This window comes from Solea senegalensis, linkage group LG12, assembly GCF_019176455.1.
Source record: "Solea senegalensis isolate Sse05_10M linkage group LG12, IFAPA_SoseM_1, whole genome shotgun sequence".
Taxonomy (NCBI): domain Eukaryota; kingdom Metazoa; phylum Chordata; class Actinopteri; order Pleuronectiformes; family Soleidae; genus Solea; species Solea senegalensis.
Window position 1 is genome coordinate 13,314,960 of NC_058032.1, and position 144,179 is coordinate 13,459,138.

Below are 144,179 nucleotides of genomic sequence, written 5' to 3' on the forward strand. Positions count from 1 at the left end.
TTCTACTTGTAGCATCAATAACTCCAGCTTCTCCCAGAGAATAACACATAACAGGATGCAATGTGAGTACATCAAGGCAATCTTTCCACAATATCCCTTTTGCTGTGCCACTACTTTGCATGAATTACAGTAAGATCTGGTGTTATGCATGATGGGCCCCCAGCTGTTAGCCTGTTTTTCTCAAAGGTTTCAGCAAGAGAAATGAAGAGAGTCAGGAGGAGGAGGAGGAGGAGAGAGAGAGAGAAGGTAAAGAGGAAGTCCTGGGGGGGAGGCTTGCACTTGCTGCAAGAATGTATCTGCGTAAAATCATTCAAATTGAAATAAAAAAAAATAAAAAAAATACACACAAAAGGGAGTAACATATCTTTGATAAAAAAAAGAAAACAAAGTTTAGTGAAACTTTATGTTTCATGTTTTTTTTTTTACAGATTTAATTTGGCACATGGCACAATCAGCATGTATGCATCTGGTATACATAAATAAATATTAAATATTTTATACATAAATATACATATAGAGCTCTTATAAAGACACCTAGAGCTGTCTAGGCTTGGGATGTTTCAAACAACAACAATTGGTTGAAAATATTTCTGTTGGTGCTTTTTTAATCTGAACAGTGTTTGTAATTGATTTGTAGGTGGGAGCAGTGTCTCCACAGAAGCCCTATACATATATGTATGTATGCCCATATTTATATATATATATATAATTCAAAGAAATACAAGTGTGCACTGATGTAGGTTTATTCAGTGCAAACAGGCCACTGTCTGCATCCGAAGAGGAACTCTTACAAAGTCAATGGAATCATGTCAGTTAGTTCAGTTGAATCTTTAGCTATTTTTTTTTTCTCTTACACATAAAATAATAGATTTATTCTGAAATCTTTAAGCAAAATTAGACATATATAACTTTGAAAATAACAAAAGAGCTATTTCGCAAAGACAGACACCCAGAGACGCAGCAGAAACACTACTGGTGATGAACCAAAATCAACATGAGAAAGTACCCTCCCACCCCCTCCCTCCCCCAAACCACATTATACAACTGACAAAAAAAAAGAAAAGGACACACACGCACATACACACACACACACACACGCACACACATTGCTCTTGCATTTGCAAGTTACGACAATGTGTCTCGTTCTTGATCTCAGCCTGTAAACCTCACTTGCACGCAGGGAATGAGAAATCGTTTTCACATGCACACAGACACACAGGTGCTCTAAGCAGCATGTGTATGTGCACACTTCGTGGAGATAATATCGGAATATCAGATAGCTTAACAGATAAGTTGGCTGTAAAAGATGCACTTTTTCTTAACAAAACAATCACAGTTAACATATTTATCTTTGCCTTCTCTCAGCAAGTGCTATCCCACACAAATCATTTCTACACGAGCTTAAAAAAAAGAATAAAAAGCACATTTTTGTGGCTGTTGCTGTGTTGGTATGCAACAGAAAGAAAGAAAAAAAGAAAAGGAGTTGCCCATAACAAGTTTAAAATCTCTACATCTGCATATCCTCAAGGTTCCCATCCTGGATTTAGTCTCTCATCTTTTGAGTCTCATCTGCTTGTAATGCAGTCCACTTGGAATAGTCTGAGGGAATAGAAATAATGACAAAACAGAACGAGCTTTGTAAGGCATTGAAACGTAAAACAAAAAAGAAGCAATTAAAAACATTTTGCAAATACTGACTTAGAGGCCATTGTTCTAGATGTGTCTCCCGCAGGAGGAAGGGGTGGAAAATAAAAAGCACTTTTCTTTATAACTGTAATGAATTCAAGAAAAAAAACAGTGTTGATATATCCACAGTCTGCTTAAAAAGGCTTTTAAAATGATTATTTTAGAAAAGAACACTGCAGAAAACCCCCTTCCCCCTTTCAGGAGAAGGGAAGCAGTTTGATTTTGGCAGCTCTGCACAACTTGACATCCACAGAGAGCTCTCAGCAACTCTCCTCATTGTAAAAGTCTAGTTAAATCTCTTCACATTTTAATCTGACTCCTGCCCTTCCCCTCCCCCTCCCTGTGATATTTATAAAACACAATCTTCTCCTCCATTTGTTCATCTGCCTGCTCGTCCTCCTCCTCCTTCACTTCCCCCTTCCCGCCTGCACCAGCTGCCCATGGCCTCCTAAAGCTATACACGGGTGGTTGAGTGGGAGTGCGGCAGGCCGGTGGAGTTGAAGCCGGTTGTGAAGGTGTTGTAGGGGTGCAGGTTGGGCATTCCCACCAGGGAATTGGGGATCATGGTGATGGTGTTGGGGGTCATGAGGGGGATGTCGTCAGGAGAGCGCCGCAGAGTAAGTGTGTAGTCGGGCAGCGAGGCCAAGCGAAGTGCCCCCTCGTTGCTATTCCCTGCCTCGCACTCATGGTGCGTCTGGTTCATCTGCAGCGACATGATCTCCTCCTCGGGCGCGTGGTGGCCAATGTCATTGGAGGTGGTCTGGCGCTGTGGGCTGGGCTGCCCATGGCCGGAGTCTTGCCGCCGCTTGTCCTTGCGGTAGTAGAGGGCTGCGAAGGCCAGCACGTTGAGGAACAGCAGCGAAGCTCCAACAGCGATGGTGACACTGAGCTCTGTGGAATAATCCCGTGGATTCTCCACCACCAGTGGGCCTGTCGAGTCTTCGTCCTCGCTGTTGTAGGCCGGGGACATAGGAGGCCGCTTGGTGTTGAATGGCCAGGAGGTTTTCCCGTTGGGCCTCTTGGTGGAGAGAGTGTTCTGCGTGGTCTCTGGCGGGGGCACTTTGGTTGTGGTGGACGTGTAGTGAAACATATCATGGAGGTTGTACAGGTGGGGCACTAGATGTTTCCAGAAAGCCACTTTGGTGGCACGGTAGTGGTCACGCACACGTGGCTTTAGGCCGATATGCAGGTACAGCTGGTCCTGGGGGTTGTACTTGGACCAGGCCACCTCTTCAAAGCGGTTGGCCTTGGTGTGAATGAACTTGGTGTCTTGGGGAACCGGTTTGTTGGGATCCCTGTAAAGAAGATAGATGTGATAGTGTTAAAATAGATTTTGAGAGTTTATTTAATTATTCATACTCTGGCATTCATATGGGGGAAAGAAAGCAAATACAAATACCAAAGAGACAAGACAGTCACAGTCACGGTTTATATTATGGTCTGAAAGGGGTTCTGCTGATACTAGAGAATTATTTGATCGTGCTTTGTGAAACCCACAACAGCAAATGCACAAACACTCAACGCTCTGCAGTTAATAATTGATCCATGTGTGGTTTGTATCTCACTTCGTGTTGCTGCATCAAATGATGCTGATTTCCCTTATTTAATTATTTCCTCAGCAATAAACATACTTACATCTCTATTTCTACCACACAAGCTCACCAAGGCATGATCCAGTCCCTCTGTCCACTCAGGCTTCTGTGGGCATATTAACCCCTGTCTATCAAACACCCCCACCCCACCTGCTCTCCTTTTGCCCCAGATGTAGTCCTCTCATTCAGTTTTGATGCAGCCCACCCACAAAAAGAGGGCAAAGGCTTTTAAAATATACACATATGAATAAGTCAGCAGGCTTTAGGGCTCACGTCAGGAGGCATCTTGTTGTGGATAATCCAACGCTGGTGGAGCCCTTCTGATAATTGCTCAGGGAAAGCAGCACAGTGGGCATTGGCAGCCAGTATACTGATGTAAAATTGACTATATTAATCAAGGCGGTAAGAGAGAACTACAGATCAGACTATGTGTGTTTGGGTAAAAGGATATTTTGTGTGTACAGGACTGAAAGAGAGAGAGAGGAGTGTGAGGTTGAGGGAGTAGTGAACGGTGTCCTGGATGCAGTACCTCTCTTAATCCCTAGAGTTCACTGTTCCACTTTTCTGTTTTTGACACATGGCTTCAACGCTGGATGGCCACCCTTTTCAATTACAGAGAAGATATTGATTTATTGAATGAATTAACATATAGCAATCTCCCACAAACACACAACTCCTTGTAGTCTTATTGTGTACAATTTTCGGGAGTGGGAGTTGTGCAGCTCGTGGTATTGCTTTTGGTTCAGATGAAATGGTTTTCTGTGGAAGAACCTAAAGAACAGACTTGCTGTAGACTTGAAAACAGTAATTGATGTTGGAGCTGAGATATTAAAGTTCTGTTACTGCAATAAAGCAGGGAGCTGCACGGCATTTCTCTAAATGTCACGAAATATCCCTTTGCGGGTCTGACTCCGATGGCGGTGGCCAGCAAAGTCAACATTTTGTTGGGGATTTTGGGATGAGGACATGTGGACATTGGGCTGAAAAAAAACTCCAAACATGGCCAATAGAATTAAAAAGCCATGCCAGGAGAATTCACAATCCTCTTCCCTGTTAGTTTCTCTGCTGTCAATTTTTCTTTTTCAGGTCAGTGCTTCTGGGAGAGGTAAGGGGTAGGAGGAGAGAAAGAGAGAGAGTGAGAGAGAGGTAAAGCAAATTGAGATGGCTGCAGCTGAATCCCTGAACCTGGGCTGGTGTCAGCAGAGCAGCCCGTAAATAACCCTTTTTATTAGGCCCGTAATGATCCCCAATGTGTATTGACAGCAAGACTATGATGACTTTGTAGCTGAATATCAGTAATTAAGTTTCAAAGGAGTGGGTGGTGGAGGTAAGGTCATATTGATCTCCCTGTGTGCAACATGCCAGAGAACAGGACGTCAATGAAGCAGCTTGAGACATGGTTGTCTGCAGTCTCCGTGCTTCATGAATTCCCAAAGCAGTCTGTTGCATGCTGCCCCATTGACAACAATGAGCAAGCTATAGAGACATCTGAGTTTATGGGAAATCCCATTATGTGAAATTATGTGACAATACAAATGCTCTCTATTCAGGAGAGTCAGTTGGCTGAATAGTGGTAGCAAAAATATTGAAAGGGTACATTAAATACACCTGACAAACAATCAAGTGTTTGCAGGAAGCAAAGGAGTTGTGGTGCAGAGGAGTTAGGAAAGCTCGTTGGTGGCTGGCTGGTTCAGTGCAAGTGAAGATGAATAATTTAGGGAACACAAAGAAATCAATGTGGCATCTTTAGTTAATTTGATTTGCCGCATTAGAGAACAACTGGCTGCCTTATCTAATTACATACACATATGCTTGGGTAATTGTTGCAAAGTCAATAGTAAACAGGGAACATTCCTTTGAACAATTTCTACCACTGCTGCTCAACTTTGGGCTGCACGCTGGCTTTGAAGTCCTGCCCTGAGCTGTAGAGTCAGAGAGCGATCTGAGCTCACGTTCTGCTCCTCAGTGTGGTGAAGGCTACTAGGTTACCCCGCTCTATTTATACTGAGGCTCTCACTGGGTGCTGTGTAAAGAAATAGTCAGATCCGCTTTATAATGTGCTATGCTGCTGTGTTTACCGCATGGCAAAATAGTACTCTAGTCTTCTGCATGGTTTTCTGCAGGTGGCAATCTCTCCCCGTTCTGTGGGAGAGTCACAGACATTGTGGTTCACCGAGTAACACCTATGTACAATATAATCTAATAGAATAGAATGGTAATGAATACTGCCAGAGAAATATGGATGATATACACAGAAACACTTAAGACTGACATTCACCTACTTATTATTTTAAGCAGTTAAGCAGCAATGGAGTGCATGCTAATTTCTCCATTTAGGATACAGAGTCAGAGGATTGCTATCACAGAATTGGGTTCTCCATTGCTCACCTCACCTATGAGGTTTACCGCTAGAATACTACAATATTGTGATGTTATCGTAGCCACACCTTACTCCACACTGAACATGGACACACATCACGTCATCTTCAGCAAACATCCGAACATACATGGATGGATAATGGTGGTGAAACAGCTGCAGAAAGATGTACAACATGCCCAGAAATGATAATTATCACAATATCAAGCAAAAACGTGGGATTTTTGTAACCGGGTAATTGTGCTTTTGAAATTCCTTATAGAACAAAAACGATAAACATAACATATATTGTATTTCACCAAGTGAAATACTAGTCCATGTGACTTGGACACATAGTCAGTGATGATAGGGTGTTAAATAACCAGAAGCCCTGACCCAAGTTGCACACTACACCATATAAAACCTCTCTTGTTACAAAAAAAAAAAAACATGTCGAATGTACTCTATAGAACTAATGTGCAGGTTGAATTAAGAACTAAAACTGTGTACACTGAGAACAATGTGTGTGCAGACAGATTTGGTGTTGGCTATGCGCTCTTAATAGTTTGAATGTGAAACAATTAAATGGTAATTAAGTTTGCAGAGACTAGTCACAGCTGAATACCTTAAATACACAAATAAAACAAAACAGAATTAGAAAGGGAGGCTTGACAAAGCTGACAACATATTATCAAATACCTTTAGAAGTCACAACTTTCATTGTTACAAAAAAGTGGAAAAACACTGAAAAAATGATTGTTTTTTTCCCATTCGTTTGATGTGACTAAATAGCCTCAAGTCAGAAATGACACATTGTGCCCATCGTGTCATTTCACATTTAAATCTCTGATCAGTCTAGTGGCAAAGCTTGAGTGGTGCGTCACTGTCCAAAGACTTCCCATGCTCGCAGTGTGTGCACAAACACCTTGTTGTGACTTGCATGAATAGTCCTGGCATAATGTTGTGTTTGCGGTTCTATCCCTCCTATCCTGTCAGCCCTCCCACTTAATCTGGATGGTCACTAGAGCTGTAGCTGGACTCCCAGGCAGAGGAGAGGGATTATTACACCCATAAAAGCAGGCGTTTTAATGGCCTTTCAGATTTCCTCTGATGTGTTCATATGGCTGTGGTACTATAAACCATAGCCTTCATCTCCTCCTCTGTCCCTCATGATGACCCGCTGACCCCTGCTAACCTTGGCCTGTCATGTGTGTTTAAGTGCTCCCGCGTGTGTGTACTTGTGATTGATTGGGAGTGGGTGTGTGTGTGTGTTTGTATTTATGATGCATCATGGTGTAATGACCTCTGGGGCCGCACAAGTGCAGCACTCGAATGCAAGTCATGTCACATTTCACAAAGTCATACATGCCATGATGATAATGAGCCTCTTCAGACTGAAAAAAAAACCCATTCTTTTCTGCTCTTCTGTAAGATGCTGCACCTCTTGAAGACGCACACGTTTCTCAGCTCTACCAACACATGTGGCAGAACAGGGTCTAAGCTCATTACTTATTCCAAGCCCTATCTGCAAGCACTGATGTAAAAGGTAGATAAGAGGGAGAATGATTATCATTTTCTTTCTTTTTTCATTTCCCATGTACCTCCCTCCTCTTTTCACCCTGATGTAATTTGAAGCGCATGAATGATCATAGACGTAGCCATCACCAAATCTGAAAAGACACGTTTAGATGCCCTTAGGCAGAAGACAAGAATCTATTTTCCCTACACTCAGGGTCTCGGACTCTTCTGAGTATAGTTTCTCAACATAGAACAAGGGATGTGTATTAATTCAGTGATCCACTGATGCTCATTTCGCTAAGCTGCAAAAATATGTAAAGTTGAAACCATTTTTAGCTTTATTGCTGCTGTTGTGTAACAAATTCCTCCCCTGCAGTTGTTTATCTACTTACAAGGTAACACAAAGTAAGCGGCTAATTGTGATTTTCACTCCAACAGACGGTTCCAAACAGCTTTTCCTTGCAGTCAGTGTAAATTTTTAATAAAGACACTCCATCTAATTCTGTTTCTACGTTTTAGCCTTGCATGGCGCAGAGGGCAACTTCTGCACTGAGAGGGCAAATTGTCAGACTTTGCTCTTTTACCCTTCATATGGCTGCATGCTGGGGCAGAGGGCTGAGTGATACGTGGTTCATATTTAATGGCAGCCTTTAGTTCAGCAGGCTAAATGATGCAGGGCAAGGCGCTGTGACTTTGGGGCGTGCAGAAGTGTTGGAGGACACAGCTCTAAGACCACTCCTTATTATGGACACTATTGATTTGTTTGATTAGATGAGTGGCAGCAAACAAACACCCTTTCATCATCCTTCCTACCTCTCTTTTCTCCCACTTTCATTTCAAGTAACAGCTTTCTGACTCACTAAAGTTGATTACATTCATTTTATTTCATATTTATCTGATTTAATATGACAACTACTTACATATGGTTGAACACATGCAGATCTACTTCCTCTTCACCTCCTCCCCCTGCTGACTGCTCATTATATTCAGTCCACAAAACCGATCAATGGCATCCAGGCCCCTTAACAAGCCACACCACTTCCTTACCTTCTCTAATGCAAATCAGGATATTGGCTACAAATCTCGGATCAAGTGAGTACCTATTTAATGGAGTAGGTCGGTGGCTGTTTGGGGCTGTGCTGTTCCACCATGCCAAGCATTCAGGGACTCCTGGTACAGCTTGAGATGGTCCTAACTAAGGGTGGTAAAAGGAAGTAAGGAGGATAATGAGGAGGAGGATCACGGAAAAAGTAATGAAACACCAAACAGCTGCCTTAAAAGAAAAGGCTGGAGTAGTGTGTGAATGAGGTCAGATGGGAAACGCAATTGATTTGAATTAGTCTGATTGCTTGTTTGATTGACAAACCTAAGCAATAATTAACAAAGAACATTTAATATCAAAGAACAGGCTATTCAATGTCGTTACTTCTTTGTACATGTATTTAATTGGCACCTGATGTCTCTTAGAACAACAAGTCATTAGATTAGAAAAAAGGGCGGTGCTTAAAGTGCATAAGGTGAATAGACTAATGAGTGACTGACGGAGGAGCAGTGTAGGAGAATGGGGGAAAGAATCAGCACATGGCAGTGTTCTCCTTTTTTCATAAACTCAGCAAGGGTTCAAACACATAAAACAGTGGAAATGAGCACCAGCCATGGGGGGGGGGGCACAAGAAGTGAGAAGATGGCCCAACACATTTAATATACTAATGGTAGATAATGATTGATCTTTTCTGAGCCTTTCATCTTTCTGTCCTTTCTGAGGTGCTCTGCCAGTGTTGTTGTGCATAGCAATGCTGTTGTGCACGCGTCCGTGTGCGAGAATGTCTGTGAGTGGCAGAATATGGACAAAACATTTGGTCAAACCAGGCGGAAGAAGCAAATATGGCAATAAAGTGAAGGCCAGTTTTGTCTTTCAATAGCAAAACAAATGCTTTAGCCAAAAAAAATAACTGAGCTGGGTAAATCCCTGGCTTTTGAAACATTTCTAACTCCGACGACAGAACAGCCTCATAGTGTAAACATGCACGCACACACACGCACACTAAGAAGATTTGACAGCATGCACTCACTGTATGTTGTTATGCTCCACTGACACTGATGGAAGGGGGAAAAAAAAGAACATGGGCAGGGATTTGCCCTGTAAAGTTGACACATGAAAGCCAGGGACAGGAAGAGCTTTTGGGTGGGATGCCGCTGAGAGACACACTGTTGACATGGGGACCAAGTGTCTCGACATTCTGTGACACAAGTCTCTACAGCGATTTAAAGATGCCCCCATATTTAAAGTGCAATCTGGGTCAGTTCAATGTGAACATCTGGAAGCGGAGAGAGAGCTGCTTTGTAGATATAGGAAAGATGGCTGTTGGAAGGGCCACGAAGGCAAAGGGAATTCAGTTGGGTCTTAATTAAAAGTGTGTCCTCTAGAGTCAGACTGGCTTGGGCGGTGTTGGAGGAAGAGAGATCTGAATCCCCTCGTGCAATCTGAATGAGGAAGCTGAACTTTAGAATCCAACTCCCCTGGACAGTTTGTGGTAGATTCGTTTACATGAATTAAAACTACCAGTTCTCTGAGTTTTCCATTATCCTGGGATCTAATCCCAGGCTCCAAACCATCTGAGTGCCTAATTGTGGTCCGTCTGTAATCCCCTTGTCTGGAAATTTGCCAAGGCGACACACTATGGTGAGGTACCACGGCGGTGACAAAGATCCAGTTTACTGCTTCTCAGCACTGCTTGAAATTGGGATAATCAGCTATCATTGACTGTATAAACTTCTGCTTGCAAAACAACCTCGTGCTTTGAAGCCCTGAGATTTGTGCCATGTCAGTTTTTGCAACACCATATTCACAGAAAACACCTCTCGTTTCCTTGGCGTTCAATTCAGGACGAGCTATACAACTTGCTTTTTCTTTTTTTAAATTGAATTACGTAATATATTTATTTAGTAGTTTGCTTTTTGATTTGTTTGACCTGTTTCTGCTGTGTATTTGTTGTGCCTGTGCAGCACTCGGTCAACTCAGGTTATTTTAAATATGCTATAAATAAAGTTGCCATCGGCATTGACAGGTGTCCTCTGGAATATGCTAGCTGTCAATCACACTGGTATTCACTTGAATACATGTGTGTGTTTGTCATCGAGTTTCCTCTAATAGTTTACAATATTGACAATGTGTGCTATTGAAGACGATCTGAGACTAGTGATTGAGACCATGAAATCCTCAGGGAAATGTTTACTGACACAAGTCAAGTGAGAAGTAGGCTCATTTTCCCCACAGACCTCCATTTTTCCTCCATGCAACCAGCAGATTTGCCCCCCGGTGGCTAACTGCTACTTCCAGGGAAGCTTCTATGTCCTTACACAGTCTATGCAAGTGATGTGTAAATCTACATCATTAACACAGGGTCAGCAGTACAGTGCAACACGTCGTTTGAACTCTGTGCACTGTGTTGACTCCGATTGGTTGCAGTTGAGAGGAAAGCCTGTCATTGTCCATCAGAAACCATTTCACTCATGTGACAAAATCGAAGTTCAGTGTAATTCTGTTACCTGCAGGGCTCAAATCTTTCTCATTAAAATTAAATACATCCTTCCATCGTAAAACAACGGATAATATTCATGGGAGGACAAGTTAAAAAAAAAAAATCCATCTGTATCTACAAACTGCAGCTTTGTGTACATTGACACAACATGGCCGCCAGGCAGGGAAAACAGCTGTTTAGTCCAAGCATCACTAATGGACTCCAATGCTTTTCCTTGAGGAGCCAAAACAGCTGATGTCAAAGCCAGACGGCTGGATGTAAATGCCACCTGATTGGACAGCAGATGATATAGAGACAGATAAAAAAGAGAACAAGATTTGAGATTGTATCCAAGTCAGGATGGGATCAATACCTCTCTGGTAACAGGGGTTATCAAATTACATTTCAGTTGTTGCAAATGGTTACTAGTCATCATACAAATTGGCTAGACTTTGTGACGGGTGGTGGTGGGGGGTTGTTGAGCATAGTGGGGACCAGGAGTCACCCAAGGCAAGAGTGATTGACTGGGTTCAGGCTGAGGGATCGATACTGCTGGGGGCAAGACTTTGATATGCCTCCCTGATAAGTCTCTGTCCTTTGGGCCTGGGTTTAATAGCGCATGGGTAGTATTTTCAGCCAAACACACACATACGTGCACGCACACACACGCACACATAAAAGTATACAGAAAAGCAGAAAGATATGCACACATGCTCAATCCAGAGAGTCAGCCAAGCACAAACAGCACAACACACATTCATTTAATCTTCCCCGGATTCAATATGTCCCAGGTTTTCGGACTGAGACCAAGGAAGTCCAGGCAAAAACATCTCTGAAGAAAAAATAAATGCCTCCGTTGAAAAATGTATTTTCTGGTCCATTCAATTTGTTGTAAGGATTCCTATTCCCTGCAGCTTCTTTTCTGTAGCACTGAAGCACTTTTATTGAACAGAGATAGGACATCTCTGTGCTGCGATTAATGGCTCAGTAAGTTTGTAATTGTTTGATCACTTGTTTCATTAATGTGAAAGTACTGTTATTTAACTCCCAAAAAGACTAACAATGGATACGTGAGATTATGTTGAGTTGCTAGACCCATACAACAAACAACTGAATCTGATCTGACTTTGAATGCATTATACCAGTTTCTGAACGGTCAGCGCAAAATTATTGATAAGATTCTGCAATGCTAGTCAACGCTAGTTTTGAGTATTTCAAAGTTAAACACAGAAAGCATAAACAACACAATAAAGACATCCTAACAACACTATGCAGCTACTGTAACTGCAGCCAGTCAACTGTCAAATGCTTGTTTTCATCAGATGTTGTACAGCAACTATAATAATGGTTATTATTTATTATTATTATTTTATAATCACTTATACAATTCAATATGTATAATTCATACTCAGAAAAGGGATATTGGTAAGAGTACCAGTAATACTGATGTGCTTGACTTAAATAGAGAGGCCAGTGTCATACCTATTTACATTGTCATCATTGGCTTCTCATCTTCCCTGCACAAGTTTAAATTAGGTGCACTTGTCTTTTTATGCTTAACGTGCACACAAACAAATAAACTGTGAGTTCAACAAGTTCCAGTTATAATAAAAAATTCTAATTGGTGTAACGAGCGAAAAATGAGACACAGTGATTTCACTCACCCGGTCTTGGCAAAGTTGGTCCAGTAGGTCATTACCACGGCACTGAGCATGACATCGTTCTTAGAAAAGTTACAGGGAAAAAGGTCGGTGGGACCAATCATAGGAATTCCAAAAACGTATGGCACTTCATCCCCGTGGGCGGCATCGGACCAGGCAGGCTTCATCAGGCTCTGGCAGTGGTGATAGAAGGCGTAGAAGTAGGTGGGAGAGCCATAGCGAGCGTGGAGATCGGCCGTCACCACTGATGGCTCGACCCACTGGTGATCGGTGAACAGCGCCACCAGCGTTTTGCGTCTGGTTTCTGGATTGTCTCTATCCGCCCAGTCTGTGTACATGAACTTAATGGTCTCCCTCAGTGTGTCCTTACCCTCGGGGTACCCGTACAGACTGTCCACAAAGTCTGAGACGGAGAAGTCAAAGTCATTTCCAGACACGCCATCCTCTGAATCCACCACGTTCTCCACAAACCGCAGCCCTTCGCCCTGGTTCACCCCCAGCATGATGTCATAGTTGAGGAACTCGCCCTGCTCCATCAGGATCTCGGGGTCATCAGGAATAACATCGCCGTCGATCACGGGTCCAAAGGCCACGTGGTACCTCGCAGGTTGTATGTCCTGCTCCACCAGCTCCCTGGAGCTCTTCTTCCTCAGACAGTCCACCATGTCTAAGGTGTCCAGGACATTACAGCCCACCTTCTCTGCCAGGAGACGAGTGTACTTGACTGGCTGGTAGTTCACGGCCCAGCTTGAGAGTGCTGACCCGCTCTGAATGATGGCTCTGTGGAACAGACCTGCACAACGACAAGAGGAGACAGGCTAATGATTGGAGTGTCGCTACATAGTGGAAGATAATTCAGTTACATGTTCAACTACATGATGGTTAATTTTGTCGCTGCCATGATCAAGAGGGTGCTGTCAGCTCCACAGCTGATAAGAATAACAAAGGCCAGACAAAGACAGTCTTGTTGCCACACGTAAAAAATAATGGAATCATGGCTGTGGTAATGAATGTGCAGATGGCCTGGTCTCACAGCTCACAGACAGAGAAGGGATTCAGTGTTCTGTCTGTCATTTTCTCTGCTTCCATCCATCTCTATATGCTTAGTCTGTACATTTGTCTGGAGCAGATGCTACCAGTGTGCCTCTGCAGGCTTTGTTGCAAATAGTGGATGCATCAAAACTGGCAAACCAGACCGTACCATACCGAGCAGGAATTCATTTGCCCTGTACTAGATGCACTGTGCTCTTCAATGTATGAACCTTATGCCCAAGCCCACCTCCTGTTAATGTACTTTTCAATGTAGCTGTAATTGGATGAGCCAGAAACACTGCAATTATAGACACAAATGCTCCTTTTCTGCAGTCATTAAACACACACCCAGAGAGGCAGAGAGGGAGAGAGAGAGTGTACCTCTGCATCAGTTATGCCCTGTGTCAGTTAAAAGTCTTTTTTTTCCTACCTGAAAGATCACTAAATTTTACAGGAGTTTGTGGGTGGATTCCTATAAATAAATATAGACCCTTTCTACCTTTGTTTGCAGGGGTGAAGCTGCACATATTCACCCTGCAACACAATGCAACACAAAGACCAACCTGCACTATGTCGAAACCATCTGGGTCTATGTGTGTGTGTGTGGGTAGGTGAAGGGAGTTCAGACACTGAGGCAAACACATCTACAAGTCTGATGGGGTTCTCTCACAAATTGAATTACATTTCTGCTACAGAGAAATATGAAAGAAATCCAAAATCACCACAAGGAACAGATCCCAAACAACAAACATCGTTTCCTCAGAAATAATCAAATTGCGTCCTCTTTTGAAACATTTCTCCAATACCGGAGAGTGAACTGAAGGTGACATGGCAACTTCTCTGTCTCGGGTAAATCTTCTTCACATCCTCGCCAAATACAAAACCTCACTACTTCGGTGGCGACTGACTGACAGCAACATCTGTCCAGCTAATATATGTGTTGATTTCACAAGTCTCGGAGAAAATCCGAGGCAAAGCTCCCACCACTTGACCACGCTGCTTTATTGCATGAGGCACAATCACTGCTGGAGTCGAGTGATTCCACTGAACTCGTGATATTGTAAACCACAGCAGATTAAGTGCTCCTGAAATGACACACATAAAAAAACTCGCCATTTTATGATTTTTACGTTGTAGCCACAAAGCCCAGGAAAGAAAAGCACACAGTCTTAGTTTCAGATATTTCAGCATCAGTGTGGGTGGCTGTGTTGAAGTCTTTTGTGTTTATGAGGTAAACAGCAGAGTTAAGTGCCAGATATATCACTTTGGTAGTCTTAATCAGAGGCGGCGGGGGGCTTATTTCTTCTTGGCAAAGATGAAGTGTTTATTTACAGCGCTATTTACATTTATTTGTTCACAAGTAGTAAGTAGAATTAATGTGTCTGGGCGAGTGAACTGTGAAGTGTTTCTGTGGTGAGTGTGTTTACAAGTAGAAACCACAGTTGGTATGTTTGAACAATCATATTTGGCCCTGACAGAAACTATTTCAATAATGTAAAAAAACAAACCCTCCAAAACAAGTTTTTCTTAGTGCAAACATATGTTCAGCGTTTATTTTATATGATTCTACAATGTGTGTCTTATTTGTGTAGATGTGCAGTACCCCGTCCTTGTCATGATGCTGCCCTTCAAGCTGTCCTGTGGTCGTGCGTCTCTGCAGGATGACGGCCAGCGTCGTGTCCCAGTGAGTGAGCGGAAGCAGATGTCGAGGGTTTCACCCACTTGAAAGCATTAGAGGAACAGCAGCGAGATGAAAGATGGCCTCTCTGACGCAGAAAAGGGCTGGGGCTTAATCCTACCATCCCTCCCTTCTCCTCCTCCTCTTCCTTCCTCTTCCCTCCCCTCCCCTCCCTCCCCTTCCTCTCACACTCTTTAGTGGTATTGCCTCTCTTCACATCTCAACTCAGATTGCACTGTGCAGACAGTCAGTCATGGTGCAGGAAGTCTGTCCTGAATCCCAATGCCGTGGCAGCCACTGCCACTTTCTAAATGTCTTTGATCAGAAGTTGCTGTAGGAAAACGTTTGCCAGCAGAGCAGTTACTGTGATTGCCAATGCCATTTGACAGACATATGTATATCAAATCCGTTTGTTGTAATTGAGGAGAGCAGATTGAATGCAGCTCGGCTTGGTCCCATGTCTGTCTGTCTGTCTGTCTGTCTGTCTGGTCAGACCCCAGAGATGGCCACCTGCTGAGGAGCCATAGCCAGGTTGACGCTACTTGATTTATACCCGGCTTTGGTTGATGAGCGGTGGGAAGAGTGATTGAGGCTTCACTATTGTTTTTCTAGAACCGTATCAATCCAGCGCACACGAGCTGTCAGTGGACCAATAAATATGTATTAGTGCTACGTTTGATGAGCCCCGCTGAGGTAGGAAGCTCACTAGGGAAGGTCAGAGAGAGAGGAGAAAAGCACAGGCTCTATCACCCACTGAGGGAATCCACTAATTATCCACACTGGGAGGTGTATATGTATGTCTGTGGGTGCGTGTGTATTTGAGTAGACTTTGATTGATAAGCCGCGGTCATGATGAATAGACCGACAGACGACAGGCATCACCGTGATGGCGGTTAACCATTTGTGACATTGTTTTGTCTCCAGCATGCACTCTGTGACATCGATGCGGTTACTCACTCAATATCCTGACAAATTAAAGAGACGGAGCATCATCAACATGTTTGCCTCACGTTTAACTTTAAAAGCAACAGATAGCCCTATCATTATCACCCTGTGTTTGACATGCATGAACCCAACACCAAAACTGTGAGCAGATCCATCAGACCATAGCATAGCTGGCAGATTGAGGTCATGCTGAATTATGACTGGAGCTCTGAGGTAATCACTCATTGGGTCCCCGCTAAAATACTGTCACGCCGCTCGGCAGCCGCCTCTGCGCTACTCTTCTCTGACCTCGACCGTGCTGCCCCCTCACTAGACACCTGTTAAATGGGCATGTGGTTCAGGCCCTGGATTGGAGGAGTGGCCTGTGGAGATCATTTACCACTGATGGAGGGGGAAAGATGGTTGACCTTGAGGCTATAATGACCAGCGGATGGGGTAGAGAACCACATTTCACATGCACGCACTAAAACATGAGTTTGGGCCATCTCCTGACAACCGCAATTTGGATTAAATGCTGATATTAATGAGCCAATGCTGCATTACTGAAGAGAGAGAGTGAGAGAGAGAGAGAGAGAGTAGCATGACATGGCTAAGCCGTGGATCACTGCTGATGTGTTATGTGGCAAATATGGGCATGTTTGAGTGTCGGGCTTGTGTTAATAGTTGATGCCAGTAAGCGCCATAAATGACTGTACTTTGTACTCTGGAACATCTGGACAAAATCACTCAAGCATCAGCAGTGATTTTTTTATCAATATGGCCCTAAGATACGTGTGTGTGTAAAATGCATCCCGACATCTTAACAATGTCATGAAACCAAAAGACAACAACAAAAAGTTAACAAAGATGGCATTAATGGGAGAGCTATCAGATGACCTTGAAACTTGGCTGAATCTCATTTTATAGGCCAGTAATTAATTTTCCTAACAATATTTCACATGACTTTCAGAGATAAAATATGTAAAGAAGCAAAATCTTATCTAAATTCCTCTCATATCCATTAAAGACATCACAAGGGACAAGTAATGTGGCCACAGGGACATGTCTTTTTTTTCCTCAGCTATAACTCCTAGATCTTGTACTTGCATTTTCTTCACCCCCAATCTTTCCTCTGGTCTGTTTTTCTGTCTCTCTTGCTATCACACGCTCCCCGTCACTTTTTCTGAGAGACCATGCTGAGTCCCTCCCTGCTGATGATTAGACATAAGCCTGCGTTCAGCGGAGCCTGAATCCTCTGAGCCATCTTACCTCCACCATCTCTTCAGTGTAAGCAAATCTCCACAGACCCGCAGACTATACTGAGCCCCTCTGTTGCAAACATGTCTCTCCGACTCAGCCCTCAATACATTTTGCGCCGCTTCGTGCAGCATTTCACTCAGACTCTTATCTTCCTTCTCTCTCAGTGCTGGTTTTATCATCTACTTTCCCAAATCCAAATTTGTTTTTCTAAATGCTAAATATATATATGAAGAAGGTTATTCCCTTCTGGAGTATTTAAAGCCAGTTGAATGAGGAATACTGTTTGTATAGCGTTTGCCTAATTGTACAACCTTGGCCACATGCAGTCACATAACATGGTTAAAGTTGCTGTCTCCATGGTTACAGCCTACAGTACCACAGGCTGCTTCCACTTAAACACAAGTGCCTCTGGTCTGATCATGCATTAGTCCATGGATAATTTCACACGCACAGCCCTGGAACAACACCGTCATTATTTTTTTTTCCGTTCGCTCAAATATTGAACTTCAAAAATGACCAACGTAGACAAAATAAGTGAAAGGACAAGATGTACATTTCTGACACAGTAGTGGTCTCACTGAATACACTGGTTCTCCCACATGCTACACAGTGATTTCCTGTAAGCCAAAGCTCTAAATCTTTCTGGGAGTAAAGCTGCACATATTCATGTAAGTGTGTGTGTGTGTGTGTGTGTGTGTATGAGCAAGATAACATTAGACCAATTATAGGTACTTGTTTGCTTAAACATTAAAAAATAATACATATGCCTTAAACACACAGAAAGGGACTTACATTTCGGATTCTATTCTTGTAATTTGGCTTTACATGTTTGTTCTATTTAGATTAACTTTGAACTGATTTCATATAAGACGATCCAACAGGATAGCTGCCAAAAGAAAAGCATCTTCCTATCATAAAAACAACGGTTTGTGTTACATGGATCCAAACACACACCAGTGCATAGTTTCTTAATTCCTTCATGAAACATCCTGGGAGGTTTTGCAGCATTATTTGAGTGGAGAGTGGGGGGCTTTGAAACAGGACTGCCCTCCATGTGTGTTAGTAACATCCATATCGAGGTAGAGTCTGAGTGGCCTGTGTTTGTCAGTGTGAGATGTGTTTCATGCCAGCCCTATATAATGTTGTTTGAAGCTGTTGGTCTTCTGTTTCAGACTAAAGAATATCCACATGCCTGCAGGCTGTGGCTTAGGCCAGATAAAGAGTCTGATCCATTAGAACGGTTGGAAGGAAGAAAGAGGGCAGAAAAAAAAGGAACAGAAAAAAAAGAGGAAATTGTATAGGATGGAATAGGAGAGACAAGAATAGGGTGGAGGGAAGAACGAGGTATGAGTGAAGAGGAAGAGGAGGACAGGCAGGAGAGGAAAGGAGGATAAAAATGACCCCATTGACAGGCTTTACCACGGTTGTGGGATTGATGTGTTCCTGAGCCCAGTGAGTGTGATATCTCCTTCTAATCACAACGTGGCATCCACTGGTCAATACCACACACTCCAGGCCTCATCATCACACGCATGTTGGCCTCCCTCTGTCCACATGCACAGCACAGCGGGGCCACTGCTCGGTCTTGAAGTCATCAGACTGACTGCTAATCACAGGCAATAAACGCCACAGCACTTGTGGAGTAATTCTCAAAATTAAATTCAGCCTGGGATCCAGCGTGGGTGGGGTTTACAACATCGGGACTTTTCAGATTAGCGACTGTTGTCAGCAGATTAAACAGAAATTTCCAATGCTTCTCTCGGATTGTCTTAAGTTTTTTGGTGTTTCTGTGTTGCATTGTGCAATACTGCAAATTGGATCTGGCACTCAGAGCTGGATAAAGCTGCTATTTATTTGTGTGAGCTTTGTGATCCAGTTATACACAGAAGCACAAGTGTATTTTAAATGCATCCACTCACTGACTAAAAACCATCTTGCGACACTTAAAAAGGTGAGGGCAGCTTTTAAGTACGTTGCTGTTGCCAGTTAAGTGTTGGGACGAGTGTGTGATGGATGAAACAACCAAAGGGTGAGAGTGGGGTCTCTTTTCTGCAGCTGACATATGTCGAGTGAGCTCGTTATGCTTTATGTTGTCGAGAATAATTCTATAAAAGAAATACGAACCATTCGCCATCAGTATCGACACTGTTCGCATCAGTATCACTGTTAGGCATAAATAATGAAGAATAACCATCATCTAAAATGACCTGAAGTCACATGACCTAAAACAAATAGAAAATGTTAGCATCCATATGTTAATGATGTGTCATCAGTGCAGAGCAGAAATAAGAGGGGGTCATTTATTTTTTACATTAGATGATATAAGAAAAAAAAACATCTTTTAAATAAAGCAAAGCTTTTCTGTGACTAATATGACAGGTGGACAATGAGGACAACAGCCACTGTGATATTAAACTTGAGGATATTAAATGATACTGGACAGTGATTTGAATAAAACCCCCAAGGCAGTGAGATGAGTGACAAGAATTGTCCTAACAACATCTGAAATGTATAAACTGCTGTGACAGTTTGTCTTTTATGTGTTACATTGTGATTGTTTTTCTTTTCTTTTCTTTTATCAAAGCTGTCGAAAACTGAACTATGAAAATTCACACCGGGTCATAGAATGCTAATACCTGAGCCCCTCCCACCAGAAAATTACAGTTTACTTCAAGTGAGACAAGCGACCTGAGGCAATCTTTCCATCTCACTATAATACACACATTATTTTGCGTACCGTGTTATTGTTTGACTCTATGCTTTGTGTCCGATACAATGCATCCTTGAATTTCTACCACTCTTGATATCATTTTGATTCAGTCTTTTCTACACATATATATATATATTTTTCTTTTACTAAGCTGTTAATATGACATTTGAGCCATTTAAAAAGAAAAGATTATACTCCAACTGTGTGGTGCACATTTGCATCCCTCACTCACGTGCTGGTCACATGACAATGGTGGCCCACATCTCTTTTCACCACTGCTTATGCGTGAGTATTTTCATCATATTATCAAGTCCAGTGAGTATTGTCTTGAATTATCCAGACAGCAAAATTAAAACAAAAAGTCAATCTCTCTGTTCATGACTTGTCCCATGCACAGACTAAAAAAACACTTGCAAGATTCACTTCTACCTGAGGAATAATTCACCAGACTAAAAAGCGGGTGAATGCGGCACATTCTCACCAACTGCTTGCCTGTGCCACTTAAGAACAAATGTGTTCATACAGAAAAATACTGTAGTACCATTCTTGATTTACATTTATGATAAGAAAATGCCATTCACTACACTTATTATTCATTCAACTGTGTCCTGTGTTTTTCTGGAATGTTAACTGTGCATTCTCATGACTACACATGCATGTGCACTCCCATGCAGAATCGATTTCTGTGCTTCTCTCCCCCCCTGCAGCTTCTCCACCAAACCAAGAGAAACCAAGAGAGCCTGCACACTGATTTTTTCTTTTTTCTTTTTTTTTCATTTGCACTCATGCATGTGTCACTAATGCTGCAGCGTCTGAAAGGCAGAGAATGCTATCTCTGTGTCCTTCTACTGCTGTAGCTCTCTTTGTGTTGTGCCATTCGAGGTAGAATTCACTCAGTCCACACTGCTGCAGTGCTTAGATCGGCCTGATAGCTGTGTGCGCGCACAATAACAACACACACTGTCAGCGAGCCTTGACTAGGCGTCAGTGTGGAAATGGGAAGAATAATGAGTTATTACGAGGTTATCTGTGTGCATCTCCATGTCATGACTGTGTAAGCAGCTCTGCTAATCTCATTAGATGAGACAAGTTGTTTAAGATGTTTTCTGACTTCCCCTCGCATTTCCTACTGTGTCCACAAATACATTTTAAATCAGTGTGTTATGAGGAAATCACTTAGGATTTTGGCCGCCACAGAAACTGGTTTTCATGGGAGTACTGTGGAGGTGGCTGCTGTGTGGTGACAGTGAAAAACCTCTGACTCCTGCCGTTTCTAAATATAAGCATCATGCTTTACAACCCATCTGCACAGTATAGCAGCCCAAAAGCTCATTTTTTCTATGTACAACAAACACTGACAGGCAAGACAAAAAGTGCACTGACTTCAACAAAACAAAACTCCGATGTAAAACATGTCTAGTACGGGGGGCTCAAATCTATAAGTCACACACTAATATGACAATTCGGCCATGTGATGTGGAGAGATGGCAAACCTTTCTCCTTGGTGACATCTTGCGCAGTGACAGCCAGATGGGATGGCTGAATTAAATTTTTTGGACAAGGAAAGCCACAGAGAGGGCACAGTTGCATTTGTGACTGACAAATTATCGTAAGGGGTGTGCACCCCCCGAGGGGAATCAGGGGGATAGAAAGAAAGAAAGCGAGAGGGAGCGAGCGAGAGGGCGAGAGTCTGAGTGGCTAAGTCTTGCAGAAACAAATTAGCTGTGAGCTGCAGGGGTATAGGAGGTGAAACTGAGATGGATACGCACATCCTGGCTAAAAGCAGGCGGTGGGTGGAAGCTTACTGCTTACCCTAGCCCTTTTCACAGTCTTCCAGTGCAGCCAAATCACTAGCTTACAAGTCTTTGAGTCTGGTGCAGAAAAGGATATGTCCCCGATTACATTGACTCACACACAAAGGAAAACGAGGTGTGTGGCGTTCACTCGTGCACCGGGCGTAAAAATGTTGGCTTAGCTGCACATATGCATTCTCTAAACTTTGACATGTTCTCGAGGGAATTCCAGTCCTACTCTGGCAAACATGGAAAATACCTATAGGCAATGTGTAATGTACAGTACACACACACACACACACACACACACACACACTAATGATTCAGGAAGCTCATTAAGAACTACACATAGTAGGCAGCAACCTTTTTTTCTCCGACCGAGAACATCAACAACTCGTTTAATCTAAACCACCATTAATGAAGCAGAACGAGAGGACATGTTAAAAAAAAAAACAATAAAAAAAAAACAACCTCTCCCTGATGCAATGTACTTTTCTGCATGTGCCCCACTTGAAATTACAGAGGTCTTCCTATTAGAAAGACTCTCTCTATTACCGGAACCTTTTAGGGTCAGTAGTCAGACCAGCACTAGCGGCAGCAGCAGCATCCAAGCTGATTAAGTATTCTACCAGGCAAGAACGTGCCAGGCTGGGCACGGGCTCCAACAGCGTAAACATATTTTTCTCGTTATGTCTGTGCCACTCTGCATGTTCCTCTCTCCCAGTGTCTGACACCACTGTTCCCTGTTCCGTCCATTGTGCCAGTAGCCCTGCAGCCAGGAGCCACACAAGCTCAGCCTAATTCGAGGCGGCACACCATGCAAACAGTAGACCAAAATAGGACGGATACGTGTCGGCCTCGCCTTCGGCCTCATTCTTCGGCACAAAAAAAAACCTCAGAGCGCTGCAAATTTGATCCCGGCACTTGAATGTGGGTTTACTCACTCTGAGGAAGACTGCTGTGTTTGGTACGTGCCTGAGCATGCCTCTATATGTTCTCTTCCCCGCTAAAATTAAGTGAGTATTCCTGGGATTTGTGAACCTGGATGAACCTGCTTAGAAAAATGCAGTAATATGGCACTATTTTTTTGTGCTACATCGTTTAAAATGAAGTTCCGCGTGCGAGCAGACAGTGTTGCGCGAGGACACATCTGTAGAGGAGATGACGTGAGTTCACACATGGTCCGAAATAACGCCATAAATTAACACCATAGTTCATCTGCCCCGTGGTGTCGCACCAGAAAGGATGCATCACTGCCAAAAATGAAGAGGACAAAGAATAAATGACCGTGTTCATTGGGGTGTTTATAAAAATATAAAAAAAGCTGATAAAAAAAAAAACCCGTGTGCATTGCAGAGTCGTCTGACCTGGGAGTGAATGCTGACCAAGCAGTGGTCAAAAACCCATATAAACATGGGTTTTAAAACGTTTATTTTGGCCTGTGGAAATGGGGTACGAGTTAACCTTTTTTTGTACGTGTGATGAAAGACGCACATTGGAGAGATAGCAGCAGCAGCAGTGTTGCAAAAAGCCATCCCTGGAGAGCACTATGTCTGCTGTCCCTGCCTCATGTTTCATACAGTAAACTCCAATCGAGTCAATTACAGCGGCACACTCTTTACCCACTATGGCCACTTACTGTGAGTGGACAGTGAGACAATTGGGTTATAACATGTCCAGCCTTACAAAAGGCCAGGACAAGTTTCATTGGCAGCAGCAACAGCAGCAGCTGAATATATTCTCTAACAAATCAAGTCAACTGGAAATCCCAACAATTAAGAGCTATTTATGCTGCCGATCCGAACTCAGCATTCGGCGACTGAGCATCGATCTGCTGCAAAACTAATCTGAATCAATCCATTCTAAAGTTTTTATTTTGATTAGGAAATACGCCGAGTTGCTGAGACGTTGACTTCAGTTATGGAGATTAAAAACGTGGCGACCGAAGAGTTCATTAATCTGAGATTCTTCACTTGTGCTTCCTCTAAACAAAAGCGTGCTGACTGCACATTTATCTGCTATTTCTACAAACTAGAAAATATATCTTAGCAATTCAAACAGACAGACATATGGATGAACTAAGCTGCAGACATCTATTCTCATTGTGGCACAGTCAAAGAAGGGGAGTCATGGGAGGATAAGGGGGTAAAGAAAAAGACTTAAAATTCCTCAGTGGGTGCTATTGTCCCAGGAGAGTATTCAAGGCAGGCAAAGAATCGCTGCATAGGAAAACAGCACTCGGCATGCTAACTGTGACTTTGCATTCATTGCCAGGAAGACACAAGTATCTCAATGTGCAGGGTGACTCATGCAACCATTTCATCTCCAATATGTGCTGTTTTTGAGCGCCGTACAAAGACTCCGAAATGATATCAGAGGGTGCGATTTGGCTGAATCAAATCAGATGTTTCTGCATTGTTAAGAAAAATACTTCACGTCCATCAGTGAAATTGAACCATTTTCTTCCTGATGTAGATTTGTCAGATGTATTCAATAACAATTTCATTTCTTTTGAACTTTAAATAATGAGGAAAAACAAAAGATAACTGTTATTTTATTTTTTCTTAAAAGGCATGCCGCAGTTTTATTGTTATGAGAATTTGTGATTGTTTGTTTGTGTGAAACAGTCACAGGCTTAAATTCCACGGTTTTCTGAGCCGGTCTACTTTTCGGAACAGTTTGCTCAAAGCATTTTCATTTAAGTGCATTTTGCGCCGCTCTGCCACCCGTCTATAGGGTCATATTGGCTTATGATGCTCTGCAACTGTGAGTAAATATAAGCCTGTGTATTAGATTTGGGGCCCGAGATAAAATCTAATTTCTGTGAGCGCAGTGAGAGAGATTGCTTGCTGATACACAGCCACAAATCCAAGGCCACATCTGGCAGGACATATCAAATATACATGAACCTCAGAAGATCATGATACGGCTGCACTGCCAAGTCCACATCACATTTTTGTTCTCCGTAAGGTGTTTGGTATCAACACTCGCACTTACTTTGATATTTACTCAATTTGTGGAGACAAACACAACATGACATTGATCTTTTGCCAACGCCTTGGTTACTGTCCAACCTCATGACGATACTGAGCACCAAGGAGTGAATATTGTAATGAAGGCAATAAAGCATGGAGATGACTTGGCTGATATTGAGAAGTGACAGCTAATTTCAGTCATTGGTGTAGCCAGCTGATAACAGATTGATAGTGTCACAAACTGTAGCGGACAAGTAATTAATATTTATTGCGCCGTCTCCATTTGTAACAACAATGCATCATATTGAATTTCAGATGAAAAAAAAACTATGTGACAGAAAACATCTCAATGCTTGGCACCGTGTCAATCTCATTTCAGCCTGGCCGGCCTCATGACAAGGACTGTATACGTTCCCGTTCCACGGTAGCACTCGAGCCAGTTTTTAACTTTTGTCAGGACAGAATGTGGTGTATTTTTACCTCTGCTCCTTCCTGTCAAGCTTTGAAAAGGCCAAATGGATAGTGGAGGACAGTTTCTTCACCAACTCAATACCCCAAATTGTGTTGGCTGATTTCACTGGAGTGGTGGAGCAGGGAGTAAAACTTGGAGTGACAGGCCCAGGTCTGGGCACAAGGGCAGAGAGGTGTGAACTGATCTATGGTAAGGAACAGCACATTCCTGCCCCGGCAGCTTATTATTATTTGTGAGTCTGTGCATATGTATTCATGTACGTACATATAAGTGTATGTGTGTGTGAGAGAGTCCGTGCACACCACGAATTCTGTTTACGTTGCATGCTATCCTGTGCGTGCACACACGCCTGCACCCTCGTGAAGTTTTTGTGCAGCTTGTGAAGATTGTGTTACTGCCTCACTGAGGGTAATAAGGCATTCAATAGTTGCCTTTATCGCCTCAGCAGCCACACTTAAGATTATCAGTGTTTTACATTTAAACCAGGCTGTAGGCAGTGGAGGAAGGAAAATACCAAAGTAAAGAAATAATATTACAGTCATGTGACAGAAATGCACATTTTCCACTCTCTGTTTCTCTCTCTCTCTCTGTGTGTGCGTGTGTCATGTTTTTCTCTTCGTATTCATGCTAAGACGCAATCTATCTACTCTCATATCTCCACCGATATTTTCTTGTGTCTCTTGCCACCAGCGCAAATGCAGATGTAGCCACATGAAAGCCCAAGGAGCGGGAGAGTATGTGGACGTTCATGTACACAAGGCCTCTGCGTGTATACATGTGCATGTGCACGCGTGTGGCGCTGAGCTGAGGTGAGCTGAGACTGCGAGAGCGGTGTGTTTGAGCAGGCCAACCTTTAATGACAGTCGATCCCACGGGTCCGGACCCGGCAATGCCAAAGCTGCGCTCTGTGTTTAGACAGTATTTGTGCATGCACATACATGTTTCTGCAATAAGGTTGTGGATTTGACTCCTGTGCGTCGTGAGCCACCGAGCGCGCTTGTCGATCAGTTAGGCTGCATGCTGGCGCGCTCCTCCCTCTCAATGTCAAGCTTACACATATTCAGCAGCAACTAATGTCACAACACTTGACACATATCTCACCCACAGACATTCTCTTCCCTGCACACATTCAGAGTGACATCAAGTAAGCCTGTTCTCAAGACTATAGACTGAACCGCATGTAGTTGTCAGCTTCTGTCACCACATGAAGAAATGAAAAACAGGTGTCTGTTACCAAAAACTCAGCCTGGAGTATAAAGGTCAAATCATTTATTTACATTCTCCTTTTAATGTACTTGAACAAGGTATATGAGGCAAAATGAGGGCAATGGGTTCATACAAGGTTTTCCAATCATCTTTTTTTCAAATAAGATATTTTGACATGGCACAGAAGGATTATGTGCAAATAATAAAATGAGTGAGTCCATTTAGCTGCGTCACTTTCAGAGGTATTGCATGCTGGGTCACTGCCACGTGTCATAGCTCACTGTGACATTAAGAACAGAGCCATTGTTAATGTTATAAGTATAAACCTGCAATTTAAATGTCTACTGTGAAAAAGCCTAGTGAAGGGTCTATATTTTCTCATTTTTAAATTTGATTTCTGCCCTAATGAAAATTTATGGCGCCACGTGATTATGCTGTGCTCACTCAACACATTGGAACGTGTAGATTCATTTTCATATCAAAACAAAGTTGAATTACCTTACTTTTTTTTTAATAAATAAGCCTTTTAAATTAATATATACTATGAAACATATATGTAATCAAACATTCAAAGTCTTTAATCACTAGCTCTGTGCCTCACACTGATGTAGGGAAAAAAACAGCAGGGAAAATCTGGATAAAGTGCAGTAATATCCTGACGAATACCGGGTGCAAAACATGCAACGCTGAATTAAAGGTGCTATTAGGCTATAAGTATCAAACCTCATTCTTGTCTTTACGAAGAGCAGCCAAATTGCAGGGTCTCCATTAACGGAGTAATGAGGACTCTTTAGAAGCCCGTGAATGAACACATCAGTTTAGGAACCTTGAATCAAGATTGTTTTGTCAAACCATTAAGCTCTTACATTTTTGCAGCGCTTCATTGTCATGCTGCAATTGAGTGGACTTTATATTTCATATAAATGGGGGGAAAATAAGAATGGACAGAATGCACCATAATATAATGCAAATGTAGAGTTATACTAATAACAATTGAGATATACAGTATATTAGTAATAAAGTCAGAAATGATTTAGAAACTATTTAGAAATGTCATGTAAATATGTGCAATTGGGTTCATTAAATAAATGACACATTCAGTTAACATAAGGATGGAAAGAGGAAGATTTAAGATGTGTAATTGCTATTTTTTATTCCGATATCTTTAAATATTCTTTGAAGAACAACCTTTTGTCTCCATTCACTGTGTTTATCTCATATTTGACAACGTGCTCTCACAGGTGAGAATAGTTTGTATTCTGTGTACACGTTTCCCTGATACATCTGCACATGACAGCAGAGCCTACGGTTGCTGTCATTTACTGTAAATAGCTCGGAGCATATCAGTCCTAGCGCACATTGATTTCTGTCAATCTCTCCCCATGTCGTCGCACACTTTGTTTGCCTGTGTCTCCGCACGCGGAATGTTTGCAACTGGTCTTTGTTAATTCGATGAAGTACTTCCATGGAAACGTGTTTTCCTGTCTGAATTTTAATCACACATAGGCCAGAAATGGGTTTTGGCATTGACAAGGATGCTGTGTTTTTGGCACTGATCTGTAGCTGTTCCCATGAACACCATCAGATATTCAACGTGCCATGTTGTTAGGCTCGCCAGCTTCATCGTTTTGGGGTTCCTGACAAATTACGGCGGTACAATCAACAGTGTTTGAATAATGTAACACCATACTGCTTGAGAAAAAAAACAAAACCAAAAAAAAAATAATCCAAACTATGCTGTTCCTCTGCAATTCTGTATCTCAAGAAAGGAGCATGTTTTGGTATTACAGATGCGGTCTCCAAGGAGAACTCAGGTACGTTTTCTCTCCCAGGAGGTCAGGGTCAAAGGATAGCATGAGCTGGATTGGTATTTGATCCATAGAGGGAAGGTGTATTCCATACAACTCCTTAATAGAGACCAGAGGGAGAGAAGGAGAAGCTGAGGCTGGTGGTACTGTAGCACAGAGGCGCTGTTTCCCATCCAGTTTCCCTCCCCTCTCCTAATGAGCTTTCTATTAGCAGCTAGGGGACGGATTTAGGCAGTTAGGCATACGGAGAAGGTTGGCTAACAATGCAAGTGGTTAGCTAAACAGCTGTTCTCTCTCTGCTGCCACCTCCCATTCCCGGCTAATGAAGCCCTCACCGATGAGCAGGAGTCCCGGGACATGGTGGAAAAAAGCCACAGAAACCCAGACAGGAAATCTCAGTCACTCAGAAGCCTCATAAAAAAAAGTCTGTGCAGAGGATAGCTTTACCGATAGGACAAACAAGGCTCCAATTAGATAGTGGCTCTGAGGGGAACCCTAAGAATAGCACATTGCGCCAGTGAAGACATATTTATGAGCTTTGTGTGCTGCTCTGTGTTTGGAAAGTAAACACTCCTTTGCATTGTTTTTCCAGCTGGAAAATGGCAGAAGCTCCGGTGCCTTTCGTAATGAATAATAAACAAATCACTGTGATGATTTTTTGCGAAATGTGGCGTCGCTACATTTCATTATGCTCTGCAGTGTGAGTAGTGTTCACAGTGGTGGTGGCATCGATCAAGATTAGAGACACGCCATATGGCTTTGTCAACATCTGAAATAGTGTGGAGGGTGCATGCTCTTCAAACAGCCTTTACTAAGAAAACAGGAAGAAATGCTTCAGGAGTGATGCCTATTTTTCATTATCTAAAATCATGATCGTATTATGTTTGACGAGTAAGAAGCAATATTTGATTTGGTTAAACGTTTTGACAGTTTTTGACAGTAAAATCTCAGGTCACCACCTCATTATACCCTTCGAGGCTGCCTCCTGTTTTAAATAAACTGCATTGCGGTTCAAGTGTCGAGATGCGCAGCGTCTACACTTAAATATATATGTTTTGCAGCAATTAGCCAGGTGTGCTTAGGTGTGGAAATAGCGCTTCTTCACACAGCTACATTTGTCTCTGTGGTGAAGAGTGAAGTGTTCATAATGAACTGCTCGGGAAAGAACCTTCCCTTTAGTGTTTGCTTTTATCTGCATTTGTTAGCTCATAGATAACGTGGGTGTCGCACTGGGAGTTTGGTTTTTAAATCCTACTGTACATTGCTCTTCTTCCTCAGCAAACACACCGCCAGTAGTTTCTACAGCTGCTTCACAATAAAAGCCTTCCAGCTGTTCAGGGAGCAAAATCTTTTTCTTTTTTTTTTTCAATAATAATTAAAATAACTTTCACTTACAAAAATTGTACAAACTTTTATTTATAGGCTGCCATTTTATTGTAGATATGTAAAGGTCTTTATTCAAAGAATAGCTCTTTCTTTCTTTGAATATCAACACAAAACATACCATTTACATATTACAATCATCCTTCAAATCATGAAACCCACAATATTCCGACAAACAAAGCAAATATGTCATCAATGTGTCAAGTTTGGATTCTGCAGTTGCCACGGTAAACTTTTCAAATTCCACACGTGAGGGCTTTAAGGTGCCTCAGGAGGGTTTTTTTCAGTTAAGCGCCTTCACGGAGTGTTGAATTGTATCTCAAAGGCCAGCCACTGTGGACTAATCTTGTAATATTGATAATGTTGTACAAGCTGCGTCTATCTGGGGCATTTCTTGGAAGACAAATTATTTTTGAATTATCTATCTGACTCGGAAAACCAGACTCCAACTGCAACAGTGTTTAAAATCCAACACTTCCATGTCACTTTGCTGGTTCGGAGAAAGATGCAAATCACTGACTGACTGTACATGTAATTGGAGGATGATTTGTACCTGCTCGTTTGTCGTGGGCATACAGACACATACTGTTTAGACTCAATTAACCATGCAGCAGTGACGTGCGGTGAGGTTCATGACCGGGGAGGCACTAAATCCTTAGGAGTCCGATGTATGAATCCAAAATAGAAGCTAACATTTCAATTTTGAAAACATTTAGTTGTTTTAAAAGCTTTTAATTATGCTTTAATCAATTACATGCTGTTCAACAATATGATAGCAAACGAACAAAAGAATATTTATTAATATAAGGTCAAATTGAAAATCATGTATGATCTTTATATGTATATATATTACAAGTCTGTGCACCAAGAATATCTCTGTCTCTCTGTTGTAAAAAACACCCTCTATAGAAGAAGAGCATGCAGCGACGCGCACCTGTTACCCACGTACTTTCTGCCTCACCCTGTGCATGTTCACTGCACATTTATGGCCGATCAGAAAGACTGAATAGGTCACTATTCTATACTATAATACATAACACTATAATAGGTCAGTATTTTAGTTGTTATGATGTCCCCTGACCGCACGTCACTGCCATGCACATAGCTATTTAAAATGTTGTCAGCAGCAACAGCCTCTCTGTCCTGATATGATCCAAAACAAACACTAAGGCTTGATGTAAAGTTCACTACCCATGGGACAAGGATTTGGTTTTGAATTTGTTTAAAAACACTTTGGTAATATTGTTCTCCAACAGTGGCTTTTCGATTTTGTGAGTCCCTCTCTTTTACACTAAAAAGGATCTATAGGTTATGTTAGCTCTCTAAGCTAAAAATCTATTACAGCCTTGCAGGCCCAAGAGCTAAAGATTTAGTCTTTTTGTCAGGCTGCACAATGTTAGCCCTTTACCATGGAGGATACTGCTTGTCAGCATGTTTGCTGAAGTTCCTCTCAATGGGGATTTCACTTGTGCTCAGACTATGCAAATTTCATAGCTAAGGCTAATGCATTCGCACTGCCCGGAATTGACTGTCTTGTGAGGTAGGCGACAACACACACACACACACACATTCCCATGATTTTCAAGCACATATTACAGTGATATACGACTGGCCTATTATCTTACCCTGAACTTAAACTTGCCCTATACAATTATTCTAACCTAAAACACTTTTAAAGTATTCACTTTAAAATGTAAAGGTTATATGTGTGTAAAATATGTAAAACAGTGACCTTTAGCTTTTAAAATTACTGCAATCCCAATTCAAATCATTGCATCAGCATGGCTGCCAGATTTTGTAGAATATGGAAATATGAGGCTTACGCCCGGCATTACACTGTGTTCATGCACAAACACATACACATACATAACTGCCCCATCATCTGCCCACATTAAACCTATTTGGTTCATTTTCACAAAAGTACCAGACACTAAAAACATGATATAATTTAAATAATCCACTGACAAAGTGTATGAGAGTGAGGGACAGAGAGTCACAGCTGAAATTCCCAGTTTTTGCTTCCCTGTCTGGTGGAAAAAATGTCTGTCACACTTGGTAACTTTACGATGCATACTGCTATAGCAGCTCTACCGAACGGTTACACAAGACGCATTATTGGGTGGGTGGCAGTTTGTGGCACAACAGATCATTGTTATCAGGGAAGCCAGTGTTCCATTTTAACAAGAAATGCTATGTCTCCTACCTATAGCACTTTAAATAATTGGAATGCCAGACAACAAAGCACACATGCAGACTTTGAAATATAAAATTCTACAGCACATAATGTCAGCGATAATGATAGTAATGTCATACGTGAAAACCATTCCCTGCGTCACATTGTCGCTCTCGCCCAGCAAATCACGCTAATGTAGTCCAACAGTACAATAATTCAACTAATGTTTTTCCAATCCAACACTTTTTATCACATACGGAAGAAAAAAAAACAAACAATTTTCCTTCCAAATCATTCTGTCTGCAAGCAGAGACTGTGGCAAGCAGGCTGTATGTAAATGGAATGATATATTTCTGGATGTCTATTATGATGCATTAAAAGCAGGTTTTTTTTTTTTTTCTCGCCTGCGCAGATAAAGTGGTTTTGCCAGAATTAAACGAGCACAAAGTCATACATTTCCCCTTTCAAAAATAACTTAGGAGTTTCGAAATCAGCACCCGTAACAGGCTGAAACACCTGGTAATGTTCCCCGTCCAACTGCAGATGTACATAAATCACATGTAATGCGAACCCATGAAATTGAGGAGAAGTGTGATGCTGCTATCAAGCAAGCCGTGGCTTCGTAAGCAGCTCCAGTGTATTTGCGGTAAACAGGTGTACTCACACTGAAGGACTGGTCTCACTGTAGCTGCAGAGGCGATCTGTCATTCACCGACATGCAAACGCAGTGTGCTCATGGTCACCACTGGAGGTTAAAGGTCAGCTAATTATACTGTGGTCGTTCATCTGGCAGACAAACACTGAAACAACAACCTACTTAACATCGTACCAAACGAATCCAAATTGAGCAAACACATGTGCACAGACACTTGTTCCATCGTAGCTTCGGAAAAGGGAACACAATTGTGCAGCAAAGAAAACAAAAAAGGGAACGAAAGAAAGGGACACACGGATATAATGAAATGTAAAAACAGTGTATAACTGAGACTAGTGAGCAGTAGCCGAAATTGGGCCAATATGTGTGGAACAAGAGGGAATAAAGGGAGGGTGGGAGGGAAAGTGAGAGATAGAGAAGGTGTGAGAGGAGGAGGAAGGTCAGTAGAGATGTGGAGATGGGCAGAGGAGGAGGAGGTGGAGAGATGAGCCCCCAGTGCTCAGCTGTCAGTGCTTCCTCTGCAGGTGGGGCAGGAGGAGTGCCAAGTCCCTCTCTCCCACTCACACAGACACCCATGCATCGCTCTATAATGGATGCTTTACACTGGTGCCAGAGAGAGAAAGAGTGAAACAGAGAGAGAGAGACATGGTGAGAAGACGAAAGAGAGACATGGGGGAGGGTGGTGTAGTGGAAGAAAGAAAGAAACGGCTATGAGGAACAGGGAAAAGGAGCTGAAGAAAATGCCTCAGAGATTAAGGCGGTGGAAACAAGACACACAGACAGACCGAAATTTCCAGTCATTACACCAATCAAGAGAGGAAGCCGACAAGACAGTCTGGGAACAATATGATGCAGCTATTGGTTTAACTGATCTAAAGCCTAACACGATCAAACAAGGCAGGGTCACAGACAGGAGCTGCAGCCACTGCTCCCCTTCCACCTCGGCTGACTGTCACCGTCCACAAGTATGCCCTTGACAGTGATTTACCAAGAATGATTCATAGATGGCATCTACCTGAGCAAATGACTTTCCAGCTTCTTCACAGGGGGACTGCAGGTCATCAACAGATGACATATTCTGTCGTCACCTTGTTCATCAGCTTCGATTAGATTCCAAAAGCAATCTCAGCGATGCATCACCGCATGTGTCGCGTCGCATTGTCCTGAAGAATGTCGCTGAAATAGACTGCGTGTGCCACGTGGCGCTCAAGCTGCCACAGCTCATTGGTACAGTTGTAGATATGAGTTACGGTTAGGTATATGGTATATGCAATACTCTATTATATCTTGGCTGATGGGGGCATGGATTTACTAAAGTACTCAATTACCCCCTTGCTTCTTTCTCTGACCTGCTGCTCAGCTCTTTAAGACCTTTAAGTCTATGCTTTATAGGCTCAACTACCTGCTGCAAGCACAGACAGACGGATGGCTGGACTGCTTGAATGAACTGCCTCCACTGTTTTTGGGCCATTTGTCAATTCTTCATTCCTCTGCTCTCGTCTGGCTAGGGATAGGTAAAGCTGCCTCCGTCTGATGGACAGCCCAGCTGGATATTGTTTTCTGGAGTGTTACCTCAAACTAGTTATTTGACCTCAGTGAAGTCATCTTTAGCCTAATAACACCTCTTCCACCTCAAATTACTCCATAGAGCCCGTTTTCTTTTCTTCTTCTGCTTGACACTCTTTCTCTTGTCAGTGGTGAGAGAAAATAAAACCTACTTGCTGCCAGAAATAGGGCATTACCAATTCTTTTCAAGTTTGAAGAGCATTATTAGTAGTAGGAGGATTTCATTTCTAGTTAATCCACTATCTTTGTTTTGTAAAAAACAACAACATTTTTTTTCTTCTCTGCTACACAGAGTCAAACACACTGCCATTCAAAGCACGATGGGAAAATGCCTCATAGGCCATTAGTTCAATTCAGTTGACTTTGATGCAATGATGGCCACAGTATAGAAGACAACAAACCTGAATAGTCAGCGTAAATAAATACAAGCATTCTTTCTCCACAGAGATGGCGTCCCCCGGTTTAATTATCGCTCTTGTCAATCGAGGTGTAAGAATACTGCATCCGACAAGGCGCGTCCCCATTCTCTCGTCTCGCAGAGGTCTCTTTCACACCCTGAGATGCACAGACACCTTTCAGCAAAACAGCCAAATCAAACCTCGAGATAGAAGCACTCTGTTGCCCCAAACACCCTTTACAGTGTCGAGTTGCTGAATGCCTTTGACACTTCAGAAATTGGATCTATTCAACTTCGACAATTGTCCCTGTTTTTTCTCAAGCACAAGGTATTTGCACAACAATGGCAGCCGCATCCCGTACGAATGAAGGACGTGGTTATGTAGCTATCTTTCCTGGTGACTCCCATTCACATTCCAGCACTTGCAATGTGCCTTTATTTAATGCTAAAACTTGCGCCCGATGGATGGCTGATCCACGGGACGCCGAGACGAGCCAAAAATGAAGATGACACTGAGTGTGGATTGATTGCACCTTCAGATCTGTATGATGAGAGCTCAGCAGAGGGACATAGGGAGTAGGGGGTGTGCAGGCTGTTCCACAAGGAAAACCTCCCCTGGGTCTAATTTCAGAGAGGAAACCCACACGTGTTATTTTCAAAGGTCACAGCCAGATGTAATATTACAGCTAAAGCAGTGATGTAGTGCAACACTCACACACTCTTCATCGACGTATACGGCCTGTTGGCCTCCTCCTCCTCCACTCTCAAGAACAGGGTAATGTGGAGCAGTGTTAGTATTAGCTCTGGATTATGTATCAATATTTCAAGACCGTAACACATCCTCACAATTTCCAGCTGTAGCACTACAACCGAGCTTGTGCTTTTGCCTCAAAGGACAACCACGAGCCAGCATGCACATGGTAAGTGATTGTCAGAGCAGAGGTTAGCTGCTCATGGCAACGCAGGCTTTACAATCCCACACCGGGATCACTGTATCAGCAAGACTGACAGAGGCAGATTGATTCGAGGTCCAGTAAATGTTGTTGTCAGTCTTATTTTCTTCCTTTGCAGGTCCACATGTTAAATACATGCCAGAAACAGCACAGTGATCATTTGCAGAGGAATCACTAGAGGACCGAGACTATAGATTATACATTCCTCGTGCTGTAGGCGAACTCAAGCAGGTGGAGATGAAATATAGCAGTAACACATATATAGTTATAAGTATGTGTGTTACATATAAGTACTTGCAAAACAATTATTACAGTAATCACCCTTTTGTCTGCTTCGAAAAAACTACTTTAATGATTTATTGACCCAAATAGTTTCCAGTTAATTTAGCAAACGTGACTGTAGGCTAATTGTTTTGACGCGTGCATTACATGTGCACCACGCGTGACACATGTTGCCCACAGAATTATGCTGTGACTTGGCTTCGTGTGAAACAATGCACATAACGATGATGTATTTGTACATACATAAAGCAAATGAAATACCATTTACTTGAGGGGAGACACAATAACAATGGGCTCATTAAATTTTGTTTGACTTTTACCGAGCTCCATCACACACGGCTGGATCTGAATTCAGCCTGTCTGGTGTAAAGTGGTGTAATGAACAAGCTTCTATATTGATATTATGAAATGCAAATCCACATATTATTAATTCATTATTATATTACAAATTATTGTTGTCATTGCTACTTAATATCATAATTTAATTGTGACAAACTGATTTGATTCCTCACCACAAAAAAGTTAGACGGGATTATTTGTCAGCGATCAATTATTTATTATATTCTCTATTATTCAACCCACTAATCCTCTAATAAGTCTCATCTCATCGTCTTCCACTCCGGGTCGTGGGGGCAGCAGTCTCAGAAGAGAAGCCCAGACACTTCTCTCCCCGGCCACTTCAACCAGCTCCTCTGGAAAGATCCCAAGGCGTTTTTTTTTTTTAAGCCAACTGAGCTATGTAATGTCTCTAATAAGTGCAGAATAAAATGTCTATGGAATAATGTACAGTAAAGTCATATATTAGTGCCGCATTCAATAAAATGTGTGTGTGTGTGTAAAACTGAGGGTGAAGTGTTTCTTTGCCATCCCATTTTGCCTTGAGATGATTTAAGGACTTGATTTACAAACACATCATCTGCGAATCCTCTGATACTATATCATGAAGGACATGGCAGATTGTGTCTCTGTGTAATCGCGAAACCATGCTCACTATTCAGAAAGTCAACAGCAAGATGTTCACCTTGAACGGCAATCATTGATAAAGGTAATATTTCAGATTTACTTAGAAAAAAAACAAATAAAATAAAAAAAACCTGTCATGCCATTTTATTAAAGAAATATTCAGATCTTTTTTCTGCACTTCCAATGATGCTTTTTCACTTATATATATATATTCTATCAATTTATAAACCCAGTACCTGTCACACTGCCCTGTTAATGCTTGTGGTTCATGTGGTTTCAGTGTTAGCTCTGTGGTGTCTTGCATTAGAAAGCCTCGGTGCTCGTTGCACCACTGTAATAAAACCCAAGCATTTAACATGCACATTTATGGTCCTCAATAACCCAGAAGTCTTAATAAAAATGAAAGCTGACATTGGCTTGAAGGCTCCTCCACACTGGCTGTCTTTAATGTCCAAGACGTTCCATTAAATGGGGAGCACTTCCTCCGAAGCGGAGCTTTTATCCTGATTGCTTACAGGAAGAGGGGGGAAAAAAAGCAGCAAAATGACCTTCAGCGCCTCTAGAACTAGCCCTTCCCTCGTGTGTGCCTTGTTGATAGTCACTGCTGCGTGCGCAGACATGGACATCTGGGAAACGCACACTGAAGCAGACACATTCGTGTAGATACAGCCTCTTTCCTTTAGGTTGTACGGGGTGAAACACACGCTGACTTACACGAGTATTAAGAGATCTATGTAAAAAAAACACATTTGAGTCATTGGCCACTTGGTATTCCGTTCACATGCAAAGAAGCCATCTCGCTTTCAAATCATAATGATCATTAGGCGATAGGGAAAAATGCAAATCTGCATGTTCGATTAATGCCCGTGAGATAGATAGATAATACATGGGACTTGCAAATGTCCTTGCTTCTGAAATTCTTCAGCTGTTTTCTGTTTGAAGCTGGAGAAAAGGAAGATGGGGGACAGATATTTCCCTCTGCAGGAACACAACTGTTGAGCTATATTTAATAAGCTGGTCAAAAACACTCCTGCTGAGAGACTGTGCTTTTAATGACCATTCTCCCTCCAAAGTTTCAGATGTGCAGCTAGATTGCTTGCCACAGAGAAGACAAGGCAGCCATCTTATTAACAGCAACACAACACACACACACACATACGGCAGACTAGGGGGCTGAAACCCAGAGAGGCAGAAGGGTAGAGACACTCTGGCACATGGAGAGAAAGCGTGTGTCCCTTGCATGCTTTTACTGTGTGTGAAGGCAGGAAGACAGATGGGTGCAGTGAGGGGGAGATAAGATGAAGGAGGCAGGGCAGGGACCAGTGTCTAAAAAATCCAACCCTCAAGAGAGGACATCCAAGCCAGCATCCACACACACACACACCAGAAAGAGTAGGTTCAGTGATGGATGTACCCTATGACTGAAGCCCCTGCACGCCCACACGGAGGTGCCACTAAGGCCAGTCCAGAGGAGCCGGCAATCAAAGAGAGAGAGGCTGGAGGGCTGGAATGATATAGGATCCAGCTTATTAAATAGGCTTCAGGAGGAGCATGGAGCATCTGAAGTAAGTTGTCGTCCTGCCACCAACAGGCACCAAAGAAGTCTCCGTTAGAGGGAAGGTCTATGCACTATAGGCAGTGATGACAGACTGTGTACAGTAAGAGTGGGAATACTGTCATTAAGTACACCGACACACTGGGGAGCTCCAGAACAGTGTGTCATTGCTGATTTACTTCCCCTTTTTTACCTGGGCCTTGTTTTCCTGCATCTGAGCAGCAGGTGAAGGGAAACATTTGTGTGCAGGCGTATGTGTGTGCAGGTGTGTGCCTGTGTGTGTGTGTGTGTTTGCGTGCATATACAAATATGTTGCAACAGCATCATTCAGTGTGACGCTGCCATTCTAAGTGCCTGTGTGTTTCTGTTTCTATTTGTTAGCAAGACTAAAAAGTCAAATCAGGAGGTGTGGGCGGTGCCATCCATATAGTGAGCGGCTGACAATTTTGTTTTTGACGTAAACTAGAAAACTTCACATAAGGTTGCTTTTCCTGAGCTGCAGCGGTCTGCTAACAGAGTTAGAAAACAATTACACAAATCCATGACTAGAGGCCACCTGAAACCAGGTGTGCTCGTACCACAGTATGTAATTCATTTGATTATAGATTTTTTACTTTCATTTTCACAGCTTTGCGGGTGCAGACACTGATTCTTTTCTTGTGTACTCTGTCGTCTTGGCAACAAGAACGTCTAGGCTTCAGTTTGACAGTTATGGTACAGAAGAGGAGGGCCAAGGTACAGCGGAGGCTGAGAAAGCAGGTGCAAAATAATATATCTAGCCTCAGATTTCCGGTCTCATCCTGCAGCCCACTCCAGTTCTAAACTTTACACAATTACAACAATCTGTGCTCTGAGAGAAACTGTGAAATCTGATTGCCATTGGTAACATTCACAGCAAGAATCCTGGCCTGATAGAAGGTTTCTCGTTTCAATTTCCTATGATCCCTCAAGTTTTACTGGCTCTTTTTTTCATCCCATCAGTGGGGCATACATATTTATTCAGGAAAAAAAAAACAAAAAACAGACCCAGTAATATCCAATTTACTGGAAGGCAGAGGAGATGGTTTCACTGGCAGTATAATAACATGCTACATGGAGCGTAGCATTATGGAGTATGAATAAAAAGCATTTATGGTAAAAATTCAATCGAAAAGCAGTCATCATTCATCGGAGGAAATCAAGGCAATTAGTAACACTTTAATGCAAATTGGAGAACGCAAAACAAATCACAAATCCCTGGCACTGTGAGGGAGCCCAAAGAAAAGCAGCTCAAATGACCTCTTTCAAAATTCTGACTCTGCCGTAAGTAAGTGTTAACGTGTGGCGCTCGTGCAGCTGTGCCACTTTATAGTTTCATGACCACAGTGTCGTCCAGGACCAACTCTCTCTCTAACAGAACTAATGTAGTTCACTTCCATATAATGTACAGTAAATACCCATGTGTGTCCGAAACAGAGCATCTCTGGCTGGTTAACAACAACGTGTTCACAGGCGGACGACGTGACCCAATGTAAAGATTTCTCATTTAGAATGTTAGCACAAAATAAACGATGTGAAAAAAAAACAACGTGAACATTGCTTTCCGACAACACTTCAACGGCAGCCTGATGCGGACACACGGCGCTGCTATCCATTATATTCAAGAAAACAGCCATCTTTTAAACATAGGGAGAATGATAATTGCAGGTTAATAAGGACAATGTGGGGTTTATGTGGCTCTGCAGGGTGCAGCTGGGGGTTTATATGCTTAGCTGGAGCTCAGAGAAAAGGTTCAATCACATGGGCAAATACACTTCCTGCAAGAACTTGCATGTAAGCTCCATTTTAATAGAATGATGCATTAGAGGGGCATAAGGATGAGGCATGTTTACCACATGTCCAGGTTAAGCACACATGCTGCATTTAGTACTAAAGACATGGCCAGTATGGGCAGTAAATCATCATGAAGTAGCATTAAGGCAGCGAGCAGATAAAAAAAACCACTGAATACAAAGAGAGCGGTGGGAGTGTGTATGTCATGCACCCTGAATATGTCTGCCACTAGATAGTCTCTGTGGTACACTCTGTCCTCCTTTATCTTGCTTACAAAGACACATTCAAACCTCCATGTTTGTTTCACTCACACGTTACACGAACAAACCAGAAAAGTCTCACATGTGGTTTTAAGTCTGCCGCGTCGCTCCGATCTCCCGAGCGAAATGAACATCGCGGTCATTTAAATGCAAACACCTGCCTCTTCACATTCACCAGGCTGCACAGTAAAGCAGAATGCATTACTGAATAACTTGCGGCCTGCATCGCCACGTTTCTAATATCAAGCTGCCTACACACCAGCAGGCATGAGTTCTACAGCTGTATCACCCATCCCCCGTCCCTGCTGTGCTGTACTGTACCTTCAGAGTGATGGGAGAGGGTGAGCAGGCTGACACAGGACGCTCCAATCCCAGAGCCAAACACAGTGATGCGGTTGGAGTCTCCACCGAAGAAGCCGATGTTCTCACTAATCCACCTCAAAGCCTGGATCTGGTCCAGGAGCCCGTAGTTCCCTTTAGCGGCCTGGTCACCAGTACTGAGGAAGCCTACAAAACAAACAAAAAAAAGGATTGAGAGAGTTAACAAAGGAGCTGGTCAAAATCACTGGATCGGACAGATACAAAATGGAAAGTCCAATACAATAAAAATCAGCAGAGGCATGTTGTGGGCTGTTTATTTCTTCTTTATGGCAAAAGGAATATCACGATCGGAGAATTACGTCTTTTAAATAGCTTGAAATGGCACAGGGGTGTTGTTAACAGCTTCACAGCTTAAAAGGTGTAAAATGACTCGGACTGATGATATACTCGAGTAAGAAGTTGCATCGTGCCATCCCTATTTTCTCAAAGCAAAATAGACAAGGAGGAAGGAAGACCTTGTACATGTGTGTCCACAGCTATGAACTGTCCATACACACCTGCAACTGACCCCGATTTCAGCTTGTTGAACCCTCGTGGCAGGTGACAGCAGCGGTGAGATCATGACTAATTCAATGACACGCCTGTTGGTAATAGAGGAGTGTGCATGGCCACATATCATCTGCACGTTATGGGAAATCAATAGCATGTCTCCCTGGGTGTACACCTATCACCAGATATATCGAGTAGTCGTGATTAAAACCTTACAAATCTATGAAAAATTCATAGACAGAGTGAGAGAGAGAGAGAGAAAAAACACCATAATACAATTTACAGTCACTTCGATGCTGTAAACACCTTCGAATGGACTGCCAGCTCATTATATTTCCCATCAGAGTTACCATCTCCCTCTCATACCCTGTGGTGGTGCACACTTTCTGGAACTTCACAACAGGCACTATCCAGGCACATTTTCCTCCGTGACTGTGTAATCTGCTATATGATGCCTGAGTCGGACAGTGAACCTCTTGTGGGTACATCAGAGCGCGTGTTAACACACCACCCTCTCCTCAGCTGCTCTCCGGGGCCTAAGCTCTGCTGAATGATGGGTAATCGAGAGTCGCATGAGAAGATCAAAGGCAAGCACTCCCCCCCCCCGAAGTCCCCACGGTGGACTCGCTGTCCATCAAACCCACGAACATGCATGCGCGGTGACAGTGAAGGGAGACACGTGGAACCCGAGACCCTTCTCTCTTTAGTGGCAATATTGGCAAACAGTTCACAAACAATAAATGTGTTGGGGGGTGAGTGTTCACCAGCCTCCAGTGATGGTCCTTCAGCATTGTTTGTAACATCTATTTCATGGTCTATGCCTCCATATAATGATAAGCTCTGTGTTTAAGACCTAAGGGGGAAAGGGAATAGCTTTGATATCAGCAATCAAAAAAAAAAAGATCAAATTTGTGTGTGTTTGTGTGTTTTTTTTTTTTCACTAAGGTCAGCCCATCAACAACACAAATAGGCAAATAAGAAAACCGACGCTCCAGGCTCATTAGCTGTTTATGGTATGTTTGTACAAAACAGGATGCCAATGCCTGTTTCTTTCTTTCTCTGTGTATCAGAGGCTATAGAGGGCACAGCCTCCTGCCTCACCCACAGCAGCTCACCCTCCTCACCCCAACGCGCCCGTTGGCAAAAACAAAGTGGGTGGGGAGAGGAAAACTCCAGGCCCGATCAACGATAGGGGAGAGGTGGTGGCACAGGAAGCAAAGCAGGAGACAAATGGATCAACAGATGGTCTCCTTCAGTCGCATCCCTGCGGATGACAGAGTGGCAGCGCACATGCAGAGAGAGAGACAGAGAGCGAGAGAGAGAGAGAGAGATAGAGATGAAGACAGACAACTGTGGAGGGGAAGAAAAGAGGACTCGATCCAATGGAGGAGCTTTTCCTTTTCTTTTCCTCCTGCGGCTACTCCTCATATTCTTTCATAACTAAAGGACAACAGCTTTTACAACCCTCAGCCGGGTGCTGTGGAGGGGGAGAGAGGAGACGTGACTCTCCCAGAATAACCCTCATTTGTGAAATGGTTCACACTTCACCAATTGTGTGTCAGATGGGTTACAAAATGTCAGGAGACTGGCATGTAAAAGGGATTCTGTGCAAGTGTTAGCCAAATTGAAAAGATATAATAAACATTATCTATTTGGCACTGTAATATGAGGCAATACTAAATGACAAAATGTAAATCATTAGAGTTGGATCTCCAGCTGGCAGAAAGAAGCACAGCTCAGTCGTCTGAGTGTGCTGTGACTTTTTGTTTAGCTGTGTTGATTCTTTAGCATCTAGAAATGAAAATGGTCATTAAAATGGAGATGTGGACGACAGTATCTGCAGGCACATTTAAAAATACATCTAATATGGCTGCTGGTTATGTTTTAATTGGAAAGGTGAACAAAATTATTTTCTTTGGAAAGCAATTAAGATAGCAAAATTGTTTTTATACACAGCTATTCTAATTTATTTTCTATATTCATGGCAGTCCATTGTTTTTCCTGCACTGACCCAAAATGTGTCATTTCATTATTTATGTCCACTTATACATAACCTGCAGTCTTACAGGCTGCTTATTTCTTGACCCACAGAAACATACATGTTTAAACAATGACAGTTTGTGAAATAATTTGGCTTCGTCTGTGGTTTGAATAACCAAACGTTTTTCCTAATCTCACCAGGGGATTGGGTTATAGATTTCCAGCTCTAGCAGATGATCCCCATCTGATGGGCACTGTGTGGGCTTTGGCTGCACATGAACTGTGATGTGCTGATGATCTGTTCACAGCACACACCTACACAGGACCTTGGGATTTTGGGCTGCAGCCCTGTGTGCTTCTAAACTACTTGGTCAAGCTTGTTATGCGCTAGACTGCGTGGCTCAGCCGGACATTCAACTGATGCAGAGGAGCTGTGAGTGAGAATAAGATTTCAATTACAAACGCTCATCACATATAACCCTCATCTTCGTAAGACGCTCAAATTCAAATCAGTATGCAAATTCTCTTTGAAAATATATGACCAATCGACTTTGGCATACGCACTGTGCACAATTACAGTTTCCATTTGGAATTTAATTTAACAAACATAAAATAATAATTAAATAGTAAACTGCTGAAGTTGATCTGGTACTTTTGAAATTAAAATGCATACAAATGAATTCTGAAGTAATTTGATTTTCTCCGTGACATTACTAATCTTGTCTGTTGTTAGTTCCGTAACAAACGACAGATTATGCGCGGGATATTTTTCAGTTCAGTAAATGACGTGAGGCACAAGCTTCATTTCATGTCCACAGGTGGAATCGAGAAGTAGGATGTTTTGTGAATGTTTTGTTCAGAGAGATATCAGGAAAGAAAACTTACTGATCTTTATTTGTGTCAGGGAGCAAAAATCATGTACACGCTAAATCCAAAATATATTTAATGAGATTAAAAAAGCATCACTTGTTAAAGGCCACGTCAACAAACAAGATCTCAAATTGCCACAGCGGCGGGAACAAAGATTAACATCTAACTTCACATGTCAGATGCATTAGAGAGTGGAATTGAGCGTTTCTTATCCCCTGCAAACCAGCTGTATGAGTTAATATGTTAGTATGTGTCCTGACTGATTACATGGTGTGTTTTTATATCACGTCTGCTCTTCCTTGACAGCGATGCACTGCATGTCTGCCACACGAAGAGCTGTCGTTTTCCACAATACAGACAGAGATTCAGTAGCGGTTTCACTTGGAATGACCGTTGGTTTGGTTGTGGCTGGGTAAGGTCACACCTGTCACCTTGCATTGACCTTTGCAGACAACATACTGTGTGAACGCAGCACAACTCCACTGCCCCGTCACCATAACAAGATCTGGTCAATGTATTGTATATAGTTCACTCTTTGCAGAGTTTGACGTTGAGAAACTAGAAGACGATGGCTCAAATCTCATTTTCACAAAGTCGGTCACATAGATAAATCGCCTGATTATCAACAGAATGGAGTTTTTTTCTAATCGAAGAGGACAGCCCAGAGCAAGGCGCCACCTAATGCATTTTGTGGATTCAGATTTGTGGATCGTTAATTGTCAATATAGGCACACGCCACTATCTCAGTCTAAAGTGAGCGTGTCTGTTTCCTCCTAAGCTGCGGCAGTGATTTCCTTTAGAAATGTCCCTCAGCATTGATATTACTCTATTGATTATGATTTAAATATGTCTGTTTCCTATATGGTTACCTATAACTCACACTGTAGCGGAAAGAGGTGATGATAATGATCGCTCTGACCCTAGACATCTCTCTAAGCCTGGTCTCCCAGATAATGGAATGCGTGTAAAGTAATGGCAGAGGGTGAGAGGGAGGCGAGGAAGGGTGAGGGTGAGGGCAAAAGCTTGTTATTGAGCTGAAGAGTGGGCTTTCACATGGGCAGATGGAGGGAATGGATAGGGAGGTGTGGAGGAAATGAGAAGGAAGAGGAAGAGGAGGAGATGGAAATAACATTGATGACGTAACAGAGGGAAAGTTTTTGGGTTGTCTGGTGAATTCATTCTCCCTTTTACTTCATCTTGTATCTTTTTCCCCCTCTCATCCTCTCCCTCTTTGGGGCAGCTGGTTAACAAGGCTGTCTGTGTCTTAACTCTCCTTCAGTGCTCCCCTCCCCGGCTCCCTCTTGCCCTCTCCCTCTATCTTTTCTTCCCCCCCCCTCTCTTCTCTGGGGAAATAAAGGCTCACACAGTCACAGCCTTGACAGCCTCCCCTAAGAGTCCCTCCCTACAAAAGAGATCCAACTTCCCCCCCAGCCAGGCCCAGGCTGAATGGGAGCCTCTGGGGTGTGGATGAGAAGCAGGGAAGGAAAGGGGGCCACCCTCCACACAGCCACATAAAGGCCCTGTGTGTCAGGCTCATGATGAGCAGGGGACATACCCAGTGGTCTGTCCTCCACAAGGAATTTTTCCTTTAAAATTTTTCTTTTTTTCTCTCTTTTTTTGGGTGGGGGGGTGAATACTTCAGTGGAGTTACACGACTAAAACAAAGGGCTGGGTGAAGATATGGGTGCAGGGTGGGGACGTGGACCTGAATAAAGGTGACTGCCACTTGGATCATTGTTAACCTCAGCAGAAGGGCGAGAGACTAAGAGAAGCAGAGAGAGAAAGAGAGGAAGAAAAGGAGACGGAGAAAGAGAGGAGGCACAAGAAAGCCTCTTTATAGCGGCCAGAACATTGCAGGCCTTTCACCCAACGCCGCATGCTTGTTTCCGGTGGCAGAGAAAATAAAGACTTGAGGGGTGAAAAACTTTTTGACCATTACGCCAACAAATGGTTAGCTCTGTAAGAAAGAAGACGGTATAATTGTAGAATCAAACTAGAGATGGTGAAAGGGAATTAAAGCAAGGAGCCTTCAATTCCTGATTATAAATCAATATGTAAAGGAGGCAGCAGTCACGATGTTGCAGGGGCATGACTGATGGCACTGCAGGTGAGTTCAATCTGAATGACAACATGCTCACTTAACTGCCGCTCTTTGCTGAAAATGTGAACAGACTGATGACTAACAGAAGCCCTTAATGCTTTGGCTTGAGTATTAGTCTCAGACACTCTGCATCCGTCATGACACAGACAGATGCAGAGTGTGCAGCACGAACTGGCACTGCTGCTGCACTGTGCGCCGAAAGGTGGACGCACTGAAAGGCGGGTGGGTGCACGATGCCGAAGATAGTGCATCGCGCATACTGGGCTGCTGTTTACAGACCGAGTCAAGACACAAAGAACAAACTCATCAGACACATATCTGAGTCCCTAAAACCCGGTTCTCTAACAGACTGACAAGGGTATTCTTACAGCACACCGGGGTGAAAAACAAAAATCGCTGCACAAGGGTTGTCCTGCATGTGCGTTTGAAGCCGCTTAAGCTGATTGTATGATGTGTCTGGGTGGTCAGGTAATACTATTCAAGGGCTCCAGGTGAACAGCAGCTCTGGCAGTAACTACAAATGAGCAGTTTGCATATGCATGACCCCTGGCATCTAAACACCACTCAATCAATCACACAGCGACCACAGCAGCAGCGGTCAGCTTTCATTTTTGCATCTCTGTGTTCTCTCCCTGCCATGTTTTCTGTATTGCTGTGCTCTCTCACTCTTCCTCGGTTCTCCACGTATACGCTTTTTTCCCCCCTGCTATACCTATCACTTTCTCTCTTCTGTGAATCGCGCAAAAATCTTTCTTTCGGTGAACGGCGCAGACAATAAAATGCTTTTACATTAAGAGACGCTTTGCATCTCACAGCTGCTGCGGAGGCACGTCTGCACACTCCCACAGAGGGAGAGGAAGAGCCACAACAACGAGGTTAAGCAGCACTTTGGTTCCACTCGGAGGAACATAGAGAAGAGATTGCATGAACAATAATTTGCTTTTACTTGACTTTTCTGCTGTATGTGCACTAAAAAAAATGAACTATTCGTACAACAGGTCTAACATCCTCTGTGTGAAGGGGCGCAACACTGCGTGCAGGGTGAGCTAATGCTATTTAAAGCATGGAGTCTTGGTGATATCATTTGGTGAGAAAGTTGAGCACCGCCCAGTGCAGGGAGGACAGAGCAGTGTGCACTAATGTACTGTGATACCGTGAAAGAGATCAGAGCTCAGCTTATCAAAGAACATCAGTGGGGCAGAGGGAGAGAGAAAGGTCATCATTTAGAGGATCTCAAAAGCCCAACTCTTTTTCTCTGGTTGGAGTAGCTCTGATAGCAGGGCGTAATGAGTTTAGCTTTGGATAAACCTTTGTGAGGAGAACTGGAGAAATAAACCCAGGAAGATCATTCTACAGCCTTTATTCCTGATATTGTGCATGCTGTCTTCTTTTATTTGTTTATTGGTAAACACCTGCCAACTTTAGCTGTAACTCAAAGGCAAATTAAATAAACATCTGTTTTCATGGGGTTTAGTGCTGCGATGTGTACTGTTATGAGTGACGCTTTATTTGTCTTCAGAAGGGTATAATATTTCTGGCTACAAAATGTAGTGCCGCTGCCAGTGGAGTTGAGTTCTGATTTGGAAACAGCTCCAAATGTACAAGAAACCAGGATTTGCTGGGAAACATGATTTTTGATCCTGCTCATCACATTGAAGGAAGAGTTTGGGCCTGCTCCACTTCAATCTGCATCGCTCATTATACATTATGTGCCTTTCCGGTGTTTCACAATAAGAAACACTGATAAAGTAACCACAACATTAACAATGGTTTATTTAGAATAAATGCCATGTTGCTGCTTTACAATGAATACCAGTGTTAGCAGCCCTTATCTCCGAAAACACTTGCAAAAGGCTTGCTTTTTTGTCCCCTTTTCTTGAAAAACAATCCAAGCAACCTCAGTTTAATTATAAATATTTATATATTCTGTATAGTAAGGTATTCAGTGTCACATGGACAGCAGACACGTTTAGGAAGTCAGAAAGTTCTGACAGATGACTTTGTGTCCGATTCAATGTCAATTGTAGACATACAGGACATCGCTATCCTTATTGTTTAAGCCTCTCAAGGGCAGGGCGGGGCAGCAATACAGCAAATTGTAGAAGCTGCTTAGACAAAATATTTAATGATGAACATTATGTTGTAAAACGCAGAATTATAATGGTCCTTCCTTTGTCATAATGCCCCAGACTATGCTAATGCTAGTGGGTACATCTCCACTGAAATATTAACAACAAATGACAAATAAATACTATTGACCTTTAAAAAAAACCAACAAAAAACAAAATACCTTACAGAAGAAGGCAGATTAATTAAGGCTACATAAATCATAGAAATGTGTTTGCTTTTAATTTAAAATATATATATATTTTTGGTTGCTTTTACAACTTAAAAAACAGGAGGTGAAAAAATGAAACAAGGGGAATGACTTTGTGATCTACCAAAGAGCAAGGGCATTTATGTTTGGAACAATTAGGAAGTTTATATACAACCTGTTTGGCTCTGGGCTCTGGCCATGTGTGTATGAGAGACTAAGTGGCAGCGCTGTGGCACAGAGTGAGCGAGCGCACAGACACTGTGTGAAGAGGAGAGCTTCCAGCTTTGTTTGTTTGTGGGTGTGCGTGTGCAAAGCAGCGAGTGCTGAGCAAAGGGGCGGGCGGGGCGGGGGGGGGTCTGTATGCAGTGCAGTGAGGGAGGTATGGATATTAATCACCAGGACGAGCACGGTTTCTGTGGCGCCGGGTGGAGATGGATGGGGTGTGAGTGCAGTGATGTCACCCTGACAAATGGACCGGCCATGTTGGCTGAGACTTGCACATCGCCTCTCATTTCAATTAGTTCCTCACACCAACAGCCCACCTCACCCACAATCTGCAGGTTACACTGTAACAAACACACACACTTTGGCCACAGACACACCCCAACCCCCTCCGTGACCCAACCCGTGGCACGGCCCTCTAACAAGATGCACTGATCTGTAAGAATACAGTGCAGCTCCTTTAATGAATCTAACTCAATTATGACAGCACTTTTGCTTTTGGTCCCAGCAGCCAGTCACTCATCAGCATTCATATTATCAGCCAAGTGCACTGACTAGGTCTACGGCCAGCACGCTAGCCACTGAGAACTGGCAAAGAGTCAGTGGGTGTGTTTACGAAGTAAACACTGGGCACTGCCAGTGTATTTTCCCACAATATCAATTTAATGAAATGCTGGAACAATGGCACCAAGAGCAGTTGTATAGGCCAGTGGTAATGGCATGCATTTGCTCTCCGATGGAGGAAAACGTAGAAGAGCTGGATCAGCCATTTTGACAAAGTGAGTTCAGGTATTAAAGGTCCTCAATAGTTGTTTATAGCCTTGTTCACAAAAGCTATACACAGCTAACTAATGGTGCCAGGGCTGATTTTAAAGGGTCAGTCACCCATAAAAGAAGTATTAAATCTGCTTTCAAAGGTCTGCTGCTGCTTATCAGTGGCAATAAGTATTATTTGAAACTCCCTCTTATCCTCAGTGAACTTTGACAGTGGATGACTTCACTATACAATGCACTTTCCCCCAAGCTATTCCTTCTAAAGTACCTCTCAATCACCACCTTACACCTCCTGCACCTTCTTACTATCCACTTGCTCCCCCTTTCCTCACCATCTGACCTCTGCCTCTCTGCTCTGATCGTCACGGTCTTCCCACCAGGAGGACGGTGCAAGACGACCACTTTGATGTGGGCTAGGGCGGCCTGGGCCACGTGACGCTGAACTAGGCTGAGTACTGAACAGTGAAGTGCTAAGTTGGGGATTTTATCGGAGTCTCTTGGGGCTCCTGCTCCAGTTCCAGCTTAACATCAGTGGTGGGTATCTCTTCATCTGCCTGTCAACAAATCAGGAGGTTAATACCAACCCTATAGAAAGCAGTGAGAAAAGGGATGGGACTTCAATGTGCCCCACATTTAATTAGACCCCGCCATATCTACATTTGGCACAATGACATGCATGTAAGAGGTTCTTTAAATGGGCTTCATATTTATGAAGCCCATTTATACGACTCATAATTGTAGCTGTTGTTTAAGACAACAGCTACAATTATGTACTGTAGGAAATGGCGTTGCATCAATACAGGCACAGCTTGTGATGCATCTCAATTTCCTCCAGTATTACATGCAAAATTGAAAAAACAATTTCATGTAAGTGATGTAGACTGTATGTTTAAAATAAATAAATAATATACACACACATGTACATGTGTATATATATATATATATGTACATATGTATATAATAAAGATATCAACATATTCATACATTATACTGTATATCCAAAGCAAGATATTGTGTCACTGAAGTGTCACGTACTAAATGGAAAGCAGGAACTTCCACAAAGATGCAAATCTGCGGTTGTGTGGTTTGTTAACAGTGCTATCCGACACCAATCGATCGTCAATATTGGCAAATGGATTCCTTTCTGGTTCAAGGAAACTGAAGCCACTGGTTTTCTGCAGTTGCCGAATTTATTATATTCCACCTTGTGAGGGTACTTGGCTTGCTTGGCTTCCCATATTCCTTTGTTGATGAAACGTGGCTGTTCGCTCACTTCAAGAACAGTGGGGAATGAAAAATGGATGAAAAGCTTTTGAAATAGTGTGTATGATTACCATAATACTTCTACAATAGTGGGAGTGTGTCTGTCGTGTATTGTTGCACGTAACACAAAGGCCATGTACTATACAAAAGACACTTGTAGCCAAGCCCTATCTATACGGATAACAATATTTGCTTTTATTTTCTCAAATGCAATTAATATTGAAGTCCTGCCGACACTCAGGGTCCCTACATTCACAACAGCTGAAGTGTTCCTTTTTTCATTTCACTTTGCTGTTTGTCCTTTTAATCTTGCAGGGCTAAATAACTAGGTTCCAGCAACAACAAAAAGGTTAGATCTCGCTTTCTGTTTCATCTTAGTCTCTTGCGATCGCCAGGGACGTCTACACCTCTTGCCGATGGGGGATTGTGCCAGGTCTGTGTTTGTTTGGCTCTTTCTCCCTTCTCTTCATTGCACTAAAATCTGCCTGACACTTCAGCAGCATGGCTCAGGCCCCACAGGAGCTAACGTCAGATAAAATGTCACCATGGCTTTCTTCCACGTGCCCTATAGTCTGTCCAGACACACTGCACACCTGAGAGCCTGAAGGCCAAAGCACAGAGTTCAGGGGGGTGAAAGAGGTGGTGTAGAGACTGAAAAGCATCCAGACTTATCAATGTTGCTGCCCGTGCCTTCGCTGGCTGCATTTATCATCATAGACAACATCCGCTTTGATGGATGATTAGATTAGACATTTTAACCTTAGAGCTGTATGATTAAAATACAAATAAATCATGTATGGTTCGTCACCAGAACTAATTAAGCACCTTTCCTTGTTACAGGGGAATTAAGTATTGACGATGGGATGAGAGTCTGCCATTGTCACCACTGTGTAACGTAATAGCCTCTGAGACTCAAACTCTTGACATCCAAAGTCAAATATGATCCCTTGTTTTATACACAGCAGCAGCAGCAGCAGCGGCACCAGACCCAGCTTCAGATGACTTTCCCTAATGAGGGTCAAGTGAAAAAGCAAACTGGTTCTCTCGCAGCCGAGCGCTGGGGCGATTGCCACCATCAGCTCCTGTTAGCTCAGCTCTCTCTGGTTCACGTTTCAGAGAGCACAAACACTCTCATTCCAAAAGGAGCTCATCCTCGCTCCTCCACCCAGCCTGACTCCCCTCACCCCCCTCTCACGATACATTAATAATAGGGGGGGGAGCAGCTCTTGCAGGTAATTTGATTAAATACGACGTCCCTGCTTTAAAGTGTGTGCTGACCGAGCAAATATATGACGGGAGGTTGTCGGAAGAAATTGTCACCGTACTCGAACATGACCCTGGCCTCGGCAGCTCGGCTGTCCCCTCTCCATCAGCTGAACGTCACCACATCCTCTATTTACAAAGGACATCTCTGAGTGTTATTAGATGAAAAATGTTATATGCTCCAGATTACCGAGTTTGTCATTCACCTCATTGTGATGCAAGCCCCAGCACATCTCCTCCGTTTCCCGAGTTTCTTTTGCTTTATTTCATACCAGACTCTGGTTCATACAGTTGAAGTGCGGCTGCTAGCTGCACAAGCCTACAGGCTTATCTGGGCCACATGCTCATATTTTCAAAACAAGTATACTGTAAACAACAACATAAGCTCAGACATTTGTTTAACACCAAACTAAATGAGTGTAACCAATTCCTACCAAATGTGCCAAGGGAATCCTATTAGCATAAAAATAATAAATCCTCTCTCTTTTGTTAACATGTTTATTCTATAATTATAATTAAAAAAAAAACTGAATTTGTGTGATAACTTATTTCATATCATGTAAAGTTTATATTCTCCTTTTCCCCTGGTGAACTCCTTAATCTCTTTCTGTATTTATTCCCCCACTGTCTTCCTCCTCTGCCCTCAGGCTCGGGAGGGCTGACTAGACTTGGGAGGGATGTATTGCACTAAGATGTATGAATGAAATGACAATGTCATCACAGTCACAGGGAAAAACGTTCATTACACAGATTGCTTTGTGGTGGATTTGGACAGTTGAGGCCAATGTCACTTCTCTCTCTCTCTCTATTCTCTCTGGTCTGGCGGACGCGCTTTGTTGTTAACTTTGTATCCTTCAGATTCAGGTTACCTAGAGGTTAAAAGGCTGGATAACTGACTCAACAACAATGCCGATAATGGGAGGGAAACAGACGTGTTCTAATGGAAGGAAGGATTCTGAATCTTATTAGCAGGGCGTCTTGTTTCAGTCAATGCTGCAGTCACCCCTCTTGACAGCATCAGCTGCGCACAGTTGGCATGTACAGAAAATAAATAAACTCATTTGTGTTTATTGAATCAACCCCAACCACCACAAACCGCCACCCAACATGTAATACTTCACTTGAGAGTCCAGCCATGCCACAGCCAGTTCCTTCACTGGCAGTGGAATGGATAATGGTCTATAATGTCTGTCAGCGCTCTCTGTGGTGCGATCAAGGCATATGCTGATGACAATACTTTCCTCTTGTCTTTGACAGGTTAACTACGCTACAATAGCTCCCACATTCGGAAACAGGTGGTTAATGCTCTGCCTGTCTCTCATCTAGGATAACTGGACCAGGCATTAGGCTGTGGCTCATTGTCAGTATAGCATTCTTCCTTGCTACCTTTAACAGCCTGTGCAATATTGACAGATGTGTACCATACTGTGCTCCAGAGAGGAACCTTATCGCTCTCAGCCCGAGAATCCATGATCCTGTCCTATGGATTGGCACGGACGAAAGCCTTGAGTGGCAGTCTCCTGCTCTAATTAAACCAGCAGAAGCATTAGTCCCGCTTGTGAGCAGTTTTCATAATTACCTGCAATTCATTCATTATTTAACTTAACGAGGTAGCTCAATGGCCAAACATACAGTGGGTTGGAGGCCTAATTTGAGGAAATGCCATACAGGCAGTCACCTGCAGAGCTTGTGTAGGATCAACTATAATGCCTGAATATTTGGTCTTATCAAATTTTGAACGTGTCTGTCGGTGTGGTGATGTAGGCAAATAAGAAAAAAAATGACTTTCCTTTGGCAGTTCCCATTAAGTTCAAATGAAATGTAAGTATGACCTTTCTAAGCTCCTTAATTCAGCTAAATTGGCACCAGAGGAGGCTAATTTAGCCTTTTACAACATGGGGGTAAATGGGCGTTAGAGCAGTGGTGCCACCAGCAAATGTTACTGGACCCTGACTTGTTTGCACATGAAAAATATGTTTGCTTTCTGTCTGGAAAAAGATGGGACTTTGCTTAAAAGCCTTATGGTTTTCCTTTCTCCCTGCAAACTATTTGCTCTCGCCCAAACGCTGGCATTACAGTGAATAATACATTTAACTACTAACCACCAATTTTCACCACAGACATAGTGTTAGTAAATGTAAATAGGGTTTACATTAAAATGCAAATGAAGTGTGCAGTATGCAGAGCATAGAGTCAGCATTTTATAATCCTGCATGAAGAATGTTACCTTAAAGCAGGCCCATGCATTTAGATGCCAGAACTATGATACCAAATCATGTCCAGCTGTACTCACACCTCAGCCTGCTTGAGCTGGGGGGAGATAATTACACACAATTCATATCTTAAGTGATGGGGGTTCATGATCAAGTAAGACTGGTGTGATACAACCCCGCAAAATTATTGAGTCAGAAGATAATCTGTTATGATGCAGCCCATACACCACTTATGGTAATTCATATTGTTCTGCATTCTTACTCATACATAACAGATGGGCGCACAGATCACAAACACACTTTAAGTCATCTCAGCAATGCCCTTTCATATTTCACAGTAAAAAGGTGAAATGTTCTCCACAGGTCGTTAACGTCAGTTTAGAATCATTTCAGGTCAAAGGATCAAACCCTTCCTGTTTGATTCAGGAACAGAAGCAGCAAGCATACTAAAAAAAAACCAAATGATAAATAAAATCCACTTACAGGGTCTGGCACTTTCAGCAGTTCAACTATTATGATCTGTGTCATTGAGTTTCTGCCACTCAGGAATCCATATCCTTTTTAATCCTTGTCAAGAAATGTTAACTTGATTACTGTGATATTAAGCAACAGATACGCTGCCTCAGAAAGCGGTGTGTTGCCTGTGGGCACTGGGCTCACTGCGGTGTTAACAGGAAAAATGAATTAAATTACACACATGTTCCTCTGTAGCAGTCTGCAGGTCCTTTTTTTTTTTTCCTGATTTCATCAAATATTTATGGAACACTGACATCTATTTTTGTGGATGTATGACTTACACGGTGTACTACGATGGCTATGTTTATATTAGATTTAGCTCACTTGTAGCTGGGTTACCGCTCACACACACTGGTATTGTCACTGCTGTGTTTGTGGCACAGCTTGCTGTTGACTTAAGGACTACTGCGTTTGGGAGAGCAAGATAAGAATATGCAGTATAAAGCAAAAGCCTGGTGTTGTAGCAAGTGTTAAACTGTTTAAACAAAGCAGCATGCATGGTGCTTTGTTTAAACATGGAGCATGGCGATATCACAACACAAGTCATATAAAAGCCAGAGTAAAAAACACTTTCTCCGTCTCCACTCGCAGAGAATAGTTTAACCAGACTTGTAACTGTGCTCCAGTGACCCAGAAACACATATTTCTAATTGTTCTCGATGGCCCCTGGGGCCCTCTTCACAAAGCTCTGACCTCTTTACGAGCAGATCCAACAGAGCTCCGATGATCACAAACCCAAAGGAGAGCTGGAGTGAATATGATCCCCTCAGGCATGGAAGTGGTCCCCCGAGCAAACGACTCCAAATGCCACCTCCATGTTTGTCTGAGGGTCATGTTTTAATGCGGTTTCACAGTCACTCTGCCTTGTCAAACGGACACCAATCGCGGAGACACACCCACCCAAGCGTTGGAACCCCCTCGGACAGGTCAATTTGCTCTCCCTTTCCTCTTGAAAGTGCAGTGAAAGCAGAGGTGAGATGGAGTGCATATGCTTTTTCTACCTTCCTCAACAATCTAATAACATCAGACTGCGGTGAAGCAGTGAGGTCGGCCACTGCCCAAGGTCACTCTCTGCCAGGTCCACGGCTGAGGTGGTGTGTTCATAGGGGAATAGCAAGCAAACAGCCAGTCAGATTTGAGTTGACCCTAGATCCACCCCTTTAATGCAGTATAATACATATATAATTGAGAATGATAAGGACTGTGCCATTTAAAGTGTTCCAAGCATAATGTTGATAATTAGTGACTCAGGGGAACAGACAGCACTTTTTTCACATTACAACTAGGAGCTGTTAAGGTTTGTGCTGAGATCCATGCCAATGCTGACAAAAGCCACGTAAACTGATAAAGAATTATGTACTCATCAAATACGATCGGTTAAAGTGTATAATTTGAAAACAGAGCCACGACATCTTTCACAGTGCAGCTTGGGCTTTTGAAATAATATTGATACTTCTGAAAATATTATCCAATAGAGTTCTCTATCTGTTTTCTGGGGGACATGTCAGGGGCTAATTGTTAAAAATTGAGTTATTGAGCCGTATGCCCTTCTCCAGGCCCTGAAGGACTAGCACCAATACAAATAGCTTCCAAACACTATTGGAATTCAAGTAGAGTGGGCCAGACTTTACCCCAGCCATAATATTGTTCTAATAATTGGAGCTCACAGGCCATCAAATATCATGCCAGTTTGCTCAATTGAATCAGACAAGATAAGAGAGAGGGAGGAGGAACGTGCATTTGCAATTTTTCCATAACATGCAGCACTCTGTAATGACAATTTTGCAGGATGAAAACATTTTGTAATTTGTCCTCAGGCTAACTTTTGTGTAATATGGTATGCGGGAGCGTTGTGGCTTGGACAGGCCTACAAACAAGTACACATGCAGGCTTTATGCACAACCAGTCTCTTGGCTCCATGTACAAAGTTGATATTTCACCTCCCTTCCAAATGGGAATGCCGCAGTGATAGGTGCACCAACACACCGTAAGTGGATGTGTAATGTAATCAGGTAATTTGATAGGATTCATTTTGATAGTGTCCTGCTTAAATCGAATATTTGACAGTGCAGACGTGGGGTGTCAACTGCCTGTCTGCCACACTCTGCAGTCAGCGCCGCGGCACTGAAATGATGAGAGCTATATCACTGTCCATCAGAAAAGGCAGTGGATTACTTTTTTGTGGGAGACTGCTGACTTAGCATGGAGCAGAATAAGGCTGGAGAGCCAGATGATAATAAAAATAGCTGTGATAAAGGTGTAATGGATGTGGCATTGGGATTAAAAAAAAAAGAAGAATATCATACGGACGGCGCGCCGTTGACTTGGTCTGATTGTGCACAGACAATCTGCACTTACGGGAAAAACACTCCGCTGACTCCCTTTGCATTCATTGCGCTTATCACCTGTGAACAGGATGGAGGCAGTGATGTGTCCCATCAAACAATTGCCATTGAAAAGTGTTTGAACATGTTTCTGGGCACTTCAAGTGCACACCAAGTGTAATTAGAAAAGCTGCTGATTAATGCTGCTGTGGATCCAGATGAGTTTTCAAAGAGTATCTACAGTTGCCTCAGTCTCAGACTGTGCCTCTTGTCAAACTGACAAGCTCTAAACATCAGTCAAAAAGTAGAACAAATGTAATTTTACGAAAGACACTGTGACTGCGGTAAAGGGATAGAACAAATCAATACAATGAAATGTGTAGTTGATGGTTCAGCTTGTTTTTACTTCTTTTCCGAGCCGGGTTTAATCTAGTACTCAAGCTAGAGCATGAGGGTAAAGTGTATATGTTTTCTGTTGGTGTTTCTGAACGAAGGCTGTAAGTGGGATGGAAATTCACCATTTGTGCATTTAATGTTCTTTAGAAAAACACTGTATTGGTTTCTCTCACCGACAGCTAAGAGCTGTAATTGCTGAGATTAGACGCGCTAACTAGCCCAGCATTCCTCCTCCATGCTCCCATGGTATATAATATACCCAAAGGGAAACGTGAATAATAAAGACTTCAAATGACAGGCACACAGCAGGGTTAATGATAAAGGTCAACTTGCCAGCATGCAGCCAGTGAGTGGAAAGGGCAAGAGGCATAGGTTCACAACTCACATGGGCTCCTTGCCAATATACAGGAGCAGGACCCACAGTTTTCCAAAACCAAGTGAGAGCCGCTTCTCTGCAGTGACTGTTCCCAGAGCGGCTACCATGTGCCACGCATTTCACTAATGCTTTTATTAGCCTGCTACATCCTGTTAGTGATGAGAGAAACTAATACAGTTTGATATGGGGAAGCACAGTGGGGCTCATATTGTGTAAACAAACAGGAACAGATGAGACCGCAGAATATGAGGAGCGCAATCTTGTGAGGTTGTGGATTTTCAGTGTTCGGCTCGCACTGCAGTGTTCAAGTGCAGCAACTGTGCTAGTGGAAAAAAACGCCGGGTAAAGAGACAGAGACAGTGCTCCAGAGGCCAAGCATCGGTTTGACAGGCAGCTCCACAGAGAATGTCAGCCAACACCTGAAGCCACGCAACTCTGACAAGGCACTCAGGATTTATCAACACATTGCACTGCTATTATTCATGAGGAAACTGGCATTCAACAGCGGCACCTGATGCTCACATCAGTCCTGCGTGATATTTACAAGAATCCCTTGAACTTCTTTTGCCAACGAAGAACGAAGCTTCTTTCTGTTCTACAGCATAATCTCAATTAAGCCCTGCTGTTGATTAGGTACCTTGTGCACAGCTTTTGAAAATCAGTGGGGAATGAACATGATAAAAGAAAAAAAGCTAAATCCAACCGAATGAAAGTCTGACATAAGGTTTTTTTTTTAAAATTTCTTTCCCTTTCCATTAAATTGAAGCTGTACTTCTTCAACTGAGTAATTCATGCATTTTATTTTAAACTGAGTTCAAATGTCAATGTATTTCATTTCATTTCATTCAACACACTTTTGTTTAAGGTGATGCTGTTATTTACAAAACTGTTCTTTGTATCTGTAGTGAAGAATGGTTTAATACAGAAGACCTTAGAGCGTGAATTCAGAAAACATCTTCATCAAACTGACAGCACAGGCTGCCAATACACGCAACACAACCAAATAAAGAATGTTGCAAGTACATGGAAAAAAGGTGTTTCTAGAGGACACAAAAAATGGATTTCTTGTCTATATGTTTCTTGATGTGTTTGGTTGTTTGTGTTGAGGGTATTTGGCTTTGTTGCTCCTGTGTTTGATCACATTCATTTGAATTTGTTTTGCCTATTTGTATGTATTGCGCGGTCTGTTCTGGGATCTCACAGCTCTCATAGTGGACATCCACATTTAATCATCTGATCAACATAATGAAAAAGAAAACTGACAAAAGCTATAAACAAAGAACTTAGTACAGCTTACATGCACCATTTACATTAAAGACACAGAGGCAGAAATACTAAACACAGATAATATCCCTTAGTTTGCCTTGATTCTCTTTGCGTGTTGACATGTGGAAATATCTAATTTCCACATACATTGCTAGATATCCAGATTCTACACAACTCCCTTTCCTCTGTATGATGCACTGTTTTACTGATGTAATTTCATTTTGCGCCTCTTCAGGCTGCTGTTGATACATAACTTCATTTTGCTGTCATTGCTGTCAATCCTCAGCTTTCCACTAATGAGAAATTTTGAAATCTTGTCATGAAGCAACAAATGCAATGCAATGAGATTCAGGTGCGTGGATAAGCGCCGCAATTACAACGATCAAACTCAAGGACTTTCTACAGCGCTGCGTTTAGTTTCTCTTTTATTAAAGAAATGACACTTTTAAAACTTAAATAATTCAACTTATTTAAAAATGCACGACTTACAAGCATATTATAAGCAGTCATAATTTATACAAATATGCAGCTGCTGCTCCAGTTAGTAAAACCAGTTTATGTCATGATCGCTGTCCATGGTGCTGATTCTCCCTGCAGGAGCACCTTATTGCTTCTGCTACCAAGCTTCCTCTACTCCGGAAATTTCTGCCTATATATATATATATATGCGTGTGTGTATATATATGTGTATATAAATATATATATATGTATATATATGTATATATATATATACTTACATATATACATATATACATATATATGTATATATGTGTATATATATATATATATATATATATATATATATATATATGTATACATATATAAAATAATCTGTTGCCAGTTCAACTAGTTGTCAGCTCATCGTTAAATGCTGTAATATTTTCTCATCTATTTCAATATTTCTAACCCTTAACTTGGAGAGTACACCTGGCAGTTCAGGATTCAGTCTCTATCCACTCCTACATTACCTGAAATGCCTACAAAAGTTACATCAGCAAAAGCTAGTCAGGCGATGGTAGAGCCCACAGGATTCCTTGTTCGCTGGTTCAAAAAGTCTTTCCAGTGTGTTCTTATTCTCTACATGTACCTCCAGAGGATCTCCTTTATGGAGTTGAAAATAATAGACTAGCAAAGGAGATGGGGGAAAATCCCACTTGGATTGATTTTATACAAATCAAGGCGCGTAAATAGCTGAGAGACAGCGATGGCTCTTTTTGCGATACACAAGGATATTTTGCAATTCTGCAGCAGATAATTGATTGTGAAAATGGTCCATGACATATTTGATAGACATATCCGGTGTTATGGCTTATTCAAAACTACACATGATCTTGTAAAACTGGCTCACAGAAAGCCGGTGCTTGCTCTGTGTACAATATAACCTGCTATGGATATATTGCCATGGATTTGTTTACTATTTCCCTTCTGTGGGTACTTTGTTTTAATTGACTACATTACACTGGATATCTGGCACTGCACTCTGCTAAATTAACAGCACCTTTATCATCTTCCTCAAAGTTCCAAGTAGTCACGATCCTTCCTGTATGGGCTAAAGCTCTCACTACTGTCCTTTTGTCCTTCTAATAATAATAGCACACTCCCACTCCAGAGGTGTGATTAAAAGCTTTGTGACCAGACCTTGTTCACATGTTGTCTCTTGTAACCTCCCTCCCTGTGATTGGTGCGTTTCCACCCACTGTGCCAGTGCATCACAGACTATTACCCTACATGATGAACCCCCCCATTTCAAACTGCCCACATGAATCCATTATTCCAAAATGTCCACCCACTTTTGGTTAGCAATCCCCTTCACTACCACTTCAAGTGCCACTCTTTACCAACCGCTCTTTACCAACCACGCCCTCAGGGTTGTCACTAATGCAACCTTATTATCCTCCCGATTCCTCTCATCCTTCTTTCACCTTGTCAGATTCAGAATCCAGCTCCTCACCCTCTTAAAACTCCCGACTCTCGCCTCCGTCAGTCCTTCTGCAGCAGTGGCAGCTGTGGAGTTCCTTGCACCCATGTGAGGACTGCTGACCTTGATGGTTGGCTTGGCCACTGCTATGATTAATGCCTCCACAAGACAAGAAGCAAGTTCCTGACCAATATATATCTCCTTACTCATTAATGTCTTAAGACACACCTGATGATGGACACATTTAAGCCTCAGTACTCCTCTAATCCTGACCCTTCCTACACTTGGTACTGCTGAAGAAAAAAGTGAAAAAAAAAAAAAATGGAAAGGAGGGACTTTTAGATTTACACAGGGTTTTTTTTCCCCCTTTGGTGCGGCATGATCAAACACGTCACACTGGGCTCATCTGGAAGGTGTACACGCTGGCTTCCGTTCGATAAGGCTGTTACCTGTATGTATTTTGCCCTGAGGAAGAAGAAGCATCTGTGTGTGTGTGTTTTTTTTTCTTGGTTGTGAAGTTAAAAATCCCTCAAGGACAAATGCGCGAAGAAGAAAAGCTATGCTGCCATTAGAAACCCCACACTCCCTCCTCGAGCAGAGAATAAAGCAAAACAAAGCATTCAAGCAATGAATCACAACAGATAGATCTTTCAAGGTCCCATAAACAAGAATACCAATACAATACAGACTGACGTTTTAGGTCTTAGAAATACAAATATTCACCTTCGGGTACACAATATATCTTGCCCATGCCATCTTCTGACAGAATGATATTTGTTCTAAGACTTCATTCTTGGATATGCACTGTTTTCTTTTAATTGATTTTTGGTCTCCATGTCAATATCTCATTGGAGAAACAAAACAGTAATTTGTTGTATTTTCTTGTGGCATTCTGTGCCCAGTGTACTTCTAACGCATTTGCATGTATTACTGTTCCAGTTTAAGCGTCTTACGTTTACCGTTATCTAGAACTTTTCAGATGTGCAGAAACTTTTGTGCTCAGGCATTGAAAAGACAATGTGTATGTCGTTGATATGTTATGCAATGACATATTAAAGGTTGAAGGGACTTTTAATTCATGCCCTTGAGAAACCATGGTCATTTTGTAATTGTGAGGCAATAAACCAGTCCACACATGACTAAGTATAGGAGGTCGCAGAGAAGCCCCTGCTGGTGTGGCTATATTTTGGGATTTAGTGGTGCAGCTATTAAAAGGGCATCTGGCTCTGAAAGCAAAGGCGAAGGGCAGCCAGGGATTCACACAAACCTCGGTAACATCTATTTGTGCACATTATTAGGCTCTGCCATAAAAACTAAAGGTGAAAGAACAGCTTAATCACTGCATTGGCAAGACCTGCCACTGAACGGCATTATCAATTGTCTGTTGAATATGTTATTAAAGCCAGTGACGTACCTGGAAATTGCAGCTCTAGCCCTAAATCAGTGTAAGCTTGGATTGTGTAGAAGTGGCATTAGAATATCCCTTGTTTTCAGGGCCATGCCATGTCAGTGTGAGCTGCTTGGTAAATATTTGTCTTTTGTCTTTGAGGTGCCACTCAAATCGGTCAAACTTGTGGTTCTGTGAGCCACTATATTGAATAGAAATAATGTTGATGATGCAAATGAAAGGATGTCCTCCTCCATCACTAACAGTAAAGGTCAAACATCTTGCAATAAAGTATCTCAGGGACAAACACTGACACAGAGTTGACATTTTCCTTCAGTAAACCACTGTTCCATCTGTGCACTCCATATTGCCATCTTTGGTTGAAGTGCTCCATTCTCTAGAGGACCCCTTGACCAGATGAAAGCAATTGTTGGGTTAGGTCTTTGATGTCTTTGAAATGCATATTTACTGTTTTGGCTAAAGTACTGCAATCATCTAAACATGTTTTCATCTCAGGGCAGCGCTACAGCAAAGCTTGTATCTGCATACTGCAAAGAACTACTGTACCTCAGAAATGGACGTCTTTAATAGCCACAGTTTTCTGAAATGTCATGCTTATAAAATATAATGAGCTTTGTTCCTGTTTGCAGTTGCCGAAAGATGAAAACCGAGGACAAGTCATTAACAATACATCAGCAATCTGAGTTCAAGTCACAACAGCGAGGGGAGATGGAGACATGCTGTTCTTTCGGTGTAGTACATCTTACTGCAACACTGTTATGATGAGTCCGAGCAGGTGCTTGGCTTCAATAACTGTAACTCAGAATCTTGAACGTACTGTACGTATATCACAGCGACTGAATCTACACTCGAACGATGAAAGACCTTATTAAAATTCAGGTGCCTACATGTTTTCTTTTACCAGATGTCCAATGGGACAAATAAATCCACGCATACATTTGCTGTAAGCTGCACACGATCAGATACTTAAAACTGATTCCCGAACAAAAGTCTCTTTGTCACCAATGAACTGATAATAATTGATTGCTGCATTTCCTCTGGCTGCTTCACATTCAAGCCAGCCCTCTCTGCAAATGAAAACATTCTCTCTTTCATAAGCAGAAATTTGAATGACAGACCCTGCCTCAATATAACAGATAATTATACTTCAAGAACTGACATACACTGAATGGCTAACACTGGAAAAGAGGAAGCTAAATCACAGTATAGAGTATAATTAGAGTATAATTTAATGTAAACGATCTTTAGGATTATAGCTTTTACTCTAAGCCTATTAAGCTTTGCAATGTCAGTGTATGAATATTGTTTCATATTCCAGCTGGTATTTATTTTCAAACAAAATACTGCGTGACGGAAATGCTGGAAGGCAACCCTGCCTAAGGTTCCAGATTTTGGACATTCCCATCAGCGTGTGAAAACACAATTAGTCTTGATTGGTTCCCCTCCCTTATCAACAGACTCAGTTCTCTCAATCACGGCGGTCTCCTGCATGTTGAAATGACACATTCACTGATATGAGCTGGAGATTGCGCTGCGTGCCAATCAAAACCCAGTGTCAGGCACCAACTGAGAACTTCATTTTCAAAGCTAACGATAGAGTACAGAAATGATTATCATAAACACAAGAACCTTTTCCTGAAACAACATAATTAGACGCAATCATAAAGAAGTCAATAACATGCAGGCTTTAAATAAGTGAGCAGTGCTGCTGTGTTTGTTCATCGGTGCGATAGTCGGCATTATCCCCCTTCTGTATTAATCAACTCTATTTATTAAGAGTTTTAAGCTATCTTCTTGGGACAATGAAATGCTGACCTCAAACTAAACAACAGGCCAGGGCTCAGCCGTGTCTTAAAGAGCTGGACTTTTGTCGCTGTGTGTCTGGCGAGAGCGGCTTAAGAGTTAATTTCCTGGCAGTGATTTGTGAGATAGCGGCATCAACAAGCTGCTGCAGACTGAACCATCAAAACCACCAATCCCTCACTCCCTGACATTAATAGGATGAATAAATGTTTTTGTTCACTGCTTAATTTGGATCAATTTATCCAAATGGCACCAAAAACAAGTAAATATCCATCCCAGCCCCCCTTGTGATAATAAAAGACAGCGAGAACTCACTATGCCTTTGCTTTTTCTTCCACTGACTGCTTGAGATTTCTCAGTTCGGCACCAGACTCGTATATCAAAAGACAACTGAAATGACTGACTCTAGAAACACTTAGTGAGTGAGACTTGTGTTATAGGAAGGGTTTATTTTAAGTCAATTCACTCTCTCCACACAGAAGGTTGTCATATCAAATTTTATTCCATAGTAACTCAGAGAGTGATTTTTCAGATTCCAGACGTCCGTTGTGATAAATGAAATGCACTCGGTTATACAACATCCTGCACATGAACTTGTAAAAAATGTGACGTTCACACACACACCATTCAATAATAGTGAGGAAGGGCTATAATAAAACCACGGAGGATCAAAGATGAACTCGACAGCAAGGAACCTGTTTACACTCGTCTCTACGTGTTAGCATTCAAGAGGGATGTGTTTGAGGCTTTTCTACTCAGATGTTGAGAAGCTGTAAATATACGAGTTTCCGCGAGATATTATAGTGCAGAAGGACATTCTTCCTGTTCTGTTTTTACCAGTGACAAAACTACTTCAGTTATATTGTAAGGACATGCTTTTTCCACGACTCGATTGTATTACAATTGCATTCTTCCTTTTCCATTCATGCCAAAATTAAACGATATATTTCAGCACAGTGGTAGAAATGCAATTTTTGTATGCAGCCTCTCAAAACAGGATACACCGTGGACCTTCAATGTGGGCCTGTCTTTTCAAAACTCTGGATCGCAGATAACACTGATAAACTGAAAGTAAAAAGTAAACTGGCAAATGCGACTTTTAGCTTCTGTTTATCGAGCCATCATCCAAACCTCTCATAGACACACCACGATTCTGGTGTGATTTCTTCACACCAAAATCAGTTCATGATTTGAATCGATTTGTTTTCTTTTTGTCTTCTTAACAACAAACTCCAGATGACAGAGACATTATGCAAAACTAATTTTGCCTTTATTTTCCCTTGTGGGTTTTCCCCTTAGGGATGAAGTGCAACAACACACAAGCCTTGAAACACGTACACAAACAAGACCATAAGTCTGTTGTGGTGGAGTAAAATGACACCGGACCACTTCTAAATGACCCGATGACACTGTGCCTCTCTTGGGGACAAGCTCTTCCCCCGCTATACAGTAACTGCCTTGCTTTCCTTCTTGCTACCATGCTGTGTGTATCTAAGGAGAATCGGTGGGAGGGGTCAGCCCACTGTGGACCACCGGAGCTCCGAGAGCGAGAGCGTCTGCAGTGGCAGTTAAAGAGGAAATTCGATTTCCATGAAAAACAAATTGCGCTAAACAACAAATTCAAATGAATCCATAGAATCTATTTATCGCCCAGCCCTAGATTCTCTTTGGTAAAAAAACTCACAATACACCTCTAAAAGCCACCAGTCTCCTTGTGTGTTCATAGACTGACTCCATTATGTTGAGATCATGGCTTTGTCTGGCTGGGGGTTAAACAACGGCTGCACGTTTGGGTTCATTGTAAGGGCACAGAATTAATGTGGGAGGTTCCTGATGGTATTGTATGATGGATAAGAATCTAAACCCCTGAGGTACAAGTGTAAATGGAGCCAATGCTTTTATAGCACATGGCCTCAGTGCCCAGATGACAGCCTATAGTATTACTACTTAACCAACAACCAGCAGAATACAGCAGCTGGGTCAGGAGGTCATGAGCATGCTGGGTGCTGCTCCGCTCTCAGTGGAGCTCAGCAGTTATTCTGTAGTGGGGAAAAACAACTCAACAAACTTGCGTGAAAGATGATATTTTGCTCAGCAATACTGTTCACACGCAGCAAAAATACTCTCCACTCCCCAAATCCCTGGCTGAATTACCCACCGTCACCATCTTTGCTTGAGTAGAAGGACATGACGGAGAAAGGCCGGGTCACTTACAGCACACACGAATAACGCCGGCAGGTCAACAAATCAATGCTAAATCACCCACACTGCTGCTTCAGCGCTGCTTTGTCGTACGCTATACAGTAGGTTGGGGTTACTTTGATTGGATCTAAAACTATTCTTTTGAGGGGCCTGAATAACTTCAGTAGACTGAGGAGACAGACCCACTAGAAATGGCTTCGATCACAAAGATATGGCAGATAAACATCGCAGGTCACAAATAAAACCTGGCAGAGGTGAAAACTCCCAACAGCTACAGTCTAAACTTGACCATTCTGCTTTTTAGAGCCGTTGAGAAGCTGAGAAGAGGGTCTCACCTTGGGTTTTGGCAAGAGAAGCAGCCTTTGTTAATTTTTAATGCATTTGGAAAGTCGTAATTAAGTCCCATGGACTGGGAAATTGACATGCTCTGGAGAGTCAGTGAGTAATTATATTTGTAAAGAGCAGTGATACAAGACACTCCCCCCTGACTGGGACTCATTACACATCATTAGATAGGCACAGCAACTAAGTACACGCACGCGCCCCCATGTGCACTGACCCCACACACACATTCACGTGGACAGATGAGTCACACACTTTGAGACGCACACATCAACCACATTGTCTCTGTCCCACACACTCAAACAGATCAATGAGCAGAACTCCCAACACTGTTTCTCTTTGGTAAACACACTCCGCTCCACAGGTCCCTGACCCGAGCAGGCTGTGATGAGTCCTGACAGGACAGTCTGGACAGAGCGAGACTCCATTTGCCACGTTGTATCTGGTGATAATAATACCGCGGTGGGTCGATGCGCGATCAAAGATCACACGTAAGAGGACTTCACATTAAATCTAAACAGTGAACGGTAGAGATTTGAAAGTTTCCAAAATGGGGCCTTGGAAGTCTTGTGGTCCACCCTTTGAAGCTATAATTACCCTCACAGGTCTAAGAGCTGCAGGGAGATGATAGAACAGCACTAGAAACTTGGTGGACTCCACTTGACACATCATAGTCTCTGGAGAGAATTCATTCATATTCTCGCATATTGCACCGTAACAGCGTTTTTCCTCTCCGCGTGTATTCTGCAGCTGCTGGGACCAAACTATACAAACTCACTGAAATATAGATTCAATCCACTGCGACGTGGTCTTTTGGTAAAAGGCAAAATCTATACTTCATAACTCAAAGAGCATCATCTTTCTATAATTTGGCTCCATCTGAGAAGGGAATTCTGAAGAGCTCTTTATAAAAGGCAATCATGCTCCCAAATACATGCTGTAATGAAAATTAAATAAATGCAACCAACATAAAAATAAAGCGTTCATCACTGACATTTACTGAGGCATGGTGCGGACTCATTTGCTGAAATTTGTTGTTAATTTCTTTTCTATCTCCACATTAAAATGCTTTCATCACAGATTGGTTAGAGACGGCTGTAACTGCCTAACAGGTTAGGAGTATTGTTGGTGAAATGAGCTAAACACTCAGATTGTTGTGTGTGTTTCAAATGTGTTTATTGCATTATTCATGCCACACTCAGATTGCCCAGGGAGGGTGGGAGAGCTATATTAGTGTCAGAAAGTGGAGTTTGAGTTGCCTCGTCTGCTTTTACTTTAAACTCATTATCTTGTCTAATTCTCTCCCCTCCATTATTCCCTCATCCCGTTAAGCAGCCTAATTAAAAGAGCTTTCATTTTTTCATTATATTTATTTATTTACTCCCGTATATCAACAAGAAACTGGTTCACTCTGCATATATAATCTGAATTAAATATTGTTATTATTATTATTATTAGTATTATTATTATGTAAACTCTCAGCTTACTGTCAGACGATGTGGTTTTGGCTATACAGTGTCAAAAACAAACAATAAATCGACTCCCCTTAACGCTGATAAGACTAGAATACATGTAATTAAAATGATTCTGCATGGCACAGTTGCAACTCACACTGAAAATCTGCAGACTGCTAAGTGTTAATTGGCCCATCATGGTCCAATTTCTCTCTGGCCGTGGTCTTATTTGGTTTATGCGAGCGTATCTGTAATAACAGTTTAAAGCCATACCATGGGGATGTTATCAGACCGTGTTACAGTGATGGACATCATCACTCAACTACATGCGCGACTTCTCCTCTGCTCATTTCTCAGAATGGCTGCTGGGGTGAGCTGTATTTCTGTAAATGTGCGTGCCTGTCTTCGAGTGTGATCCGCCGTTTGCGCGCGTCTTCCTGTCTGTGAATGCAGGTGCGAGAGTGCACGTGCGCGCGCGCACGGTGTTTGAGGGCGTGCGCATGAATGTCGAATGACATTTAGCAAAATGTGGCAGCGAGAGGAGAAACATCTGACTCATAATTGAAGTGCCATGAGAGAAATATGATCATGAATCCGTATTAGGCTTACGTGCTCAGCTTTAAAGCAGCTGCAGGAGCGCTACGCTGCATGCCCAGCCAGCCTTCTGACTACCTTACCACCCCGGAGGCTGATTACAATGCTTAAAATGATACTCCACAAAAATGACAGAGGGCAGCACAGCACGTTCAAGACAAGCAATCCTGATGATAAAATCGATAGGCTGTGTAGCGCTCTCATCTCCATGAAAAAGAGGATCTCGGGATGAATGTAGTGGTACCACTGTGATTTCACCACACTAGTCATTTTAGTGTCCATGGGATAAAGTAGCACCACTCCACAACCACCTCCTGCTCTCCCACAAGTGGAGCTCCATCAGCGGCAACTTGAGGCAAACGGCTCTTTTAGGAATAAGGCTGCTGACGAGCTCTGTTTTGCTTACTATCACCAGTCAACATGAACAGACCAAGCACAGACTGTTACAGCTCACTGAGCCCAAACCTCTTTGTCTTTCGACCGCTGGAAATGAAGAGATCTTTTGTGGCACCTCATCACAAGTTCTATATGTTGGGAACAACGTTTATTGCTCTGTGTAATTGACCACAATGAGCCACACTGATACACTCTCGGTGACATGTTCCTTCAATATTGTCTGTGGATGCTGCATTTAATGTCATATACAATATTTTGCAAAAGTCTCAAAAGGCCACCGTTATATACTATAATATGACACATCAAGGAAATATGACAAACATGCAGTTTTAAAATTTAAAAAACAGCATGGCCGTGGCTCTTTTAAACCCGGAGAGTAACCTCAATAATATTATTTGTCAAATCTTTTTCTCTCTCTTTTTCATGTCGACAAATATCCACCATGAAAGACAATGTTGAGCATTACATACACATGTTGTACGAGTTTAAACTCACCGACAGCCTGCTAAAGACCAACCTTTAGTCATATCGTTCCAACCCAAATGCCAGCGTTCACAGAATATGACGGACATAAAATCGACAGAGCCGCTGGTGCCCCGAGAGTCAGTTTGCCTACTTTATGACATTGTCCTAATTGCTGCTGCAACTCAAAGCGCTACGTTTTACAATTATTGCAGGATCACAGTGGCTGATTTTCAGGCTCAATTTAATCACAGCTGAAATCCTCAGAAATGGTAAAAGTACCATTCACTTCTCTTTAAATATTAAACCATAGTAAGAGACGGTTTTAAAACGAGCTTTAAAAAAAAATATTGTAAATCCTTTTAAACTGTGTGTTCCTAACCTCATTCCTAACATTTGCAGTAGGCCTACGTCTTTTGCGGGAGCAATAGCCTCCAGGCTAATGCCACTGGCAAGATAGTCTGAACGCAGACTTACAGACAGTTTTAGATCTTGTTATGGGATTTGTTGACGGTAAGAAATATGTAGAACAATCCAAACAGCCCCTTGTATGTTAACAGCTGCCAGCAGTGTAAACAATATGCTAACAAAATAGAAATGTCATTTTCTATTCAAAGTGTTTGCAGTCGCTACGCAGCCACTGTAAATGTAAAAGGAAATGTGTGAGGAGGGAAATCAGCTGTGCCAGAGAGATGGATGGAAAAGGTACAAAGCTCGGGTAGTGTGCTAACAAACTCCATTTTGTGTTGCTGCAGCTGTTTCCATGGAGCTCGCTCTCCTTCTCTCTTCCTCTGCCTCTCCAGACACACTCTCGCTCTCTCACTCACTCACTCACACACACGCACACGTGTCTCAAAGAGGATTCAGCTGTGTGAGTCAATCTGCAACCAACCGCAACTCGAGAGAACACCTCATACTCTCTAACAGACTCTTCTCCTCTCCTCCATCTCTGCAGCATCAACCCATCTCATCAATTCCCCAAGCTCATTACAATAATTTCTTAATTTATTCTAAATCCCAGTCACAACAACAAACCTACATTCAGCAAACTCAATGACTGTGTTTTCGATACAAGCGTCACATCAACAAGAAACACGGGGACCAGATTGTGCATTTACGGCGCTGTGTTTTCACGGGCGCCTCATTTGGAGTGCATGTGGCAATCAGCAGTGCTCATTACACCTAGCTGCCCTACAAACATGGCCCAGAAAAACGTCCTTGAAGCAGGAATTGCAGAGGAGAAAAAAAAAGAAGAAGAAAAGCTTACCGAGGACTCCGACGCGGTAGTTGAGAGTGATAACAATGACATTTCCATAGCTGGCCAGGATGCTCCCATCGATCATGTTGCCCGTCCCCTCCATGTAGGACCCTCCATGGATGTAGACCATCACGGGCTTGGCACCAGTGTCTCGTATGTCTGCAAGAGCGGCCATCATTAACACATTCACATAGTCGTCCACCCACGCAGATCAAGGATCAGCTCAGATTCAGACAGAGCGGACAGATCACATGATGGCCACAAACAAACAAGCTGAGAGTCACTTCCCAGATACCAGCTATGAGGACACAGTCTGCTGGTCTGCAATGATTATTTTCCCTCTTATTTTCTATCTTCCAGCTGCAACAAATTAATTTGCACTCATCATGTTGAGTTCAACTTCATTACAATAATTGGCCATCTCAGCTGAAAATGGTCTTGTCATTTACCTGGAATGAACCAAACCATTAGGGTTGGATTTGTGTTGCATTTGGTTTTGTGCAGCCTTCCAGGAGGCAGACCCACTTCCCAATATAGACACTTAGGAAGCCATTAGGGAGAATAAAGAGAGAGGTAGTCTGACACATCTCCTAAACAGGGAGAGGCTAATCTGGCTCGACAGTGACAGGGAAAACGCACTGGCTAATTACACAATGCTACCATGTGCCTTCTTTTCACGCAGGCCTATCTCGGTGCAACAATTTATTTGCACAGCCTTGCTTGACATCGCAGGCAGTTAAATGTGTGCTTCAGGATTGCTAAAATGCTTATTGTATTTCAGAACTTGGACTTGATACCCAGCTGGAATGACACTTCAGCCAGATAAAGCACATCCACGGGTAGAGGGAAGAAAAAAGCCTCTGTCTGAGAAATAGACTGAATTACTGACTGGCTAGCAGGGAGACAAGACAAGAAACTCGCTCTCATTTTCACTCCTGCTACCCGCGTGTTATGTGTAGCGTCTTGCCTTTCCCTCCCTTATTTTGTATCACTTTTGTCTCTCTCCTGCCTTCCCTCAATCTCTCTTGAATTCCCTGCAACACCCAAAGCCCTGCGAATGGTGAAAATATGAGCGGGAGGGAGGGCGAAGAGTAAGAAATACAGAGAGGGACAAAGACACAAGGACAGACCAGAATGAAGGAGGGACGCAAGGAAATGGGAAGAAAGAAAGAACGAAAGAAAGAACGAAAGAAAGAAAGAACGAAAAAAAGAAAGAAAGAAAGTCAAATTTGAAAGGGTGGTATTGTATTATGGTTGCTATGGTGTCCGAGAGTCAAAATTCAAAATCCTGAAGAACAGCTAATCGCAGACCACATCCTGCACAGCACCAATCTGCAGGCACTGCTCATCGCTATGCATCCCATCACATTAGCACCCAGGACAACTACTTAAATGCATTTTGTATAGACACGGTTCCCGTGTAACCTCATAGCAGAACTCAGCCTTGAGTCACAGCTTCTTCTTTTTTTCTTTATTCCCTTGGTTATTCATGGCCCTGTTACGTTTAAAAGCAAAGCAATAACTTGTACATGATGCAGTCTTATTTATGGCTTTCTTTATCTCGCTGGTATCTGAGAAGGCTACACAGTGAAATGTAATTTATAGCTGACACTTCTCTATGCACACACTTATCTAAACACGAGGAGGAGGGAATGCATGGGTTGAGAAAGCATGGAAGGTACAGTCAGGAAGGGAAAGGGAGATTTTTTTTTTGGGGGGGGGTAAAGGGGAAGAAAAAAAACATCAAAATGATATTCCTCACAAGCTACTCAAACAAATGGGCCACAGATACAAAGAGAATGACAAAGAGTCAGAAAGAACAGGGGGCAGAAATAAGAAAAAGAGATTAGTCATGTCAGTGTTATCAGTCACCTCTTTTGTTGATTCACATCATGTCTCCATGACAACAGTTAAATCCCTCTGAGAGAGTGTTACACGACCACTTGTTCTAATCTATTGATTGACTCGATCTGATGTGGGAGGATTCACACAGATGGGATATGCAGTTGTCACTGACACTGACTGGAGTCACAGGAAAATATGCATGCGTCAGATCCTAATTACACTCTATTAATAATAATAATCTCGGGATACATCCACATGTGGGCTGCGGAGTGGCATCACTTGGAGGTAACAAGTTGATTAGCTCTACTCAACCAATCAGAGGCTTAGTATCAGTAGCTGTGGATGGACTAATCTGGTAAAGCAGGTGACGTGCCACTTCTCCGCGGCATACATTTTGTCACATCAACACACATGTTCACAGCATCAAAATGCAGCATAGAGCTCTGCGCTAGGAAGGAAACAGAGACATGTTTATTATCAACGCAAGTACAAGTCATTTAACTACACCAGGAACAGGACGACATGCACTGTAAGCGGAAACAAAGAAGAAACAAAACAGATTCATGTTTTTTTTGGGAAATCAACAACAAAAAAATAAATGCACGACAGAAATGTAGATGAAGGTGGCTGCGCGATGAAGAGTGAACCGCAACAGAAGCATCATTTATGCTTTCTCAGATATTTCTCTCACCCACAGAAGTGAGAGCATGCAGCATCTACTGTACAGTGACACACACTCACACGGCACATACAAACACACAATAATTGTACTACACTGAAAATTGCCCTTTTATTTAATCAACAATTCTACTATTTTTAGTTCGCCACACTTCACTCCAGGTAAGTACAGCGACGGCTGAGGACACTCACACCTCAACATATCACAGGGTGTGAATTTTAGCAGCACCTGAGGGACACAACCTTTCCAGTGCATCACAGTGGCTCTGGACTGATTGGAGTGTCAGTGGGAGGCATAACTCAGGCCTAAGCTGAGTCTCTATGTGTTGCTGCTGCGAGTGAAGCCCCCCAGGAGGGTGAAAAGCACTCATTCTCTGCTCCTCTTTCTTATTTCCCCCTCTCCCCACCTTTTGGACCTATGCCTCTCACTCCCCTGAAAACAGTCAGTCATATAGCTGACATTAAGCGTCCCCAGAATCGTCCTTGACGCTTCAGAGTGGGACAGGACAAAGGCGAGTGGAGACGAGTGTCGGTGGCATTCACTGTGTCGACACTTGGTGAAAACATGGTGACTGTCGGTGGCTATCCGTGAGGTCTGAGGTGGAGGGGAACGGGTGGCAGTGTCCTGATGTGGCCGGACGTGACACTCTCGTCAGGGAACGCTTCTCACTTCATCCATGACAAGTCCATCACTGGCCACATTCATGTAAAGCACAGAGTTTATCTGGGGAGCGCTTCACAAAACAAGCAGCGAAATTACACTCAATTACACAGCGGCTCGTTCCACTGCAGAAGTCAGTGACAGTATCCTGAAATGCTGAATATCTGTGTTACAAGACACTGAATGTGTGTGTCTATAGGTCTTTGGGGGGGCGGTCCGAGGCTAAAGTACTTCTGGACTAACGAGAAAAATCACTGCTTCTATTTTGAAACAGTGGACTTTCAGAGGCTGCACATTATCAGGAGTGATAGCATTGACAGGAAATGTGCACCCTATCGTTCAAGATGTTTTTGTTTTGAAAATCGGAGCATATATGAAAGCAGGTGTGGGCTCCGACTGTACATCTTGACGTTGGGCTGGTAAATGTAATAGGCAGAATGACCTTTGTGTGAAGGTGACTTCTTGCTTCCTATGGTGGTGTGTTTGTGTGTTAAATATAATGCCGGCAGACAGCGAGAAGTGTGTGTGTGGATCGTCGGAGGGCAAAAGAGAAGAAAAGAGGGGCTGGTATAGACGCTGGATGAGTCAAATACAAGGGAAGACACAGTGAGAAGCCTAAAAACTATTAGCCAAATCCCCCTTCTGCTGGTCTGAACCTGGCTGAGAGGAGGAAGCTGTAGAGCGCTGTCATCCTTAAGACTCAACAATAGCTGTTTTTCCCCCTGACTGAAAGACGACTAGCCCTAAATTCCTTCAGAGAGGCCTGTTATCCTTGTTTCAAGCCACAAAAACTGTCAATACCCTATAAAAAAACACAAAGACGGGTTTAGGGCAGCAGACACTAAACACAGCAAAGTGCACAAAGCAAAAGCCAGTCAAAGGGGCATCTCCGCTCTATTTCAGTCTTTGTTTTCCGAGGCAGCATTTTTATGTTTTTGTCTCGTTAATAATTTTGAGCCTCTCAAGAAAGATTAAAAACAAAGGGAATCAAAGAAGGAGACGAGATGATAGAGGAGTTGTCTCTGAAATGGCTCAAATGATGCCATTGTAGATCAGACATTAGCAGCAATCCTCATCTTTGACAGAAGCTGCACAGCAATATTCCACATATCCTGACGTAAATGGGCTTCAAGGGGTATGAATGCTCATCCCTGCCACATCAGAGAGAATGGAATAGTGGTAGAGAAGAGAATGTGGTGCGTGAATTTCCCCTGCGCCTTGATTAACCACTCTCCAGGCTGCCTGAGCAGAGCTGAGGGCTTTACTGAAAAGGGATCCAGTGGGGCCCTCTGCAATGGAATTAATGGTAATACCCGGGCAGGTGGAGCTCAGCTCTACTCCCTGGCACAGCATCGACGCAGAGCTTCTCTGGGTCTGTGTGTGTGTGCGTGTGTGTGTGTGTTATCTTCGACAGAGCAAGTCTCGGAGCTTGGAAGCAAGCATTGTTTGGTGTGTGCTTGACTGATTTAATGGATGTACTGGTGTTCATGTCTGAGTGTGCGCACGCTCATGCTGGGCGGAAGCATTCCTCCTGATTAGAGATAGAGTCTGAAAGTGCCAAATGACAGACATCTATTTTTCATCAGCGGAAGAAAGCTGAGGCAGTGGTAGTGCAACACACCCTGGAGGTGGAGTGGGAAACGCTGCCTGCCTCTGCCTAACACTGGGCACAGTGGCTCAGCACACAGCCATGTTCCACCTCTGAGATTTCCCTCCTCCAGCCTCACTACCTCTAGCTACATGCCCACCTTTATCTAACAACAGCAGGTAGGTGATAGGAAGCGTGCGCTGGCTTTGACAGTGCTCTAACATCCTCTGTAAAATCAAGTCCTGATTGTGGGCCAGTGTAAATCACAGCAACTTGGTTGATGCACTTGCACTCGCGTCGCTGGAGGGACAGCTGGACAAAATTTGAATGCACTTTACGGGCGCCAGTGGGGTTGACCGTAGCTCAGACGGACAGGTGGGCACGGAGGGAAAGACGGCAAGACTCGAGAAGAGACAGACAATGAAAAGACAAAGAGGCAGAGTCTTGAGGACAGCCAGCAAACAGATGGAGATGTGTTGTATTAAATGCTCATCATATTCTCATTACGTTTGCTTATCGAGTCGTTTCAGTTGAGTATATTTTGTTGTTTCACACCTTTGTATTACAAATGTACTGTGTACTATTTACTATTTACATTTATTACTCACATTTCTTCGGAAACGTAAGAAATGATTTATTGTCCCAATACATTCGGAAAAATAAATTTAAGAGCGTGTCATGTTGGTTAAAACCGGGTGGGAGGCAGCTCAAATATTATGGAGGAGGAAAATAGGGAATTAGCCCAGGACAGACAGACTGCCAACTGAGACAGCATGGTAATGCTGCGATGAACAGACTGAGAGATGGAGGGGGTGGAAGAGAGAAACAAGACAGCAACTCTCTGAACTGAATGAGAATATGTGGCTAAGAGGAGCTTACGAGTGCCACTCAGAGTCCTGATTTTGCTCACCCTATAACCTCAATACAAACGTTTGACTTTAATTGGCAGAGCCTTCAATACATTTGCCATAGACAAGGAGATTGCTGGCTATTCCTTACATAATAGTGCAGCCACTCGTCAGAGCAATATAGTAGTAGAGTAGACAGTTCACTGGAACTTTATGGTTTGTGAAGTGTACTCAGCCATCCTTGAGTGAGGTGAGTCTTGTTTTTACAGAAGTAGGAGTTCCCTTTGGGGAGAACTACACAAAAACAGGGGTTTTTACTTGTCAGGCCATTAGAGTTCATAACAGACAGTCACCAGAACAATGACAGTCTACTGGATCATGTTTAGCCATTGATGGCCAACTCTGTCACACACGCATTAGTTACAGTGCGGTGGCAGAGATTCCGCTGGGACTGTATTGTGCTTCTACGGTGATGCTCTGTAAATAGCATTAGTTGCGCTCAGTGAGGAATAGACTTGTCACATTTTCAATGAAGCTAGTCTTGCACAACAGCTTGGAGACCAAGCCGCTGCATACGCATGCAAACACTTGCCAGACAAAGGAATTGGAACTTGTCAGCAATTCTGAACCGACATGGATGCACGTGTGTACGTACATGTACTGTCACGCCAAAGACTGAAGGCAATTTGGCGTCCGTTGTAAAAGCACGCCCGTGGTCCGAATGAGGGGACACCTGCGTTTCAAAGAGGTGCCAAAAGCGACACTTCCTGTTCTGCAATCAAAGCCAGCATAAGTCGCCTTTTCGAGATACAAGACCACTGGCAAAAAAAAAAAAAAGGAGCTTCTTGAAAAACCCTAAAAACATCTGGAATAAAACCTGGCCAGCCGGAAAATGCTGGGTTTAAAGCCAAACACAGGACCTGCTGCAAAGCTGACATTCAGTATGCCAACATTCAAGATGCATAAATGTGAGGTTATGGCAATTAAGTGTGACATTTTGGGTTTCCTGCCAAACAGAGGACCCCTGTGCCCTCAACATTTGCTAATGTCCCAAACTGTTTTGGTCCGAACATACGGTTAAATCTTGTTCACCGAATGTAATCATAATAAGCCAAAATCCCATTTGTCAACATGGAGAAACACATGGAGGATATTGTGATGGCTTTACACTGTGACACCCAAGATCATTGTTGCATCACCTGGCCTATAGTGGCGAAGGAAGGGTGATATCAAGGGTTTAATTTAGATTCAGACACTAAAGCTGTTTCTGTTGCAGCGAAAGAAACCTTCTCTCATTCTAATCTCAGCAGAGATCCACTCTGAGCCGGGAATATCCCAAGATAAATATGGAAAGTGAACAATGCGATTGCTGAGCAGCAACTTCCCATTTTCTACACCTCTCGCCTCTAATCCTCTCCAAAAGCACTCCTGAACTGCCGCTCCTCATCTAAATCTGCTGGCAGACCCGGCGAACGCTCCGATATTACACTGCTGCTTTACTGTCGCTCTGTCATTATCACCACCGATACATCTGCTGGCCACACCTGATGAAGAGGCTCTCACGACTGCTCTGCCCTTGTAATAGCAGTTGCTTCAGTCACAGTGTGAGATATTAAAATGACCCAGCCCGGACTTGGTTATCTAGACAGCTCCCAGATCCCACATGACTCCTAATCCAAACACCTTGCTCATCACTTGAATTCGGATGTTTGGAAATGTCAGACCTCACATTCACTCACATGCACTCCACGTTTGATGAAGACAACACTATCCAACACGTGGCATGGATGCTTGATGAATGCATTTGCAAAATGCAAAAAAAAATAACAACAACAACAACGTAATCAAGTAAAAGTCTAAATGATCTAAAAAGGTGACATGTTTAGGAAAAAAAAAAAATCATGCACCATCTTTGTTCACCATGGAAAGTACCTTCATCTTCATCACCGTCGTTATCCGATAAATCCTCACCCTGTTTTTTTGCATGGGCCCCTGTTATTGAAGCAGGGAGAGACATAGAGAGGCACAGGGAAATTCAAAATAACATGTTTGGTAACACAGACATGGGAAAAAAGGCAATTCAGTATAAAGCAGTATTTTTTTTTTAAACCACACAGGAATAAAAACAATAATTTAAGTACATTGAACAATCACATCAACGCAGATCATTTGAGAAATAAAATCATCATTAAAAAGAGTCAACAATGAATTAAACACAGCTTCATTGTTCTAACAGCATATCTGGAGCAGAGTCATACAACACTGGCATTTTCAGAAAAATAAACTTTTGATTTTTCAAAATGGTCCCACATGTTTCGGAAAAAACAATAGCTTAAAGGCTTGCTGCAGAAAAGGAGCAGTTATGACACTGATTGCTTATGATTGTATTTTTGAAATGACTCAGTGGACAAGGTTATAGTGTGCCTAAACAACACTTTAGAGACTTCCTAATCTTTCTGGAATATGCACCTAACAGTAATTTCTTACTTGCAACCATAAAAAAAAGGGGAATAAAAGGATATTAACAGAAAGTGTGGTTACTGCCAAGCTAAAGTATATAAAAATCAGAATGCAGAAAACTATTGAAAGAGCAGGGGTTTTTTTTGTTTTTTTTTTTTAAATTACAAGCATGTACAGGACTGCAGCGTCCCAAGAGGCGGTGATTTGAATATAACACAAGACTGCATGAATCATGTATACGCAGTGATGTGTGCAGTTACTTTAGATTATATCTTTTCCATAAACAGTATGTAATGTGCTGTTGTCCTTGTGGAACATGATAATATGAAAATCCAGACCCTTAGGGCACCTTCATGTAGAAATATAGCGTACAACCACTACAGCGTATACTAGTCGTATTCTAAACTGGTTAGTGGGACATTTTGTTACTCGCAGCAGTGCCTAAGGACTTCAATGACGCTTAGCCATGTTGTCTGTCCATCACTCATCTGTGGTCTATCATCTTCTGAGAAGAGTTTGGAGAAAACTGTTATTTTATTTTGGATAACTCCATTATTCTGGATTTCAGCAATACTTGATGCAGTAACAGTCCTACTGTTTCTGGTGACCTTATACTTAAGTGCAAATCGCTCGTATCAAAGTTTAATGGGCTGACTGTCATGAAGTTTACTGAACCGTGATTACACGATAAGATGTGTAGCATTTCCCGCAGCGTTCCGTTGCAGAGGGAAGCTGCACGCTGGCTTTGAAACAAACACCACATCATGATTTTTTTTATGAAATAAAGCATAAATTATTTAGGGGGAAAGAGCAGAATTACCATTTCACACAAGACACACACACTTCTTGAGTGTGGCTGTTGTCATTGTCATCTGCATGCCAAACTACGACTACGTAACATTAAGGGGCCGTCCACACAGAAACAGGTTTCAGTAACTGAAGTCAGCCTAAAAGGACGCTAGATATCACTATCAAATTAGATTTTCTGGATCTGTAGCATCCAGTAACCATATATTATAACCTCCGATGTCTTGGCAGGTGACCGTCACCACTGCCCTCCGCTACCAAGAAGAAAACAAACTAAGCTGCAAATAAAACTAACTGTAGCATTTGTTCTGTCAGTTAGCTGGAGTCAGAGAAAGACACAAATTACTTTACGATATATATGCAATCGCTCCATCACCATTACTATGATCAACCTCACCATTAAATGCATATATTTCAGTCGCCCAGTTGGTAATAGGAAAAACAAATTAAAAATTCAGCTGTGAAAATCACTGTGGAGAAATTATGCAGAAATTGTTTTTGTAATTCTGGAACGTTTTCAGAGCCACATGATCTTTCTTTTTCTGAAAGTGGTCTGGTTTTGTTTTTCCTAATGATGATTCATTTAAATGACAAAGCTTCACTTTTTATGCTAATATCATTCTGAAAATATAGTTTTATTACAGTTTAGAAGGCCTAGCACTCAATCGTCCGCCCCTTATGCAGACTTTCACCAAAGATTTCTCCACTTCTATGTTAGTTAGAAAACATAAACGTGATAAAAGGGCATCGTTTGACCATATGTGTAGCACCCCGTTTATGGTTCGTTAGAGATTATGATTATTCTAGCGTGGACTGTGCTGTTGACATGCTAAAACAATGAGGTTATTGAGTGAAAACGCTTCAGACAGGCATAGATTGGATGGCAGGTGTCGACAGGGACGCTCTGTCACTTTGAATTGTGTTGTCTCTGAGCCTGGGTGTCAGACGCTGGATCCATAATGGGAACCGCAAACATGCGACATCTGCAGTGACTCAGCAAGCAAGCCTATATTTGACCTTGGATCTCAAAATTGATGCTGCAGTGAAAGAATGTGACATTAAAATAACTGCAATGAATTGATGAGTTTCTCCGTGCATAGCCAGCCGCCAGGAGATGACATTTGCGTCCCTTCAAAAACAGGCAGCACCCAGAATAACAGCTGTTCATGTTCCTTGACAAGCAAAATAGAAACTTGTCACGTGTATCAAAGCAGGTTCAAAGAAAACCCAATTGATGGGTCTTTTTTCACTAATATTACTGTTTGCAATTTTATCATACTGAAATGGTTGAACGATTCATTATGAAATTACAAACAAAATAAAGTCCAGTAGTAGTAGGAGTTTATGAATAAACCCAAGCCTGTACACACACTATATGTATGCACACACACACACGTATACAAATAGTAGTCTTAGACTCTGGAGACTTCTTGACTGTATCCACAATTCACTCAATACATCATTGAAGGGCTGAATGTTAACTGCTTTCCTTTGCTAGAAAAAGGTTTACTGACAATAGATAGGCCTTGGAGTTAAATATCAAAAAGGTCAGAATGTGGAAAGGGACTTAGTGAAATGTGAAATGTTGCAGCCTTGACAATTTGGAGCAGTTATATTCAGCCACTAATCCTCAGGTGGCCATTTTTCTATTTCAAAGTGTCTGGATCTGTCTCTCCTCCTGTCTTTCGACACTGCATGTCTTTCTCTCTGTCTGCCTACATCTCACCCAATCTGTCTCCTATTGTAGAGGTTAAGGAACAGCTTGGGAGGGACACATAAGAGAGAATGATGGAGAATGCAGCTAAAAGGTTAAGGAGGCTGTAATCCTGCAGTAAAGGACAGCCAAAACCCACACTGTGCTTCAGCTGTTCCCAAAATAAATAAAAAAAACAAATAAAAGGCAGCCAAATAGTCTCTCTGGCTGTCTACAGCTCAATAATGGAAAGTGACATGTTTACCAAAGACCGTGGGCATCAAACTGGGGTCTTTCACCTCTTCTTCTACTACCTAATGAACTACTTATTCTCTGTATTAACTGAAAAAAGCTTAGATAGCAATCAGGACTAACCAGGGTTTAAGCATCTTAAGCATCCGTCAAATATGTCAGTTATTTAAATAACTCGTGTACCGCAGGTGACTACGTGTCATTGCTGGACTAATTCAAAGCTTTAAAAAAAAAAACAGAACAATGTGAATATGCAGCCTTGAGGACAACTATTTCTAACCACACTTAACGCTTCCAAATTGTTAACAGAACAAAACTTTAAATACTTAATGCTTTAAAAACCTAAACTGACAATGCATTACTGTATCACATGGGTGTTTTTATCTACCGGTAAAGCTGTAAAGCAACATTGCAGGTACCCATTTTATTTTACTTCTGCAAACAGAGGGGACAAGGACGCACATTATTCAGATTCTACATCTGGTGGCACTGGGGTGACACAAGAATTACGGAAAATTGTACGTCATGAAGACAAAGACTACAGGTAGAGGCCAACAACACACAATGTAACTTCTTTTAAGTTGAGTTTATTCACTTCTCAGTTCTTCACAGTCGCCATGATACTTGTGTGTATCTGACAGGCTTTCAGACATTGTTGTTTTATTATTGTTTTTTTGTTTTATGTCTTTTGACAGTGCAAAAATCAAGTTGGTGTGAGATTGCTAGTTTACAGGCCATACAGTATGACCTGCATGAGGCTGCAAGTTCCCCACCCCTGGTATAAACTAACAAGAGATACGAGAGGCAACACATTTTGTTTTCCCTGTCAAATTGGCTTGTGGACTCCACAGGCTATGGCCTCTTTTCCTTTTCACTTTGGTATGAACAAAGAGCAGAACAGAGATACTGAGCCATGGATTGACTGTGGATGTTGGACAACACAGCAGAAGCAGGAGAGTTCTGAATGGGAACTTCCTGCTTAGGTCAGGTCTTGCATCTCAAATGAATATGCTGCTGGCTGCAGCCTTCGCTCACTGGGGTCACCATTGACCCACATAGATGATCATAGAAGATGATAGAAGTCATTTTCTGTCAAACAAAGGCAGACATCTGCTCTGTTTTCCAACCACACAAGCCAATATTTGCTCTTGTCTTCTTGGAAAGTTTTGCACAGTCTGTTTGGTGTACAGATTTCCTCAGCAGCACTCAGGGAGTAGCCCCTCCTTCCCCGAGGCGGGGTTGAGCTGGCCAACCAACAGGATTATCATGGTGTGTTACTGTCTGCCAGAACCCAGACACAGTCTAACCAGGACTGGGGCTCTTTCACAATGTTCACAGCTCTAGCATCAGGAGGTCATCTGGTAAAAGGAAAAGATGACCATTTCGGCCGGAGTTGTTAATCTTCAGGTTTGGCAACTGATCAGACTGTTTTCGCTACTGGCACTAAGATGCATAACACATGGCAGTTTGCTGCCTGTGAGGGCTGCGTAGGAACGACAGTCGAGCGATCCAAATCAGGCCAAAATGTACAACTGATTTCACTGCACTTATCTCAAATAGACTCATGATGAGGGACAGATTTAGAAGTGAGGAAGGTCGAAAGTCAGAAAGTTTCTCTAGTGGAATGTCACACCGAAAGCAGCATGCTGTGCCATAAGTGAAGCGAGAACATCTTTGTGTTACTTGTACTTATGTTGGTATCCAGGTTTGTTTTTGGTCTCTGTAGATAAAACGTATATGGCCACCAGACACGAACGTGACATCAGTCAAATAATCTCAATGTTGACTGGTTTTTGCATCACTGTATGAGGCAAAGTTTTCGCCAAAGTTTAAAACGTTCAACTTGAGTGATTGTTGCCAATGATGCAAAAACCTGATCTGCTATTTGCACCGTCTGGCCAGGCCAATGCAAAAGGCACATTTGCTCATGTCTGTGCGTTATATGTAAACTCACCACTGGAAAAATTCTAGATTTTCACATCATCTCATCAAAAACACATGTATATGTTAAAGACATCTTTTCAAGTTTGTTAATCAATTTGAAAAGTGACTTCCTCAGGCTCTGTGCTTGCAAAGTTGACCAATCTTGAGCCAATCTAGCACTCTGAGACAGTGAAACAGTGTTTAGCTGTCTCATTACCACTTTTCATTCGATTCACTGAGACTAAGAGCAGCGAAAACAATGACATTTAAGGCTCCAAAGCCCCCAACCTGCCACTGCTCTGTACCATGTGTGCATGTGTGGGCTACAACGCCAACTCTGACAGAGCAATGGGATTCAGTGCTGAACCCTGCACATTAGATTACCTCCACATGGCCTCGGCCCCAGACTGTTAAGACATCTTGCACATGCAGCGCTGCACTAGTCTTCCGCAGGAAGCAAAACCAATCACCAAATGTTATTTCTGTCAATGTAAATGACAATTTTGCTACTAAAAGGGGGACGAAATCCAGATTTGGCACTGTCAAAATGATCCGCATCACAACAATTGCTAGCAACTAAACAAAAAATCGAAAAAAGGTGGGTTCATGTCACTCATCCAAAGCAGAGAGAGGGATGAGTGGGTTCTCTACTGTTCACAATAAAGGCTGCCCTGTTTTACTGTAGCACCAATTGCTTATGCACAACGGTTGAAAGCCAAGAGGCAGGAGCGATAACAGCAATAAGCATATCATGAGAGATGGTCCAAATGAAAAACACAACAGCTGATGTGTTGCTGTGTCAGACAAGGACGTCCAAGTCAATAAAAGCTGCAGTTCTTGCCAAGCTGGAGCCAAATACGAAAGCGAATCGGTGATCTGCCCCTTCCTCGACCCTTGGTACCACAGAGGATGCGAGAGTGATGATACTGCTTTGGCTGAGATGATGGAGGGAGAAGCTGAGTCAGTGAGGCTATATTGGAGGGGCAAGCAGTAAGATGTGGGGAAAGTTTCACAGAATCCACATTTGGATACCACCCAATCCTAGTAGAAACCAGCCATACCAATCAAACTACACAAAAGAGCCTCTACTATAATTGTGTCTTGCTAGGATACTACTGGTTCATTATTTGTGATGCTTTCTCTATATAATGCCTAGTAGGGTGACAATAGCTCAGTAACTATATGGAGATGAATACTTTTGAACCTAACTACCACTCAGTCATCTACATTTACTTGTGTTACACTGTACACATACTTATATACTGAATTTGTGCCAAATAAAACACTTCAAAAATCAAAAAAAAGATTATTATGAGTCCTGTTTCCCATTAATGGCGCTTTTCTTGTCATTTTTTTCAGCTTTACAAATGTAACACAGGTGCGTCACACTAGGTGAGAGGGCCACTTACTCTGCTCCTAACACAACTGCATACTGTTGCTTGGCAACAGTCAAGACCATTTCACGTAGAGTCAAATACCATTTTTAATTAATCAGTCTTTCCTCCAGAGGAACCAAATTCATAGAGATTTTAAAAGTACTGAATATGCACAGCGTGTATGACTCTACCTTATTTTACAGTGACAAAAAACATAAAACCCCTTTATTTATAGGTGTATGGAACAGATCTAACTATGGTAAGGACACTATTTCAAATATTTAACGAGGGAACTGATGAACTGTTCCTCAATTTACTGCAATTTTCACACCTTTCTTGGTAGAAACATTTACAACAAACCACAGTATACTTCAAAAATTGCTTCCAACATGAAGGCTAAATAAAAATGCATTTACACTGCTAATTCAACATGAGCCAAGACTAATAGGATCAGCCTTAAAAGAAAAGTACAACAGAAAATAGTTTCCCCTGAGAAAATTACAACCTTCATGTTTATACCAACAAAGGGACTGTGCAAAAATCACCTCTTCGCACAATAATCTGTCACAAAAGCAACATATAAAACGTATCATAGAGTTTTCCCATTTCCAAACATTGGCAAGATAATTGAAAAATTGAAAAAGTGGAGGGGGAATATTAAGGAGATATTTCTGTATATATTCCGCAACTGGGACTAATTCAGAAGCAGAAGTGCCTGGAGGGCCAGTCTGTCTCTCTCAAAATTGGTTTACCAAAACAGAACGTACGAGTGCACAGAGTGGGGCCGGTGGCAGCCTCCGTGGAAATCAACAGCAGAGGTCTTGCAGCTAAAACTGAATCTTTACTGTGATGTGAGATAGGCTCTCGATCACAGTCTTAGGGCTACTCAGCGCCTTTATGGCAGGCTAAGGAAATTAGCCCTCTGCTGTTAACAGCAGTTAGATTTTAGTTGCTGCTTATGAAACTGGACTGCGTTTCTCCATTACAGTGTGTTTCAGCGTTTGTCACACAGACAGATAAAATAGGTCATTTAAGAACAATTAATATAGGAGAAAGGTGGCCCTCCACGTTTTTGTGTAAATTTAATCAGCGGCTAAGCCTCCGACAAGTTCAGGCGTCAGGTTTGACAAATAATTCCAATAAGCTGTGGTGTCTCAAGTGAGCTCTGAAACAGGACTTAAGTTCATACCGCGTCAAGTTTTATCTTGCATTAATTTCAAATAGCACTCGTGCCTCTGCTTTAATCAACAGTTGGGTCTGAATTCAAAATCATGCATTTAAATATGCACAAGTCAAACAATGATGAAAAAGAAAAACATTGCATCCGTAGACATTGCGATAAACTGCTTGCAAAGTTTATTATTTATTGAGGGACCTACATTTTCACTCCTTGACACTCGCTCGGCTAATCGGGATACGGCACACGCCCACACACACACACACACACACACACACACACACACACGCAACACAGCACAACCATTCACTCATCTCCCACACTTATGTCAAGGTTGATCTGAGTCACAAGTCCCACGTTCATCCCAATTAGCACTTTGATTGGTAGTTGATAGATGGTGATATTGGCAGCTTTGCAAGGATGCATCTCTCTCCTCTCTCTTTCACTCTTTCAATTCCTCTTTCGTCCCGTGTCGGCTTTATTCTTTTTCTTTTTTTACATACCTCCTTTTCTACACATTTTCTTGTTGGGTTTCCTGGCACATTCCTTGGATATTCTTTTGACTGTAAAATGAATGGAAAAACTACAAAATAACAGAGAGCTCTGGAAAAGATCGCATGTGACATGCAACAACTCAGACTGACTCAGACCCCACTGTTCAACCCCTCTTTCCCTCCTTCCCTCCTCCCCCCCTCCCAGTAATCAACAACAAGAACAACAGAGGACCTGTAAGTAACTGGGTGTTGCTGCAGAAATATTCCAAAATGCTGGAATGAATTTGCTGCATTCTGGGACACAGGAAGCCCATATTAACATGCACTTCTATTTAAGACCCATTACAGTCAAACCAAAGGCAGAGAAGCAACTGTAGCAAGACGTTGCAGTTCACAGTCAAATTTGCAGAGTGAAAATGTTATTTGTTGTTGCCCGCTTGGATTCTTGGAGCATTTTAAACCCATTTCCCTGCGAGTGAAAAAATAATAGGGGCCAGTTAAGAGTCAATATCTATAAAGCTAACATTTTTTAGTGTAGTTGGTTTAGTTTGCCTTTTTGCACAAAACCTGCTCATGTATTCAGCTTTGTGCAAGTAAAGGGTCTTACATAGGTCAGGCTGATGCCACAGGCCTCTCGTGTACCAGACAGAATATTTCACCAACCCTGAAGTAGATCATTCTCTCATGAAGCAGGCTACTAATCTATAATGGCTACTTTCCCCAGAACAGTCAAGACAGTGAGGGTAGGAAGGTGCACCAAATGCTTCCAATCTGTGTCTTAAATGATTAGATTTTTTTTTCTTTTATATTCAGTCATATTAATAAGTCATTTTTGTCATCAAAAGAGGAACCTCTAACAGTGGCATGGAAGGGGAGAGTTGATGAAAAGACTAAATGAAAGATCAAGTCAAGATGGCAGGTGGACATGATGGACACAGACACAGCATGCGCCAGACAAAATGTCATGCTCCGCGCAAAATACAGAGGTGACACAGAATTGTTGAGCAAAGACAGAGAGAGAGCGAGAGAGAGAGAGAGGGAGAGACAGAGGAGAGGTTTGGTTTTCTTCCTAGATACTCGACACACTCACCATCCTCTGTTGGAACATAGATGTTTAAATACAGACAATCCTCATGTTGATCCTGTATATACGTGGTAACTATATCCAGGTTGAAGGTGAACCATATTGGCATCATGATCTCTGGCACAGCATTGTGAATATTTTGAGGGCAGACGGGAGCAAAGTGGGTGGCGTTCTTGATCCCTGACCAGGAAGAAGGAGGCTCGGGAGGCATAAAACGTTTTTCTCCCACTGGGGAGGCAGCGTATGGAACCCCCAGATACTGATCCACCGGCCCCAGGATCTCACTTAGCAGAGGCACCCTCACCCCTCGTAGTTTCCCATACTGTGTGTTCACGGTAGGGTGGTAGTTCTGTCCTCTCACGGCCGCAAAGGACCAACAAAAACTTAACACCCACAAGGACACGCTGAAACTGGCGCAACTGTGGGAACTGCTCCAGGTCTGTGAGGGGAGACAACTTCTCCTTAGAGACCACATGGTCCTTGTGAGGGAGTGCAAATGTAAGTGACCAACATACAAGCTGGGGCAGCACCTCAGCAAACACACTCAGCCCTGCAGACCAGCCACCTGAAGGACAGTCATCAGCTGCAAAACGGGAGCCTGCCGGCTTACGGACGCGGAGAACCAGCCACTTATGCAGTTCCTCTCTCCTGCAGGCTTCTCAGTCGCCGTCCTCCTTTCGCTCGTCAGATCTTCTAGCCTGTGCTGCAACAGAAGAAGACAGAGAAAAATGAATGAGCCTCTGAGCGGCACACCAGTTCACTCCCATTTTTTACTCAGTCATTTTTATTGACTTGGTGAGTCCTTTTCTGACATGAATTAAAACAACTCGCATAAACATGACAGCGCTCTTAGTGCTGTCATTAATTCACATAATCAAGAATATGCCTTTGACTTGGATATTAGAATTAACTGTAGAGCAACTTGTCAAGATGTGCCCTATAATGCTAATAGGACAACTGAAATGTAAAAGGCACCAACTGTCAGTAGATAATTACTCTCGACTTCAAATGCCAATGTTTAATTAATAGCAAATGAACAGCAACAAGAGTCATTACACAAGATCATTATCATATGAACAGTTTAAAATGTCCCATATGTTGTGAGTTACTAGTGTTTTTTTGACATTTTGATGCCCCTGATAAGAAATGTTTGCGATATATCTCATCTGTCAGTCTTCTCTCTGCACTAGAGCAGCAATTGGGAATTTCCTGTCAGTCAGTTCATATAGCGAGTCAGTCGCTGAATGTTTTCTGGCTGGCTGACACACAGCCTAACCTACCACAGGTAATGGATAGCAGGGAAAAACCTACTGGGAAAATTCATTTAAAAAAAAAATTACCTTAGCCCCTGGGTCCCTGATATCCCTCCAACCAATGAAGGTTGTACATCGGTATTTGGGGTTTTGAATTATCGAATTTACCTGAGCTAAATGACTTGTAACATGTTGTTTTGTTCATATAAAAACACAAATAAAAATCAATGGACAGTGAGTCTGGGTGGTTTCCACTGGGGTATGGATTATATATCAATCACCTGCACGCGCTTTATAGAAACTTGCCTTTCCTTACAAGATAGGACTGATTAATGTCATGCATCATTTGGTAGAAATATGAACCACTGCAGAGATATGATGAATGGAGAATGTAAACTACACCTCCAATGTGTTTGCTCTTGGAGATTACTTTTGTGTAGCCACAAACAGCATGGGTGCCTCCAGTGACAGCACTGTAAATGCTAAACAGCAGTCCTGAGGTGAACCTGAAGTGCCAGTGAATACCTTCCCACACTGCCTGATCAATTTTCAATTTCTGTGGCTTAGGGTCCCCCTTAGCTTTGTGTGCCTACTGCGGGGTTTGCTCTAATAACGATGAAGAAGAAAAGCCAGCATTTAGACAAGGATATTACTATCCAAAATGGCTCAGTAAATGATTTATAATGTGTGAGCAGCAGTTGGACGACCACTAACCACTGAGGGAAAAAAGAAATCCTGATTTTCCAGTATGTGCTTTAATTACTAGGCAGCTATTCCCATCTGCTACAGCTGTGGATCTGAGCCTCTTGGTGGGATGTGCGAGTGTATTCAAAAGCCCTCACGTTATTTCATATACACCCACATTTTGTAAATAGTGAAGATGAGCTTATCTTAGCCAATACATGTGGAAATGGGAACATGTGTGGTGGACACTTCTGCTCAGGAACTCAAAGCAGCACACCGAGTACCTGCTAAGTGATAATACATGAAAAGCCAACCATATCTAATCTGAGGACTAAAAGGCATGCACTGCTGAGGGCCAGGAGCCGGCAAAGGCTTCAAAATGCTCCAAAAGTCACACTCACAATGTACTTCCTTTGCTCATTGGGCTGTTTGTTTAACGTGCTGCTAAGCTGTACTCTTGTTTATTCTCTCTGGGGCTATCCATCCTATTAACCCCTTTACTTTATCAGTAACTGAATATTATGGTCATCAAAAACTGTCCCCTGCATTACAACCTTAATTAAGTTAGGGTGTGTTGCAGAACTTTTTTGATTGCCCACACCCCCTTCAAAAACCAACTTGAATTCATATTGATTGCATGTATGATCCATCATGAGTTGTGTCCGTGAACTGTTGTGCATATTTATCCCCTGAACCGAGAACAGACATCTCGCCTGTGCCAAAAGACGAGGCCGATGAACATGTTTAAAACATTTCTATTTTTAGCCGCACGTGCCATGTTTTGTGCACACGGCAGCAGAATCATTGCGATAACACACATTCTAGTTGAAATAAAATACACGGGGTCCAACTTTTTAATCAGGACATAGCAAGGACAGAGGACAGCGTGATGGAGTGTGTGTGTGTGTGTGTGTGTGTGTTTAGAGGACACGCAGCTCAGAGGACTTCATCAGTCTCCCCTCCAACACCATCTCAGAAGTCCTCTGCTTTGATCTCCCTACCTGCTGAAGCGCTGCCAAGGGACAACAGCGAGAGCGAGAGCGAGAAAGATTGCAGGAGTTCTCCCTCATCATACCAGAAATATTGATCGTCTTATCACTGTGGCCTTGCAACCCATAATAAATATGACAATTCTCCACACCCTGATTAATAGGATATGTTACAGTCTGAAGGTCCAATCCCTTTCATTATTCAAAAATGCCCTGGTGGTACAACATGTTAGCTGTGCCCATTCACATCCCATATTTAGAAGACAACACACACACACACACAGGCTTTCTCCCTGTATGTTTTGGTCCGAGCCCACAGCCATGCGTGCTTGCGAGACCCTTTGTTCTCCAACAGCTTAGAGATCTCTGCATCACAGTAAAAGTCTGAGTGCAGAGCCAAATCTACTCCTACGGCCTGGCATCCCTTAGTGAGAGAGAGACGCTGAATGGACTCTGATAAAAAAAAAAAAAGAAAAAGAAAAGGAACCAATAAAAGTTCCGAGTAGATGGAGCTTCTGACTCTCCTCACGATGTTATTATAGTAGCTAGTCTGCAACAAAGGTGTTCACAAAGCTGCATTAGTCCTCTAAAACATCCACCTTCAAATGAAGTGAGCTGCCCTGACCTGAGAGAGTGTACTCACTGATTACAAAGGCTTGCAGCGCTGTTACATTATAACCAAGGCTGAATGTGCCATTATAAAAATAATAAGAGAAGGGCAACAAGACGGGAACCCAAAGACAGAACCCATGTTCTCAGGTGGTTACCTCGACTGAACTCATTAAAATGTGAGTGGCGATGGAACAAAACTTCATTGAGTGTCTTCACCTTCCACTTGCACTGTTAAAAAAAACTCAATTTTGCTTGACTTATGTTTGCGTCTGCCTTTGTGTCAATAATGTGGAAAACACATGTGTAAATTGTTTCCCTACATGTGTAAATTTCAAAAGGAACAAACACAGGGAAATCAATAATGGATGTACACACATACAGCATGTTTGCTCTCACAGGCACACTCCTTGTATAAGCTCCCGGGCTTGATGAACAACAACATGCCATATTAAATCAAGGAGATTGACATGTTTCAGAAACAACATTCAGAAAATGTCAAAACCAAACTGCGGCTTCATAAAGCTCCCGCTGGGAACCGGTGCCACTGTAACAGTGAGGAATGAGGGACTGCGCTTCATTTAATTTGCCTTTTTCCGTCAGCCTCAGAGCCTTTGCAGTCATTATTACTTAGAAGATTTGGTATTAAATCAAGGACAAAGCCGCAGCACATTCTGACTGCTAATCACCATGGAGATGCTGACATATTTTTTTACAGGGAAAAAAAAAAGAAAAAAAAAGGGTGATGTTGAGAAATGACGGCACAGCTGCTGCGGCTGCTCGCTAAGCTGTGTCTCCACCCCTTCTGGCTGCTAGATGAAGGCTTCCATGAGTATCATTACCAGTTCAACAGCCAAGGAAACATGGTGAGGGAAGCACAGCAGGCAGACTGAAGACGGATTCCAGGTTAGCACAAGAGAGGAGTTCGAAGACTGCACGGCAAATAAATAATGGCCAAGTGCTGACGATGCTTGAAACAACAGTTTGCTCTTTGTGACTAAAATGATAGGGACAGAGTGGATCTAGGAGTCCTAAAGCTGCACGTTGAGGCTGTGGGCTCATTCCTACATCTGTATTGCCTCTTTTTCTCCTCCCTTGGCGTGCCACATACACTTTGGGCAGTACAGTGGTAGCCTATGTGCAATACTATGTGAGGGGTACAGCGATATTAATCATAGCTAAATGCCTAAATTAGATGGAGAAGTACTGAAGAGCCTACATATCATTCAAAATGATGAATAAAGAACATTCCCCACCAGTTCATCATCCAAACTCCTATTGATCCACGGCCGAGTCCCACTTGACATCCTGCTGAAAAAAAAAAACATTACGCAGCTAATGACTGGAGCTGCCCACAGGGATTTTTTTGAGGGTTAAGGATTCTTTGGGTCCGTCTCTAATCTAGCCATATGTAAACACATTAAGATTTTACAAATGGCGTGCTCATTATCCAAACTCCCACAGATGTCGTTTGCAGAGTGGGATCTGTTCTGCTGACAAAGTGTTTTGTGTGCAATTTCTATCACCATGGCAAAAATGCTGCGAAAAGAGCACAAGGCGATGGGGGCATCTGTCTTCAAAAACCTGTTGACCACAAACAATGGTGTGGGGACGTTACATCATGTCCACACATTTCTTCATTGTTACATTACTTGAGTTCTCAGTCACGTACTGAGGCATATACTTATGTCTCAATGTGAGGGCCAACAACAAGCGGACAAATTGGTCGGGATTTAAATTTTTCAATGCACTTGAAACAAGATTTAATACAATCCGGTCCGATTTTTTTATTTATCTCAAGATGATCAGAACACATGAAGTTTGTAGATAATTAACCATGTATGATGTGTAATACTGTATTTTAAACTTTAAACAGCATAATAATTATTATTATTTTGTGATTTACATAATGATATTTTGTGTACTATTTTCAGTAACGATAAATCTGTCGGTTATTTTCTTTGTTTTTTATGAATCCAGAAAATGTAGAAAGTTATGTTAAACATCAATCAGTGTTTGTTGCAGCCCTAGTAAATAGATGGTGACACTCTGACTTCAGTATTTATCTATTGTGAATTTCTGCCATTCCTTCATGTTTCACAGCCACATAAATATCGACCACAAGAACATTTTCATCAGATGTGTTACCACATGAGTGTCATTTATTAGTCGAATCAGATCTTTGAAATATTTGGTATCGCTCCGATTGATTCATTTTTTTTTAGCTGTTGGTCAAACCATTCTACTTATATGAAATGGCAACACGTTTGATTGGACGTAGTGAGGCACATGGGAAACATGATCGAATTCTAGAACGGATCCACTCAAGCCAACCAAGGAAAATTCAGTAAATATTTCAGGCTGCTCCTCTCATCTCCTTCACTGCAATGACAGCACGTATTACATGTCAGCACTAACACCAATTTCTGGATGGATTTGAAGTCTTCTGGGATGCATTGAATAAAAATCAGGCAACTGCAGGAAACCTGAGTGGCACTTGCATGGCGTGGCTGTTATAAAGCAAATTAAAGTTTACGACAACCACTTTATATGTGAACTGCTGCTCATTGCTGCACAAAAGCAGCTGTGGGTAAAAAAAGAGACATTTCTGTAATTTTTGGAGCGTTATTCAAGGGCTTAAGGTGGATCAATGTGGGGTTTTCTATAACATTGTTAGATATATATTTAGATGATTTTCTTGTTTTCCCCTCACATAACACATAAACCAAATTGATTGCTGATTGTTAGAAAATAATAATAAAAATAGCCAATTAATCAGTCTACATCTGTCAAGGGCCATGCAAAATTATTGAACACAGTGATGTTGATGATCTCTCCTAGACACATCCTTTCTTTAACATATTTTCTCTTACCTTCTGAATAAATGAATTGTAAGTAGTGTATATTTGTATTTCAGAGTTGGCAACACAACGGTGCCTGAAAGAGAGAACTCACTTTCTTTTACAGCAATTCATTACTTAGACATTCATTTGTGTATTATTTGGGACATGGTTTATATCCAACTCAAAGTCCGTATCGATTGCTTAAATGATGTCATTTTAAGTCCCGTATCCACCAATGTGTGGTTCACTGAACATCGATCCAAGACGATCGCAAATACCAAGGAACTGACAGGGACGGGAGTCATGGAAACAATTTTTCTTAAGCAGCAAGACTAACACTTCGCAAACACAGAAAGATGAACCGGGGGTTTGGTATGAGTTAATTGAGGTCTGCCCGGTAATTACTACAGAGATTTGATCTTTCACAATCAGGGTCGCGAGTTCGCTGCCACTTCATTATAAAATCTTAGATGCTTCTGTACTAGTCTGGACTAAAGGGACTATACACAGTAGTTGTCCTTGGCCTGAATACCCATTTGCGGAGGCAGCAATAAAATGAAGCAACTAAGAGGAACCTACACGGAAGAGCAATTATTTTAAAAAGAGTGCCTCCAGACCTGAAAATGGCTCACCTGATAAAAGTGATTTATTTGCAATATACATGTGAAATTAAGGTTACGTGATGCAGTAATGTCTACAATTCGGTGAAGATGTCCCCGCTCGGAACAGAAAAATGTTCTTGCTTTACACCAGCTCCATTATACAAACGACATATCCCCATATGTACCGTACATTACCAAGCAACACCTTTGAAGAGCTAATCATCCCGATCTTCAAAACGCACAGGAGCCTTTCCCTGAGCGCCTCTTTCATCCACTGCATTTTGAATTAAGCAAAAACTAATTCTGATCAAATTTCCACAAGAATGTGAAATTCCTTTCATTCTTTTTTTTTTACAATACAATGACAGCTGTCATGTATGTTTTAAGTCTGTGAGAATCCAAGTCCTCCGATGGACTAATGAGCGGAATACAGTAGCAGCTCTAATTTAAGCCAAGTAGGCTCCAGTTCTTATTGAAAACCTGAACGATCAGCTTTATTATTAAGTGTGAAAAGGACTCCACTGACGCAAACATAAACCAAGCAGAAACATGACCCAGTTGCTGCCTGTAAAATTAATAATAGTGCACTGGGTGCCTTAGTAGTTACACTAATGTGCAAACAGAGCTTTTCCACATTCAGGTGAAACATAGTGGATGGTGTAAATTTTGTCTAAAATGATCCCAGTGCGCCTTCTCAGTTGCATTATATGTACATATATATATATATATATATATATATATGTATATATATATATATATATATATATATATATATATATATATATAAAATACTTTTTTTCTGTATACTTTGTATGTTATACTGTGAATTGTTAGCTTCAGAGTCCAAAATTGTGATTAATGTCCAATTGAGCAGAAATGGATTTTGAGAAAACAGCGCGTTATTGGAAGCGGCACTGCACATTATTCTGATGTGTCTTTTCAAAGACCTCGGCTACTTGGCTTCCACACAGAGTGTTCACAAATGTGAAAAGCACAGTGGTAGAATGACGCCATTGACATGCAAATGCCTGGTAGTTGCAGAGAAGTGAGAAGTGCCAACATCTATTGTCGTGTGACAAGAAGGATTTCTAAATACATAGCGGAGAGCTGAAATGTACACAAGTGTGCTTGACACAGCAAAACCCACTGCATCTATTTTCCTTTTTAACAAAAAAAAAAAAGAAGGTATTAAACGATGGTAGTGGATTCACGAGCATTATGGTGGGGGTCTAGTTACAGCAGGAGCACAGGGTTATTGTAGCCTAATGACAGCAAATTAAATGAGGCCTGTCGACTGTGTGTGATCCCTGGAGTTTTATGGGAGAATAATTAAGTTTAGAACTGACCCATCAGTGGTGTGCTTTTAACAAAAGGTCACCAGTGAACAGCAATGTGAGCCCCACTTGATTACTATGTATATCACAGCATCAAAAAAGATGCTACTGCACTAATGAGGGGCTGACCTTCAACTTCAGCGTAAACAAGGACCAAACAAACACATGCTGCGCCACATGGCCTATTAATAAAAGGTGTTTAAAAGATTAATAGCGCCGTAATATGCAGGAGCACTACATGACATACAGTATGGTGTTTCAGCAAATGCTGGTGAATAGATTCTAAGCAAATATTCAGATTCCTGAGCATTAGGAGATCCAGAATACAGCTGCATGAATGTAAAGAATGAACAACAAAAATATCATTTCCATTGAATAGTAAATAAGCTTCAAATAAAATATGACAGCTGGAAATGTAAATGTGCTTTTGAGGATTTAAACCTTATTATATGACATAACAGGGTGATTTGGAGCTACAGCCAGGTGGATTTAGAAGAGATATAGAGGGATTAGTGAAGTGATATCAATCACCACAGTTGAACCATCCCCTTATCCAGCACCATCACAGTCTCTGGCCGCTCTCCCCATTGATCCAGTGCAGGATAAGGGGCTGCAGCTGTAGCTGACGGCGAGGATTTCCCTCAAGGATTCCCGAAGATTCCGAAAATAACTTATTTAATTTCGAATTTTGAGGATAAAGTCAGGTTTATCCTTAAACACTTAAAAGACCTGATGAAAAATTCAATCAGCATCACCGTGTCCAGTTATTTGAGCCCGAGATAAACCTGCTGCTTGTGTGACTGAGTAAAGGAGAGCCAGATAAACATTAGTTTTTCCTCCCGTGCATCTCTTAGTTATGTATAAACTCTGCTCACTGCATGTTCATTGATATTCTAGATATTAGTCAGGGAAGAGAGCCCAGCTGATTATGAGCTCGGAAAGACATTTTAAATGACGGTGCCCTTTCTTGAACCAAGTTAGAAGACAACAGTGGCAGTCAACTATCGTCTTGTTACCAACAATCATCTGCATTGGTGAAAAAAAGGGTGTGTGTGTGTGTGTGTGTGTGTGTGCAGGTGGAGCAAAGACATGCCTCAATATCACACATGGCAGGAACACTGTCCACTGACATCAATCCTTTCAGCTCTCCCTGGCAGATATGTCCACTCTCCATTCACTATTTCTAATCCTGTCTGAGAGCCTGTCTTGAATGTCAGGCTTCTCCCTAAATTGGCTCGTGTTCTTTGTGATTGATTAAAGTACTGTAACCCAGCTTTATCAGACCGGCCTGAATTTCTGCCAGATCTATTAGGTAATGCATCCTTTGTTATTGCGCCGGTTGGCTCCCCACCCCTGTGTTTGGGAAATGCACAGAACCATTTGCTGCGACACAGAACACTCAGTCATTCCCGGTACCATGTTAACACAGCAGCATTCAGCCGTTTCGCCGCTACTTTTTTTTTTTTATAAAGTGGTGTTTTTATACAAAAATTATCTGCATCCAGACGAGCGTTTTAGATCTGTTTCAAAATGAATCTGCGTCCGCACCAATCCATTCAGGTGCAACGGACATAAACAGGACATGGTTCTCTAATCTGCGGTTGAGTATTTTATCAGACTGACAAAGAGAATGTAAGTGTTAAAATAACTTTTTGTTCAAAGTTAGATAGTTGAGTTGCGGCTTTACCAAAAAAGCCACCCCAGAGTTGTCAAATGAAAACAGAGCCAGCAGTGTTTTTAAACTTCTCCATTGTTGGGGCTCTAAAATGACATTTGCCGATGAGAATGTGTGATTCCTTTTTAAATGAGAACCTAGCATAGCATGGATGCAGCCTTGAGCTCACAACAATTTGAAATAAATGTGGCATCCAAATGCAATACAAAATGATTCAATGAAAAGTGGTTCAATTTTGCAACAAGGCCCAAAACCATGTGCACAGAAATATACACTTTTATTATTAATCTCCATTTATTTCTTTTGACTGATGTCACGGTGGTGCCAGAAACGCGTCTGTGTCCCCTGACATTGAGTTAACAATATGGCTATAATTCATATAATTCTAATGCCGTAATATCCCCCATGCCATTGCACACAGAGGAGAGGAGAGGTTACCCTGATATTACTGCTGACGCCTAAGTCCTAGACATTGCACTTAGAGTGTCTCCTGCAGGACATTACTCAAACACACAGGCACTACCAAAGTCCATGAGACAAGAGTAGGCCACGACAGTATACCAAAAACACACATGTTCAGACGCTGCAGCTTTCCATGAGTATTCAAGGTCATACAGTACGGCGCCACACACACACACAGGGTCACCACAACTGAATCATATGCAATATATATCCCACATGTGTACTATCTATAAACTGCAGCACTGGATTTAATATAATGAAAAAAGAGAGAGAAAAAAAAAAAAACACAGAACAGACACTCTGCATATGGAACTCTGGGTATGAATAAAAAAATCCCATTTGTGTACTTTAAACAGAGCAGAAAAGCACTTAAATGACTGCACACTTAGAAGTAGGCCATGTCCAACCAATGCAGGCAAATTTAGCCTCGGGTTGTCTGCACTTCCTCAAAGACTGCACACAACGCACACTATGAGCTACTGTATCTCTCCTCCTATTCTCTGCCTTCCTTGCACCAAAGAGAAAGCCCAGAGCGACGGCAGCACACTCTGTCGATACCGTTTGAGTGTATGCACGCGACATTGTGCCAACTGTGATCATGTATGTTCTCACGCACACAGTTAAACATTTCCAAAATGATTTCTCTCTTATCTCCTTCTCTGTTTTCGTGTCGGTGAAATGGCAAACATTCTCCATCCTCCATGTTTCCCTGCCAACCTGAGGGGAAAAAAAGGGGTTTACTCCGACATCTGGATGTTCGCTAGCTTGAGTGAATAGTCATATCAGATCTAATCCTGCGACATCAAATGCAACTTGAGGGCACATTATTTATTCATTTAATTGCTGACATCCAAACCATGCCCTAAACGGTGACACTTTGAAAAGTATTCCTCTGTGTCTGAACTGTGCCAATACAAGTGCAACTAGCAGGGGCTCGCAGAGGGGAAGAGAGCTTTATGTTCCTTTTACCAGGCATGAATGTAGAAGAGATGGAACAATGGGGGCATTGTTGTTTTCTAGCTTTCTACCCAAGTGCCTTGGGTGACTCTATTCCTACTGACCACAGTCTTCCCAATTTAAAATACATAAAAGGCGAAGCCCTCAGAGACCAAATGGTACATCATCTATTAGTAAGAAGAAAATAATATCTAAAGAAAAAAAAGAATCATCACATCACAACATTGGAAGAGGCACCTAGATGATATGGACTTTACTTTTGATGCATTAGTAATTACAGTATGGGTCTAAACCTACAAAAAGAGAGTAAAAACGATCTCACTGTTCACTCTGGACTTCTATACCCTAACAAATCACCTTGGAAATGACTTTAGACAAAAGTTGAGCGACAGAAGCAGCACACGGAGAACAGACGTTACCTACTGCAGCTTTACGTGCGGATCGTCAAGCCCTTCATGCCATAAAGCGAGCATAAGCTGGTGAGACCTTCACCCACCATCACCCGCTCATTTCTGTATTCTGATCCGTATGGAAATGAACCATGTGTCATTGCCAACGATGCCATTTCATAAACAAACCTGACTCATTCAACAACCTGCACACAGGAAGAAACACAACACCTCCACTCTCGGGAGCTGATTTAATGAAACATAAATTCAGAGGGGGAGACATAAATTCTGTGCTCCTAAAAACGAGTGAACTCGCTTTACCTTTTTATGTTTATACTTCAACATTTGACTTGTTTGCTTGTGAATATACTCGTCATCGTTTAAATATTTGGAAAACCTACCGAACCACACTCTGTATTCATCAAAATAGGGATTGAAAAACCTTATAATGGGAGATATTTGGTGTGCAGAGCTATAAGGTTTTTTTGCATCACTTATTCCAAACATTTACCCCTGTGGTTAACACATACTGGGCTGCACACATTTCTGTCTTTGAGTTGGATCAGAAATATGTAAAAGAACCATACAAAAAACCTCAAATAAGGCAATAAAATGAAGGGATAAAACCCTACGATTTTACATACATATGACGACCAAACTACAGTTTGTTTACAAGAGTTTTTCAAGCATTTTTTTTTTTACTTCTAATGTTTCTCAATGGAAGATTCATTTTTACAACTGTAATATATATGGGCTTCTATAAAGTGGCAGTTGTTTCACCCTAGGGACAACCTAAAGCGAGCCTTGATGGCAAGGCTTGAACTCAACCTCCAGAGGGTTAGCAACTTAGTATGCAGACATACCCGGCCAAGGAAATCCATATGCGATGGATACAAAGGTTTTCATGTGGAAGAGGAGATCCGCCTCTGTGCAGGATTAAGTGCTTTGGATCTAATGATGAGAGACGACCCGTTTTTATTTGTTTTCAAACAAGCAGTTTGCTCTTGATAGAATAGCCGCCGTGGTCTCTCTCTGGAGGGTACAACTTGCTCATCAAAGACCTGGCTTTGTCAAACAATCCATACACTCTTAATGCCACATTGCACGAGACACTTGCGAGACAAGTTCAGAGAAAGACGGGAAATAAAATCAATGGGCAATTTATCCCACGTTACCATATGATTATGGCAGATCATGTTTAATATCGTAGACTTTTTGTGTTCAATCCCGAGTCATTCAGGGACAGCTGGTGTTTTGGGAGGTCGCCCCCTCCACCTCGGTATTCCATGGTGGAATTCTTCCTCTTCCTATCTTGGCTGAAAGAAGATTTGGTAGCAGTGTATGCCCGGAGCTGTAAATCTGGGTTAGGGGTTGTGTGGGATGCTCAGATAAATGGGTAGGGCTTTGTTTTACTGCAACACTGCTTGTCTTAACTTTCTGTGTCTACTAGGGATTTTGAAAATTTGCTACTGTCCTTGGGCCTCTCTCTGCAGCAGCAGCTCTGAGTCGGGTTTGAGTCAGCCCTGCTGCCCGGAGATTACATAAATATCCTCTATGAGCCTTTCCCTACTATAACCAAGCTTTAGTGTTTGGGTTGTTTTTTATCTTCAGCAGTGTTTTTGTTTTGGTGTGGGTGGAGTGCAAGTCACAGATTAAAAGGGAAACTGGGGATACTCATTTAACCCAAGTCCTTTCACACTGTGCTCTACAATTAAAAGTCTAAACATTTCCTCAATAGACGATATTCCGCTTTCAATTCCTCTGCTCAAGAACTTTGCTAATGGATTTGGACTTGAAGGACCTTAATATCTGAAGCAGCTGTTTTTCATGTGTGTGCAGCAAAGCATTAATATGAAGGAAAAGTAGGCCACAGAGGTACAAAAGTACATTTATCCCCGAGGACATATGTCACATTTCTGATGTCTTTTGTGATAAGGTTTCCTTATTCGTGCTTCCTTATAGCGTCTTTCAAAAACCAAAGTGGGAAAGAAAGGCAAAGATATGGCTTATTAGGTCGGTCCTGGGCTCCTTTTCTACACTCTGATCAAGGACCTGCTGGAGAAATCACATGGGTATCATTAGAATCAACCCCAAGGAGACTTTGAGTGCAGTGTGTGTGTGTATATGCCGGCTAATGACTTATTCAACAGCCAATGTGTCGTCTAATAGTTAAACAGCCCCGCTGCAATATACAGTATTTTACACTTCTGATGCCCACAACAATGTTTTTTATTTATTTATTAAATTATTTAGTTTAGATGTTGACTTTGGTTATTGCCTAGCGACCTGTCTAGAGTGCGCCCTGCCTTTCCACCTATGTCAGCCGGGACTGGCACCAGCGCCCCCCCGCGACCCTCGTGTGGAGGATAAAGCGGTAGAAGACGGAGGGATGGACGGACTTGGGTGATAGCTCGGTCATACAATAAGAGGCTCAATAAATGTGTATTCAGTATTCTGTACGGTGACTTGTTATTCTTCTGCTCTTCTGCAGCAATAGCAAATAACTCAATTTGACATCCCATTAGTTAACATATTACTGGGTGCCAGGCTACCAAAAAAGCCTCAACAATAAAAGCTTATTGTCACTGTTTGTTTTGGAGTTCCGCGGAAATTCAAATGCACGGGACGTGTGTGAATCAGGTTAAAGGATTAAAAGAGGATGTAATTGAAGGGAATACGAGATGAGCATACGTTTTGGGGTTGACAGAAAGCAGTGAATCATTTAGTAATGTATTATCACGGCATGGAGATCTGCCTCGTTCAAATCGCTTCAAATGCAACGGGGAGTGCAAAAACAAATACTGTAATTCAATGGCATTTATATTGTTGTTTGTCTATTGATACAACAAAAGGAAGATAGGAAAGCTGTAGTTGTCCACAGCATGAATTCAACAAACCTGGCAGAAGTTTTTGTTAGACTGGCTTTCACGAGCCCAGAGCTCACATGTTAAAAGACTTATCCGGGCTTACCTTTCGCCAACCTAGCCATTTTCCTCTTGTTTCATTACAATCTCACTTCTTCCTTCTGTCCTTCCTCTTATCCTCCCTGATCCCTTCTCAATTCCTGCTACTCTCGCGGAGAACCATTTCTATAACCATTTCTATCTAACGGTATCATTTCACTCTTCACTCTTCAGCTTCAGGACTGAACTGCCCACTGCTATTATGTCATTCAACACTTGCTCTTCAACATGGTCTAAATTCACAGAGTGTGCAGGCCAAAATGACCGATAACAGCAGCTCTGGAGTCTCTCATTTCAAATACCTTGCCTGTTGTTGAGACTGGAGCGACTAACTATGGAGAAAAGACATTCGAATGCAATTCAAACATCACCTTTAGCCCAATGGAAATACATTATAGTGATCATCATAGATTAAATGCCTTCCCACAGACTTCTACAAATAATAGCATGCGATTATGGATTTTGTGCACATATTTGGGCAGTTTAGCCAAAACCTCAAATCTGTGCTACTTAAAAGATCAGAAAAACGCCTCGAGCGTCCACGTTGTCTTATGTATTCGCCCACATCACCAGGAAAACCAAACAAACTTCCTCTGGACTTCAAAACCAAAAACAGACAAGGATGCACCTTTGTTCACTAAATCTCTTGTCGTAGTGACCCACAGCCACGACTTCATCAGAGCTTCTATCCTGGGAGTAGATGCCACAAGGCTATTTCTGTAATGACCCAGATTTTCCAGGTGAGTCTGGATCTGTATCAATGTATTAAGCTGCAGCAAGCAAGTCAACGAGAACCTATCGGGTCGAATGAACTATTTCTCAGGGCGGGCGACGGTGGCTCAGTGGTAGAGCGAGTCTTCTTTCAACTTGAAGGTTGTGGTTTGATTCCCAGCTCTGCTAGTCTACATGCCGATATGTCTCCGAAGCGCCGTGTGAAAGTGTGAGTGAACGGCAAAGCGGTATATAAATACTAACTATTTAACATTCATCTACAGCTTGATATGTACAGTCACACACAATTTGAAATAGTCAATACGTTAAATGTTCTATTGCTCCAACATCCATGCAAAGTCTGTCTCCTGGCTTTAAAACACAATCAATACCAGGGAAAAACTCCCCAGTCTAATTTCCTTTCTTGGTAATTTTGTCAGATTAATATCAAGTAAATTTCCTGTAGCCTGCTCTTACACAGTGTGATGGCATGATAATAACATTATTGGAGGACAGCAGTAATTGTGGTGGATAGCTCCTTTTGGGAAGAATACAGGCACAGATGGGTTCTGAGCTTGATGGAGGAATTTCTCCGTCCCCAAAGGCTATCATGAAACTTTGGCAAGAGATATAAATAGATTGCAGCCAGCAGCAGGTCTATAATTAAGCACAAAAAAACCTCAATCCCAAATCAGGTGCTATCTTATCAAGGTTTGAGTGTCATTACAGCACATTAGAAAAGCGTCCTGACTGCAAAGCATGGTCAGCACAGTTTTGGTTGCATATACAGTGAGGACACATCCCCACTAATTATTTTATAATATTACAATCTGGAGGTTTTAATGAACTGAGGAGGACTTTGGATTTAACAGTTACGGATATGCATACACACATAGGTTTAAAATTAAAGGGTGTAAAAATATATACTAAGAAATTCATTTTCAGCAACTGTACTGTTAAGAAGTGTCATGAATTAAGAAAAAGCAAAGCAAGAAAATCACAGTACTTGGAGCTTTCCATTTGTGATAAATGGAATGAAATTCGAGGCTAGATAGGCAAGCTTTGAACTTACACCTCTGCCTAAGGTCCTCTCTGTATACACACTTTTACAGTCAACACTATGATGTTTACCTAAAAAAACACATTTTAAATGTCTATGACTTTCATCTTGTCTCAAATAGAAGGAAAGATGAAGCGGCATCAGCCACAACATAGGCACTGAATTGCCTATTTAATAATAATGAATAATAATATTGTGTTTTATTTCTAAAGCAATTTTAAGGATCCTCAAATATGCTTTGCAGTCAAAATCACATTACGCATTAAACAAATATCACAATAAACAACATTATGCAATGCGAGTGATTAAAAGAGATTCGAAGGTGGTTCAGTCGGGGGCCAGCTATTTACAAGGGTCTGTATTTAATAAATAAAAAAAAACAAACATTTGTTTATACCAGGGTATTGGTGTTTTCAAACAAACACGAACACCTGCAGGCAAGCACAGAGAGAGAAATAAGGAGACAAAGAGAATATTCCACGCAACCACATAAAAGATGGACAGCAACTGTTCTGATCTGCCTGTGCTGTCTCGGTATTCAACATGCAACCGATGGTTGTGGTGAGTTTCTCTGTGTGTGTGTGCGTGTGTGTGCGTGTGTGTGCGTGTGTGCGCGCGCAAGGAAGAAGAGGAAGGATCATTACTAATCTCTCGCATTACTGCAGTCATTTCCACTCTCTTCATCACCAGTAGCATGTGCTCAGTACGATTTAAAATATTTAAATCTGTAATCTGTCAGCATTATGAGGTTAACACACACACACACACACACACACACACACCACACAAGACTGGTGTCCTATCTGTCACCATGCTCTCCACACCACATGCTCCCACATTCATCACGATAACCTGAAATGTACTACTGTAGCTCTGGCTGGAGAACGCTTTGTGGTCAGACTCTGTCATTTCCCAACACTGGCAGAGAAAATGTGGGACTTGCATGTAGCTTGAAAAAAAAAAAAGAAAAAAAAAGAAATGGTTCTATGAAGAACAAGAAAGCTTCTAATTGTTTCCCCAGTGAGCGTGACCCAGTGACTCTCCCTTGTTCTTTTACTTTGGGTAAAACAGCATTCATTATTGACTCAGCGGCACAGCCTCGCAGTCTCTGACAACATGAGTAACTCCGAGCACTTGCGTCGTATGAGTGGCTCTAAGTTGTTTGTCAGTCGGGTGCAGAGCTGTGAGCTCGAGCGTCACCAATAAACCCCCGTTCACCTTTATCTTAGCAGCGCCCGCATTTTCCTATAACGCTGAATTAATAAGCAAAAAAAAAATCAATCAACTGAATTGGATTAAAGCCTGAACAACAATGACCCATATATGACCGTTAGATTGATGGAAGACACTTCAACATTGCCAATTTAGTCAGCTCCATGTCATGTCTTCATACGACAGGCTTTCACTAAGCTCCTTAAGAGCCTGCCCCAGGGGATCTATGGGAGGCTGGAGGTACTGACTCAGGCCTTATCTCCACTAATTTACCACATGAATTAGATGGCTCCTTGCTTCTGTGTCCAGTCAGACTCACACAATACTCACTCCATATTAGGAAAATAAGGAGTAGATTTGTGATTTCATGGCTGAATTAGAAGCTGGGAAATCAACGTGAAACACAAGCACATCAACTTTACCTGCACAGTAATGTTCATCCACGGGTTTTTAACGAGTGTCGATTCCTAGTCACTTGTCTGTGTATTTCCTGAGTGGATTATTGGGGATGAAATGTAATTTGAAACAATTTTTTAAAAACAAACAGGCAGGGCTTCACCCCCTGTCAGAACTCAAAGTAAATGCAGAATGACTATTTCTCTGTTCAATTCAGACTTTTCTTTAATTGTTTTTTTTTTTTTTACCCACATTTTAAATTTTAAATGAGCTGGCAAGATAGAGATGTGGGCTTCTGGAGGATAAAAGATACTGGACTTGGTCAAAGCTAATGACACCAGCGCCGTATGTAAATGAGAGCCACGTTCCACAAAATAAATCAATCAAATGTAAACAAACCAGCACGTTCCGCTTGAGTTCACTGTTTCATTCACGCCGGAGTTAAAAAGGTCATTCATTTATTTTGCATGTGTCACACAGCTGTTGAGTTTTATCCCCGGCATCCTATGCTTACGTAAGTCTAAAGCACAGCTTTGCATCGGGAGAGACGCTCTCGCTTCCCATCAAGACTTTATCCCACCACCACTTGCTGTTTTGCTACATGGGAAGCATTTTTAAAAAGGTCTCATTTTAAAAGGAAAAAACAATCAAAAACAGCTGTAGTGCTTAGTTATATTCCTGATTTTAAGTCGAAGTCGGTTTTTGTCCCCAGTCTGTACATTACTGAGGGTAAATAGTCTAATTAATAATTAAACAGACAACTTCTGGCAGAGAGTGAGTGGAGACATACTGTGTGACATCTGCTTTGTAGTTAGAATGGCGATGTCCAAAAAAAGCTTGTTTACTAAGCAGACATTGGTCTTTGGCAGGGAAACCTGCTTGTCAGGGGAGATGTTTTTGGGCCATGAACAATGTAGAAATCTCTAATAAATATGCTATGTGCTTGAGACTCGAGGCGTATCTTTGCGCCTCAGGCCAAACCCATTTTATTAATCAAACAACGGCATTCTCATCTTTTCACAGATTTTAACAAATGCGTCCTCTTCATTATTAAAAGGAGATATGACACAAGTGAATCGAGGGAATAGTCGCTCGTCTTGAGTAACGCTCAAACAAACAGTCGGGGTACCTTTTGTCGGTTCCATCACAAAAGGTGTCGTCTGACGATGATGAAAGCACATCCTCCCGAAGCAAATATCAAGAAGACACGTTTATCCTCCTTCATTAATTACTGTGTGTGGAAGAATAGATTATGACAGTTGACACATAATGAGACTTGGGTTTGAAAGATTGGACGGTTTGTTGCCACATCAGAGCAATTAAAAAACCTGAAGTGCTTAAAATGATTTGGCATTGTAATTGATAATGAGATCAAGACTGATTCTCTTTCCAGTTTGTAAACAACAGGTTTCATCATTTAGTTTTCTTGCTAATCAAAAAAATCTCCACGAACGCCTGTTTGTTTGCTTTTTCTTTGCGTGCGCGTGCGAGACGTTGCACGTTGTGCAAATGCTGCTGCAAAATAGACGTCTTTTTTCGAAGCTGTAGGATAGAGAGCAAGAGGACATGTTTTCAGAAGGTCAGAGGTATTCATTTGGGAAATTATTCAGTTGCAACTCCTGCTGCTTGAAGACAACACACCAGATACAATGAAAAACCTTAGGTAACATAAATAACCTTCCACAGCTTTCGCTCAAATGTGCAACACCTCTCCTCTGCCTATGGAGGACTCACTCACTCAAATTGGCCCGTGTGTCAGAATATGAGAGGAAAAGAGAGAGTGTACCGAGAGAGAAAGTGAAGGTTAGAGAACAAGAGGCCTCTCCGGCCAGAAACCGACGAGTGGCTCATCCATGTTAAATCAGACCAAGATGTACTCAAGTGGATTCACGTAAGGTCAGGGAGAATCCTTGCCGACCTTTTCATCAGAAAGAGGGGGCTCATGAAGCTTTGCACAGCATAAACAACAGACTCAGTGCTGCACTTTGAAATGTGTGTGTTTAGGGGTGTGTGTGTGTGTGTGTGTGTGGTTAATGCCCGTCACCAATCGTGTGTTGGCCGAAACGGTTTCGTACGGTACGTATTTATTTGCGTTTCCAGTAGGAATAGTACCAAAATAACCCGCCCCAGAGTAATGGTATGGTACAGGTGGAGCTAGACCCACAGCAGTCAGTGGATTTGGCGAGAGAAAAGCATCACTCCCTTTCTGACCGGTGTATCTTCAACGCCCGCAGTCTAATCTCATTAAAAGCTTGGCGTCTTGTTGATATGAAAAAAAGCCACAAACTGTACGGTATCAAACCAAACTGTACCATGATGGAAACGCGGCTTTATTGGCACATGACAAGTCTACTCTTATACGTCTTATAAATAAAACACAGACAGGTGACAACATTAAAAAAACATAAAGTATCTTTGTTATGGTGTTGGGTCACCATGTGTTGCCAGAACAGCTTCTTCAAATCACATTTTAGTTGGGTTGCAATCTTGTACCGGTGAAATCCACTGTAAATGATTCACATCATCTCCATGCACACACTCTCCGAGTGGGGGCGCTGTTGTCCATTGGTTGAAAGTTTCTCCTGTAAATTTGTCACCCGTCTGTAATTCAGGCCACCATAATGGTTACATGACTCAGACACAACCCAGTAAAACAATATGAGGAAAATGGGTCCTAAAACAGCAGGGAACTTGAAAAGTAGTACTTCGCTGGCCTGGAATACAAACACACTGAAAGGCCTATACAGAGAATTCACAAGCAGCAGCAGCAGCAGCAGCAGCAGCAGCAGCAGCAGCAGCAGCATGCGTCCATGCATGCATACATACATAATCATTCACATGATATTGAGAACACACCATACAATATAAATGAACCCATTTTGACTGCAAATCACATCAAAATCCAGAGTCCTATCACAGTATGTTGAGTTTTAAATGTGCACGACAAAGAAAAAGTGTGAATACTATGTCTCTGTCATTAAAACCCATTTAGGCTCTTTCTTCAACAACAATGTGGAACACACGCCAAATAAAGGACAGGATAATTTCCTAAACGTTGATGCATTAGCGTCACATTGCCTTTTTTTATACAATCACCATGACAACTACATTTTTCCTTTTTTGAATTCCACTCTCACCCTCGTTTTTCTTTCTACCACTCACTTCAATGAGTCTACTGATCTCTATGCTTTCACTGTGTGTCCAGGAGTGGCCTGGACTTCAATATTACAGTTAGGACTGAACAATTAATTGCTTTCAAATTAAAACTGCTCTTTGAAAAAAAAACACATTACTAATAAAGTGTAAAGAGTGCAATTTAATAGTCCCCCTTTTTTTAGTTTTCTAATTTGTATATTGCAGTACACAAGAGAGAATCAATATATATATCTTAAGGCTATCATCCTTTCTTTAGAGTATATTATATTATATTAGTATATAGTATAATGTAGCAGTGCTCTGAATGTGTTAAATCAATAACGCAGTAAATATTGACCTAAATCTTGACTCAAATCAAATCGTACTTGTATATTTTGCCCAAAATCCCTCAAGCCCTATTTACAGTGAATTATTTACCGACTTGAGCACCAAAACTATTTTCATCCGCCAGATATTTTTAGCACGTAGTTTACATCTTTCCATAGGTTCCATTAGGAATAATTACAGCCTGAGGACGGAGGAGAAGTGATCGTGTTCACTCCAAAGTTTAGCAGGGTCACGGAATAAATAGATCAATGCCATCAAGTCATCACAAGATAGATTTACAGGCCACTACATTATAAACAAACAATTTGTGATGCAGATAGATAGATAGATGGATAGATAGATAGATAGATGGATAGATAGATAGATAGATAGATAGATACTCTGTGACTAGGAATAGGGAAAAAAAAAAATCCTTCAATAACCAGGCAGAATCTCAGCTCATGCATATGCTATGAGGCGTTCGCATTGAACAAGTGATTGTTTATTCATCCATAACCTTCTGAATGAATCAATCCATGAGAGGAAAAACCCAAAGCAGTTGTAAAATGGGACTCCATGCCTGTGGCAGAGTGTACCTGCTCCTCAATTCAACAAACGGAAAAGAAAAAAAAAATATGTATTGCTTATAAGGAAAAAAAAAAAAAAAACTGGTAGCAGATTCCAAGTAAATCAAATCAAATCAAGTTCAAAAGCTGGTGGCGATCTCATTTATCGTAATTATTCAATTGATTTCCTTTAACTTCTGATTTCATGTGACCATCAGAAAGTCACCGAGCAGATTCAGTGCAACGAGGGAGAGACAGAGAGAGATTGCGCGTCACTGCTCTGTTACGCAAACCAAATGCCTTTTGCCCATGCCCAAAGTAACAAGTGCCGACAACAATTATCACAAGCTTCTCCTGACTGCGCTGACGTTTGCGCCGCAGCTGTGTTGTAACCTGTCACATGTGCCGGTGTGGCCGAAGCAAACACTATTCGAATAATCATCAACATCAGCAGCAGCAGCAGCAGCAAACCCCTGCTTTAATAAGACTTGCAAAAGACTCGCAAAACCCCAAAGTAAAACGCTGCGTCCATGTTGAAGAGCACAGCACCAAAAACACGTTTACCTTTCACCAAAAAATAGAAGTCGTTCACCTCGATGTGACCATTTCTCTTGCAACCTCCCAAGTCACAGCCGTGAGATGTGTTGTGTGTTTTTCCATCAAGTATCATGAAATGACTCACCTGCCTTGTCGGGATGTAATTCCCCCATGCCGCGTTTCTTGGAATAAAAAGCCGGGTCAATGTCTCACTGTGTGTTGTGGTCTTTCAATTGCAGCGGAGTGCATTTACTCCAAATATCCGCACACAGTCCGCGCACTGCTTATGTTTGTCGGGAGTGACCTTCCTGTGAAGCGACGGCACATGTCGTGATCCTCTCAGTGGATTTCTCCCCGCGTTGTTTTAATGTTGTTATCTTCTTTTTTGTTGTTGTTGTTGTTGTTGTTGTTGTTGTTGTTGCTGTTGTTGTTGCTGTTGCAGCAGGAAAGCTCTCCTCCTCGTCCTGCCGCGGTTTGACGCTTCTGCCGTGACTTCGGGGCTCAACACTAGCTTCGCGGGAGCGCGCAGCGCGATCCCGGCTGCACGTTCGGGAGCGCCGATTGGAGCTGGAGCAGAGAGTTACTAGGTAACCAAGGGCACACGCATCACACATGAGAGGGAGGATTTATACCCTGCTCCCTGCCTTCTTTGACGGCTCACCAAAATGGACGTTTTTAATGTGTCAATGATGCCACACTTTAAAACCACAATAAACGATATATCATCTTCCTACAACGCATCATTCCTCTCTGGGCTGTGATCTCGTGGGGACATGTGCGTATGCCCACGTATAACGTGATTAGAAATCCCACAAACGATTTTTACGAAGTTGACACAAGGTTAAGAGGAGAGAGGAGGCCTTTAACTAAGTGGGAGAAACCTGATGAATGAAAGAAGAGGCAGGGGTGGGAAAAGGTCGTTAAATTCTAAATAGGCTATTTAAAAGCTTATCAAGCTGCAGAGCAGTTTGTGTAGGAATTAAGTTTCAGCTGGGTCTTCCATTCCTCACTCTGTGAAGTGTGTTAAAGCTCCACAATTACGTTCCCTAAATATTCACGCATCGTGAACCAAGACGTGTCAAGATATTAAAGGTTTACCTGTACAGTTTAAATAATAACAACAATGATAATAAGAATACTGGTCAGACAATAACAGTACTACAGCACCTTTGTATATTAAATGTATTTTAAAGTGCTTAATAAAACAAACTTAATAAAAAAACATGATAAAGTGCATCAAAACATAAAATACATCATAATACAGGATACATCAAAGTTTCTTATCAGCAACGTAAGGTAAATGGGCCAGAAATAATCGCTTTTATTACAATGGCATTTGCATCCAAATTACTGCTTTGCTGCTGATAGTGTCCCTCCATACTACAAAGTAATAATAATAAATAGCACTAAATGTCTTACGGCAAAATGACATGTAAAAAATCATAAAAGAAAATGATATTATTATATTATTATTATATATTAATGATATTATTTACTTGCAGAACATGCAGATTTAGGGCCTGGACTGTCAAAGCTGGTCCACTTGGACCTTAGCCTGAATTGAAGGATGGGTGAGGACAGTGAGACCAGGACATCCTTTAAAAGTCATTCAAATATTTATCAGAAGGTGTGTGCACTTGTGTGGGGAGAGATCAGAACTGGTGAAGTGCTCCTTTAAGTTAAAAAATGGATTCAGAAAATTCATCTGAGATAAAAGGATTAGGTCTACATGTCAGCTGGAGAGCGATCAATAGGGGTTTCAAGCATTTGTTAAAGTCATTAAATGAGCACTTTTATATGTTTTACAGTCTCCAAACTCTTGGAATGTATTTGGTGGGTTTTTTGTTTGTTTTTACATAATCATTTTAATTTTACAGAGTCAGTCAAACCTCCTCTGTCCGTCGAATTGGCTTGAATTCTTACAAAATCACATATTCTAATTTGTCCACCGACACTTTTGCCAGGTGTGTGTTTCAAATGTGGACAAACTCAAGATGAAGCAGTCATACAGCAGGCATCTCGTAACTGAACGGACAAATAATATAACATGTCCATATGTTCAATGCGAGCAGCTGTCAAAGTTAGTTTATCCCTCCATGAAACAGTTTTTAAAATCTTGGTTGAAAACACATTGAAATCAATACTGTATCATCAGGGCTTCGTCGTTTTGTGTTTTGTCATCCCTCCATGTCCTTGTGTCTGGTTTTTTTTTTTTCCTTTTTTGTGTGCGTGTCTCATATTTTATCTGTTTACTCCAGTTGTCAGCACCGTTTGTTTTTCAAGTGCTCTATATATGAAATTGACACAACCGTTGTTATGAATTTGCTCAGCAGTGTTTTGAAATACTTGCAGCATTAAAATGATTATTTCAAATAGCCAGATAAAGTAGGCTTTTCCCCCTAAAACTAAATTAATTCCGGGCCAGTGTGAGTGGAAATAATATCGCTGCTTTAAGGTTTAGACACATAATTTAATCTCCAGACCTGACCATATTGTGGAATATTAGCTTTTACTTGGAGGCAGGATTATTAAAAGTGCTTCTCCGTTGGCAAAAACCTGTGAAAGTATGATATCAGAATAGACACCATAAGACATTTATTTCTTCATTAGACTTTGCAAAGGTTTGCACTTGACATTTGAGTGACACATCTCTGTAGATTCAGTCGATGAACAATGCATATAAACAACACTAATTGGTAAAATGATTTAATCTAGCTATGGAAGCTGTAGAGTAGACCTCAAAATCCATGCCTCACGCAGCATAGGTCTAAATAAAGTTAGGATCAGGGTAAACTTGTTTTCTGAGGAGCTGCGGGGGGAGCTAGAGCAAATTCAAGCTGACATTGGGCAAAAGGCAGTGTGCATCCTGGACAGGTCACCAGATTATCACAAGGCCAACATATAGAGCAACTAGTTCATGGTCACATTCAGCCCTGAGGTCAGTATTAATCTCCAACCCCAACCTGCATGTATGTGGACTGTGGGAAGCAGCTGGAGAATCTGGAGAAAACCCCCACAAACATGTGGGGAAATGTACAAACTGTACAAAGACAGACAACCACTCAAACCGATGACCTTCTTGTTGTATTTTGCAGTTTAATGCCGCATTGTAAGACAACCTGTGTGCACTGTACAACTGGTTTAAACTCCTTTTAAAGTTAAAACTGAATTGCATCATTTCCTTTTTTGTTGTTGTTGTTGACATTTTGATTCTGAACAGAAACTATACGTTTGTTTCCATGCAGTTAGAAGCAAAATTTCAAAGATTTCGACATAGTGCAACTTGCATGGTGTTTCCATTGAAGGGTGTTTTGCGCAAGTCTAGTCTCAGAAAATGCCATTTTTCTCGTAAAATCTCCACTTTGAGGAAGATGGCTGAAAGCATTTAGCATTTCCATGGTTTTTGGACCAGTGATCTCGAGCGCCGCTACAGCTGTTGCTGGGATTGTTTTCAGCAGAAGACGAAGCTGGTCATGTGACCCCTCTACGTCATGTCCAGTGAGAAAAAAAGTTTCTCCATTAAACTTTCGCAATAAGCTTTTATGTCGACACATCAGAAAAGAATGTGTTAGCCATAATAGAAATGTAGGTGTTCTATCACTCCTGACTGAGAGTGTGTATACTGTACACCGCCAGCGCAGGGGTCAGAGAGGTCAAGAGGTACTTATCCGGTCAAACTGCTGAACTGCTGGGTTTTTGGAGGCAGCATAATTCACTTCAATTAATTTTTCCTCCTCGCCTCTTTGTGTTTTCAGTAATATTGCGAGCGTTTGCCGTCATCTCGCTTTACTCGCATAACACCGCGGTTGCCGCGTGTCGGTCTTGACATAGAACAAATCCTGTGTTGAGCGGAATCTACTTCACGGAGTAGCACAGACAAAGTGTGTGCGGCTGATAGACTTAATCTGCATTGTGTGAACTCTTCTGGCAATGGTTTGAGTGTAACAGACATTTGTTTGTAAAACCTACACACTACAGTATTAAGGTGCCAATCACTGAAATCCAATTACATGTTCGCAACAGAAAGAAAGGACTGTGATGTCTCCAGTGTTAACAACTGTCACACAATTGTCAACTCTCCGACAGTGGGAGAATCCGTCGTTAAAAAGCCAGGGGTACATGAGATCATTACCCTCCGTTTTATGAGCTGACTCCATTGTTTAGTCATCGATTTTAACGGTTGAGAGACACAGATGTCAGCAAAGCATGGGGTTTACTGAGGCCCAGGTTTTACAGGTGAGTTCAGACGAGTCATTTACAGATGACAAACAGATGGGTCACTTCAAACTGCATGCTGGAGAATAATATTTATGCCTGCGCAGTCAGTGTGTGTCAATTTTCTGTACATGAAGCCCAATTTAATTTGCCCATGGGTGAAGTGAGAGCAGGGATCTGTGAGCACAGAAAGTTAAAAAAGAAACATAACCATTAATCACCAAAAATCTAACTCTGAAATAGCCTGTTTGATAAAGTTCACTCAATTACAAAGCAGCCTTCAGGATGAAGCATTTCAAACTGGTGGGACTGATGACACATGCTAATTTTTTTGTGGGTGCAATATTTGATATATTTAGAAATGATTTAGTTCCTTTTTGTAAAATTGCTCTTACTTTTACGAGTTTTATAATTTTCTAAATAACAAACAACAATAAACACTTGTTTAACTGAGACCGTGGCCATTATTGAACAATAAAAATGTAAATGTGGCGGCGTTACCGACTGTCTAAATGCCACTTCTACTCAGTTGTTTCTGGCCAGATGTAAGAAAGAACAAAAAAACATACTGTATAATATGGACACTGGGTGTGACTCTGAACAGTGCATTGATGAGAGAGTTGAGAACTGTATGTCAATAAATGGCAAGTAATTATAACAATTTCACTTGATATAGTGTTAATAATAGCAATCCCATGTGAATGGCTGTGATAGTATTTTCTAATGGGGGCCATGCCCTTAAATTGTCCTTCAGGGAAAAACAACAACAAAAAACATACCTGGCTATAACATGGTATTCACTGATCCCAATAATGGCCCTTGAATCATTTTGGGTGAACATCACATTCTCTTCTTTTGTTTTTTGTTTGCGAGAGCCTCTTTTGGATGTGTTATCCCCCACAGGCGTTCTCGGCGCTCAAATTAGAAGATACTGAAAATGTGACATAAATTATCCAGTGTTGCACAAAACATCAAACTGGCAAATTTAGGCCACATATTTATTCTATCTGCAGCTGAGTTCACTTTCTGAAGCACTTTCTTACTTCAAAGCATGTTGCGTGGGTGTGTCTATTTGTAAACCAAGTTAACGTAACTTCAACTATCATAACTTCATTCTACAGTGGCTTGGAAGTCAACACTGAATGACAGAAGCTGTGAATCATGGTTTGAAAGCACAAATAAAGACAGGTAATGCAGAGACAGCTTATGTTAGGGGCAGGTCCCAGGAGTAAAAAAAAAAATACAAGAACACAATTAACTAAAACAAAAACAAAAAAGAAAGCCTCTGTTTGACCAAAACACAGTTAACTGATCTGATTGTTACTGCTGCACACAATTAGGGCAAAGTGGGGACTACACGATCATCAGCTTTTGAGAAATCGATTCTCTTTTCAGTGGCTCTGTTACCTTCCTGTCAGTACAGTGAACTAACCTCAGCCCAGTTTAAACATGCTGTGCTCAAATATCTGCTGTTTGTCAGAGGAGTGTGCCGTTCCACTGACATTTATTATTATATTCCTACTCAGTTATCATGGAAAGCAAAGGCATGAAAAGGCTTAATGTAAGGGTTTAATCCACTTCCGTTCTATTTTGTCTCGACCAATTTCAGTTCTTCTGTATATGTGTTTTTTTAAGCTGTAACATTAGCAGTTATGGAGTTTATTGTTTGTTTGTCAGTCTAGTGCTCGGGGCTTTTAGTAAGTTGTTTTACGCTAAAACCCTCTGCCCTGTGTGTCTCCCTGTTCATGTTGACATTCATGACATTTAGCAACGTTTTTAAAAGCGACACTGTTACGCGAGTGGAACGTATCAATGAATCGGCGCGTTGATTTAGAAATGGCTTTTACAGCCACTGCCCAAAAAATAAATGTGATTTTCTGGCGTTTCTGTGATTTCACATCTAGGAAACTCTCTCTCTCTGTAATGAACGTCAGCTAGTGATAAAATCATTAAAATGATTATTTTGTGGGGAATGATCCATATGGCCTTTCTGCATGGAGTTTGCACGTTCTCCCCGTGTGTGCCTGGGTTTTCTCCGGATTCTCCGGTTTCCTCCCACAGTCTAAAAACATGCAGTATGGGGATTAGGTATATTGGTCGCTCTAAATTGACCGTATAGGTGTGACTGTGAACAGCTCCCCCCGCGACCCTCATGTGAAGGATAAAGCAATAGAAGATGGATGGATGGAATGATCCATATGTTTGATAAGTGCACATAATGTGATTGTTCTTGCTGTTATGTGCTCAGGTGCTTTTAAAATATCTGGGGTTCTTTAAGAGGGAGGAGAAGATGAAAATATCACAGAGAGACAGAGGAGAAGAGAGGAAACGATCACAAATTGACACTAAATATACACTTAAAACAGCCAAAACAAATGATTATCACCTTCCTGACTATGCATTGGGTTGGTTTGTTGTCAGTAAAAGACTATGTGTCTCACACACATTGTCAGCCACGCTGCCTTGTTACATAAACATATGTGATTTCTTTCATCACAAGTATGAGCCCAAAATAAACAGATAACAGAAATGTACAAAAACAAGTCAAGAGGAGTTTCGTGCTGACAGTTCTACAGGCCTTCGGGGCACAGGCAGAAACACACACACACACACACGCAAGTACACACACACACGCACACGCGATCATACAAAGAATTGACTGATTTACTAGATCAAATAAAAAGCACCCAAATATAACACGAAATCCATCTATTTCAGTCATGTTGACAGACTGAATAGATGTTACAGATTAATCAGGATCTGCTCTTCCCCTGTGTTGTTTTCAGTTGGATGAAGTGAGTGCTTCTGATGTATATCTGTAGCAGATCTACAGTGCAGGACAATAAGCAGGTCTTATATGAGCACCCACAAAATAATAAATAATTTGAAGCCTGTTTATTTCTCATTTTCTCCCTAGATTTTCTCTATAGAGGTTTTCTCCCTTCCAGGTCCTTCAACTATTGGTTTGCAGTCTGAGTACATATATAAAGTGAAGTCGAATTTCCTGATATGAGGTTAGAAAACGAGCTGGAATTACTCCTTTTTTTGGATTTGACTCAATAGATGTCAAACAGCTCAGAGGAAACACACAGTCATACCATTTTTCATATCATTTCCACCATCCACCAGGATGGCTGCATAATTTCAAATATGGTGGAGCAGCAGTCGTTCATATGGTGACAGAACACCCACATTATCTGAGGTTGAAAATAAGTGTTAGCATAGGCTGAGTGAAGAATATCAGATGCAGATTTTCATTTTACTAAACTAGAAAATGTAGCCTTTACGTCATGTGACTCTGGATTTTGATACCTTCACATTTTTGCTCCCATTTTTAGAGTCAACTCCTACAAATCCTCCTGTAAACTGTAAATCATAAACATCCACTTTCAGCTTGGCTGACCTGCTTTTTGCGGTTTCAGAGCACACTTGTGCTATTTTGAAATGCTCTGTACGTTAGGTTTCACACGTAGCCTTGAAATCAAATTTCATATACACATACATACTGTATGAAATAGCCAAAGTGCTCTCAGCACTAATGGGGCTTTTTTAGACACAGTTTTCATTTTTAGTACCACATCATATTTATTAGGACAGACTTTTCTGGACACTAATCTTGGCGCTTTACCCCAGAGAAGTGTTAGTCACAACATGTGTGCCCAGGGTGGGAGAGGGAATTTGTGGATATATTTGTGCCAAATGCCCAGGGCTCTGCTGGTCTTTCTCTTTTACATGTCTTCAAAAAAAACAACCTAAATCCAACATGGAAAATCTATTGTGCACAGATAATTTCACTGTCTCCCACATCCATTATCATATCTCCAATGTATAATTACTGAGAAATAAAGCAGCGGAGGAAACCAGGACTTTGCAAATTGAAACTGTTTCATTTTTACTTATAAAATGTTGTCATTGTGAAATACAATTTGGCCAGTTGAGAAAGCTCCAATCATACTGTTTGCTGTCAGAGTGTTTGCGCTATAGTGATACTTGACTAAACTGTTCAATGGGGAAAAAAAGCTAGACAAGAGCTTGGCTCTCATTCTCAGATTTCCATATTTATTGCTTGAGATCCTGCAGGGAGTTCAAGTGAATGCCAATCGTAGAGCTGACTCACTGAGACAAATATGCATCTGCAGCCTGCACACTTCAACACGGGGCCCGTACTGTACGATGTTGGACTGATTAAGATTTATCTTTTCAGTCTTAGTGCCACAGCATAAACAGCAACCTATGTCAGCACTGAAACTGTCGTATAACGACGACATGATAATCAATTTAAAGAGCTAATTCTAAAGGCAAAGTTAAAAAGTGCTGCACACAGGCAACAAATCACAAAATGATGAGACTTATTTATTTTAATGATCCACCTGAGACCAATGTTCTGGAGATATTAAATAAGATGCTATCAATGTAAGTGTGTCACAACTACCTACAGGAAGAAATATATGAACGACCAAGAGTATCTGATCATCAAAACTTGTTTAATAAAAATATTATCTAACTTTAGTTTTTATAATTTTATATGGTTGGATGTGGTTATGTTTTACTCTGTAGTCTTTTGCGTTCTTATATTCTTATTAGGGATGTCCCGATATAACTTTTTCACATCCGATACGATATCGATATTGCAGCCTTGAGTATTGGCCGATACCGATATTGATCCGATATGATATCAGCACGAATCATACATACTTTAATTACATATTTTGTAGTGTGGACTTTTAGAATAGGCTTGATCAAGTGATATTACTTAAACAGAGAACAATAGTCAGCAACAGTAGGTATGAGAAAAACTGACCCATTTATTATTAACCTATGGGTTATATAAATTTTAACCTTTAACATAAGAATATTGGATGTTTTGCCAAGTTCATTTCATTAGGAGGAAAGTACCAAGTGTTAATGGGGGTGTTTACAGGGCACCCGTGTTTCACAGGTAACAGCGTGTCTTCAGAGAACACCCCCCTTGTTTTCACTATTTTGGATTAGCCCAACCCGGACAGGGTGAGTGACTCGTCCCGCAGGTAAACACGGAGCCCGGGGACCGGCCCCGCGGACCTGCTTAGCACCTATGGAGCTTCAGGACACATTTAAAACACACAAAGCTCTTGGCATGGCTGGTTTTTGCGGTATAATTAACAAACGGAGGCTATTGAAAGTCGACAGGTGGCGCTGGTTTATGAAATTATGTTGTTTTTGCAGCTCGCCTCAGGATGAGCTAGCGCGGTGCTAATGACTAACTTGCGCTCGCTGTGCGGCTTCTTAGCCTCTGATTTCAGAGGTTAAAGAAAAATGTTTAAAGCGGTAATAGCATGGTCATATCTCACTTATATGTGAGATATGGAGGTGTACTTACAAACATGACGTCGTTTTATGGTAAATGTCTCGTCACTGACGCTCTCGTCAGCCGTGCTGTTTCAGACCAAAACCACACCCGCAGAACACGGACTGTCTTGTGATTGGCCAGCCAACGAGAGCTTTCCCACTGTCTTGTGATTGGCTAGTTACCTGGAAGTGACGTAATTGGTACGTCAGCTCTCAGATCCGCAGCGCCCCTTCTGGAAAGGCAGATACACTGCTAGCAATTATCAAAACATTGAGTAATGCCGTAATCCCTTAGCATTTGATCCAGAGTTTTGTGACAAGTGAAAGACTGCTGCAGGACGCCTGTCGCTTGGATAACGTTGTGGTTAAAGAGATGATAAACATACATGCAAATGAAACACGAGCGTAGTGTGTAGCTTAGCGTGTAGCCGGCTAACGCTAATGTGACAACGACAAAACAAGCACACAAAGACAGTTATATACGTATTGTTGGCACTGCTCCTTCTTTTAGGTGAAGTTTGGTGCTGTGTCCTGCTTTATATTGCTACTTTCAACTGTAGAAGAAGAAGAAGAACTACTCTTGTTGTAGCTGCTGAGCGTATCAGTTGTACGGAGCTCAGCAGCTACAACAAGAGTAGTTCTTCTTCTTCTACAGTTGAAAGTACGTCACCGGATGTGCCCGGACTCTAGTGCCCAGACTAGGTGGCGCTGCTGTTTAGAGGAGTGGTGAAATTCACCAGTTACGTAACTAGTCAACAGAAGTGCCGTTTCGCTTCGAAGAGCTCAGGAAAACAATCAAACCCTGCGCTCTCAGCAGTGGCTGAACTGATTGCTATGGACTTTTAGGGCTTCATAAACGAGGTAATGACACAGATACACATAAAAGTGCAGCGTTAATTGGCACTTCCGGGCTATGGGATCTTTAACCCCTGAAATAGCAGTAGCACACATACGCTGTTGTTGTGATCATGTGGGCTCTACATGCATCCAACATGCAGAGCCCACATGATCACAACGGGCGTTGCTGGTTAGAAGTGGAGCTGAATGGACTGAGTCCGGAATGGAGATTTTAGAGGCAGTCTGATATAATCCGATATGCGTTTTTTGGACCGATATCAATATCGGATCGGGACATCCCTAATTCTTATTCTTATTTTTTGTGGTTTTATTCTATGTCTGCAGTATTTAAGCATTTAATTTGCTCATTCACTCATTTAGTATTGTTTTTTTTGTTGTTGTTTTTTTTTTAAAATTAGCCATACTTGCATCATGCCACGTTTTGTCTTTCCCAAAAACCCAAACAAAAATCGGACTGAACTCCGTTTTGTATGGTTGGATATGCTAGTGTATTAGTCTTTTGCTTTCTTATATTCTTATTCTTATTTTTTGTGTTTTTATATTATGTCTACAGTATTTAAGCATTTCATTTACAAAGCACTTCCTGAGAGTATATTTAAGAAGTGCCATATTTATAAGGATTACATTATTATTATCATTATCATCACCGTCAGCGTCATCATCTCCCCTACAAATGTGTTTTATGTGTTCAGCTTCATTAAATAAATGGTAGGCTATAGATTGTTATCGCACAAGAGGAACACATAAAGGAAAGGGGAAGAAATGGCATGTGTAGGACATCAAACAGCTGCCGGCAAAGCAAAGTGACTCGCTGAACCTCGTCAGGTTTAGCAGCAATGCTGCACTTAGATCCTCAAAGCAAACTTATTTCTGCCCTCAACACTGCACAAAGGCTGCATCCGTCTCTCTTTTGTCTCACACAGACAAATGTGCACGCACTCTCAGACACACCCGAGAGCACAGAACTGTCTAATTCTATCTGATGCAAATGTGTGCATTGTGAACCACGAGTCACTTATACCACCGTGCTTATTCGGAACAGGCAAAAGGTGGAGGCACCTCAAGACATTAGTATGCCAGTGTGTTTAAAGGCCAATTTCACCCTGCATGCCTCTGGAACAAAACCCTCAAAGAATTAGCATTTCAACAGAATATCACTTTTCACTGGCTGTTTGTAATTCTGTGTCCCATAGGTGCTCCTATTTCACATTTCCTAGCTTGGATGCATAATCACTTTTGTGTAAAATTGTCTTCATTGAGTTGTAATAAGCCAGAAAAAAAAAAAGATGCCAAGGGAGAATAGTTTATTTCCTCTCGCCTCTATTATAATTTTGCTGAGAGTTGTTGTTTTTGATTCGTGTTGGGAATTCTTTGAGGGTATGATGCGCTGTTTTAAAGCATTATATTGTTGTTACACATGATAACAAGAACGACCTGGCCACGTTCAGTCCTTGCCAGGCTTAAATGTAGGTCTCACTGTGCTTTGCACAGAATTCAGTCGCTTTCCTCTTATAAAAGAACCAATTAGAGGATCATATTCCCCGTGAGACGCTCCATCATTTCCTCCTTTAACACTGGTGGTAATCACAACTGGGGACTGTTGGCACTACTCCCTTTCACAGGAAGAACTACTTAGCATGCAGGTTTCCTCCTGTCAGTGCTGCCACCACATGTGAAAGCAAGGTCTCACAGGTGGAGGAGAAAGCAAAGAATCTTTCTTTTTTTATTGGCCTGTCACATGAATTAATTTGTTTGTTAAGCTCAGCTCTCAAAGTTTATAACCATCACACGTGCAGTTACAATTAAGACCACAAAAGACATGAGCCACTAAGAATGGTATATTGTCTGTATTTATATGGTGACGACGCAAAGCACTTTACATGACCGTGCCGCCATTCACCCATTCACACTTTGATTCATGCAGTCATTCATACATCATCCTTGCACAGCCAGCACAGCCCGTCAGGGACAATTTGGTTGTTTGGCACAACGTTCACAGACTGAAGATACCCGGGGATCAAACCATCAAATTTCTGGTTAGTACAACCCAGCTGCCCTCCAACACTATGGCTGCCCCTTACAATTGCTGAATAATTCTAATGCCATGAGATATTAATTGAACACTAGACAGAGACTTTAAAGTCTCAATACAATTATGAATGAGGAAATGTTAAAATTTGAAAAGCTGTTTTGTTTTGAATCGCTGCAGCGTGAAAGTCAGGCAAATCTATTAAACACAGCACTTGACAAAACAACAAATGTTTCTCTAAGACAATTTTTCACTTTGTGAGAGTGTTTCTTGCCTGGAGCATAAATGAGGCTCAGGCAACAATTTGTGTCAACAATACACTAAATGTTATGAGCTTTATATGTGCAGCAACAACATCCCACAAAACCACAGCGTAAAAAGCCTTTGTGCTGACAGCAATGCCATGTGCTCGGAACGAAAAGAACGGGACTCATTTAGTGTTGTTGTTGTTTTTGTTTTTTGAAAATTAGCCATACTTGCATCACGCCAGGTTTTTTCTTTCACAAAAACCCAAACAAAAAACAGCTTGACCTTAAAATATTAAATTAAAGAGACTATCACTATGAAATCAATGACTGTGCTCAGGTGCACTCTTAACTCAACAGGAAAGAAAGACGAAGTAATTACAACGAGGGTTAAAAATAAAGCAGTAAATATTAAAGGGGAAGAATAGTTTTTCTTTTTATTTTCTTATCAAACTGAAAAACCACAAGGGTAGACGTGTAAACAAATTTTTAAAAGAAAATCTCTCTAATCCATCTCTCTTTTGTTTGTTTAACTACACACTTCTGCCAAAAGCACAAGGGCTTTTAACAGATGTCAGAGTTCTTTGTGACCCATAAGCTGTGGGGCAGAGTCAGCAGCATTAGTGGCAGTGTTTATTTGTGGTAAAAGGTCAGCCGCTGCACATTTACAGTGTCTCTGGTATTTACCTCAATTTGCAAACATGTAAGCTTGTGCACAGCGAGCAGTCAAACTTGATCACTCTTACGGCCCGTGTGTAATAAACACATTCAGGCCCGTTTGCGTTCACGAAATGCAATTGAAACTTCACGCTAGTGCTTCGTGCACACAGGAAGTGTGTAATTAATCAGCCATCTGTAATCTCCAGTGTGATTAGAATCTCGATAAAGGTTGTTATTATCTATTTTTTTTTGAATGCATAAAAAAGGGGCAAAAGGTGGCCAAATCATTGAACCATGAACTGTAAGTCCATTTCTCACCCTCAATTCTGTGATATTAGGAACCCCCACAGAGACTGGGACGTGAGCAGCACACATCCTCCTCTCCCTGTTTCTACTGAGAACAGAAGCTCGAGTCTCCCACCTGCAAAGTCTCCATCTGCTCCCCAATGCACAGCAAAACAACCAAAAAGCTCCCTATTCCATAACACAGCCAAGCCAGCCCTGAATGTAATATCCTATGACAGTTTGTGTTTGACAGAGACATGTCTGCTTGATGCTTTGCAGTTATTTTCAGTAGCTACAATTGTCTTCGGAACAAATGCATTCAGCGGCGCTCCCAGATATTTTTCTGTCTTTCCAAATTACATTCTGTCTGTGTTTTATATTGTATCTCAACTCCTCAAACGGGCTGTCTGCAGTGAGATGATGCAGCACACAAGGCTTAGGAGAGAAGAGGGTGAGTGTATGTTATAATACAATATTAGTTATTCATGTGTGTGGCCTACCGACCAAAAACCTCCCCCACAACCCCAGAATAAAGCAAATGTGTAGTAAAAGCAGCAACGTGGACCCCAACAACCTCTCAAGAGGAGATTTATGGGACATCCATGAAGTGAATCTTTCAGAGGTGATGGAGGAATGAGGGCACTTTAAATCCCATTACAATGTGATCAGAAGTCATTTCTCACTCTAGGTTATCCCATGAAGGCTCAGTGGGATCCTGCAAAGATGAACCTGAACTCCTGAGAGGTAAAGTAGTGACGGGTGACAATGGTGAGAGTGCGAGGGGCACATATTTCTCTTCATTAAGTAATAAATAATGCAGGGAAATCATATGAATAATTTTCCACCTAATGGATATTGCATGCTGAGAAAGGATTTCCAGTTCCAGTTTTTAAAAATTTAGTATGTGAAATGATGCGTCGCTATGTGACAAAGTGATTTTTCGGGGCAAGAAGAGAGCAGCGGAAATGTATCGGAAAGCCTCTGGAAAAAAAAGTGAGAGAGGAGAAACAGAGAGAGCGATAGAGGCCGAGACTTCTCCCACTGAGTCTGATAGCATCAAATGACTTAACCTGTCAGATCTCGCCACATATTATGGGCTGGTACACACCAATGTATTTGATCTCATTGTTGAACATTTGAGGAGCTTCTAACTCATTTCTTGTTCTGCGTTTTGGTTTATAATCTTTTTATCTTCAGCTCTGCTCAACTGAAAATCATTCAAATGTGTGTGTGTTCGTGAGTTCTTGCATTTACCTCTTTAGGACCTTTTCTGGAATAAACACCGACCTTGTCAGGACCAGTAGTCCTAATAGAGACCAACACTAGGCACCTAATATGGCAGAACCTCATTTCTGAGGAACTGGTTGAGTTTAGGGCTAACTTGGGTAAGGCCTTGGGTATGATTTATGAATAAATGGAAGTCAAATTTCAAAATGGATAGAAATGTAAGTGTGTGTGTGTCTGGTATGCCTTATGTTGTGTGTGGTCACCTCAATCTGTTTACACTCGTGACTTGTCTTCCTTATGGGAACAAAACTGAAGTCGCCATAATGGAAATGACTGTATTTTAAGGTGCAGAAAACTTTTAAACTTAGGCTGAAATCAGGGTTAGTATTAGGCCAGTAGTAGTTATGGATAAGTTGAGCGTAAGTTTTCAGGAAATGAATATAAGTCAAAGCAATGTCCTCTGAAGTCATGGAAACCAGTGTGCGTGTGTGTGTGTTTTCATATACCCTGCAACGATCTATCTTAACCATCCTCAAAATAATGCGGGAGGTGCAGCCAGTTTCATGAAATTGTCCTTTGCCAATAAAATTAAAGCCTTTCTTTATCAGAAATCAATACAGTAAATGCTGAACATATGGTTGTCGAGTGTGGAGATGGCATTTCCCATCTGTCTGTATAAAGAATTCCTCATACTTTATTCTCACCATCGAAACCCAACTAAGAAAAAATACATGTCACAGATTGCATGTGCTCTGGATCTGCAGCCTGCTGTCACTGAACAGGATAAGAAGTATATGACAGCTTATGGAATTTTAAATAGCATACTCGATATCGCAGTCTGATTGCATGGATGGATGAGTTTTAACATCACAATAAAAGATCTCCTCTGCTGTCAAAGCATTTTGATAACTTGCGGTGACACATCTGTACAGATACGACAGATACGCTCAGTGTGAACCGTGAAGACGTTTTCCGACTTTTTCCCGCCCCTCTGATGCTACCTGCATCCAGCAGCGCGACATACAATATGCATATGTTATCAAAGTAAAAATCTGGCCATGAAACTTTAATGAACGCAGGAATAGAAGAGAAGTCGATTCGCTCAAGGCAACGTGGAATTCTTTTAGCGAAGCGTAACAGACAAGGAGCAGGAAACCTGGGCGAAGAAGAACAATCGCTATAGGCATTTGCATTTCACATGTCGCCACTGCAATTATACATACCACCGAGTGAGGACATGGCTGCAATCTACAAAGCACATTTCCATGCTTCGAACAGAGCCACAGCTTGCCTGAGGACTTGGCAGCTCAGGTGGCAAGCATGGTGATATTCACCATTTGGGAGAACTCGTGAGCCTCAGTCTACATGGTCAGCTGCTAAATAGATAGGTTGTCCTTGGACTATAGCCTTTTAATCATGTTTTAATTGCGGTACAGTTCCCTTTGTGAGCTACATTTGTCTTAAACACACACACACACAACAAGAAAGCAGCATTGATTGAGAAAACTGTCCTAAAGCAACAGCAAAGTTTTACTCACGCCTGCATGTAACCTAATTTGGAATCAGATTGCCCCACAATTTACCTCCACAAACCAGACAGTATTAGTCCGCACCAGGGCTGGAGTTGCTAGGCAACAGAAGACACTTGCTGCAGACTGAAATGATTTTTTGATTCAAAGAAATATCTTATATAAGATCTTACAGGAGATATGTAATTGCATAAAAATGGTCTCAACAGTAATAATTAATGTAGTATTATATCAGGGTAGAGATGTAACGGTCATAAAGGAAGGACATCAAGTCGCTGTGCAAGGGGATAGGCCTTTTTTAAAGACACATTCCACATTTAATTAGTCTTTCTTTAACATTCTAAGGCCTCTGCCTTTCTATGTAAAGTGCGTTGCGATAATGTATGATATGATTTGGCGCCGCACGGATGCAATTTGATTTGTTTTGATGCGCACATCATATCAAGTCGAGTCACATATTCTGTAACATGAATGGAATATAAAAGCAAGGGAAAACACTCAACAATAACTTCATGTGTGTAGCACTGCGAGGACACTGTATATTGTTCTCTACATTTGCTTCCCCGATTGTACCCTACATTTGCATAATATTTAGATTTACCTACATTTAAAATGATTAAAAACATGAGCTGTCTCTTCTGATCATATTAGCTTTGCTTGTGTTACCAAATGCTGCAATGCTGCACTGCACCAGTGAACCACTGTGTAAAAAGAAAAACACTTGACTATTTTAGTCGTATGTTAATTGTGGTTCGTCTAGTTAACATAATATGTGGGTAGTCTTAGACATCAGTAATTACCATTTTCTATATTCTATAAAGACCCAAGGGAAATTACTGGGGTTAAAGGTTGAGCAGTGGGAACTCAATCCTGTGGATGACCTAGAGAAGCTTCCAGGAAATTAATGGAAGTGGCTGCGGGGAAATGTGTAACATATATGTGCTTGGATTATCTAAGTCATGAGTGGAGAAGCTCATACATATGCATATTCAATATGTGATGCAGCATCCCTCTCACTAAATCTATCATGAAGATTAATGAAAATCATTCAGTCATTCATGATTTAACCAGAGCAGAGGTTGTTGTTTTTTCAAATGTGGGCAGACAGCACCTCCTACTGGCTCTCAGTAGTACTCTGCAGCAGGATTATAGAAAACCCACTTCCAGAGAGACGCTCATTCTGTTTCAGTTACCTTAATCAGGTTGTTAAATTAATATTTATAGTAATCGGTACTGTTGACATGGTCATTTTAGCACAATTTAAAGTCATTTAATCACATGGTCTTTTTAGCTGTAACAGTGTCTTTATATCTTTTTTTTTTTTTGCACAATTTAAAGTAATTCAGTCACAACAGTGGTAATTCTCACATGGTCATTAGCTGCAACAGTGTTCTTTATATCTTTTTTGCACAATTTAGGTTATGGTCATTTGAGCTGCAATTTGCATTAATTAAATGGTCATTTTAGCAACAGTGTCTTTATATCTTTTTTTTGCACAATTTAAAGTAATTCAGTCACATGGTCATTTTAGCTGCAACAGTGTCTTTATATCTTTTTTTTGCACAATTTAAAGTAATTCAGTCACATGGTCATTTTAGCTGCAACAGTGTCTTTATATCTTTTTTTTGCACAATTTAAAGTAATTCAGTCACATGGTCATTTTAGCTGCAACAGTGTCTTTATATCTTTTTTTTGCACAATTTAAAGTAATTCAGTCACATGGTCATTTTAGCTGCAACAGTGTCTTTATATCTTTTTTTTTGCACAATTCAGTAATTCAGTCAATGCTGCTACAACCAGTGGAGATATTAGCCATACGTGCAAAAGTGATTATATTCAAACACATGTGTGCACGTGTGACTCAAGTATTTATAATTTGAACCCAGTGATGGTTAAAGCTGTAAGTGTTGAGATAAATGCAGTACAGACCTTCACCACTAGATGCCACTGCATCACTACTAGTCCAACAGGAGCATATTTTTCAAAAAGCCAGTGGATGTACATTATGACTAAATGATAACATTGCACTGCTGCACATGAAACAGTACAACTCAGTAGTACAAAGTACATAACTCACAGTACAAAGACATATTGATCCCAGACATGTGGGCTGTGTTGTTTGTCTCACTGTGACTTTGAAGGAGATTAATTTACAATCTGACCCACATTCAACCCAGAGCAAACGCACCCATGAAAAAAATAACACCACAGAACAAAACCTCGTGTTTTCTTCGTCTTTGAAGTATTTATTTGCTGTATGTTTTTGTTTGTCATTCTTATTTGAACATTTATCCGCCTCAGCGACAAACTGAAAGAAAAAGAAAAAAGAAGAGAGAAAAAGCTTTTTAACCCAGTTCAAGTTCATGTCTCATGTCGTTGCAGTGGATCTTTGATGCTACAACTATTATGACTCAGAGGTGAAGTGTGTCTGTTTCTCCAGTTGTCAGGCTGTTGTGCTGCTCGTCTGTCTTGGTGTGAGACTTTTTTCTGACATAGTGGCTGGTGGTGCTGCGCTGGAGCAGCATGAGACACTGGCTCCTCAGCTCTTTATTCATACAGAGCAGGATCACGGGACTGGAGAGCACAGGCAGGTCCAGCAGCAGATCTCTGACCATCTCCTGACACACAGAGAGGCGCTCCATCAGTGCAAATACAGCACCTAGAGTACATCATGAAGAGTCAAATAACATTGTTAGGAACTATTGAAAAGGAACAATATAAAGCCTATATCACATTTCCTAAAGACTATAATATTATACATGTTTAAGCCCCTTGAATTAAATAAGAAAATATATATGTTACTATTTCTACTTACTGTGATATTTAATGTCAGAACAGGTGGGATATACATTATTATTAATAACACTAATAGTAATAATAATAATGATAATGATGATAATAATGGCAACAATAATAATATCTATTATTAGTAAAGTACCAATTTTGATTCAGCTTTTGTGTATTATTCATTCCTTAAAAATGCACCATACAAAAAAGAGTTGGGTACACATTTATAAATAAAAGATGTTATCTCTCAATTATAGACTTAACTGAATCAAAAAGAACATTAAGGTGTGGATTATACAACGTATAATCTGAATCTGAAACACAAATTAATTAATTAATTAATTAATTAATTCAATAATAATAATCACCTTTATTTCGGGATAACAGAACAAGTATGTTATGTTTTTAAATAAACGACGAATCACGTCCGTCCGTACGCACCTATGACGTCACGGTCACGGGGTAGGAATTAAGGAAACGCACACACCTCAGACTTTCAGGTAAAAGACACGTGCACGCGTGTCCGAGGAGCAGTGCACACAGACGACGTTAAAGGGAAGGAACAAGCGAGTTTGTGCAGGGACACGGTTACTGCAATGAGGCGAATCCCAAGCATCATTACAGCTGCAGTCAATTACAACTAAAACGGATGAGTTAGGGTTAGAGTTGGGACACATGCTGTTAGTTTGTCTCTGAGTCTCTGTGACCAAGAAGCAGCTGCAACCAGACTGATTGTGACAAAGAAGTTTCCACAGTCATCTTGTATGGTGAGTTCACAGATATCAAAGATCAATCCAGAAAACCAAACGTAAAGGAGCATTGGCACTAATGTTCCCTAAAACTAAAACTATTTCACCAAGATACTTTATGTCGTTGCAGAAAATGTGAAAGTGCTGAACTGCAGGAAAACAGGAAAAGCTTCCATCTGCTGGAGCTCCATAAACTGTATGTGCATCCTAAGGATTTTCTCATTCTGAGGAAACGGCACTTGAAGTGAAAACCTGCTGTGACGCTTCTCTTTTCCAAAACGACCCTAATGAAAAGATCTGCTCCAGAATGGCCAATCCAAACATGGAGCCCCAGCTGTGCCAAGTGTCAACATCACTGCCATTTACATCAGCAGCATCAGCAGCCTTCACATCAGAGAGGTCAGTGTGATACGTCGTGTGGCCTTACGTTCAATAGTATGCGCTTGAAATGATGTTACAAATATGAAAAGGTGGATGTGTGACAGTGGGGAAAACAACACGATTCAAGCTTTTCTTGAGCTGGAGTGAAAGGATTTGTACACAAGCAAGTGATTTTGTAGTAAATGTCTGTGACTTTGGAAGAAAAAAAATCCAACAGTTAAAACCACATGAACTTAATGTGAACTCGGGAGGGTTTTTGTCCAAGGCCTGTGGATTGGTCCTGTCTCTTATTCAGAAAGTACATTTTCAGGCACAGCAATACTCATGGCCACTTGAGTATTGTGGTAATGTTACGCACATATGTAGCTTAAGCAAAACGCACTGGTTCTCCTCTTTCTCGAACACAACGTGTTAGAAAGTAGTGGATGAGAATTATGTTAAAATCGATCGCAACAGTGGAGCGAGAAATGATGGAGTCGAGACTGAAAACGGCTTCTATTTAGGATTTCTTTTTTGGTGGGTCTAAAAATATGGCTCGAATGGCACACTGTAGTCACAGTCAGCATAATTCCTCAATATAACAATATAAAACCCCTCAAGTTGTGTTAAAATTCGTCTTCCCTGGTTGCAAGAATATGCGGAAAAGTTTCTGCCACTTTATTTTAACATTCCTAAAAGGTGAGGGAAGAGCGGACTCCTGCACTGTGGCGTTTGATACTGGAGTTTATTTTCTGTACTAACACTGACAAATGGCAACGTGAATTAACAGCATTGGTAATTATCAAAATACTTTTTTTTTTTTTGTTACTGTAATGGTTAATACACCAGCATGTAGAAGCTGAGTGAAAATTATGTTTTTAATGTTAAAATATAATTCTAGTAGTTCTAGTTATCCCTGGATTTTCAAATTTGCTGTTTTACGAAATAAAAACTATAAAGAAATGTTAATGCACATTATAATTTCTTCATTAAAATGTCAAACTATAGTTATTTTCTTGCATCCCTGAACAGAAAAAAAACATCTGGGTATAAAAGGGTGATTTCAGTTTATTTTGCCAAATAATTAGCAATAATATATTTTTAGTTTTAAACAAGTTTGTGAAAGATTTCAAAAATATTTAGGTTTGTGACAACAAAAAATTCAAATTGCAAACTTGTCTCTGATCTCGCCCCAAAAGTGTTAAGTGATGTACTCACCAGGTGTATGTGCCATGAAGGTAATGACCGATATGAGGCTGAACACCTTTGCCAGGCGAACATTTACTCTCTGGCTCCTGTGCAGCACCTTCGCGCTCTGGACGATGGTGTGCAGAATGTGAGCGTAGAAATACAGGCTTAACGGCAGAAACACCAGAGTCTTTACCAGCAGGAGGACCCTCATGACTCTGTCGTTTATGTAGGAGAAGCAACTGAGCTTGACGGGATCCAGGTGATCTACATGGGCGCTCAAGAACCACATGATCAGCTCCTTCACCCCCACAGGAAGGAAAGGGATGAGAAGCTGCAGAGCGAGGAAGACCCTGCTGTTTACCAGGTGCCTGCGGCCACACACCATAGTCAGGTAAACGGAGAAGGTAATGAAGGAGACGTAGAGGAAGGAGGCAGTGCTCGTCATGTGTTTGGCGCTCACCATGACTTCGCACAGTTGAGAGCCCAGGAGCCAGCGGCCGTGCTGCCTCCAAAGAATGGTCATGGGCCACAAGCTCAGGTTGACGAGGTTGCAGCAGGTGCTTCCGAGGATGAACATCGCCACGTTGCTCCTTATCTTACGTTGCCGGCTGAGCAAGCAAGACACCACAGAAGCCAGGATGAAGATATTCAGGCAAAAACCGGGGACCAGCAGGAAGACTTTAGAGGAGGCACACAGTCTCAGGTAGGCGGAGATGGCGCACAGGGAGGAAGACGTCTCATTCATGTCTGACAGGGTCTGAAGACAAAGGTAGAGAGGCAAACTGATGTTCCTCTTCATTACAAGATACTATAAAGATAAGCCTGCAACACTCTGGGGGCAGTGGAGTAATAATGGCATCAGGACGGATTCAGAAGTGTGAAATAATCATCTCCCCATCACCAGAGAACATTCTCACTTTGACTTTTGTTCCTCTGAAGTTTATTGTTTCTAAGACTTTTGCCCAGTGGACCCAATTACAAAGGATTCAATTCATAATCCCCTTTCTAAAGTTTTAAGCCTCTAACAAAGAAAAAAAAAGAAAAAATCTACAGCTACTGTGCCTCATCTTGACAAATGGCGATTTCTCTGTGATTGTGCATTATTTGCTCCAGCTGTTCTCACGGGCTGACAATAACAACAACAATCTGGTTGGTTTCACGGCTTCCTTTCTCAAACCTTGGAGGCCACCTAAGTTTTAACTTGTGATCACTCATCCATTAGCACTATTCTTCTTACTTATTTCTTAATACATTTTTCCCGAGTACCCTAATGAGACTGGGACATGCGTTTCCCCCGAAGTCATAATATTCTCTTCATGAAATATCGAGGTTTGTTAATTCTAGGTTTTGTCTAATTTATGTCCATGTGATCTGCACATCATTACCAAGCTGAACTCCCCCATCCCACCCCACCCCACACACACACTCCAGTGGTGTGGAAATATTCCTAATGAGAGTGGAAAATGTATTTGTTTACTTCTCTAGGGCTTTATTAGTGTGACATAGTGCCTGGATGATTAAATAGCTAACTACTCTGACATTACCAAAGAGCAGCACGTAAGAAATGCCCTCCGTTAGCATTAGCACAGTCATATATATAAACAAGTGATTCAGTGATGGATTCAATGCTGTTCTATGACGTGATATTCAAATCTTTTGTGAGTGCATTTATGTTGCATGCTCACACAGGTGCTGATGCTAATCCATAATATAAATTGCAACTAATCTGCATATTTTTTTTAACTCTTGTCATTTGCTGTATGGACGCTGGATTCCGGACTGTATTACTCTATGGATGACAATTATTTCACATATTGTGTGATTTCTTAAATACAGATTATTATCAGGTCATGAATCCTACTCATTGTAGTGACCCAACATTCGTGGTTTTGAGTAGAATCTTCAGCTGCTGGATGGATTACCATGGTGTTTTGTTACCATTAGCATTATTGCCAAAGAGAAGAAATGATGAGTGTAGTTAATTAGGAGATGGTATGAGTCACTGTCGACTTGACTGATGTGAGCATTGGTACCGATTATTTGTGCTATGAGTCCTGTGCATTTACCCCCCTGTCATTCCTGTCAGCATCAGCAGCATGGTTGCATTGTCATTGTGAGTATAAATAAATGATAAACAAGCAAAACATCGTTGTCGTTGTACAGTACAACGACACAGAGATGCTAGCTTAACTTTATCCTGTGTCTCACCACGTTGATCAAACAAAAATGATAAGTCGGTGGACTGATGGATTAGTCTGTGCCTATAGATTGTGGTCTTTTTTTGGACTGAATGTGATTTGGATTTTAGATAAATAAAGTCAAACATTGTGGATGTTTAGGAGCGCAGGAGGATGCTTTTCTTCTCCTCAATCAATTTATCCCATTCCAAACCTATATCTTAAAGTATATAAAATATAAACTGGACACATTTGTAACTTGACCATCAAGGTGTGCACACTGTAGAATTAATTCCTCATAAAATGAACACTGGCGTTATGTGCTTTGCTTTTTTTAGGCGTTTCTTTTTTCCAAGCAGGTTGGATATACAGTACAGTTTGCTTAAAATAGTTCTGAGGTGGGAGGAAGGATGGCAGTGGTCCTAAAGTGCTGTTCAAACTTCTGTATAAATGGTGACTGCTATCATCTGGTGTCCCAGAGGGACTCATCTTCCACTGGCTCCAGCAGCGGGAGCTCAGAAGACTGATTGATTGACGGGCAGACAACAGTGAGAGCGGTGCTCTTCCTGAAATTGATTGTGAATCAGAGAAGTTTGCAGGAGCCGTTTGATCCAAATCGACTGCAGAGCGATGGGAAGGGAACATGGAGGAGAAGAGACAAAAGGAGAGGGGAAAGTGCTGCCAGTCAGTCGTGGGAGGAGATGGGCCTCGAGGTGACAACTCCTTCCATGTGATGGTTTTCCACGGAGGGTAATAGAGCTTGGGTCGTGTCTCGCAAAAAGCAATTTATAGCTAAACCCACTGAGGTCGGAGAGATATATAGTGAAATATATTCTGCTGCAAACGGTGCTGTGTTAGGCCGTGTAGATTTCTACCTGAGGCCCATAACGCTCGTGCTCAAAAACACGCTGCTTGCAAAAGAAGTTCAGGTTGGTCGAACCTTAAAAGCAGGCAAACAGATGTTAACAAATGCTTGAGGACCAAGAAATTCTTCTAGCAGTCCATAAACCAACAGGCTCGATTAATCTCTCGTCTCCGGGAACATCGCTTGGAATACCATGAGATCATTAATCACAGAGTGGCTGCCATCATACGGTATTATTCTTCTGTGCTGCAGTTGTAAAACCTTAACAGGAAAGTTAATTAAACTGGGGTGCTGTAAACTATCCCATGAAGTGATCCTTACTCGAAATCACCCCAAAAAAGTAAAAATAATATGCGTTTAATAACCTAACACTGTATGCCAACTGAGGAGGTGAGTGGAAGGATTCATGTCATTTTTGAAGGAGAACATTGTCAACTTACACCTAATAAGTGTGTGGCAGTGGCCCAATACACTCTGATCAGGGTTTCAAATCGGCTCTGTCCACATTTTTTGTTTGGACCAAAATCCAAAATGTACGGCAGGATTTAATGTTACTTCCAGGAAAATGAAGAGAAGCACTCTCTAAATCACAGACTTGCTTCTTTGATCTCCATGCCAAGGTCCTATACGCTTTTGTTTTGAAAGCAGACGATGTTGTTTGAAACCTCACTCCAGCAGAACGTGGTAGTAAACTGTCAGATAAACAAGAGAGTTAACTGCGCCAAACTGAAGTGTGTGTGGGTCATGTGCTGCACTCAAAAAATAGTTTCTGGCACATTTGATAATATGATGCAGAATAATTTCAATTCATTATTGTTTTTATTATAACTCTAAATAGTTTTTCTTTTCTTAATCCGCTTGGATCCAGATACTCTTAACCCCCGCAGCCCTCATCTTCAGTCCCCATGGATGAACTCATTATCAGACAGACGAGGTCTATGGCTTCTGTCCACAGACTGATGCTGGTACAGTATGCAGATCTCACTGTTGGATGAAATATTTGGATTGAGTGTACTTCGCCCTCAAAGCAGATTCACTGCAGCACATTTTTCATTCGACCTTCAGTCTCTTTTCATCAGTGTCCCTGTGGTCGCCTAACCCTGGCATGTAAATTCGTATGGATTCAGGCTCTAGGGTTCCAGTCTGTGTGGGCTGGTGTTAAAACCTGTGGAAAAAAAATAAATAAAAAATTCAAGGACACAGGCAGGTGTAAGAAACCGAGACCTCTCACACCATTTTAATAATCCCCTCCTGAGTGTGTGGATAGAGAGCTTGTGTGGCCGTGACGATCCGGTTGAAGACAAATGAGGAACAGTATCGGCTAAACCCTCCTATGATTGAACCATCATCTCTGATTTGAAATGGCCCCCTAGCATTGATATGGTTACTGTATACTGTGAGAGTAGCGCTCCGTGTGGTTAATGGCCCCTAATAAGAAAAGGATCACATTGGGCCTGTCATGGTGTGAAATCCGTGGTCCTATTAGTCTGCAAGTATATTTTCTCTTATGATATACAGACTTCAGCGTTTTTATATATATTTAATATAAATGATGTACGTCCAATGAATTGATCACCACTTGTCTTCCAAAAGTACCCACGGTATAAAATGACTCACTGGAAAGATGATTTTCTGATCCCTTAACTTTATAGGGAAGTTTAGACCGTAAAAGTTGAGTGGTAAAGGTTAGGGCAATATACTCATGGTTAAACATGTCTGCTGTGGAAAGCACTCTGAGCTGATCACACCATCTCCCCAAGAGATTTGTGTTTATGCTCCTCCTGCCTTTGTCACTAAGTAGAATCATTTCTTAATAATCCACAGTTGCTGGTTTTCTTGAGAGAACAGTCATTACAAGTGAAAGGTCACTTTTCCAGCAAGTGGGTTTTCAACATTTGAACAGAAGACTAATGTTATCCAGAGGACACGCTCTTCATAAAGCATTCAGACAGATCGTGCTCTCTTGTTTTTGCTCCGTTTTGCTGAACTCCTCACCTTGCTCTGAGGATGTTTGAGGCCACGCCGGATAGGTGCGCAGTGCAGTGCAGTGACAGCTGCTTTGCCGATGTGCTGTGTCTCTCGCAGCTCTGCTGTTCACACGGGGAGTGAGTCTTCTTACCCGTCTCACCTGCTGCTGAGCTCCTGCAAATAATGAAACACCCGAGGAGCGCTTTTTTTACTTCGAAACAAGTACAGGACATTTGTGTTGGTGACAAAAACGACAGATTTAGAGATGGAAATGACAGTGAAAGTTCATTTCCCCCCCCCGTCTGTTTATCTGTGAAATGCACACAGCTTGGGGGGGAAAAAATAAAGAGGGCATTCCCCAAAAAAATATTTGCGGCACTTCTGGCGCCCAGGTTTTCATGTGGGCAGTGTGGCCACACGAATCTGTTACCATGGGTCCCTGAAAGAAAAGCAAGACCATCTGTGATGCAGATGCACTGCTTATGGAACCAGTTTGGCCATGGTCTCAGTGTTCTCATGTGACATCACAGGGTGTGGTTTTACTGTACATGTCCTAAGCATTTATTTTTTATTTATTTCTTCTTTTTTTTTTAAATGCAGCCAACCACACCCACAAGGCTGCGGTCTTTGAGGTAAAGGTCCGTGACTGTTTTGTATTACTGTTTCGAGAGATCCACGTCGTCCTCACCTGGGGCGATTTGAAAATGACTAACTGTCATATACTGTACTATAGGCTCCATAGCAAGAAACAAGCTCTGTGTTTACTTATCACTGAAGCTGTGGGTTCATACCCCTGTGGTGTAGAGAGCTGTGTGTTTTTAAGAAGTGGCTGTAGAAAAACAAAACAATCTGAGTTGTATGTGAGTGTTTGGACGGGCTAATAAAATGGAAGCATATCGAGTTTGCGAGGGGGGGAGAAAAGGGGGGAGTGACAGATTAAAAAATGGTATGTACAGTATATGTAGATTGACCTTTTATTCAAGTGTCAGGAAAAAAAAGCTCCTGACTCAAGGGAGCCCCAATCGCTTTGTCCACTGAAGATGACATTTGGGGAATGGATGCGTCGTAAGAATGAGCAAATCAGCCTGATCTACTGGTGGAATATGAATGATGCAAAACAGTTTTGTCCTCAATGGTTAACTTGTCTCAGTTTCGAAGAAAATGGAAAAAGGTCATATTTTAACAGAGACCGTTCTTGTAGAAACTCTGAATTCACAATAAATCAATGGCAGTGTAGAGTAAAATAGTGAAAGCAAGACTTCTCGGGGATCAGTGCAGTGTAGCGCAGATGATTTTGTTTTCCGTTCGCCATTATACTGTGCGGTGAAAACAAGCATAATGACAAGCTTCAGTCAAAAGTTACCCATTTCTGCTTTAACATGACACATGTCTCTGCAGAAACACAGAACCTGTCCAATTATACAGACATCCAGTTGGGGTGAAGCACAAGTGCACCACAGCTGTCTCTCAGAACCTTTGTGTTGAGATGATAAAATACAGGGAGTTTTGTAGTATGTGCTTCAGTTAGTGCAGCATCAACAGTAGATCTCTCTGTGTTTCTGATAATAATTAAATCTGTCGCGGCGACTACCTGGAATTTTAGTTTTTTTTTTGTTAAACGCGACGCGTCGGTGATAAATCGTAAGTATAATGAAGTCATTTTTCAAGTGTTTACAGCAGCTGTGATTTGTGTCTCGTGTAAACAGCTTTGATAAATGCACTGTGCCGTGTTTGTCATCCTTTTGCTCAATCATTTTCATGCTTAAATGAAGCAATTTGTTTCTCGGAGTACAATCTGTTGGAGTTGATTATCCAAGCTGGTGATGTCCATCTTGATAAAAACGGAGAAGCAGTCCAGCCACCCACTGCTCGTGCCAGTGGAAGTAGAGTGGGCTTTGTTTCTGTCGAGGGTCTGGAATGATTGCGAGCGGTGACTTCTGTGGACGAATGTGAGGAAACACAACTTTAATTACTGTAATGAATCTTTCTGGAGAGGTATTGAAAGTGTGGCACTCAGCGAGAGCTCAGTTTGGCTTCCAGCACCAGGGTCATTCATCATCAGCTGAACAATACAGTGCATGGTGGAGAGAATGATAAGAAACATGGGAAAAAGGGGGGAAGAGAAGGAGAGAGACAGTTTATGGCAAAAGAATCCCAGATGTGCAGGAACCTCAGAAGTATACATTAGTACAACATTGTCCACATTTACATCTCATATGTATCCTGAATATAAGTGATGAATTCAATTGCTGTGGAATTCAATCTTGTAGCTAAACTGCTTTGAAATCTGCCCAAGCTACTTATATTTAGATCATTCTGTAATATATATATGCAAATCTACTTCCTGATACAATTCTACAAGTAAATTAAGAGCGCTAGTTTCCCATGATGGTCAATCAATTCCTCGTTTTGGATATTCATTGCGGCCTCAAGCAAAGGCCTTGCTCTGGCTCACAGCTGTAACCGGTCTGCTGAGTAATACATCGCACCCCCTGATTTTTCAGTTGGAGATCAAATACTAGTTTCTGATTTTCTGCTTTCGGTGTGTTAAGCTTTTGCTGACAAATATTTGTGTGTTCAATAGTTTGGAAATGTAATCATCAAACACATTTGCGCACAATGAGAACTGAGCCTTTTTTTTTTGTTTTGTTTTGTTACCAGCCAGTGAACCAGCTCGTTGCTAATGCACCTTGTGAAGTGTCAACCAAGTTGTTGAAATATAAAAGAAAATAACCCGTCATGTTTAATTTATGAGTTGTTGTTTTGCAGAATTATAGTTTTTCTCGGTTCCTTTGACTGCCTGCCTTTTGTGTTTGAGAGGATTTGCGTTTTCACACCTTAATATTGTTACCTGACAGAATATGCAGCTAATGTCTTTGTAGTGATCCTCTCTTTATCTCACATTGTGTTTCAGCTCTAATGTTTTTTTTTTCTTTTCTTTACATGATATAAATGAGTAATGAGGGTAAGTTGTGTATAATTTCCTCCGCACTCCATTTTAATTTGCTTGAGCACTTTCAGCTTACTAATGGTTTCAAACTTTGACCTGACACAGTTTGGATGGCGCGCAGATGTTGTGCGTCTGTTTCGTGTGTGTGTGTGTGTGCGTGTGTGTGTGCGCCTGAATTTTGCAACAGCGCATGCAGCTGTTCCTCTGTGAGTCACTTTTGTGGGCACAACAAAACATAATTATTCTGATGAACACTGAATGGCTCAGTGGTTTTCTGAGTTCACAAATCATCCACCAACGCCAAGCCATTTACGTCACGCAGAGATGAGGGCAGGAGTGGGACCTTACTAAACACCTACATCACCAAAGCATTGACCCCCGACAATTGTTGCTTTCTTGTTCTGCCCTTAATCACAAAGACTGTGTTTAGGAGGCAACTCTAATAGTGCTCGACGTGTCTTGGAAGCATAGTTTTCCTTACGGTACAAAGGATTCAACAAAACACAACAGATCACTTAAAGTGGCCATATACCAGTCATATACCATCTCATACCAGTACACAGTCTACTAGTAAAATGACTGGTTTGGTCATTTGAAAATAATGTATCAATGGAATAATAAAAGGAACCGTCAGTGCTTATAAGCTCAAGTTGGACATTGACGCCAAAATATACCACTAGGTGGCACTGGCATTCTAATCTGGAATGGGTTCAGCTTCTGTTGAGGCAGAGAAGCATAACCACCTACCAGCAATTTACATGTCTAATAGCACAGGGTTGCCTTCTCTCTGAGTGAAACTGCCTGGAAGCAGAGAAGAACGTTTCCCACGCACAGAGCTGGAGTACCAGTCAGCCCAATATACATTTCCCATCAAATCGTCTCTCTTCTGCATAATGTGGGAATGTGGTTTCACCAGTATCTCACCTGCTCCCATCTTAATATTGGATGCATTACGTCAGTGCACATTTTGGTTTGCATAACTTTGGTGTCCTCTCTGAATTGTGACGTGTGTCCAAAGTATTTTCATTTTAAATGTGTAAAAAGAAAAACCTCAATACAATGGGCTTTTCTTTTTTTTTTATGTGAGAAATGTCCTGGAATTGCAGTGAAAGATATCTTTGTTTCACTGATGTCAGGTAGCAATTCATTCTCATGATAATGCCCATGTCCTTGATTCAGACAGCAGCTATACTTGAATGATAATGTGCTGATGGGTCTGAGCCTCAGTCTGCCATGAAACGAGCACGGCGGAGTGATGGGAAGAGAAACGTGCGTGAAAGCCACCCTGTGTCTCCCCCTTTCCACGTCCAACCGATCTGTTCTCTAAAGACATTAATGGAAATAACAGGGCCCATTCTAAAATGGATGCCCCTTTTGTCAACCCTGTTATTCGCAAGACCCAATCCACAATTTCACAATTTTCTCTCATATTCTTCTTCCATCTTCTCCTTGATAGAGCACTTCCATTTCATTGGATTACAAAGAAAAGTCATTGAGATTGACACAGCGCGACATTCTGCTGTATGCTACTAAGCGGCACTGAATCTGTAATGGAGGTGACACACACACATGCACACGCACAGGTCTGAGCCGCTATTCTCAGGACATTGCATTGACTTTCATTCATTTGGACAGCTTAAACAAAGCTTTATCCCCAATCTTGGTGCCTAACCCCAGCCTTAACCTAATCACACCTTCAATCTCAGCCCTAAACTTAATCAGTTACTTAGAAATGAGGTTCTGCCTTATTAGGACTAGGATTTGGTCCCCCATGAGGACGAGTGGTCCTGACAAGGTTAATGCCACAAACACACACACACACTTTACAGCTGGAAAACAGCGATAATGGCAGTGTACACATCATTGTTCCTCTACATGATCAAGAACAAAGCTATGTCCTTTTACTCTTGTTGTCCTGACAACCATCCATACTTAAAAGCATCATCCGCTAGGGAATGTGTATAATTTTAAAGGAACCAACCAAACATTTTGCTCTTGGAAATCAGTTTTCTAATTGTGGTTCATGATATGCAAATATGCCCAAACGTACATACTAGACAATGCCTGCTGTTGCTGTGGAGGAGCTTTTATCGCTGAAGATTCCACAGTAATGTCTCAGGAAGTGTGGGGTTGGAAAGTTACAGGCAAGTAAAGGAATGGAGTACTTCTTCCCCCACTTCTTGAAAAAAGAGTTGAGAGAGGTGCGCCGAAAACGAACAACCTCCTCGAACGTGACATAACGGACAACAATGCAATGGCCAACAACAGAAGACATCCCGCAGCTTGTTTTTTTTCTGCTCAGTTTGTGGCTGTTCTCAAACTTTGTATGAAACTTTTGTATGTGTAGCTCCACCTCAAGGATGGAGGTACAGCGTATAGAAATGCAACCGAAGTATGTACCGTAGTGAACCGAACTATTCCACACGCTGGAAACTTGATGAACTTGTTTGAATCTTTGTTTGACCTCTGATCGATTCTGGGTATGTGTTTGTGTTTAGGATTTGTGATTGATTTCTAACTCTGCTGGAACATATTGATGTACAGTTACAGGCGTGCACCAGCCGACGAGCTCTCCCTGAATGGGAATATGGAAGGTGAATGTTGCTTATTACCACAACATGGCTGTTAACACTGTCAGTCAGGAGAGCAGTCAAGTCCAAGCTAAACGAGCAAAGAGACAACACGGTGCATTGGCAAGGTTAAGGCATGTGCAAACGCACGATAATATCATTTCTACAGCACTTGACCTGAGCGCTTGCTCACCAACATCTGGGCAAACGTGGAGTAATACACGGGAAAAATACATGGAAAAATTATTCCGATTTTAATGTGTAACGAAACCCAAGAAAAAAATTCAACCTTCCCTTTTTTTGGCATACATTGCCCATGTCTGATAGGAAAGTGATTGTTGTTCCCCATCAGTATGTATGTGTTGCATGTACATTCACCAGTTCAACATAATTAGGCGACATAAAATTCAGCTCGCATTACAAATCGTGTAATGAATGACATATATTCATCAAGCACACTATAGCTAGTCATCTGACAGTCGAGTACCACCTCATGGATTATCACTGATGAGTAAAAGGCCAGGTGATAATTGAGGCAGCGTTCAGTCAATTCTTGTTTAATGAAAGACTTTTCTTACAAAGCATCAGAGCATTTACAGAACAGAACATTTCAATTAACTCCTTTTGTAAGAACATGACACAGATTGTCATTTGTCAAAGTCTCCGTCGAGCTGTTGTTTCAGCTCGTGATATTTAGTGGCACATTTTGTTGTTTCTGTTGAAGGTCAGTTGATTTTACTGAAAGGATTTAGAAAGGCTTTACCCAAGTTGACCTTGATGTGCTTTAGGCTGTAAGTTAGTGATGTTGCGTGGGCTTCCAAAGGTGCAACGCAAACCGAGCACTGCAATCCTGGCTTGTGTCCAGGGGGACAGAGGCGGGGGAGTAAACTCTTCTTAGAGAAAAAGCTGTGGGGCAACAGTGATTAATCCTGCCTCCTTACATCCTGCTTTTATCCCCTTTCTCTGTATGCAGTAAATTCCCCTTATGCATCCACTTTTGTTTCAGTTTTTAAGAAAAAAGATTTAATACCAGAGGGTTAAGTTTGCATAAGGAAATTGTGCCTTTCATCAGTTTATCAGACTTATCACGTACTAAAAAGAGGATGACGTCTTTATTTTCTGTCACTTTAGTGATACTAACAAATGAGACAAACATTGACATCTCCAGAACAGAACAGAACAGAACAGCCAGGCTGCTGTTGTAGGTAAACAAGTGGAATGGAAATAACCTATTCACTTAATAACATGGTTGCGTCAGTTGACTTTGGAAAAGTTTATGACCTACCCATGTGGTGCTTTGCCTTTGGCTGCCTGTGACATATAAAAACCCGTAACAGATGTTAGACATATAGACATCGCATTTGTGGAACGCAACAGATGTAAATCACATGAACATCAGATGTGTGATGATGCAGACAAATTAAAAATAGAAAGTTTAAAAATAAATATGCTTCATAGGCTGCTGCAAGGATGCATAAGCAGCTGTAGTGCATATAACGTTTGAGTTTTTAGTATTCAGAAACAGCACAGCATTTTGGACAAAGTCTGATTTCCTCAGTGGCTCTCCACACTCTATATTACTTGCCCAAGGGGAACTATATACACTGTAAGAAAAGGGGGCATGTCATCAGTTTTTGAATGTGGGCTGCAGCCTGCAAACCAACTTGTGAACTTATCATTGAAGTGATGAAATCGGATGATTTACTAGACGCCCATGTTTCTAAAGATACCATTTGTACTGGATCGTCGGCCTGATTTGTGACATTGGAGCCACACATATTTAGCAACAATGTGTGCTTACAGTAATACAGAGCAAT

The 144,179-nt window shown here is 41.7% G+C and overlaps 2 protein-coding genes across 3 annotated transcripts; both read right to left on the minus strand.

The window, feature by feature from the left end:
- Positions 1–1,553: 1,553 nt before the first annotated feature.
- Positions 1,554–110,778, minus strand: LOC122778417 (neuroligin-3-like). Of its 2 annotated transcripts, XM_044040301.1 has the most exons (8): positions 110,515–110,778; positions 87,672–88,368; positions 86,591–86,650; positions 78,332–78,391; positions 70,789–70,938; positions 40,513–40,698; positions 12,338–13,127; positions 1,554–2,981 (listed from the first exon to the last, which is right to left on the minus strand). In XM_044040301.1, exons 2-8 carry the CDS (start codon positions 88,138–88,140, stop codon positions 2,141–2,143), a joined length of 2,556 nt encoding a protein of 851 aa, XP_043896236.1. In that variant the 5' UTR covers positions 88,141–88,368; positions 110,515–110,778; the 3' UTR covers positions 1,554–2,140. The 2 variants fall into 2 exon arrangements, with proteins under 2 accessions (XP_043896236.1, XP_043896237.1); XM_044040302.1 differs by lacking the exons at positions 78,332–78,391; positions 86,591–86,650.
- Positions 110,779–128,578: 17,800 nt separating this feature from the next.
- On the minus strand, positions 128,579–132,428 carry LOC122778906. Its single transcript, XM_044041056.1, has 2 exons — positions 131,860–132,428; positions 128,579–129,404 (listed from the first exon to the last, which is right to left on the minus strand). The coding sequence occupies exons 1-2, from the start codon at positions 132,407–132,409 to the stop codon at positions 129,157–129,159; spliced, it is 798 nt and encodes a 265-aa protein (XP_043896991.1). The 5' UTR covers positions 132,410–132,428; the 3' UTR covers positions 128,579–129,156.
- Between the last annotated feature and the right edge of the window lie 11,751 nt (positions 132,429–144,179).

Excerpts from the sequence above, each read along its gene's own strand:
- LOC122778417 (XM_044040301.1), bottom strand. The coding sequence starts at position 88,140 with ATGTGGTCTCTAAGGAGAAGTTGTCTCCCCTCACAGACCTGGAGCAGT. Across the intron at positions 86,651-87,671 it reads CTATGTTCCAACAGAGGATG|TCAAAAGAATATCCAAGGAA; the intron begins GTGAGTGTGTCG and ends TTCATTTTACAG. Across the intron at positions 13,128-40,512 it reads CCTCTCCCATCACTCTGAAG|GTCTGTTCCACAGAGCCATC; the intron begins GTACAGTACAGC and ends GTCGTTGTGCAG.
- LOC122778906 (XM_044041056.1), bottom strand. The coding sequence starts at position 132,409 with ATGTTCATCCTCGGAAGCACCTGCTGCAACCTCGTCAACCTGAGCTTG. Across the intron at positions 129,405-131,859 it reads CTTCATGGCACATACACCTG|GTGCTGTATTTGCACTGATG; the intron begins GTGAGTACATCA and ends GATGTACTCTAG.